The 144179-nt window shown below is 48.1% G+C and overlaps 1 protein-coding gene across 1 annotated transcript; it reads left to right on the forward strand.

Annotated features, from left to right (window-relative positions):
• Positions 1-9603: 9603 nt before the first annotated feature.
• Positions 9604-113513, forward strand: LOC146869088 (E3 ubiquitin-protein ligase TRIM39-like). Its single transcript, XM_085599750.1, has 6 exons — positions 9604-10037; positions 67263-67358; positions 72449-72679; positions 83708-83730; positions 95275-95327; positions 111025-113513. Exons 1-6 carry the CDS (start codon positions 9624-9626, stop codon positions 111546-111548), a joined length of 1341 nt encoding a protein of 446 aa, XP_085455876.1. The 5' UTR covers positions 9604-9623; the 3' UTR covers positions 111549-113513.
• The last annotated feature ends 30666 nt before the right edge of the window (positions 113514-144179 follow it).

Consider the following 144179-nt stretch of genomic DNA (forward strand, 5'->3'; position numbering starts at 1 on the left):
GATGGCTACCGGCATTTCCACTACTACCGCAGGGGTCGGGTTCGTGAGGGAGGTGCTGGGCGTGAGCGGGTCCAATTGGATAGCATCCAGTCTGGCTTGTACATCGGCTGTTTCTTGCCTAGAGGCAGCCACTTCAGCTTGCACGGTCGCTAAAGCAGCCAGCACATCATCAAGTGTTGCCATGTCTGTTATCGACCGGGAGACAGTTAGTGTTATTTAAGGTCGGATATTTTGTAACGCCCTGAACGTCTCGGGATCGTTTAACAGACACGATAATGAGGACGCAACCACTTGTGAAGGGTTAGTTATTTTAATGAAGGCAAAAATAACACAAAGAAGAAACAAAAGTTATAGTCACTGGAATCCTCCAGGCTAAGTACGTTACCAGCCCACAGCACGGGTGGTCCTAACCGTCCTCTGCATATACGCCGGTCCCAGCGTATGCCAACAGAGGGCAGAAATGAAATGGCCGACAATACCAATCGGTAGGCTGTGAGGGGCACGAAGAGTGTTGGGGAGAATCGAGGAGTCAGGGAAACACCCAGCCGGGGTCTCTTCCTGAAGGGAGCAGCCGCTCAACCTCTTCCTCAGACTGCACCGGGACGCGGAGTCACCTCCTGGTGATGCGTCACCGATACCCCAATCAAAACCAAGAAGACTGGACCGAGAGCAGCCGCTCGATCGATCCTGTGGACTTCCGAGTCTGTAACGCGGCAAACACCTCCTGGTGTGCGTTACAGCTGGCAGTCCCTGTATCTCTGGTCGGGCTGGGAGTTACGACTCCAACCAGCAAAAGCGCCACTGCGCTTTGACTCAGCCGAGTCAAAAAGCGAAGCTCAATGGTTGACCGGTAGAGCTTCCGGGTCCTTCACAGGTGACGATGGGGCAAGACACGGCCCAGGGAGTAACGACTCGACCTACCTCCGTTCTTGCCTTACTGGAGCTCCACTCCGGAACACTGCTCTTCACGAAGCAGGTACGTCGGTGTAAACATAATATCCGACAGCGTTGTACCTCCCGGTTCCTCCCTTTATAGGGCGTGTTTTCCTTGAGTTATGTAACAGCTCTCCTGTTTACATAAGGGCGTGTTTTCCTTGAGTTATGTAACAGCTCTCCTGTTTACATAAGGGCGTGCTTTCCTTGAGTTATGTAACAGCTCTCCTGTTTACATAAGGGCGTGTTTTCCTTGAGTTATGTAACAGCTCTCCTGTTTACATAAGGGCGTGTTTTCCTTGAGTTATGTAACAGCTCTCCTGTTTACATAACCTCTCAACCGCTAAGCATCCTGGGAGATGTAGTCCGTTTTAGCTGGTTACCGTTTTCCTCCCCTCGCATGACAGGAATTCTTGACACTCACACACTATGTATACTATGGGGCATATTATCAAGAAAAGGCGTTAAAATTATCGCCGCTTTAGCGGCAGAAAACTGCCGCTAAAGCGGAGATAATGGGCTTGATAATATGCCCTTGAGAATTCCCATAAAAGCCCATGTTCTGGTGTCAACATGGGCTTCTATTGGAATTCTCAAGGGCATATTATCAAGCCCATTATCACCGCTTTAGCAGCAGTTTTCGGCCGCCAAAGCGGCGATAATTTTGACGCCGTGCTTGATAATATGCCCCTATGTTTGTTACACTTGGCTCCATTGGCGTGGGTCTCCCTTCCATTTTTTGCTGTTGTCTCCTCTGTTTTTGCTGGTATTAGATGCTCTGGGCGCTGTGCCACTGCCATTCAGTGCCACAGCGTGAACGCTCCCTGTGTTAAATATGACATGTGAATTGGTATATCCATGATTGGCTTATTTGGTTTACCTGTTAGTCCCTAGTAGAGTGGCCTGTGTGCAGTCCAGAACTGCCACCTTGGCTGTGAAGTGCACCCACTTCCCAGCCCCTGAACCTTCCCTTGGCATCATTGAAGCCACCCCTATCGTAGGGTGCATTGTATGTGTAAGGTAGGACATACCTTGGTGTGTGTAGCATGTCCTGGTAGTGAATTACACCCAATTTCGTTTTTCACTACTGTAAGGCTACCTCTTCTCCATCGGCCAGAATGGGCAGTTTGACTATTTCACTCTATAGTCCTAACTGACCCAAGGAACATGGTAGAAAAACCAAATGTAGTATGCCTGAGCTCAGAAAATTAAAATACATCTTTTAGTGGAGTTTATTTTTATATTCTGTGTTTCAAAATACTACTTTTAGAAAGTAGGTATTTTCTTGCCTAAGCCTTCCAGTGTGCTCTGTTGTTATGTGTATTGGCTGTCTGGTTTTGGAGGGACAGGGCAGGCTGAGTCAGACCTGGGTTGAATAGAGAGATCTGCATTGGAGTATGGGGAGGGGTAGCTCCTTGACCTGAATATGGCTGTGCCTGGCAAGGTGAATGCTGGCTCCACCTCCCACTGTGCGTCTGATGGCAGACCCGCTCTTTCTGAAAGGAAGGATGCAGCCTGGTAAACAAAGTGCTCCAGGACTGGGCAGAACTGGTTCTGGCTGTGTTCAGTGACTTGTTGCTTTTGAAAACAATGACTTTTGGGGTATAAATATCTGTGCTGAAACCCCTACAATTTGGATTGCTCTTGGACATCAAGACGGACCTCTGTCCGTGTAACTGAAAGAATCTGCAGGAGAGGACTGTCGTTGTGCTTGTGTGCTGTTTCTTGGATTGGCCTGCAGTGGTTACCATTGGACTTGGAAGAAGAGGGAAAAGGACTTTGAAGGAACTTTTATTTATCTTGCTACAGCAATCACCCAAGGGCTAGAAGAGAGCTAGCCTCCTGCTGAAGTCTCAGGCACATCAAACTTCACCACCAGCCTCCTGATTCCTCCCAGCGAGGATTTGATTTCTATTTGCAGGTGAAGCTCCTGTGAGTTCCAGGGCCTCTAGTTCTACTACAGAGAAGAGAGTGCTGAAATCGTCGCTAATGCCCGTTTGCGAGCCGCCGCAGCTGAAAGCGCACTGGAAAATCATCGCGCTGCTGTCGCTGAGTGCTCGCTACCAGAGATCATCGCATTGCACGCTTGTGGCCGCCAAGTGCTCGCTAAATCCAAAGATCATCGCATGTTTGCGGGCTGCCAAGTGCTCGCTAACCCCACAGATCATCGCATCACGACATCGCAGCACGGATGCCGGGCATCTGCCATTTTCATCGCATCGCATCAGGATCGTCGCTCCCTCGCGGAGCGCCATTTCTTCGCATCGCAACCTGATCGCACACGCAACAGGATTGTTGCCTCGTCTCCTCCCTCGTGGCAAGGAGTCATCGCATCAACGGCCTAGCGTGCAGAAGTTTGTCGCCTTGTCCCCGCACGCATCAGAAGATCAGCGCATTGTCTCCTCCCTCGCGGCAAGGATTCATCGCATCGCCGGCCTCGCGTGCCGAAAATCATCGCTACAGCTTCTTTGCGACATTTTGTTGGTTTTACTACGAAATCCAGGTACTTTGTAAGTAAAAGGGTCGCAGAGACCACTGCTTTGAACTGAACTCCTCTTTGCACACTTTGAACTATTTTTGCAGCATTTCAAGATTAACCCTATTTTTCAGTATTGTGGCATTTTACCGTTATTCGTCTTGTGTTAAGTCTATATATAAAGATACTTATTTTTTATAACTACTTGTGTGGTGTCCCTTAGTAGTGTTCTTCACTGTGTTACTGTGTATGGTCATAAATGCTCCACACACTGCCTCTGCGATAAGCCGAGCTGCTCGTGCTATGTTACCACAGGGTTGAGCAGGAGTTATCAAAGGGTGTAGGCTGCTTACTCTGACTTAGGAAGAAGGGTCCCTACTTGGACAGTGGCCAGCCATTGCCAACTAGAGACCCCCATTTCTAACAATGTTGTCTTCAGTTCATTCACCACGTCATACACAAACTACCTGTCCCTCTCATTCTTACTTTCTATCTAATTTATACACCTCTCACCCCTATCTATTCACCATACCACATATTTACAATACACAAATACACTACACACCAAACAATTCCAAAACTAACAATTCCAATTCAAAGCACATAATTCCACTACAAACAACATGCATCCACTCCACTGCAAAAACACGAAACATAAAATGGGAAACAAAATAATTTACAATGCCAAAAACTCAAACTTCCTCAAATGCGAGACCGACTGCATTGCAAATGCTGGTCTCTATTTCCATCCTTCCCAGGTGCCTTGGATTCCCGTCAGGTATCTTAAAGCACGTACCCCATATTTATATGCGTTGGTCTAAGTTTATTCTTTGTTAGTGGTAACTCTCATCTTGTTTCCCATTAAGCAGCGATTACCTTCCTTGAGTTCCCTTGTCCTGATGATGACCTCAAGTCATGAAGGTCGAAACGCGGTCGACTTGTATCAGCCTAATCGGGATTGCTAATCATGCCTTGATTTTCCACTGCTTGTATTATAAAGTAAATGTTTATGCATAATAATAGTTTCAAATATTCCCAAAAAACGCTGGTTTACGTTTTTCACGTCTTTCACTTGCGCTCAAACACATTTTCACAAACAGAAGGTGTTCACCTTGCATGTAGTACACAACTAAATAATGATGGTTGATGCTGCTTCATAACCCGTTTAAAGTATAAATCTATGCAGCTTTGTTAATGTAATTATGTTGAAACAAAAAATTGGGACTACGTGTTTTGTATGATTAATTTACTTTCCAAATTGTATTCCCTCATAGACTCCCATTGAGTCGTTTTTGTATGATACCGTACCCCTCTAGGTCTCAACTGGGGTTACGGATTTCTCCTGTGACTTTTAATACCTTGGGGAATACATGACATGACATGAAAGATGTAATGCTGCGGAGTGTGTGCGCTATGAAAGCTTGCCCTGGTTGCATGTGTGCTTGTGTGAAGTACAATACATGAAGTGCTGTGCAGCGCGCAGATGGTGAGTGGGTGTGCTGTCAGCGTGTGTGTGTGTTTGGGAGAGTTATCCCCCTGACAGATTGTGTATTGCTGCATTCCTGTGAGATGGGTGGGACACACACTGGAAGGAAAAGGAAGCGACTCCCTTCACACTTCAAAAGATGCTCTTTGATTCTGTGATAGGTCAGAAGGAAGGGGCCTGGACACATCTCAGGAAGAGAGTTAGGGCTGAAAGGGGAGTCATAAAGAGGAGGGCTGGGGTCTGGGATAAACCTTTAGATGCACATATCACTGTGGGTGACATCCAGGTGTGAAGTCTGGTCACTCCCATGAGTGGTTTTATGGGACAATCCGCTTCAAAGTCTTGCCTGCTGTGACAGACATGTGTCATGAGGAAAGAAAAAGAGAGGTGCCCCCTTTAAAAGAAGCAGAACCCCAACACAAACCTTCAAAGACTCAGACTCTAAATCACACTTGGTGTCTGGAAAAGGACTATAAGAAGGGGAGGTTCGAGTCCTCAAATACTGGTCTTCTGCCAAGCAGACAGACAGGCTGTGTGAGGAGGGGAAGCTCTACAAGACTCCTGCCTCGGTGCAAAGGCCTGCGGGGTCCATGCTAGGTGAGGGGACATCACCCAGGACACCAAGATTACCTCCCCTGGAGCACCATCGTCTGCCTGCTTGCCAAGACTAGTGTGCCCTGTGAGGGTGAGGAGAGCGTTGGAGGGAGCGAGGTCCAGTGGGGAGCCCTGCACGTGCATTCCCTGGGTGAGGTGTGAGGCTGTGCACCGATCAGGCAGTGGCCCGTGTGCAATATCGCCTGTGCAACGCCAGAATGCCAAGAAAGGGGTGCCTTGTTCTGAGCCGTATCGGAAGCACGGTGCACCAGGTCACTCCGCTGCGGAGACATCGTATTCCAGTAGTTGTCACAGGTGAACTGATTTAGGGCCAGGAGTGCCGGACTTGTGACTGCCGAAATCAGCGACTCCTTATGCCAGGAGGGGCCAACGTAGTGAGGGCGATTGCAAAAGGAGAGTCTGCGCCTGGATCATGATCAACATGGGGCTGCCGGTATCACTTTGGCCATGGGTTCAGGCCTAAGCAATACTGCTGTGATCAGTGGGTCTAGCCCACATGATTAGATCTAACGTGACAGATTCCCCGAGGATCATCAAGACACTGCCGAGCACATAATACCCTCATTGGAGCTACGGTTGGGACCCAGAGGACCACACCAGCCCCCTCCGCTAGAGGGAAGAGCAGCTTAGCTTTGTGTCTGCAGAGCCGGAGAAGCTCTGATCACTGGAAAGAAGTGGCAGCGCCGCTTGACAGTGAGAGACTGCGCCGCTGGGTGCTGCTGCGTACATCGGGAGCGGCACATTCTTACCCTACACCATCCGGACTCATGAGAGCCAGAGGAGAGGGCACTCGCTTCACCAATGAACATTGCCACACCGCCAGAGCGGGTAAGACTGGAACTGGGCCTTTGTGGCCCCGGAGGACTTGCTGCTAACGCTGCTACGACACCATGGACGCTTTTGAATAATTCCTCAAGTGTCAAAGGGAAAACTGTTGAGTGCGGCCTAATAGTTTGCATTACCTGGATGCAGCCACCACTAAATGTGGAATCACTCCAAACACATTACAAGAAGGCGGGTGGGAACAGAGATCTGCCTGACAACTTCGAGAGCCCAGACTTGAAGGGAGATTGCGTTATTGCTTCCGAATGTCATTTACCTTTGTATTTGTAGTGTTAGAAATAAAATGCTTCTTTTTTCTATAAAAGCGAGTATTGGATTGGAGATTGATTTATTGCTCGTACGGTTTGCACTTTGAGTTATGAGTCGTGTTCATTGAACTGTATCTAAATGCCCCCAAGGGAGCCGTGAGTGCTCAACCACAGCTACCCCTGGGAGTCAAGTGCAGAAAGGATACCTGTCCCAGTTGATCCGGACCCATAGTAGGTAGAGCCCTGGGACATCAGATGTAGACGGCCTCAACCACCACGGTCGAGCCCAGTAGCCCCTACATGCCCCTTGGCCCTCTGAAAGGGTTCTGACAAAAGGCAAGAAAAAAAGGAAAGACAGAATGAGAGAAGAAAAAAACAGAGAAGGAAAGAAAGAAAGGAAGAAAGAAAGAGAAGAAAAGAAAGAAGGACATAAAGATGGAAAGAAAGAGAATGAAAGAAAGGAAGATAGAGAGAAGGAAAAAAGAGAAGGAAAGATAAAGAAAGACAGAAGGAAGCATTTAAAGAAGAGATGAAGGAAAGCAAGGGTGATAAGGCAAGAGAAAGAAAGAAACATGGAAAGTGAAAGAAAGAAAGAAAGAGAAAGAAAGAGAAAAATAAAGAAAGAACGAGAGAAAAATGAAGGAAGGACAGAAAAAAGGGACAAAAGGTGAAAGAAAGTCAAAAGTAAAAGAAAGAGCAAAAGAGAAAGAAAGAAACAGGGAGAAGGAAAGAGAGAAAGATAGAAGGAAAGGAGATGAAAGAAAGGAGAAAGAAAGAAAGAAAAAAGAGAAAAATAAAGTGAAAATAAAATAAATTAATGCAGAACAGTTTCAAACTAACTCAATCATGTGAAATAGCAGCTGCCAGAAAAGCAAAACATTCCAAAAGGAATTTACAACAGCAATGGCAAGAGCTGGGATCTGCTAAGGATGTTATGTGCCCGTGTTCACATCAGAACCCTCTAAACACAAAGGCAAGACTAAAGAAATTATAAAGTAAAAACAAAAAATACTGCCACTGAAGGGAACTGGCTTATGTGTGGATGTGCGCCTTGTGAGTGAGCGAAGTGCAGTCACTCAAAGTGACGTTAACCAGTGGCTTGAGTAGGCTGACCCTCTGCCCCATGCTACATGGTGTAGTGGGTGGAGGCAAAATGTGAATGACACAACAACAGACCAATGGATGAAAAGGGGTGGTTGAAAGCCCCTATATGTTAGTATATTATATATATTTTAGTACAATCAAAAGGTCTTGGTTAACGCCAGACATAAAAATAGAATACAATAGAAACCTCCCATCAGGATATTTTTAATGAATGGCTGAAATGTATGGATAAAAACCTGCATGCATATTTTTACATAATTAAATCATTCATATATGTGTCATTAAATGTACACACAGGGATTGGCCCATCTTGGTGCAGCCTGTTTGGACAAAGTTTAGACTGGCATAAGAACAGCGGAATATGTATGTACTCTCTGGGATATAACTACACATCTGTGGTTATCTGCATAGTATATTGAATAATTACAGATTCTCAGGGGAGCACTGTTACATGGTAGATGGTGAATTGTTCTGATGACGCACAGGAGTGTTGCAAGCTGCAGACATGTTGTGGAGATATTTCACTCTGTCTTACACTGACCCTAAAGGACTTTCCATCCTTACACTATTCATAGAATCCGGGTGAAGCCCCTCTCTCTTCTTTCAGCATCAGCCTGAAACGTCTTAAGCTGTAATAAACCACAAACAGAGGCGCGAGCACGAAGAAGGAAATGAGTGATCAATACACTTTACAGCACCAGGACGTCTGCTAAAGAAACACATACAAACAATTAAAGGTGCACACCTAAAATTCGCAGAAGTCTATATATCTGATATGTTTACTTTGGATTTGGAAATAGTTAATAGTGACTACTAACTATGCAAGACGAGGAGAGTAAAAGGGTCTTTTATGTTTTATTCACTTTTTCAGTGTCTACCACGAGAAAGCAAACTCAGCTCTTTATTGTAATCACTGGTAGGTTCTGACCTCTGACCTTTAATGAACAGCTCCTGTTTTGAGTATAGAAGTAACTGATATGAGCAGTGTAAATACTGAACACACGTGAAATTCCAAGGTGTTAAATTAAAATAATGTGTAGTTATAACCAGTAAAATATTTACAAATATTTTCCGAACAAAATAGAAAGCTTGTTTTTCCACAAATGTTTTGTAATCAGAGTCAATAGAAATAATGGATTTTGCACAAGTTGAATTGGGCATGTAATTACGGCTATGCCGCATGTACCGCATAAAACGGTGTCTGCCTCAAACAGATGAACAATGACTAAAAAGCGGCACATGTGGCAGCCCCTTTCCAAGGCTCCGCTGGTCACCATTTATCTGATGAAAGTTGTAGTGAGGAGTTTAACTGCACTAATGAGGTGAAACCTCTGCTCAGACAATGATTGTGTGAGATAAAATTGCAGGATATTGAAATCATGCGGTCAGATTACTGTTAATCCGCATATTGCCTCATCTCGCTGTATAATCCAGTCCACCCTGCGGTATAAATTGCTCCTCCCATTGCGGGTAATGCCAGTGATCCCGATAATGAATTATTACATGTAAAGAAGTGAGAAAAGCAGTTATTGTTCAGCCTTTCAAACAGAAAATGCATGAAGAAATTGTTTCATAATTATTTTCCAGATGTCATTCCAGTTGTAAAACAAATATTATAACAAGCAGACGCAGAATTGCCAGGTTAAAAATAACTCGGAGGATTTTTTCGAAATCCATCTTTAGGTGACCGCTCCTGGCACTTACAGAATCTGAGAGCAAAACTAAAATCGCTGGTATTTTAGCCGAGAAAGAAGGGAAACCTCCAGTCAGAGTGTGCAGCAGACGAGTCAGTTCCCTGCTCTGACTGTAACATGAACCCGGAAGTCCCAGCGCAGCCAGAGAGGGGCAGACGCACAGACACGCCCACTTCACAAAGAAAGAAACTGAAACTTAAGTTTACTTCCTGCATTTCTGAATCATGGCGGCAGCGGCTCAGCTCGGGAAGCTCCAGGAAGAGGCCACTTGTTCCATCTGTTTGGAATATTTTACTGATCCGGTGATGATCGACTGTGGACACAACTTCTGCCGCTCCTGCATCACTCAGAGCTGGGAGGGAAGAGATGGAAACTTCCCCTGTCCACAGTGCAGGGAAATATCTCGTAGGAAAAAACTCCGACCCAACAGGCAACTGGGTAACATGGTGGACATTGCAAAACAGCTTTATTTGCCCCCCGTGAAGCCCCCAGAGGAGAATCTTTGTGAGAAACATTTAGAGAAACTGAGGCTGTTCTGTGCAGAGGATCAGAGGATGATATGTGTTGTCTGCCGGGAGTCCAAGGAGCATAAAACTCACTCAGCAAGTCCTGTAGAGGAGGCTGCAGAGGAGTACAAGGTATGTCTGTGGGCGTTCAGGGATCAAAAATCACTTGGTGAGCCACACCAAGGGGCAGTCAGAGAGCACAAGCGAAGTACGCGGTGTTAAGAAATCACGAGTCACCCTTTTTATAAGGTGGCCAGATTGCTCCATGTCACTGGGACACCACCTTTCCATTCCTAAGTTTAGATTTTACATATAATTTTTATCTGGTGTGTTGAAGCAACAGGGTCAAGTAAAATGAACCAAGGCTACAAGTCCCAGAATGCCCTGATCTGTTAAATCAAAAGCCCAGAAAAGGAAATGTGTCCCGGTGGCATGGAGTCATCTGGTCACCCTACTTGTGTATGTGATTAAGGAAGCTGCATAAGAGAACAGGGTATGTGTGGGGATGTCCAGGGAGTTAAAAGGCCCCCGAGAGTCACTAGAGGAGGCTGGTAAAGAGCTCTAGACGTACGTGTGAATGTTTATGGATCATAGTGCACCCGGAGGCCCTTAAGGGAAGTCTGTGCAAGGAGTGTATCTGGGTGTTCAGAATTCACAAATGAAGACACTGTAAGTTCCACAGAGGAAAAAGCTGCAAGCTGCGGAGGAGCACAAGGTATGTGTGTTGATGTTCAGGATTCACAAGTGAAGACATTCTGTAAGATCAACATAAGGTATGTGTGTAGGTGTCCAAGAGTCACAAGTGAAGACACTGTACGTTCTGCAGAGGAAGGAGCTGCCGAGGAGCACAACGCATGTCTGTGGATGTTCACGATTCACACGTGAATGCACATGTTACGTCTTTAAGAGGATTCAATGTATATTTTGGGGGTGATATGTGTCCCTAGAGAAGGCTGCCGAAAATTACAAGGTATGTTCGTTGGTCTTTAGGGATCGCAAGTGAATACACTCTGTGAGGCTTTATAAGTACCTGCAAAAGAGCACAAAGTGTGTCTGTCAGAGCGCCGAGATCACAGGCCGTATACTGTGACGTACAGAGGCGGCTGCAGAAGAGCAGAAGGGATGTGTGTGGGTGTTCTGGGACCTTGCACTATACTCAACGGCTTCAGTGTGGCAGTGTAGTGTGAGCTCTCAGTGTCTGAAGACTTGATGCGACAATGCAGGATCTGGCACACAGGCTCACATGTTCATCAAACACAGCAGAAGAGGTGCAGCAATGCAGGATGTGGCACACGGGCTCACATGGGCTCAGACACAGTAGGAGAGGTGCAGTAATGCAGGGTGTCACACATGGGCTCACATGGTCATCAAACACAGCAGAAGGGGTGCAGTAATACAAGGTCTGGCAGACGGGCTCACATGGGCACAGACACAGCAGAAGATGTGCAGCAATGCAATGTGTAGCACACAGGCTCCCAAGGGTATCAGACACAGCAGACGATGTGCAGCAATGCAATGTGTAGTACACAGGCTCCTAAGGGTATCAGACACAGCAGAAGATGAGCAGCAATGCAATGTGTAGTACACAGGCTGCTCCCAAGGGTATCGGACACAGCAGAAGAGGTGCAGCAATGCAATGTGTAGCACACAGGCTCCCAAGAGTATCAGACGCAGCAGAAGATGTGCAGCAATGCAATGTGTAGTACACAGGCCCACAAGGGGTATCATACTGAGCAGAAGATGTGCAGCAATGCAATGTGTAGCACACAGGCTCCCAGGGGTATCAGACTGAGCAGAAGATGTGCAGCAATGCAATGTGTAGTACACCGGCTCCCAATGGTATCAGACACAGCGGAAGAGGTGCAGCAATGCAATGTGTAGCACACAGGCTCCCAAGAGTATCAGACGCAGCAGAAGATGTGCAGCAATGCAATGTGTAGTACACAGGCCCACAAGGGGTATCATACTGAGCAGAAGATGTGCAGCAATGCAATGTGTAGTACACCGGCTCCCAGGGGTATCAGACGCTGCAGAAGATGTGCAGCAATGCAATGTGTTGTACACAGGCTCCCAAGGGTATCAGACACAGCAGAAGATGTGCAGCAATGCAATGTGTAGTACACAGGCCCACAAGGGTATCAGACACAGCAGAAGATGTGCAGCAATGCAATGTGTAGTACACAGGCTCCCAAGGGTATCAGACACAGCAGAAGATGTGCAGCAATGCAATGTGTAGTACACAGGCCCACAAGGGTAGCAGACACAGCAGAAGATGTGCAGCAATGCAATGTGTAGTACACAGGCCCACAAGGGTATCAGACACAGCAGAAGATGTGCAGCAATGCAATGTGTAGTACACAGGCCCACAAGGGTATCAGACACAGCAGAAGATGTGCAGCAATGCAATGTGTAGTACACAGGCCCACAAGGGTATCAGACACAGCAGAAGATGTGCAGCAATGCAATGTGTAGTACACAGGCTCCCAGGGGTATCAGACTGAGCAGAAGATGTGCAGCAATGCAATGTGTAGTACACAGGCTCCCAATGGTATCAGACACAGCGGAAGAGGTGCAGCAATGCAATGTGTAGTACACAGGCTCCCAAGGGTATCATGCACAGCAGAAGATGTGCATCGATGCAATGTGTAGCACACAGGCTCCCAAGGGTATCAGACACAGCAGAAGATGTGCAGCAATGCAATGTGTAGTACACAGGCTCCCAAGGGTATCGGACACAGCAGAAGATGTGCAGCAATGCAATGTGTAGTACACAGGCTCCCAAGGGTATCAGGCACAGCAGAAGAGGTGCAGCAATGCAATGTGTAGTACACAGGCTCCCAAGGGTATCAGACACAGCAGAAGATGTGCAGCAATGCAATGTGTAGTACACAGGCTCCCAAGGGTATCAGACACAGCAGAAGATGTGCAGCAATGCAATGTGTAGTACACAGGCTCCCAAGGGTATCAGACTGAGCAGAAGATGTGCAGCAATGCAATGTGTAGTACACAGGCTCCCAAGGGTATCGGACACAGCAGAAGATGTGCAGCAATGCAATGTGTAGTACACAGGCTGCTCCCAAGGGTATCGGACACAGCAGAAGATGTGCAGCAATGCAATGTGTAGTACACAGGCTCCCAAGGGTATCAGACTGAGCAGAAGATGTGCAGCAATGCAATGTGTAGTACACAGGCTCCCAAGGGTATCAGACACAGCAGAAGATGTGCAGCAATGCAATGTGTAGTACACAGGCCCACAAGGGTATCAGACACAGCAGAAGATGTGCAGCAATGCAATGTGTAGTACACAGGCCCACAAGGGTATCAGACACAGCAGAAGATGTGCAGCAATGCAATGTGTAGTACACAGGCCCACAAGGGTATCAGACACAGCAGAAGTTGTGCAGCAATGCAATGTGTAGTACACAGGCTCCCAAGGGTATCAGACACAGCAGAAGATGTGCAGCAATGCAATGTGTAGTACACAGGCCCACAAGGGTATCAGACACAGCAGAAGATGTGCAGCAATGCAATGTGTAGTACACAGGCCCACAAGGGGTATCATACTGAGCAGAAGATGTGCAGCAATGCAATGTGTAGTACACAGGCTCCCAGGGGTATCAGACACAGCAGAAGATGTGCAGCAATGCAATGTGTAGTACACCGGCTCCCAGGGGTATCAGACGCTGCAGAAGATGTGCAGCAATGCAATGTGTAGTACACAGGCTCCCAGGGGTATCAGACTGAGCAGAAGATGTGCAGCAATGCAATGTGTAGTACACAGGCCCACAAGGGTATCGGACACAGCAGAAGATGTGCAGCAATGCAATGTGTAGTACACAGGCTCCCAAGGGTATCAGACACAGCAGAAGAGGTGCAGCAATGCAATGTGTAGTACACAGGCTCCCAAGGGTATCAGACACAGCAGAAGATGAGCAGCAATGCAATGTGTAGCACACAGGCTCCCAAGGGTATCAGACTGAGCAGAAGATGTGCAGCAATGCAATGTGTAGTACACAGGCTCCCAAGGGTATCAGACACAGCAGAAGATGTGCAGCAATGCAATGTGTAGTACACAGGCCCACAAGGGTATCAGACACAGCAGAAGATGTGCAGCAATGCAATGTGTAGTACACAGGCCCACAAGGGTATCAGACACAGCAGAAGATGTGCAGCAATGCAATGTGTAGTACACAGGCCCACAAGGGTATCAGACACAGCAGAAGATGTGCAGCAATGCAATGTGTAGTACACAGGCTCCCAGGGGTATCAGACTGAGCAGAAGATGTGCAGCAATGCAATGTGTAGTACACAGGCTCCCAATGGTATCAGACACAGCGGAAGAGGTGCAGCAATGCAATGTGTAGTACACAGGCTCCCAAGGGTATCATGCACAGCAGAAGATGTGCAGCGATGCAATGTGTAGCACACAGGCTCCCAAGGGTATCAGACACAGCAGAAGATGTGCAGCAATGCAATGTGTAGTACACAGGCTCCCAAGGGTATCGGACACAGCAGAAGATGTGCAGCAATGCAATGTGTAGTACACAGGCTCCCAAGGGTATCAGACACAGCAGAAGAGGTGCAGCAATGCAATGTGTAGTACATAGGCTCCCAAGGGTATCAGACACAGCAGAAGATGTGCAGCAATGCAATGTGTAGTACACAGGCTCCCAAGGGTATCAGACACAGCAGAAGATGTGCAGCAATGCAATGTGTAGTACACAGGCTCCCAAGGGTATCAGACTGAGCAGAAGATGTGCAGCAATGCAATGTGTAGTACACAGGCTCCCAAGGGTATCGGACATAGCAGAAGATGTGCAGCAATGCAATGTGTAGTACACAGGCTCCCAAGGGTATCAGACACAGCAGAAGATGTGCAGCAATGCAATGTGTAGTACACAGGCTCCCAAGGGTATCAGACTGAGCAGAAGATGTGCAGCAATGCAATGTGTAGTACACAGGCTCCCAAGGGTATCAGACACAGCAGAAGATGTGCAGCAATGCAATGTGTAGTACACAGGCCCACAAGGGTATCAGACACAGCAGAAGATGTGCAGCAATGCAATGTGTAGTACACAGGCCCACAAGGGTATCAGACACAGCAGAAGATGTGCAGCAATGCAATGTGTAGTACACAGGCCCACAAGGGTATCAGACACAGCAGAAGATGTGCAGCAATGCAATGTGTAGTACACAGGCTCCCAAGGGTATCAGACACAGCAGAAGATGTGCAGCAATGCAATGTGTAGTACACAGGCCCACAAGGGTATCAGACACAGCAGAAGATGTGCAGCAATGCAATGTGTAGTACACAGGCCCACAAGGGGTATCATACTGAGCAGAAGATGTGCAGCAATGCAATGTGTAGTACACAGGCTCCCAGGGGTATCAGACACAGCAGAAGATGTGCAGCAATGCAATGTGTAGTACACCGGCTCCCAGGGGTATCAGACGCTGCAGAAGATGTGCAGCAATGCAATGTGTAGTACACAGGCTCCCAGGGGTATCAGACTGAGCAGAAGATGTGCAGCAATGCAATGTGTAGTACACAGGCTCCCAAGGGTATCAGACACAGCAGAAGATGAGCAGCAATGCAATGTGTAGTACACAGGCCCACAAGGGTATCGGACACAGCAGAAGATGTGCAGCAATGCAATGTGTAGTACACAGGCTCCCAAGGGTATCAGACACAGCAGAAGAGGTGCAGCAATGCAATGTGTAGTACACAGGCTCCCAAGGGTATCAGACACAGCAGAAGATGAGCAGCAATGCAATGTGTAGCACACAGGCTCCCAAGGGTATCAGACTGAGCAGAAGATGTGCAGCAATGCAATGTGTAGTACACAGGCTCCCAAGGGTATCAGACACAGCAGAAGATGTGCAGCAATGCAATGTGTAGTACACAGGCCCACAAGGGTATCAGACACAGCAGAAGATGTGCAGCAATGCAATGTGTAGTACACAGGCCCACAAGGGTATCAGACACAGCAGAAGATGTGCAGCAATGCAATGTGTAGTACACAGGCTCCCAGGGGTATCAGACTGAGCAGAAGATGTGCAGCAATGCAATGTGTAGTACACAGGCTCCCAAGGGTATCGGACACAGCAGAAGATGTGCAGCAATGCAATGTGTAGTACACAGGCTCCCAAGGGTATCAGACACAGCAGAAGAGGTGCAGCAATGCAATGTGTAGTACACAGGCTCCCAGGGGTATCAGACTGAGCAGAAGATGTGCAGCAATGCAATGTGTAGTACACAGGCTCTAAAGGGTATCAGACTGAGCAGAAGATGTGCAGCAATGCAATGTGTAGTACACAGGCTCCCAAGGGTATCGGACACAGCAGAAGATGTGCAGCAATGCAATGTGTAGTACACAGGCTCCCAGGGGTATCAGACTGAGCAGAAGATGTGCAGCAATGCAATGTGTAGTACACAGGCTCCCAAGGGTATCGGACACAGCAGAAGATGTGCAGCAATGCAATGTGTAGTACACAGGCTCCCAAGGGTATCAGACACAGCAGAAGATGTGCAGCAATGCAATGTGTAGTACACAGGCTCCCAAGGGTATCAGACTGAGCAGAAGATGTGCAGCAATGCAATGTGTAGTACACAGGCTCCCAAGGGTATCAGACACAGCAGACGATGTGCAGCAATGCAATGTGTAGTACACAGGCTCCCAAGGGTATCAGACACAGCAGAAGATGTGCAGCAATGCAATGTGTAGTACACAGGCTCCCAAGGGTATCAGACACAGCGGAAGATGAGCAGCAATGCAATGTGTAGCACACAGGCTCCCAAGGGTAGCAGACTGAGCAGAAGATGTGCAGCAATGCAATGTGTAGTACACAGGCTCCCAAGGGTATCAGACACAGCAGAAGATGTGCAGCAATGCAATGTGTAGTACACAGGCCCACAAGGGTATCAGACACAGCAGAAGATGTGCAGCAATGCAATGTGTAGTACACAGGCCCACAAGGGTATCAGACACAGCAGAAGATGTGCAGCAATGTAATGTGTAGTACACAGGCTCCCAAGGGTATCAGACACAGCAGAAGATGTGCAGCAATGCAATGTGTAGTACACAGGCTCCCAAGGGTATCAGACACAGCAGAAGATGTGCAGCAATGCAATGTGTAGTACACAGGCTCCCAAGGGTATCAGACACAGCAGAAGATGTGCAGCAATGCAATGTGTAGTACACAGGCTCCCAAGGGTATCAGACTGAGCAGAAGATGTGCAGCAATGCAATGTGTAGTACACAGGCTCCCAAGGGTATCAGACACAGCAGAAGATGTGCAGCAATGCAATGTGTAGTACACAGGCTCCCAAGGGTATCAGACACAGCAGAAGATGTGCAGCAATGCAATGTGTAGTACACAGGCTCCCAAGGGTATCAGACACAGCAGAAGATGTGCAGCAATGCAATGTGTAGCACACAGGCCCACAAGGGTATCAGACACAGCAGAAGATGTACAGCAATGCAATGTGTAGTACACAGGCCCACAAGGGTATCAGACACAGCAGAAGATGTGCAGCAATGCAATGTGTAGTACACAGGCTCCCAAGGGTATCAGACACAGCAGAAGATGTGCAGCAATGCAATGTGTAGTACACAGGCCCACAAGGGTATCAGCCACAGCAGAAGATGAGCAGCAATGCAATGTGTAGTACACAGGTTCCCAAGGGTATCAGACACAGCAGAAGATGTGCAGCAATGCAATGTGTAGCACACGAGCTCCCAAGGGTATCAGACACAGCAGAAGATGTACAGCAATGCAATGTGTAGTACACAGGCCCACAAGGTTATCAGACACAGCAGAAGATGTGCAGCAATGCAATGTGTAGTACACAGGCTCCCAAGGGTATCAGACACAGCAGAAGATGTGCAGCAATGCAATGTGTAGCACACAGGCCCACAAGGGTATCAGACACAGCAGAAGATGTGCAGCAATGCAATGTGTGGTACACAGGCTCCCAAGGGTATCAGACACAGCAGACGATGTGCAGCAATGTAGGGTGTAGCACACAGGCCCACAAGGGTATCAGACACAGCAGAAGAGGTGCAGCAATGCAATGTGTAGCACACGGGCTCCCAAGAGTATCAGACCCAGCAGAAGATGTGCAGCAATGCAATGTGTAGCACACAGGCTCTCAAGGGTATCAGACACAGCAGAAGATGTGCAGCAATGCAATGTGTAGCACACAGGCTCCAAAGAGTATCAGACGCAGCAGAAGATGTGCAGCAATGCAATGTGTAGCACACAGGCTCCCAAGAGTATCAGACGCAGCAGAAGATGTGCAGCAATGCAATGTGTAGCGCACATGCTCCCAGGGGTATAAGACACAGCAGAAGATGTGCAGCAATGCAATGTGTAGTACACAGGCTCCCAAGGGTATCAGACACAGCAGAAGATGTGCAGCAATGCAATGTGTAGTACACAGGCTCCCAAGGGTATCAGACACAGCAGAAGATGTGCAGCAATGCAATGTGTAGTACACAGGCTCCCAGGGGTATCAGACACAGCGGAAGATGTGCAGCAATGCAATGTGTAGCACACAGGCTCCCAAGGGTATCAGACACAGCAGAAGATGTGCAGAACACAGGCACACAAGGGTATCAGACCCAGCAGAAGATGTGCAGCAATGCAATGTGTAGTACACAGGCTCCCAGGGGTATCAGTCACAGCGGAAGATGTGCAGCAATGCAATGTGTAGTACACAGGCCCGCAAGGGTATCAGACACAGCAGAAGATGTGCAGCAATGCAATGTGTAGCACACAGGCTCCCAAGGGTATCAGACACAGCAGAAGATGTGCAGCAATGCAATGTGTAGCACACAGGCTCCCAAGGGTATCAGACACAGCAGAAGATGTGCAGCAATGAAATGTGTAGTACACAGGCTCCCAAGAGCATATCTGCAGGTGACTCCCCGCAATGCAGGGTTCATAAGGCAGAGGTTCAGCTGGTCTGGTTGCTTGTCACAGACCCCGTAAGAGCCTGTTGCAAACTTTTCAAGGGGCTGGTGTCTGAATTGTATTTCAGATGCTGGAAAGGGTTGGAACCTGCCCTGATGTAAACTCTCAGGACAACTACCTGATTCCTGTCATAGGCCCTGAGAGCGGCTGATGTCTGCTCCCTATCTCTGGCTGTATGTTTCTTGCCCTGTACTTTGTGTGGTGTCTGCTGTCTGTTCTCTCTCACAGACCATGTATGAGTCTGGCACCTGCCCTCTTAATGTAAATGTGTGTTTTCTGTGTACATGGCGCTGGTGTCTGCTCTCTCACTTTGGCTGTCTGTTTTCTCTGTCACAGACCCTTTATGAGGCTGGTTGCTCTCCTGCTGTGCCTGTCTTTTCTCCAGCTGAGATCCTGTAGGAGTCGGGTACCTGCTCTCTCAATATATATCTTTTCTCAGACACGGACCCTTTATGAGGCTGGTTGCTCTCCTGCTGTGCCTGTCTGTTCTCCATCTGATATCCTGTAGGAGTCGGGTACCCACTCACTCAATATGTCTATTCTCAGTCACACACCCTTTATGAGGCCGGTTGCTCTCCTGCTGTGCCTGTCTGTTCTTCATCTGAGATCCTGTAGAAGTCGGGTACCTGCTCTCTCAATATGTCTATTCTCAGTCACAGACCCTTTATGAGGCCAGTTGCTCTCCTGCTGTGCCTGTCTGTTCTTCATCTGAGATCCTGTAGAAGTCGGGTACCTGCTCTCTCAATATGTCTATTCGTAGTCACAGACCCTTTATGAGGCTGGTTGCTCTCCTGCTGTGCCTGTCTTTTCTCCATCTGAGATCCTGTAGGAGTCTGGTACCCGCTCCCTCAATATGTCTAGTCTCAGTCACAGACCCTTTATGAGGCTGGTTGCTCTCCTGCTATGCCTGTATGTTCTCCATCTGAGATCCTGTATATTCTCAGTCACAGACCCTTTATGAGACTGATATCTGCTCTCGTCCTGTGGCTGTTTTCTGTCATAGACCCTCTAAACGCTTGGTGCCCGCTCTCTCGTTTTGGTTGGCTCTTCTCTGTTGCATACTCTCTATGGGGCTGGCACCTGCTCTGTCACTGTGTCTGTCTGTTCTCTGTCACAGACCCTGCCTGGGGTTGGGGCCTGCACTCTTCCTGTGCCTGTCACAGACTGATCATTTCTTTGGTTGTCTGTTCTCTCTCACATACCCTGCGTGGGGCTGGCACCTGCTCTCTCGCCGTGTCTCTCTATTCTCTGTCACAGACCCTGCCTGGGGTTGGGGCCTGCACTCTTCCCGTGCCTGTCACAGACTGTGATCATTTCTTTGGTTGTCTCTTCTCTCTCACAGACCCTGCATGGGGCTGGCACCTGCTCTCTTGCTGTGTTTCTCTATTCTCTGTCACAGACCCAGCCTGGGGTTGAGGCCTGCACTCTTCCTGTCACAGACTGGGATCATTTCTTTGGTTGTCCGTTCTCTCTAACAGACCCTGCATGTGGCCGGCACCTGCTTTCTCGCTGTGGCTCTCTTTTCTCAGTCACAGACCCTGCATGGGGTTGGGGCCTGCACTCTTCCTGTGCCTGTCACAGACTGTGATCATTTCTTTGGTTGTCTGTTCTCTCTCACAGACCCTGCATGGGGCTGGCACCTGCTTTCTCGCTGTGGCTCTCTTTTCTCAGTCACAGACCCTGCCTGGGGTTGGGGCCTGCACTCTTCCTGTGCCTGTCACAGACTGATCATTTCTTTGGTTGTCTGTTCTCTCTCACAGACCCTGCATGGGGCTGGCACCTGCTCTCTTGCTGTGTTTCTCTATTCTCTGTCACAGACCCTGCCTGGGATTGGGGCCTACACTCTACCTGTGCCTGTCACAGACTGTGATCATGTCTTTGGTTGTCTGTTCTCTATCACAGACCCTGCATGGGGCCGGCACCTGCTCTCTCGCTGTGGCTCTCTATTCTCTGTCACAGACCCTGCCTGGAGTTGGGGCCTGCACTCTTCCCATGCCTGTCACAGACTGTGATCATTTCTTTGGTTGTCTCTTCTCTCTCACAGACCCTGCCTAGGGTTGGCACCTGCTCTCTTGCTGTGTTTCTCTATTCTCTGTCACAGACCCTGCCTGGGGTTGGGGCCTATACTCTACCTGTGCCTGTCACAGACTGTGATCACGTCTTTGGTTGTCTGTTCTCTATCACAGACCCTGCATGGGGCCGGCACCTGCTCTCTCGCTGTGGCTCTCTATTCTCTGTCACAGACCCTGCCTGGAGTTGGGGCCTGCACTCTTCCCATGCCTGTCACAGACTGTGATCATTTCTTTGGTTGTCTCTTCTCTCTCACAGACCCTGCCTAGGGTTGGCACCTGCTCTCTTGCTGTGTTTCTCTATTCTCTGTCACAGACCCTGCCTGGGGTTGGGGCCTATACTCTACCTGTGCCTGTCACAGACTGTGATCACGTCTTTGGTTGTCTGTTCTCTATCACAGACCCTGCATGGGGCCGGCACCTGCTCTCTCGCCGTGGCTCTCTTTTCTCTGTCACAGACCCTGCCTGGGGTTGGGGCCTGCACTCTTCCTGTGCGTCACAGACTGTGATCATTTCTTTGGTTGTCTGTTCTCTCTTACAGACCCTGCATGGGGCTGACACCTGCATGGGACAAGGTCAAGAGATGGTTCATCGGTCAAGAGGGTGCATGTTATGTTAAATCCATTTAATGAAGCTCAATGAAGCACACCTGGAGCTGCATCTTGGCACTCGGCCTGCACATAACTCGCACCTAATAACTGAAACAGTCAGGTTTTCAACAGTTTTATAATTTAGCAAAATGCGATCAGCAGCAGCGATAGAATGAAAGCTGATTCCATGCCGCCGGGCAGTGTAGTAGAACGCTCTGCCTCCATATGTCGAGGCACGAATGCGAGGAATGGAGCACCTTGTCGCTGGTTCTGAGTGTGCGAGCAGGACAATGATAACGTAATGCGCCTTTCAGATACAAAGGAGAAATGCCCATCAAAGCTTTGCGGGTAAGACAGCATCTTTTGAAAACAATGTGCTTTCTGATCGGAAGCCGGTGGAGGGCCCTGTAGATGGGGGCAGAAGGAGAGCCTGACGGGAGGCTACAAACTAAACAGGCAGCCATATTGTGCACCACCTGTAGTTTGGACAGAAAGATATCGTTTGCTGCCATAAGCAAAGCGTCGCTATTATCCAGACAGCTTTTTGAACAAAATCCGGACCAAATGTTTCCTAGCCGGAGATTGAAGTCGGGGAAACACTTTCCTCAGATGCAACATGATAGCAAAGCATGTTCATCTTGTAGTGGCTATGTGGCTTCTCATAGACAATTCCTGGTCTATTTTAATCAGGTTTCTGAAAGATTGTCTTGGGCAGGGGACTGACCCCAGTTCAGGAGGCCACAAGTCAGAAGACCAGAGATGCTGGGCTCTGCCAAACAGCAGGACCTGCGTCTTCTCGCTGTTCAACTGAAGACAGTTCTTAGACATCCACGCTGCCATATTCCTCATACAATCTCGAAATCGGCATATGGCACCGTCAATGTCGAGTCCCAGGGAGATGATCACCTGGGTATGGTCGGTATAAGAAATGTCTTCAAAAGCAGAGGCTTTAACGATCTGAGCCAAAGGAGCGACATAGATGTTAAACATGTCGGGCTCAAGGATGACCCCCGCGGTCCACCTTTGGGGATGGAACCAGATGATATTTAAATGGACCCAGGGTGATTATTTGAGTCCGGCCATCTAAAAAGTCTAATAATTTAAGGAGAAATTTGGTTGCTTGAGGTGAAATTAGCACAAGACACTCAAGATTACCTGTGTATGATGAATGCACATTTGAATTCCATTTTAGAAAATGTTTATCAATGATTGCCAATGGCTGTGAAATGTAGACGCTCATATTAATTTTGATATGGCATTGAAGTACGTGTTTTTTTATTAGTTATTTTTTATGTTACAGAGTTTTATATAGTACGAACTTGACCCGAATGGGGTATCAGAGCGCTTAACTTAGCACCAGTTGCATTACATGAGGACACATTCATTAGGTCTCGCTGAGCCCAGCGCATGCGCTGGCTCGAAGAGACATTATGTATGTGGGCTCCAAAAAGTGCTACCAGGCCAGCCTAGAGCTACAGTGCATGTGCGCGGGCGCGCGCGCCGCGCTTACTTTCACTTTCGCAGCCGCACGGCCGCTTTGATCGCGATCACTTTCACTTTCGTGCGCAGACCCAGCCTCCTCTGCCGGCACACCCACAACTGGCAACATAAGTTTTCTACAGCGCTTCGATCTAGCGCTTGAAATTGCTGCAGATCGGAGCATATAAATTCTCCCTACTTCCACGGACAGAGTAATTCCACAGTCATACGCACATATACTCATCATACGCTAGGGCCCATCACACTAACATTCATTCTACTACTCTATCCACTCTGAATATACGAGAGAAATCTCTATCAATCTGCGTCTAAAACGAGGTCAATGCGACCTAAAAGATATGTCTTGAGTCATGATTTAAACACTGGAAACACATTTGAAACTCAATAAATTACAAAGAAATAACCACCCGACACTGTTATTCAAACAAAGGGTTATTTATCTAAATTAGTTCAAATGGAAATCAATCAATAGCAAAAATCATTATTCTCATAGTTACCTATTCTAGCTAAATGTCTTAAATGGGTCAGGACAAGTCTCTCAGTAAAGTCTCTAGAGTCGCTGTCCTCTCAATCAGCGTCGATCCTCTCGAGCATAGGTTCGGGAAGAAGTGGCCTTAGACCCTCTCTAGTCTAACAATATTTATAGGGAAACTAACAAATTGAAAGTAACAAACAAACTCTAAACGTCCGTTGAGCCATTGAGCAGAGCTAGCAGGAAAGGATGTTGACTTGCAACATTTAGGAAACCTCCGCTCTCGAAAATCTCAAAAATAAAAACACGGAAGAAGGAAGCTCAAACTAAAAAATGTTACATCCATGAATGCTCTTCCTCGGAATCATAGTGAAGCCACTGCAAGTTTATCAGAGTTCATTGTGACTTTATTCTTCTCCAAGGGCAATTGGCAGCAAGCCTGGAGCTGCTGTCCTCATGGAAACTTTTAATACAGACAGAGGCCGTGGTCAGGTGATTTTCAACCATATTCAACAAGGCCTCTCGTCACATCTCAGCCACTCGAATGCAGGCTGTAAATATCGGCCATCTTGGATTAGGCCAAAACGGACCATCTTAATTAAAAGAAACACAAACAACGTTACCACATCATAATGATTATACAGTGTTAATTCCCACTAATACCCTTATGTGTATGTAATTACCTAGCCATCTGCAACACAAAGAAGCATTAAAGCACGTTATTTTAAAGCGCAAACACAAAACAAATAGCACTTTAGCAACACTTATTTAATTAATTTACTCACCAACTTAGTTCACATATTAATAAGGCAACATAAATGCATTCCCGCGTGTAATTCTTTCATTAGTAATGTTGGTTAATCAAAACCTTTAACAAAATTAGTAATTAATAATTAATTATCAGTAATTTAAATTATGACATATAAACTTGAACTGGAGTTTAAATCTCAATAAAGTTTCAATAGAAAACTCTGCTCCAGCAATCCCCCCTTTGGTGATATCTTATCACCACAAAAACCAACCCAAAAAAAAAAATTTAGTCCCATTTCTTAGGAGAAATTCAAATGTCTTTTCGTTTTGAACAACATAAACATGTTACACACCAGTCTCTCTTTCATCCTCTATTCTCGATTCTAAGTACACACTCTCCCTAAATGTTTCTAATTCAATTTCTTGTGGGTCTCTCTTTGACCTCTTTTGTTTCTTTTCAGCATTCTGTCTTATTATTTTCTTTTTCCCTCCCCTGTTTTTACAACACAAACACCCTAATCTAAGAATCAATAAAGCAACAATTACACATGTCAAAGGAAATAATATCTTACCAATAATGGTACTACCTATCTTAGCAATAAAACTTTTAACAGCAAGTAGTTTATTAGCCATTTTAGTCCAGATACTTTCTGCTTCCAGTGGTACTAATTCCTCATGCAAATCAGTAATATTTTTGATATAGACCTTTAGATCTTTGCTTTCATCAGGAATGTAAGTGCAACAATGTTGAACTTTCAACATTCCACAGACTCCACCCTCCTTTGCCAATAGAATATCAAGGGCAAGTCGATTTTGCATAGACATGGCGCGTACAGCAACCATCTCCGTATTTACCAAAAGAAACCCTCCAGCGGTACTTGTCGATAAGCGATCCACCACTGTTGACAGTTTCCGAATCCCATAGGCATTTAAAGAAATTCCCACTGCTGGAATTAAAGCTCCAAAAATATCACCTACAATTTCTGACCAAGTTTCTCTCTTAAAGCGTGTTAGTAGATTAATCTGTTCTGCATCTTCTATCTTATCTATATGAAAAATCTTTGGAAAGACCAGGCCAACATAACACGTGCCATACCAATGGTCAGGCAAACTGTAATAAGCCTTATTCCCACAAATATAATACACTCCCGGGAAAACTGGATCTTCTCCTCCCTTGAATCCCCACCCTGTTGCAATAAAGTATGTATCATAACACTCACTAGTCCCAACAAAATATTTATCATATTGGGATTTCCTTCTGATAATGCATAGTTTACCCTTCTGTGGTGCATCTAAAGCCAAAGTTGGACTGGCCCCATTCCTCAACTCCTTTCCCATCTCAATATCCCATATTGTCTCACTCATTTTATATCCTTTCCCCTTCTCATGCATGTCCATTCTTCTTTTCTCTACCATGTCCAGGAAAGCCTTTTCTTCTTCTTTCAAACTGCAAGTCAAATTGTTTCTAAAAATGTAATCTAATGTTAATTCTTCTGTTTCAATAAAAATCTCACCAAAAATGTTAGCTTCTTTAGCTGGATTCAGCTTTCTATTCATCGACAATTGCCCAAAAATGTAATCTTTGTCAGACATCTCATAATCTATTTTCCCTAGTAAATAAAAAACACTACTTAACACACTACATGAAATTCCATACGTAGCTGGAAGATGGTGATAAGTAACACCCTCCGAAACGGATGCAGGCAATTGCATACAGACATAGCAATCCCTTACTTCCATTGTCTTTACGTATTCGTACAACAACTTTGAAAAAACATTGCTAGAAAAATCATTAATTGACCTATCTTTATGTATGTAAATGTTACTAATTCTAGTTGGAACTACTTTCTGTGAACTCTTCTCTATGTTAGTCACATTCCCAGTATGTATCCCAAAAGTGTCTATTGTAACTCTAAAAGTAACTAATAAAGCAAGTACACCCCATGTAGGGGAGTAGGGTCTGCTATCCTATGGTCACCCCAAATTTTTGCTTTTTGCTTCACTGGTTTTTGACATATTGAGGCTGTGGGCCTGCCAATCAGACCCCCAGCCTGCTGTTCTCTCTACTAAATTTACACTATGCACCCTAGGTGCATAACCAATTGGGAGTGGATCACCCTGTGAGCCCCTGTACCAGTGTACGCTAGGTACCCAGGGCATTGGTGTATCTAAGGCCTACCAGGGGCTGAAGCATGTATTGTGCCACCCCTGGCCTGGCCTAACAAATTTGACACAACTGGCTGATCACTCAGCTGGGGTAAGTTGGTGTAACCACCTCTTACTTAGGTGTAGTATACCTATACCTAACCTTAAATGGGACACATGTTAACCTATAAGTCACTCCTATGGCAGGCCTTAACAATCCTGAAGGCAGAGTGCTTGGTTCCATGTGAGATGGTGCTCTGGCATGAGCTGAGCCTGTCTGCAGTGGTCGGAACCACTTCCTTCTACTGTTTCCAGATATCGTCATACCATATACTCTTAAGTGCATTATGAACCTCGCGGTTAAATGCTATCTTTGGTTTGGCTTTATCAAAACATGTCGAGTAAGGTGTCATACGAATTGGAATACTAACCCCTCGCCAATTCTGGCGACGGGGTTAGCATTCCACCCTTCTAGAGGGACACGACATGTACAGTACCTGAAACCCGGGTAAAATCAGACATAGCCTCAGCTCCACAAAATGGATGCTGCCACCACAGACACAAGTCTGCCCTCCTGCTGCTGGGAGTCCTTCTAGCTTGGGAGGTGTGGACAAAGGGTTTCCTGCCAGGGGAGGTGCATGCACCACCCCAGACAGGATTTTGTGTATTGGTCAGGTAGGGCTTGAAAGAAACCAAACATGCCTGAGGCTCACAAGGAGCCTCGGTGCATATGCCAGTTCAAACCGGTCCTGGGGCACACCAGCCCCGGACCTGGGGCGAGCTGGACAAAGGATTGGGGGTGTAACCACCCCCCTTCCTGGTCCCACCCTTAGGGAGGGACCTAGCAGGTAGTCCGGCCCCTAGAATCCGCTTAAAGGTAGGAGCTGTGTCCTAAGACTTCAGACATCCTGGAATCAACTTAACCACAAGAAGAAGACGGGAACTTCGACGCTCTGCTGCACAGAGGACTGAAGGAAATCTCCCCTATGGCCAGGGAGTGACCATCTTGCTAACGCAAGCACCAACCAGCTATTGAACGTCTGCTTTGCCGCCGCCTCCTACCGGAGCCCGAGCCCAGAGCCCGACAAGACCTGGACCTCCAGACCTCTCACCGCCCGATCCACAGTCCCTGAAAAGAAGGAACCCGTGGAGGCACCGAGACACGTGGAGCCAGCCATCTTGAAAGACCGACGACAAGCTGCAAGCGCAGCAACAGAGGCTCCCTCCGAGTTGTGCTTTGGGTCCTGAGAAGCCCAACACCTGAGCAGCATCTGCACCAAAGGTGAGCCCTCCAGCATCTCCACGATCTGCGTGGGGCCCCTCTGCACTTTGCATCTCGACGCGCCTGCCCGGTCCCTGGCCCGTTGGCTAGTGGCCATTTTGGCGACCTATTTGAAAATCAACGATGCTGGTCTGGTTGCTCCAGACTGACCCTAGCTGCTCTCCAAAAGAGCAGCCCCTCTGACCTTGCTGGTCAGAACAATCAGCTTTCTTCATTCTTCACGACTTCTGCTTTTGCCAAGGCTTGTTTGCTTCCTTCGAGTCGCCGACACCGCTGACAGCGAGAGCCTGCGTAGGACAGCTCGTGAACCGACTCCTGGACGTCGTCGACCTTCAGGGACCACGTGGCTGCGGAGACAAGCTACCCTTCACCACCTGTTTGCACCCGACATCGCCTGGTACCTACCTGGTGCCACGCCGGTCACTGGCTAGTGACTGTGAACACTTTCACCCTCTGCTTTCAGGTCTTCTACAACTCCGATCCACCCTTGGATCCACCGCATCTCTTCTGGACCGACCGCCTGCAGCATCTTTGTCATCAGGCTCCATTGTATCGATAGAAGAAACCCGACGCACTTCGAGACCTATGCACCCGCTTCCTGTGGGTGAGGTAAAGCTGGCACTCCGGTGCCCAAGTGTAGAGAATCATCTCTAGTGTCTGTGTTTCAAATCTTAAGATCGTAGTCCATTCAGAAGACCCTTTCTGCAGTAACTTTGTAACTTTTACGCACCCATTGAAAACCTATGGGAGCCCGCGTGTAACTTTCCTCACTGCACACGCGACCCGTGGACCTCCTGGTCACTAACTGAAGTTAGCTCCTTGCAGGCCCAGCGATTCTAGAGGCCCTAGGCCTTTTCCCTTTCCTGTTCGTGGTACTTATACCACTATTTTAGTATATGGTTTGAGTGGCCACCAGGGCCCATCCATATAAAGTGCAACTTCTGTGTATTAAAACGTTGTCTTGTTTAACGATTTGTGCTCCTGTGCTCATAAAGAGTCTAGGGGATACTTTGAGAAATAAATACATATATATTTTCAATATATATCTGTGTGGTGTCCTTTCATTGGTATAAAAGGGGGTTGCATTTGGTAAAACAGCCTGCTTAACACGCTTTAACGAGTTTAGCCTCAAAGACTGCTTAGCCTACGCTACCTCTAGGGCAGCTAGTCCGAAAAGGTTGACTTACAACCACACCATAAGGGTTGCTTGGCATGGTACAAGGTGGTCACTTTAACTAGTGAACATCATATACCAGGCCAACTTCTCACATTGGTGAGCAGCGGTTGGATTTGAGCTTGCTGTGTTTTACCATTGTAATCTCTTGGTTACCAATTGAAAGATCACATAGGTACCTGTAGGTACATATAAAACAAGATAGATATACTTAAGTTCTACTGAACTTAGTTGTTGTAGAGCAAAGGGAGTAGCACACCCTGACTACAACTACTAGATAGGTTTAGTAGGTAAACCCAAGTGTAGGTAGATTGCAACACATCCACCCACACTTAAGAGCAATGGAGGGGGAAGAGGGGTCCAAGGTACCCATCTCTGTCGAGAGTGACCCCCAGAGGGCACCAACTCTCTTTGCTACCCTAAATCAAAATGAGCTCAGGCAGTTAGCAAATATCAGGGGCCTTAAACAGCCCAAGAACCCTACTTCTGCTGAGCTCAGAGAACTCTTACAAGCTGATGAAGATCAGAGAGCTCTCAAGAAAGCCTCCCAGTTAGGCCCCTTAGGGACTGGAACTGGAGGCCCCCCTTCTGAAGATGCTACTGAGGTACCCCTTTCCAATAGTCACCCCTTAGATGAGATTCATACTACAGAGGATGAAAGTGAGAAGGGTACTCATACAGAAGGTAGTGAGGATGAAGGGAGAACTAGCCCAGTGCCAAGTGTTATACGTGGCCCAGCTAACCTAAGGCTATTGGGGACTGACAATGGGATCATCCCATTGGATCTCCCCAGTGGACTTAACCAGGGGCTTGGGAGGCAAAGGAATCACTCAGGTGAATCTAATGCTTCTCATGCCTCTAGAGGCTCTCAAGGTCACTCCAGGAGAAGGATGGCCACCCCTCAGATGAGGGAACATGAGGCCAGAATGCAGGAAGCTCAGCTGAGAATCAGGAAACAGGAGCTAGAAGTAGCTCTGATGGAAGAGAAACTGAGTAAGGCTAGGCAACCTAAGGAGAGTGGGTCTATACCCACTGGTGGCAGCATTGTCCCTAAGGACAAAGATAGGGTCTTTGATAATAGGAACCTGTCCAAGGTTGTGCCCCCATACAAAAGTGGGGATGACATCCACAAATGGATGACTGCTCTTGAGAGAGCCTGCAAAGTGCAGCAGGTTCCTGAAGACCAGTGGGCAGCAATCCTATGGCTCTCCTTTGAAGGAAGAGGCAGAGATAGACTCCTCACTGTTAGAGAGGAGGATGTCAGAAATTACAGAGTCCTGAAGAGTGTCCTAGTTGATGGGTTAGGCTTAACCACTGAACAGTACAGGTTAATGTTCAGAGACACCCAGAAGACACATACTCAGGACTGGTCTGAATACATTGAATGTGCCACTATGGCTTTGGAGGGTTGGTTGCTGGGAAGTAAGGTATCTGATTATACAGGATTGTACAAATTGATGATGAGAGAACAGATTTTAAATAACTGTCAGAACCAGCAACTGCATCAACACTTGGTTGACTCAGATCTGACCTCTCCCCAAGAATTGGGAAAGAAGGCAGACAAATGGGTCAGAACCAGGGTTAAGCAAAAGAACCAGGGCCAAGGGGGTGATCAGAAGAAAACAGACCAAAAGGGTGGAGATCAGAAATCTAAAGACCAGAAGTCTTCAACAGGGCCCCAAACTAGTACTAACGAGGGTGGGTCCCAGCCTAAAGGGAAGAAGAAAGAAGGTCCAAAGAAATCCTGGTGCAAATTTTGCAAGAATACAACTCACTGGACTAGTGATTGTAAGAAGGGTGGAGCCCCCAACACTGTTGCCCCTAAGGCACCTGCTCCCAGTTCTACTGTTAGCAGTGTTGGTCCCCAAACAAAGGGTGTAGTGGGAATCACTATGGGAACTGAAGGAGATTCTGACTTAGACAGAACCCTGACACAGGCAGTCTTGATCTGTGATGGGGACATGGATGTGTCCCTGACTGTGAGCCCCAGTAACCTGGGCAAGTACAGACAGACTCCTTTAATTAATGAAAAAGTGGCTCAAGCCTACAGGGACACATGTGCCAGTGTCACTATGGTGACACCAGGCTTTGTGGACCCTGGACAGTACATACCAGGCGAGAATTACCTGGTGACCAATGCCAGCAATGCCACTACTTCACACAGTGTGGCAGTTGTTAACTTCTCATGGGGAGGGGTAACTGGCCTCAAAAGGGTTGTGGTTAGTGCAGACCTCCCAGTAGAATGTTTGTTGGGCAATGACCTAGAGAGTTCTCTATGGTCAGAAGTGGAGTACAGGACACATGCAGAGATGTTAGGTATATCACCACATGTCCTTGCTGTGACCAGGTCACAGGCCAAAAAGTGCCTTACTGAACCACAGGTCTTGGATCCTGGAACAATGGACCAAGCACCTACCAAGAAGAAGAACAGGAGGGTTAAGGCTGTGCCTTCCCCCCTGCCTCAAGGTGATGATCAGCCTTCCCAGGAAGATGATCTAGAGGACCCTGAAGGAACTGTCCCTGAAGAGCTTGAACCTGATCAGGTTGAGTTTCTGGGGACTGGGGGACCTTCCAGGGCTGACTTGTGGCAAGCTCAGTTATCCTGTCCCTCTCTTGAACCCCTCAGACAGCTGGCTGCTGCTGAGGCTGCTGGGAATGCTCAAGGTACCCATAAAGTGTATTGGGATGATGGGCTCCTTTATTCAGAGGCTAGAGACCCAAAACCTGGTGCAACCAGGAGGTTGGTTATACCTCTGCAATTTAGGGGCTTCCTTCTTACCTTGGCCCATGATATTCCTTTAGCAGGACACTTAGGCCAGAACAAGACTTGGGACAGACTTGTCCCTCACTTTCACTGGCCTCACATGAATGAAGATACCAAGGAGTTTTGTCGCTCCTGTGTGACCTGCCAAGCCAGTGGCAAATCGGGTGGCACAACAAAGGCCCCCCTAATACCACTACCTGTGATGGGGGTCCCCTTTGAAAGAGTGGGAATAGATATAGTGGGTCCCATGGATCCTCCCACTGCATCTGGGCACAGATTTATACTGGTGGTAGTGGATCATGCCACCAGGTATCCAGAGGCAATTCCCCTTAGGACCACTACAGCACCTGTTGTGGCCAGGGCCCTGTTGGGAGTATTCTCCAGAGTGGGGTTTCCTAAGGAGGTGGTTTCTGACAGAGGTACCAACTTCATTTCAGGATACTTGACAGCTATGTGGAAGGAATGTGGTGTCAACTACAAGTTCACCACCCCTTATCACCCACAATGCAATGGGCTTGTTGAGAGATTCAACAAGACCCTAAAGGGTATGATCAAAGGATTAACTGAAAAGCTCAGGCGAAGATGGGACATCCTTCTACCCTGCCTTCTGTTTGCTTACAGAGAGGTCCCACAAAAGGGGGTTGGCTACAGCCCCTTTGAATTGTTGTTTAGGCACCCTGTAAGAGGCCCACTGTGTTTAGTGAAGGAAGGATGGGAGTTACCTCTCAAAAAGCCTAAACAAGACATAGTGGACTATGTACTTGGTCTCCGCTCCAGGATGGCTGAGTATATGGAGAAGGCATCCAAAAACCTTGAGGCAAGCCAGGCCTTACAGAAAGCTTGGCATGACCAAAAGGCTGTCTTGGTTGAGTTTCAGCCAGGACAGAAGGTATGGGTGTTGGAGCCAGTGGCCCCAGCAGCACTCCAAGACAAATGGTCTGGACCCCATACAATCCTGGAAAAGAAGGGAGAGGTCACCTACTTGGTGGACCTAGGAACTCCCAGGAGTCCCCACAGGTTACTCCATGTTAACAGGTTAAAAGCATATGTTGACAGGGCAGACATGGGCTTGCTCATGGCTACACATGAGGAACAGGAGGAAGAGAGTGACCCTCTCCCAGACCTGTTGTCTCAGAACCCTGAGGATGGTTCAGTTGAAGGAGTGACCCTTGGAGGCAACCTCACTGATCATCAGCAGATTGAGTGTAGACAGGTTCTACAATCCTTTCAACACATGTTTTCCTTGATACCTAGTCAAACTGACTGGTGTACCCATGTGGTGGACACTGGTGACAGTCTGCCTGTAAAGAACAAGCTTTACAGACAACCTGACCACGTCAGGGACTGTATAAAGGCTGAGGTACATAAAATGCTGGAATTAGGTGTCATTGAACCCTCAGAGAGCCCCTGGGCTAGCCCAGTGGTTCTGGTCCCCAAACCTCACACCAAAGATGGCAAGAGAGAGATGAGGTTCTGTGTGGATTACAGAGGACTCAATGCTGTCACCAGGACAGATGCACATCCTATTCCAAGGGCAGATGAGCTCATAGACAAACTAGCTTCTGCTAAGTTTTTGAGCACATTTGACTTGACAGCTGGCTATTGGCAAATCAGATTAGCTGAGGAGTCTAAGGCCAAAACAGCATTCTCAACCCCAGGTGGGCATTATCAATTTTTGGTGATGCCCTTTGGTCTGAAGAATGCACCTGCCACCTTCCAAAGGTTGGTGAATCAAGTCCTTACTGGGTTGGATGACTTTTGTGCAGCATATCTTGACGACATTGCTGTCTTTAGCTCCACCTGGGAGGATCACCTGATCCACCTGAAGAAGGTACTTGAGGCCCTGCAAAAGGCAGGCCTCACTATCAAGGCTACTAAGTGCCAGATAGGGCAGAGTAAGGTTGTGTATTTGGGCCACCTTGTAGGTGGAGGCCAAGTTCAACCACTGGAGAGTAAGATACAATCCATGAAGGACTGGTCTCCTCCAACCACCCAGACTCAAGTTCGAGCTTTCTAGGGCTTGACTGGGTACTACAGGAAGTTTGTTAAGAACTATGGGTCCATTGTGACTCCTCTTAATGATCTGACACCCAAGAAGATGCCCAAAAAGGTTCAGTGGACAGTAAGCTGTCAAAAGGCATTTGAAGACCTGAAGAAGGCCATGTGCTCTACACCTATCCTGAAAAGTCCTGACTACTCCAAAGAGTTTATTGTCCAAACAGATGCTTCTGAGTTGGGTGTGGGAGCTGTGCTGTCACAACTTAATGTAGATGGTCAAGACCAACCCATTGCTTTTATTAGCAGAAGGTTGACCCCCAGAGAGAAGAATTGGTCAGCTATTGAGAGGGAGGCCTTTGCTGTGGTGTGGGCCCTGAAGAAGCTGAGGCCATACTTGTTTGGCACTCACTTCAAGATTCAGACCGACCATAAGCCCCTCTTGTGGCTAAATCAGATGAAGGGTGAAAACCCCAAACTGCTTAGGTGGTCCATTTCCCTACAGGGGATGGACTTTACAGTGGAGCACCGGCCAGGTACTGACCATGGGAATGCAGATGGTCTCTCCAGGTACTTCCACTTAGGACATGAAGACGAGACTGGTCAAGGCTAGTTTAATGTCCCTGCGTTTGGGGGAGGGGGGGTTGTGTAGGAGAGTAGGGTCTGCTATCCTATGGTCACCCCAAATTTTTGCTTTTTGCTTCACTGGTTTTTGACATATTGAGGCTGTGGGCCTGCCAATCAGACCCCCAGCCTGCTGTTCTCTCTACTAAATTTACACTATGCACCCTAGGTGCATAACCAATTGGGAGTGGATCACCCTGTGAGCCCCTGTACCAGTGTACGCTAGGTACCCAGGGCATTGGTGTATCTAAGGCCTACCAGGGGCTGAAGCATGTATTGTGCCACCCCTGGCCTGGCCTAACAAATTTGACACAACTGGCTGATCACTCAGCTGGGGTAAGTTGGTGTAACCACCTCTTACTTAGGTGTAGTATACCTATACCTAACCTTAAATGGGACACATGTTAACCTATAAGTCACTCCTATGGCAGGCCTTAACAATCCTGAAGGCAGAGTGCTTGGTTCCATGTGAGATGGTGCTCTGGCATGAGCTGAGCCTGTCTGCAGTGGTCGGAACCACTTCCTTCTACTGTTTCCAGATATCGTCATACCATATACTCTTAAGTGCATTATGAACCTCGCGGTTAAATGCTATCTTTGGTTTGGCTTTATCAAAACATGTCGAGTAAGGTGTCATACGAATTGGAATACTAACCCCTCGCCAATTCTGGCGACGGGGTTAGCATTCCACCCTTCTAGAGGGACACGACATGTACAGTACCTGAAACCTGGGTAAAATCAGACATAGCCTCAGCTCCACAAAATGGATGCTGCCACCACAGACACAAGTCTGCCCACCTGCTGCTGGGAGTCCTTCCAGCTTGGGAGGTGTGGACAAAGGGTTTCCTGCCAGGGGAGGTGCATGCACCACCCCAGACAGGATTTTGTGTATTGGTCAGGTAGGGCTTGAAAGAAACCAGACATGCCTGAGGCTCACAAGGAGCCTCGGTGCATATGCCAGTTCAAACCGGTCCTGGGGCACACCAGCCCCGGACCTGGGGCGAGCTGGACAAAGGATTGGGGGTGTAACCACCCCCCTTCCTGGTCCCACCCTTAGGGAGGGACCTAGCAGGTAGTCCGGCCCCTAGAATCCGCTTAAAGGTAGGAGCTGTGTCCTAAGACTTGAGACATCCTGGAATCAACTTAACCAAAAGAAGAAGACGGGAACTTCGACGCTCTGCTGCACAGAGGACTGAAGGAAATCTCCCCTATGGCCAGGGAGTGACCATCTTGCTAACGCAAGCACCAACCAGCTATTGAACGTCTGCTTTGCCGCCGCCTCCTACCGGAGCCCGAGCCCAGAGCCCGACAAGACCTGGACCTCCAGACCTCTCATCGCCCGATCCACAGTCCCTGAAAAGAAGGAACCCGTGGAGGCACCGAGACACGTGGAGCCAGCCATCTTGAAAGACCGACGACAAGCTGCAAGCGCAGCAACAGAGGCTCCCTCCGAGTTGTGCTTTGGGTCCTGAGAAGCCCAACACCTGAGCAGCATCTGCACCAAAGGTGAGCCCTCCAGCATCTCCACGATCTGCGTGGGGCCCCTCTGCACTTTGCATCTCAACGCGCCTGCCCGGTCCCTGGCCCGTTGGCTAGTGGCCATTTTGGCGACCTATTTGAAAATCAACGATGCTGGTCTGGTTGCTCCAGACTGACCCTAGCTGCTCTCCAAAAGAGCAGCCCCTCTGACCTTGCTGGTCAGAACAATCAGCTTTCTTCATTCTTCACGACTTCTGCTTTTGCCAAGGCTTGTTTGCTTCCTTCGAGTCGCCGACACCGCTGACAGCGAGAGCCTGCGTAGGACAGCTCGTGAACCAACTCCTGGACGTCGTCGACCTTCAGGGACCACGTGGCTGCGGAGACAAGCTACCCTTCACCACCTGTTTGCAACCGACATCGCCTGGTACCTACCTGGTGCCACGCCGGTCACTGGCTAGTGACTGTGAACACTTTCACCCTCTGCTTTCAGGTCTTCTACAACTCCGATCCACCCTTGGATCCACCGCATCTCTTCTGGACCGACCGCCTGCAGCATCTTTGTCATCAGGCTCCATTGTATCGATAGAAGAAACCCGACGCACTTCGAGACCTATGCACCCGCTTCCTGTGGGTGAGGTAAAGCTGGCACTCCGGTGCCCAAGTGTAGAGAATCATCTCTAGTGTCTGTGTTTCAAATCTTAAGATCGTAGTCCATTCAGAAGACCCTTTCTGCAGTAACTTTGTAACTTTTACGCACCCATTGAAAACCTATGGGAGCCCGCGTGTAACTTTCCTCACTGCACACGCGACCCGTGGACCTCCTGGTCACTAACTGAAGTTAGCTCCTTGCAGGCCCAGCGATTCTAGAGGCCCTAGGCCTTTTCCCTTTCCTGTTCGTGGTACTTATACCACTATTTTAGTATATGGTTTGAGTCGCCACCAGGGCCCATCCATATAAAGTGCAACTTCTGTGTATTAAAACGTTGTCTTGTTTAACGATTTGTGCTCCTGTGCTCATAAAGAGTCTAGGGGATACTTTGAGAAATAAATACATATATATTTTCAATATATATCTGTGTGGTGTCCTTTCATTGGTATAAAAGGGGGTTGCATTTGGTAAAACAGCCTGCTTAACACGCTTTAACGAGTTTAGCCTCAAAGACTGCTTAGCCTACGCTACCACTAGGGCAGCTAGTCCGAAAAGGTTGACTTACAACCACACCATAAGGGTTGCTTGGCATGGTACAAGGTGGTCACTTTAACTAGTGAACATCATATACCAGGCCAACTTCTCACACCCCATAATAGCATTAATAATCCAGTACAGCAGCAGCACATTCTACACCATCTTCTCAAGAAGGCACATCTACTTTGATTATTTTCTGTGTTAGCCATCTTATTTCTTTGGCAGTGTCTTTTGACTTAGCCTCTACTACACCACTACTGAATTTCTAGAACCCTAGATTATTTCAAACAGCTAATCTTAGATTTTCTTCTTTCACTCTTCTCCAAGTGACTCCTTCAGTTCACTCAATTTGGATTTTCATCACTTTTCACTTCTTCTTCAGCAACATCAAATTGTATCAAGTCCTCAATTTCCTGAGCTTCCGACTCTTCTCCAATGTCAGTCAAGATAACCTTCAGGATTCCAACAGTTTTCTCCTCAACCACTTCTCGTACGGTCCCCTCTGGATTTCCTTGACTTTCTGCCTCTTCTTCTTCAGACAGTGTCACGTACGTCCATTCCGGTGACCTATACTTCTGGTTAGGTTTTCTGATTCTCCTGATCTCTTCCGGTTCTTTTGAGACCTTTTGCTTTTCACCCTTTGCTTGATTCTGACTAGACACCTCGTTCACCTGTTCAGCTTTTGATGAATTTGCTCGTGTCAGTCTGTACCTTAGTCTCTTTATTCTGTTAGGCCAAAGATCTCCTCTTACACTCCTTTTTGGTCTTACTTCTTTATTATTTCTTTCTCCGATCCAAGTTCTCTTTCTCATAACTCGACCCTCTGATTTCTCATTCTCACTCTCATCCGATTCTGTTTCATTTGCCTCTGGTTCATGAACAATTTTCTCTTGCTCCACAGACTTCTTCTCCACTGATTGAGATTTCCCTACTTCTGTCCCTCCTCGGGTCTCCAACACGCAATCTTCTTGCTGTCTACTTGTCCCTTCACCTAGCTTTTCAGGAATGTCCCCTACACCTCCTCGGGGGTTTTCCGCAATCTGTCCCTCTCTATCTCCTTCTGACCCTACTTCTTCAGTAGTAATCTCAAGTGGATTTTCAATCTCTTCATCTGACTCAGGTGTAGTCTCTGTGGAATTGTTCTTTTCTCCTCTTTCTTTTTCACCGCTCGTTGAAACTTCAGGCACTTTTCCAGAATCAGAATCTCCTGAGGTCCTCAATGTTCCTCTTGAAGCCTCTCTTGGTAAGAAAAAAGAATCACCTGACTCTCTCTCTCCTTCCCCCCTTTCAGGATTCTTTTTTCTTCTCACTGGTTCAGTCTCTGCTTCATCACTGGAATCTGACTCTTCAAAATACTCTTTACCAGTCCCATCTTTTGGATTTGGAACTCTCAGAGTATGACTTGCATGAACCCAGTTTTTCACACCAGCACACTTTACAGCAGTTGTCGTAGTCAGAATGACTTGTCTTGGCCTTCCCCACCTTGGAACCAAGCAATTCCTTCTTCTGTGCACTTTTATCCTCACCCAGTCCCCTGGACTCAGATCATGGGCCTGCTTCTTTTCAAGTGTGGTGGCGTCTCCTCCAACCTGGTGAAACACAGAATGAACTGCGTCAGCCAGGCCTTTACAGTAATCCAAAATCATGTCATCAGTTATTGTCATCAACTTGTTGACAGGCACGAAAGCATGTCTCATCGCACGTCCCATTAATATTTCATGTGGACTCAACCCTGTGGTTCTATCTGGAGTAGACCTAATAGTCATTAGCACTAGAGGCAAGACATCAGGCCATTTCATTCCAGTGGCTAAACACATCTTACCAATTCTGTTTTTGATTGTGCCATTCATCTGTTCAACAACACCAGAAGCCTCTGGTCTGTATGCACAATGTAGCTTCTGCTGTATGCTCAATGCTTCACAAATTAAATCCATGAGCTCATTGTAGAAGTGTCCACCTCTATCTGACTCAATTGTCACTGGGAACCCGTACCTAGGAATCAACTCCCTTAACAGTAACTTTGCCACTTGTTGAAAACTAAAACAGCGATATGATTAAGCATTCACTAAAGACATGAATTCTCCTTCCTTAGAACATGTTTCCTGTCTTATGTTGACTAATGTCTGGACTCCATTTTGTATTGTCATGTCTCCACGTGCTTTGCACGAGGAGAGTCCTATCTTTCCGCTAGTTGCTCTTTTATCTGCCTAGTAACAGTCTATAAATAGTTCCTTTGTCCGTCTGGCGCATGCCCAGACTTGACCACATCTGTTATCAGTTAGTCCTAGTTTGACCATGTCTTCGCGGGCTCAGGAAGTTGTTAACTCCGCCCACATATTGATCCTGTATCGAAAATGTCCATAAATGAATGATGAATAATGAACTTTGCTCCATGTTGTATCCACCCACTCATGAGCCCCTCTGTTGTGTATAAAAGGGGACCGTGTACGCAAGTTCTTTGTGCTACTCTATGCAATACTGAAGAGTGTTGTGTAGGTTGTAGGACCACCCTTAAGGGTTAATAAACTCTGTCTTTGTATTTGCAGTTTCCGTGCCAACTTCCTTCTAGCTTTTGTTACAGGAGAGCGAACCCTTGTACTCTGCGGGCCTAGCTGGGGCCTGTATTCATCAATTGGCGCCCGTCACGTGGGGCTCATCGGCGACTCGGATGCTCGAAGGACTGGTCGTGACGAAGGTGAGGAATTTGGCCGGGGATGTGATCACTGCCAGCGGCGATTTTAGTCCTGGCATCCCGAGGATTTCTTCCTTCCCTTCCGAACTGACCATCTGGGTGGCGCCGGTCCTCGACTGAGACCTCTTCTGTCGGCCTGCCGCGACAGCCGTTTGGGCGAATTTTGGAACTTGGCAGTTGGAATCTGGACACTCTTGATTGGTAAGAACCGTTGTACGGTACTTGCTCCGAGTTTTGAAGCCTGGGTTGGCTATTTGAGTTTGATTTGTGATGACCGGTCATATTTTGTATTGATTACTGTGAGAATATATGCGTTGCAACACATATAGGCAGGTAATGTGGAGATATTTCTCCGGAGTTGTTTAAATCTGAACGGCGCAAAGTTTAAGTGCCATTTTTTTGATAATACTGCATATTTTGCATTATTTTTGAGCATGCCTGCTTTTAGCGCACTCCGTAAGTGGTGCTGCTGCTTTGGAAACCGGTTAAATCACGAGGAATCTGCTCCAGCCCCCCCAGAGGGGACTCCTAATAGGGATATGTATGTGAAGCATGGTCTTTCCTCTATAATGTACAGCACAGTGTGGAGGAAATACACCAAAAAGGATCCTGAGTTACGATGGCCTTTGTATGGATCGTTTGATATGCGTAAGATTGAGTATGTGGAACAGTGTATGTGTAAACGGCGTGCTCGGCAAGACATGTTTGAATGTGTACGGTTATGGGTGAAGGAAGTGCGTGAGCGAGAGAAACGTGAGAAAGCGCTGTTTGATAAAGAGCAATGGAAAAATGATCATGTGAGTGCACAGGAAGTGAAGCGTCGGGAGGAAAGAGAACTGGCGGAGAGGCAAGAGAAAGAGCGGAGGTTGCAAGTCTCGGGTCAATATGCTGTCCGCCAGCCACTTTATCCTGTCCTTACTAATCTTGAAGATGATTTTTGTTTATTAGATCGTTCTCCGCCCCCTTATGTTGGCACGTCTGCCCCGAGGTCACAGGATTCTGGATCGGTTTCAGATAAGGTAGACACGCGGTCCATGTTATCAATTGAGCGTATGGGTGAGCTTCGGAAAATTTCTCTGCGTGTACTTAAAGGCAAGCTATCTCTTGCTGAATTGTTGGAATCTTTGGAAAGTTGGCAGGATAGAGAGAAGCTGTATTTTGCTGCAATTTTTTCTGATGAAGTGATTACTGCCTTTTGGAAATATTCTGATGTTTTCGAGCCTGATGCTGTAGTATCAGATGCTAAAGCATTACGTAACGGTGTTTTTTCTCCCTCTAAGGTACCCGATGCGGTCCGACGGCTGTTTGCATTGCGGGACGTGGCGTTTGAACTTAAAGAGAGTGCGCGCCTAAAGGCAGGGGAGAAGGAGCAATCGGATTCACACGTCGGCGGCGAACGATCATCTACTTCTCATTCATATAGGAGCGAACTAGTGCATGCTAAACCGATGCGAGAGGCGGCACCTTTGTATGTTCCTCCTAAAGGAGCAGGAAATAATTCAGATATATCTTCCCCCGATGCTAGGGAATATTTTGTGTATAATTGGGTTTATATTCCCTGGCATAGGGCTGATGTTATGGCATTAAAGAATGCATTGCCTGACCCCCGCAAGAATCCAGCGGCCTTTTACGAAGAGGTCGAAGGGGCCTTGAATTCTTGTACTATGACTTTAGCGGATATAGATTTGTTCTTTGGGCTCATTTTACCACCGTATATGTGGAGATCTGTGCGGAAGGTGGATGATGCTACCGCTTTTAAGGCTAGGTGGTCTGAGATTGAGGATGTGGATAGGGAGAGAAAACCCGCGCAAAAACCACCCCAGCTTATTTTAGATCTTCCTGCCGCTATCTTGACTAAATTGAAAACAATTATCCCCCCTAAAAAGATTGACTGGAATATGTTAGCCTCATGTAAACAGAAGGTTGATGAATCAGTTTCAGATTTCTTTACGCGCTTTGAGGAGACATTTCATGATTTCAGTGGTCAGTCACTTACGGATGATACGGGTCGACATCTTTTTGTTGATAAATATGTGGCGAATTTATTACCGGGAATAGCAGCTCGATTGCAAGCGAGTGAAAGTTCTTGGTCGACCTCGTCTCCGGCATCCCTCCTGACTATGGCTCAGTATTATGAGCGTCAGGAACAAGAAGCGAAGGGTAATGAGGAGAAGAAATCGAAAGATTTGAAAACTAAGGTGATGCTAGCACAAGTGTATGGTCCGCCTCGTCGGGGTGTAGAAAGAGGTAGAGGAGGATTCTATGGTCCCCCTTCGGGTCGGTCGGATGTTAATAGAAATCAATGTGCGTATTGTAAACAGTCGGGTCATTGGGCCAGAGATTGTCCGGTATTATATGCATCTCGTCAGGGACGTGGTCAGGGACCACCAAGAGGTAGAGGGGGCTTTTCGAATTTTAGAGGGAACTCTAATGATCGTGCTCGATTTGAGCCTAACGTACAGCAACGGGATAGACCTAATGTATTTGATCGGCAACATCAGTATCAAATGTCTGGGAACGACCGTTCTGGGTACCATGATTCACAGCATGCGTAGGATTGTGTTGGATGGGGGTTAGAATCAGTTGAAGTGCCGGTTGATCAGACGGGTCCTTATGTTTCAGCAAATGTTTTGGGTTCTACTGATCGGTTCCTAGTTGATACAGGAGCTACTCGTAGTGCGCTGTCCAAACAATTGGTTCCGAGGGCTCCCCCATCTGGCTTAATGGTTACATCAGTAGGGTTTGATGGTACACTCTCTCGAAGCCCTCTTTCCCGACCCCTTGCATTTCATGTTGACCACTTTTCTGCACCCTGTCCGTTTTTGCTTGCTCCGAACACGCCCGACAACATTATGGGTCTTGATATGCTTAAGCACTTCCGAGCAACGATCCGCTGCTCCCCTACTGGAGTACGTGTGATATTAAACGATAATCACCCTATGACAGAACGGATGTGTGTGGTTGCGGAGGATGCTGCATTAGCTTCCCTCCCTCATTCTTTGTGGGCCACTTCGGATACTGATGTGGGACAGATGGTGGTTCCGCCTGTCCACATTAGTGTCCAGGAGGGTGCGGTGTTACCATGCCTCCCTCAGTATCGTATTTCCCAGGAGGGGGAGGAGGCACTCATACAGATTGTGCAGGATTTGATTAAGGTGGGAGTAGTGGAGGAAGTTCCCTACAATGTCTGCAACAGTCCTATTTTACCCATTTTGAAGAAAGATACTGATACTAGGGTTTATCGTTTTATCATTGACTTAAGGGAAGTGAATAAGATTGTGATACCTCAGTATCCAGTGGTTTCTGATATCACGACGTTACTCACTTTGGTCCCGCCAACGGCGACCACGTTTTCAGTTATTGATTTGAAAAATGCTTTCTTTTCGATTCCTATTCATCCTGATAGCCGATACCTTTTCGGCTTTACTTTGAATAATAGGTCTTATAGATTTTGTAGAGTCCCTCAGGGTTATACAGAGAGCCCTAGTATTTACAGTCAAGCATTGAAAAGGCAATTGGATTCCTTTGTTCTGCCTGAGGGTGTCGCCCTTATACAATATGTCGATGACATCTTGTTGGCGGCCGACACTCCTGAGCTGTGTGAGAAGTGTACGTTATCCTTGCTTTCCTTTTTGGCATCTCACAATCACAAAGTGTCGAGGAAGAAATTGCAATTCTGTAGACCAAAGGTGACTTATTTGGGTCACCTTTTGTCTAAGGAGGGGCGTGCACTCACAACAGATCGTATTCAAGCAATTTTGGGTCGCCAGTACCTTCCACACAGAAGGATGTGCGTGCATTTTTGGGTCTTACTTCTTTCTGTAGGCAATGGATATTGGGGTTTTCACACATAGCTAAACCATTGTTAGCACTTTTGACAAAAGACACACCGATTCCTCTTCCCTGGTCAAATGAGTGTGAAATTGCTTTTCAGCATTTACGACAAGCCCTTTGTTCAGCACCAGTGTTAGGTACCCCTGATTATACGAAGCCCTTTTCACTGTATGTGCATGAGAAAGATGGATGTGCATTATCAGTTTTAGTGCAGATGCATGGCGACAAGCAGCGCCCTTGTGCATATTTTTTGGCTGTACTTGATCCTGTTGCCCGAGCATTGCCTGGTTGTTTTCGCTCGGTTGCGGCGACAGCTGTGTCAATACGCCAAAGCGAGGGAATTGTGTTATCTCACAAACTGTTGGTATTAGTTCCCCATGCTGTTGATGCCCTGCTTAATCAGACAAAGACGCAGCATTTGACCAGTGCTCGTTTAACGGGATATGAGTTGACGCTTTTGGCTCCTCATATTACGTTAAAGAGGTGTGCGACGTTAAATCCAGCCACATTGTTGCCGTTCCCGGAAACTCAGTCTGAAGCACGAAAAGCACACGACTGTATTCTTGTGACTGAGGAACAGACAAAGGGTCGTATTGATCTCCAGGATACGCCCTTTACAGATGTTGATGGAGAACTATGGGTGGACGGATCATGCCTGAAGCTACCAGATGGTACGACTTCAGCAGCGTATGCAATTACCACATTACTAACAATAGTGGAGACAGCACACATACCGCAGAAATCAGGTCAGGCAGCAGAACTGATAGCATTAACACGAGCATGTGAGCTCAGTGTAGGATTGTGTGTGAATGTTTATACAGATAGCCGCTATGCCTTCGGAGTAGCGCACGATTTCGGCCTACTCTGGAAGGAGAGAGGGTTTCTAACGTCACATGGAGTACAGATAATGTATGGAGAGTTAGTTCACAACCTTTTGACTGCATTAACATATCCAAAGAAGATTGCTATAGTTAAATGTAGCGCCCATAAAAAGGTGGTTGATAAAGTTGGAGAAGGGAATGCTTTAGTAGACCGGGTGGCACGAGAGACTGCGATGCAGCCTGGCGCTACTGCAATGTATGTTGTGAAGTCACAGGCAGAAAGATGGCACGATGCTAGGAGAGAAGTGTTGGAGATACAGAGGACCGCTTCCGATAAGGAACTGGAGCAATGGTCTAATGATGGAGAATTAGATGATGAAGGGTGTTGGAGAAGTAAGCAGATGGATAAATGGAAGTTACCCACTGCCTTCGTACAACCTATGGTTCAGATGGCACATGGACTAGCGCATGTCAGAGCTTCCGCAATTGTCAAATTACTCACACGAGTTTGGGAGCATCCGGAGATCGCTAGCACGGCAAAGAGGGTAGTGCAGACCTGCATGATTTGCCTGAGGTACAACCCAGGAAAGGGTACACGAACTCCAGCAGGAGGATTTGCAACACCTACTGCACCTTTTGAGGTTTTGCAGATGGATTATATTCAGCCTGAGCGCTGTAACAATCTGAAGTATGTTCTAGTAGTGGTTTGTGCCTTCAGTAAATGGGTTGAGGCATACCCTACGAAAGACAATACTGCAATGACTACAGCCAAGATGCTATTGAAGGAGTTCTTCCCTCGATATGGTGTTTGTAGATTGTTGTGGAGTGATAACGGACCTCATTTTATAGCAGACGTTATCAAGTATGTCCTGAAAGGCCTAGGCATTACTCAGAAGTTCCATGCAGTGTTTCACCCTCAGTCTGCGGGATTGGTTGAGAAATATAACGGTACTTTGAAGCTTAAGATCGCTAAGATCCAAGCTTCAACTTCTTTGACTTGGCCAGACGCTTTACCGCTGGCATTATTGTCAATTAGATACCGCATTCTCGGACCGGTCTCACACCCTATGAGATCGTGTTCGGACGTCCAATGAATATTTGGGGTCCACCAAAACCGAAGTCAGTGTATGATGTACCTTGTGTAATGATGAATGATTATCTGGCACAGTTAACGGATAATTTGGTTTCTATTCATCAACAGGTTCGAGAAGCGCTCCCTGATCGGTCCACAGGTGAAGGTCATAATCTCCGACCTGGCGATCAGGTTATGATTAAGGTGTTCGAGAGGACGAACAGTCTGGAGCCGAGATGGGTTGGTCCTGAGCAAGTCTTGCTCGCAACGAGGACAGCTGTGCGAGTTTCCAATCGGAAGAACTGGATCCACTCTTTGCACTGTCGTAAAGTGCCGCCTGGATTAGTGGAGCCTGCTGTGTTGACCGACCATCAAGAAATCCTGACTGCAGAGAAAGGCCGTGCTGTGGAACCGAACGACACTGAGGAGCTCTTCCCGGACCAAGCGATTCCTGGAGGAGGAAAATATCATCTCAGACCGAGGAAGTGATTTTTTTTGTATCCAGAGACGTTGTCAGAACGGCCCTTAGGTTAGTGAAACGGAGAGCCAATGAGGCAAGGGGGGGGGGGATCAGCCCTGCATTAGTGTAGTGACACCCGTCTTGGCCCGCTGGTGAAGAAATCAACGGCTGCCTAAGGGGAAGAGTTCTGACAACCTTTTAGTTTCAGGAAGATATTGATTTTTTTTACTACAAGATGGAGAAGAAGAAGATTCTTTGTGCAACAAGCTTTATTATCATTGTAGCTATTGTTGGTATAACCACATGGTTTGTTGAGGATGTGACTCCTGCCCGTGAGTTGCTTGTTTTGACCACTCCAGTGCCTGAGGAGCACTACTTTTATACCATTCCGTATCAAGAATTGAAGCATCGTCAGTCTTATCTGAATAACACTTTCATCCAGATGTTGCATCATACCCATGTTGCTACAAATGCTACGAACTGTTGGATATGTGGAATGATGCCAGCTCATCAGAAGAAAGGAGGAACGCCGTTCATACCTCTTCCTTTCTCTCATAATGGCTCTTGTAGAGCATGGTACACTTTGCTTTTCGCCACACGGAAACCCACAGTGGGACGATTACTTTTCAGACTTAATAGGGAATGTCATCAAGATAAAGAAGGCTATCCACAAGCGAATGGGACAATATGGGAGTGGGAAGAATATCGACCAGACAATGAATCGATCCCCTACATCTTCACGAACACCAGAGACACTGCTGGGAATGAACAATTTGTGATTCAAGTGGCACAAGCTCAAGCGGACCTGTGTGTTCAGAGTGTGGGTTATATTCCTGTTGGTGTTAGCGACTGTATTATTGTTCTGAACATAGATGGATTAAATAATAGTACTTTCTTAGCCTCCCATAATACATACTTCGTATGTGGGAATAAGGGTTATTATCGTTTACCAGCCGGCTGGTCCGGAGTATGTTATGTAGCGTTCTTATTACCTCCTGTATTCTTAGCACCTGCATCCTATCATAAAGATTTGAAGTTGTTGAATAATGTGACTGTAAATAGGTATAAACGTACTCTATCCATTGATGATGTTGATCAAACTGATACTAGCTTACAGCAGTATATTGATTTTAACCTAGGATTGTTTTTCTTTGTTGGAGCTGCCCTAAACAGTAGGAAGGTTCGAAGATTAACAAGAGTTGTAGAGGCTGTGACGAATCAAACCGCTGCTGCTCTTGGGAATCTTACGGAAGAATTACAAATTACTAGAATTGTTGCATTACAGAATCGTATGGTATTAGATGTTATGTTAGCTGACAGAGGTGGAGCATGTAAATTATCGGAAGTAGTTGTTGTGTGTTCATTTCTGACCATACGCCATCAGTTTACAACGCTATTAATAAATTGCATAAAATCGCAGCTGAGATTCATACAGAAAATGGCACTTGGACCTTTTCTGGATGGTTTTGGGCATTGATCACTACATGGGGATGGAAGGTTTTAACTGGTCTCTGTATTATTGTAGCAGTTCTGTTCTCCTGTTGCATCTGTGTTCAGTGTGGTCCTTTACTCTGTTCGCTATGTGTGTCATTCTGTATTCCTGATAAGAAAGCTATTGCCAATATCACCTATCAGAAACAATTAACCAAAGAGGTGGAAGAGATGATGAAAATTGACATATATGATGATTATCCTAATAAGCCGAATGTCTTCAGTAAATGCTGAAAGGGTCGTCTGTTGAAAACTAAAACAGCGATATGATTAAGCATTCACTAAAGACATGAATTATCCTTCCTTAGAACATGTTTCCTGTCTTATGTTGACTAATGTCTGGACTCCATTTTGTATTGTCATGTCTCCACGTGCTCTGCACGAGGAGAGTCCTATCTTTCCGCTAGTTGCTCTTTAATCTGCCTAGTAACAGTCTATAAATAGTTCCTTTGTCCATCTGGCGCAAGCCCAGACTTGACCACATCTGTTATCAGTTAGTCCTAGTTTGACCATGTCTTCGCGGGCTCAGGAAGTTGTTAACTCCGCCCACATATAGATCCTGTATCGAAAATGTCCATAAATGGTAATGAATTTTGCTCCATGTTGTATCCACCCACTCATGAGCCCCTCTGTTGTGTATAAAAGGGGACCGTGTACGCAAGTTCTTTGTGCTACTCTATGCAATACTGAAGAGTGTTGTGTAGGTTGTAGGACCACCCTTAAGGGTTAATAAACTCTGTCTTTGTATTTGCAGTTTCCGTGCCAACTTACTTCTAGCTTTTGTTACAGGAGAGCGAACCCTTGTACTCTGCGGGCCTAGCTGGGGCCTGTATTCATCACACTGTTATTCCATCATTTCTCCTTGTCGGATAGGCTTCCACCCATCTTGAGAACAAACAGACTACCACTAGAACATACCTCAATCTATTCACTTGGGGCATTTCTTTTTTTTTTTTTTTTTTTTTTTTTTTTTTTTTAAATTTTTATTGAGCAGATTCAAGAAATACAAAAAAGAAATACTAGTAGAAACTTTAGAGTGGCAGGACAAACAAATAATGAATGTTATGCGGTTAAATAATGCAGTAGACATCGAAGGGAATCCAATTACATTTCTAGGAGCAAGAAAGGCAAGAAAAGAAGATAAGAAAAGAAAAGGACGCGAAATTCATCTGAGACACAATAAAATATTCATAATGAACATAGCCTTCAAGTATACATATATACTTATGTTTTAACAGGAGAATCAAATTAGTCCCTCAGCGACTCATACCAATTAGTTATTGGTAACCAAACTTGTTCCCCATGAGATCGAGACTGTTTACCTCTTGCTCCATAGATAGCTATTTCTAACTTATATATTGCCAGTAGTCTATTTAACCATCCCTGGAAAGTTGGTGCTTCGGGATCTTTCCATCTTGTTGATAAAATTATTCTATAGACCGCAGTGCCGATGTAAATAACGGGAATTTCTAGGTCGGTATGGCCGAGAGAGTCATCATAACCTAACAAAAACAAAGTAGTTGACGTTTTTATCTCATGCCCAAAAATTTCAATCCAATGCTTAGTGATGGCCATTTTAAACTGTTCCAATTTGGGGCAATCCGAAAACATATGTATAAGGTCAGCCGGACCTAGAGTACATCTGGGGCACTTATCATGTTCTGCCTTACCCCAGGAGAACAATTTGGAGGGGGTGTAATATAAATTAAATGTAGTTTTATAGACTTGGGCCTTTAAGTTAGAGGCAAGTAAAACTTTGGAAGATAGATATAGAGTCATATCTATATCTACATTAACATTGTTCAATTTATTAGCCCAACTGGTTTCTATATCTTCAATGTCGTCGGGGTGATTTCTGATGAAAATATCATATAGATGGCTTATTCTGGTGCGATGTTTTCCTAAAAGGTCAAAAAGTGGTATGGGTTTTAGTTCTATGTCGGATTTAATTTGTCTAAGACTTGTATAAATTTGAATAAATTTTAGATAATCTGTGGATTGGATATGATATTTAGCATATAATTCATCAAATGTTGCTTTACCCTCACTATCCAAAAAATCCCCAATAGTTATGATGCCCAGATTCGCCCACCGCCTAGTTATATTATCATTGAGGAATTGCGGTATAGCTGCACTATCCCATAGAGGTGTATATGATGTGAATTTTGAAATAGAGAGCATTTTAGTAATTCTATTCCAAATTTTCCGGGCGTCTGTAAAGGTCTGTAAAGGTCTTAAATTTAATTTTTTTGAAGTAGGAAGGTTCTACTTGTCTCAGAAGCAAACCTCTTGCTTTACTGCCCAGTATCAACTCGTAAATTGATGGTATATATTGATCATGATTGTTATTATAGCTGTTGTTACTGTTAGTACCTGGTATAAGTAAAACCATCATTGGTTGTAGGAAAGCGGCCCATAAATAATAAGTTAAATTTGGAATAGCTAAACCACCTCTTGAGGATGATAGTGTCATTTTTACCAGCGCTCGCCTTGTCTTCCCATAACTCCAAATAAAGGATGATATCGCACGATCTAAGGTTTTAATTGTATCGATACTGGCAAGAAGGGGGATTGCCCTAAATAGATATAAGATCTTTGGGAATACCACCATTTTAACGTAGTTACCTCTACCAATTATAGAAAGATGAAGATTATTTATTCTAAGTAGGTCTATTTTTATTTTTTTAATTAGGGGGTCATAATTTATTGCATTAATTTCACTTATTTTGGTGAGATGGTCACTCCGAGATATTTTGCCGAATTAACTCGATAAAGGCTTATAAAAGGAGTATTAGCAGTAGATAGCACCATTGTTTTGTCTTGGTTCAATGAGTATCCAGAGTATAAACCGAAAGTACGAGTGATTTCTTCAATATTAGTTATAGCCTCAGTAGGGTTAGTTGTTAAAACCGCAACGTCATCGGCATAGGCAAGAACTTTGGTATCATATACGCCAGCTTTAATAGGTCTAATCGATGGTGAGGTTAATAGTTTGAGGATAAGGGGATTAATATATAAGGCGAACAATAATGGAGAACACGGGCAACCTTGTCGTGTACCCCTTTGTATGTTAAAAATTGCAGACTCACCTCCACCCGTCATTACTTTTGCCTTAGGGTCTGCATAAAGGGCCTTAATAGATTTTATAAAGACAGGGCCAAAGTTGTTAACGGCTAATATTTCCCAAAGAAACTGCCAAGAGACCCGGTCGAAAGCTTTCTCAGCATCAAGCAAGATCAGCGACATGGGGCATTTCAATGAAATCTATTTGCATTCTGGTAAAATGACCTCCTTCTCTGCCTATTGTTCCTAGGCTCACCACTGTCTTCTTTCCAGTATTGAATTGCTGACAAATCAAACATCTTTGAAAGATGCTCTCTGCAATCAGCCTGAACTTTGCATTGTACCAGGTTTGTTTAAAGGACCTAATCATAGCGTCCCTCCCCAGATGTCCCTGGCCATGATACATTCTTGCCATTGTTGATAGCATCGAGTTAGGCATGACTGGTCTTCCATCTCTATAGATCCAAACATGATCTGTCTCTCTTTGGGCACAACCTGCCTTGATCCAATCTCTCATTTCCTCATCTCCTGCTTCATCCTGCAACTGTTTCACTTCATCCCACGTTTCTAGGACATTAGTAAACATTACAGAACAAAAAGACATTTCCCTTTCTCTTCCCCGGTTAATCGAATGATTGTTCTTTGCACAATACTGTGCTATGTCATTTGCAAAGCGATTACCAAGAGTAACAAAATCATCTCCTTGTCCATGAGCAGCACATTTTACAACTGCTAGTTCTTTAGGCAGCTGTATCGCCTCAAGCAACTTCCCAATCACTTCAGCATTCTTTATGGGAGTTCCACTCGACGTCAAGAAACCTCTCTGTAGCCAAAGCTGGCCAAAATCATGAACCACTCCAAATCCATACTAACTATCAGTCATCACAGTCACTCTCAGATTCTTCCCAATCTTGCAAGCTTTCGTCAATGCCACCAATTCAGCCACTTGAGCCGATCTTACTCCTTTCAAAGGCGAGGCTTCCATAACTTCTGAAACCTTGCACACCGCATATGCTGCACTCAGCACACCATCATCAGTTCTCAGACATGATCCATCCACAAACAGCACATGATCACTCTCAGGTAATGGCAAATCTCTTATGTCTGGTCTAGGTTTTGTGCAGTAGTCAAGCACCTCCAAACAATCATGATCAACATCATCTCCCACATTCACGTTTTCAGCATCTGGCAACAAAGTTGCTGGATTCACATTTACACATCTCTCAAGAGTCACATTTGATGCTCCCAGAATGATTTTCTCATATTTAGTCAGCCGACTATGTGACATATATTGAGTCCTGCTTCTTGTCAAAAGAATTGCCACATCATGAGGTACGAATACCCTTACAGGATATCCCATTATTATACCCTCACTCTGTTCCAAGCTTCTGCATGTAGCAGCTATTGCTTTCAGGCAACCTGGTAAACCCACAGCTACTGGGTCAAGTGTTGATGAGAAGTACGCAATCAGCCTCCTCAGTCGTCCATGTTTCTGGATTAACACTGAAAGTGCACATCCATTTCTCTCACTACAGTTCATTTCAAACTCTTTCTCATAGTCTGGCATCCCCAAAGCAGGAGCTTCACACATTCTGCTCTTCAACTCTTCAAATGCTGCCATTTGTTCTGCATTCAGTTCCAATGGGTCTCTCACCTCACTTTTAGTCAATTTAATCAGTGGCTTTGCTATCAGGGAAAAATTACTTATCCACTGACGACAATAACCCACCATCCCCAGAAACATCCTTACTTCTCTCTGTGTCATTAGGGCTCTCATTCCTCTGATAATTTTGATCCTGTCATCGGTCACCCTTCTCAGACCCTTTTCAATATTGTGTCCAAGATAATGCACCTCTTTCTTGCAAAATTGCAATTTGGCTGGAGATACCTTTAACCCTCCATCTGCCAGATGATTCAGTAAAGCTTATGTATCTACTTCACAAGCTTCACGTGTCTTCGATGCCACAAGTAGGTCATCGATATACTGCACTAGTACTGAGCTTTCAGGCATGATCAAACTCTCCAATGATTTCTTCAACAACTGATTGAATATCGAAGGACTCTCTGTATACCCCTGTGGGATACGGCACCATGCCAAAATACGCTGTCCAAACCGAAATGCAAAAATCGGCTGGCTGTCATGATGTAATGGAATTGAAAAGAAAGCATGACACAAATCAATTACTGTGTACCATTCAGCATCATGAGGAATCTGATACAAAATCACTGACGGATTTGGCACAATGGGACAACATGCTACTACAATTTTGTTAACCTTTCTCAAATCTTGTACGATCCTGAATTTCCCATTAGGTTTCTTCAGCCCCATTATCGGTGAATTACATGGGCTACTCAGTAACTCTCTCAAAACACCCTGTTGAATCATCTTGTCAATTATAGGGGTTATTCCCTCAATTATCTCTGGTGTCAATCTGTACTGTGGATATTAGGATAAATAATTCCCTCTTTCACTGAGATCTTCACTGGATCTACATTAATCATCAATCCCACATCTTCTCCAGTAAAATCCCAAACCGCTGCTTTTACTGTGTTTCTCAACTCTTGAGGCAAATCATCTGGATTAAACACAGCATATGTCCCAACAATCTCACTTTCTCTATTATCTAGAGTCATCCTGTATAAGACATCCTCATCTGGTGTCTCAAAAGCTATGCCATCCGGAGTACAAAAAATTGTGCAATTCATCTTACACAATAAGTCCCTACCTAACAAGTTCACTGGACTAGTGTCACAGACCACAAACCTGTGCATGTCTGAAAATGTCCCTATTCTTACCCTCACTGGTTCGGTAAGATGAGTCTTAATCTGTGTATTAGCTACACCAACCACTTGGATTGCTTCGTCCGAGAGAGGAAGATTTCTTATATCTGCTGACCTGACAGTTGATCTCGTCGCTCCTGTGTCTACCAAAAAAGTAACACTTTCCCCATTTATTTTCCCATCTACAAATGGTCCTGCCTGGTCTATTTCTAGAGTTGCACCAAGTATGCACTCTTCCTCCTCTCTTCGGCACCGTCAATAGTCCCCTTCAGACTCACTCCCCTCATTCTTTAACCAGTACTGTTGTACCGGGTTTGAACGTCTCGGTTTGTTTACCTGCTCATCATTGTAGAATCCTGAGTCCTGGTTATATTTCTGGGACCCTCTATTCTGCGGCAAGGGCGGTTTTGGCACTTGACTCTGCTGTCTGACGACCCTCTGCTGTTGCTGTTGATGATTACACCCCTCGTTCTGCACCTGTTGATTCAATGATTTATTCTCATTACTCACTAATGGAGGATTGGTACACTCGGATCTCCAATGCCCCAATTGTCCACAGTTGTGACATGGGAACTTCTTTTTGGCCTCTTCTAGATTCCCCTTTCCCTTACGTGGAGAGGTGTGGCTCACTGGTTAGAGGCGGCAGACCCGTAAGCAGAGAATCAGCCAGAGACCAGGGTTCAATTCCCGACGCGGCAGGGTCGTGGACCAGGGTCAAAACGGACTCGATAATTCTCGCCTCGGTACCTACTCTAACCAGGAACACACTCGGCAACTCTGGGCATTAAGCTAACCTCATCTCTACAACGGCCCCCCACAGATGCCGGGGATGCCTGGTTTCACCTTGGAGATACCCAGAAAGGGACCATCTCACAGGGATAGCCAGGATGGGTTCCCCAGCGGTCTACAGCGCCGGGACGCCCCGTTGCTGGGGCAGCTGTGCGCTTTACAAGTCTACAACATTTACATTTACATTTACCTGTGCCATATCTGGGCCTATTTCCTGGATTATTTGCTTGTTCCACCAACTGTGCTTCTTGTCTTTCCGCAACTTTCACCTGTGCCCACATTGCCTTCTCTTTCAGCTTTCTCTGTTTTGCCTCAATTTCATCACTGAAGTACTTTGCATGTCTCAAGATTTCATCAATCTTTTTACTCTGCCAATCAACTGTGTGCTCACGAATCCTTTCACTGATCTCAGGTCTCAAGCCATATACAAACCTGTATACAAAATGACTCAAATCCTTATCACCCAGGTGTTCATCCCCACTAAACTGTTTAAAAGCCAGTATCAGCCTTTCATAAAAAGCATGAACTGATTCTTTTGCTTCCTGATGTGTTCGATCTATCTTAACCCAATCTGTTTCTTTAGGGGGTACCTTATTTTTCAGAAACACAATAACCTGCTCGTACTTCTTCATTACTTCCGGGTCTGGAGCTCCCGTTTTCTGATCCCTTGGATACTCCTTAGCGGGCCAATCTACAACTATTTTACACTCTGCCCACAAGTCTGCTGGAACAATTATATCAAACAGACTATTCAGGTCAATCCACAGCACTTTTGACAATTTCACAAACCTGTCTACCTGCCTATACCACTCGACGGGCTTTTCTCTCAGTCGAGGGAAATCATTCGTAAATGACAAAATATCCTGTCTAGTCCATGGGACATGTACATATCCTCCTCCAGGAATCTCTCTCATAGGATAAGCATCCACTGTTTTTTCTTTTTCTCTCATGGGAAATGCTGAGTAAGTCCTATCCACTGAATCTTCCCTTTTCTTATACCATCTATCCTTCCACCTTTCCACATCACCCCATTTTCGCAATAAGGAAATCATTTCCTTAATCTGCCCTGTTCTGCCAACATCATTTAGATTCTCGATATCCTTATCCGAAAAATCCACCCTGTAAGGCTTCTGAAAAGCTTTTACCTTATCTATGTCAACTCCCAGTTCACTCGCTATTCCTTTTAACCTGTCATGTGTATTTTTAACCCTCCAGGTGATACTTTTGCACATAAATAACAACTCTCCATCATGATGATTTTTCAACATTTCTGTAGGAATTGTTCCTGCAATAAGCTCCTCCAATTCTATGCGCAACCTGGCTACATCAATTGCCTGTGAATCTTTATCCTTCTTTTGAAGAACTTTCAACCAATCATTCAAATCCTCAGCCGTTATTTCTGTAGATTTTTTCACTGTACTCACTTGTTCTGCCATCCTCTGTGGTTCCAAAATTGATCCTCCCACACAACCAGTATTCAATCCTGAATTAGGCTGTACATCTAATCCTCCACTACATGTGTCATGTCTCAACTGTCTCAAATTATTTTCTCCCGTCCTAATTCCTGATTCCTCCAAAGAACAAGAACCAACCAAACCATTTCCTACATAGGGAACTGTCAAACCATTCTCACCCATTCTTTGCTTATCAAAAATAGGCATGACCGGACCTATGGTTACAGGCACTGTAACAGCTTCTAGATTTTTCGTCAGCTCTCTAATTTTCTCAGTCAGCTCAGATGTGGTTCTGGCTAATTCTCTTGTTTTCTCATCACCGATTTGATTCTCTCTCTCTCGCTCTCTCTCTCTCTCCCTTTCCGTGAAAGAGCTACCACTTTTCAAATCAGGTGTCACAACCTCAGTCTTAACAATTCGCAAAGCATCTCTTATGGGAGTAGTAACTGGCGTTCTCTCTTCTGGTTCTGGTCTATATGGAGGTGGTCTCTTGTAAATCATGTCATCCAAGACCTCATCCTCATAATCATTAGCCCCATACCTTCTCACTTCTGCATCAGGCACTTTTTCCGTACCCTTCCTCCCTTTGGTGATATCATCACCATATATAACCATCCTCTGCTACCAGGAAACTGCTGCAGATCGGAGCATATAAATTCTCCCTACTTCCACGGACAGAGTAATTCCACAGTCATACGCACATATACTCATCATACGCTAGGGCCCATCACACTAACATTCATTCTACTACTCTATCCACTCTGAATATACGAGAGAAATCTCTATCAATCTGCGTCTAAAACGAGGTCAATGCGACCTAAAAGATATGTCTTGAGTCATGATTTAAACACTGGAAACACATTTGAAACTCAATAAATGACAAAGAAATAACCACCCGACACTGTTATTCAAACAAAGGGTTATTTATCTAAATTAGTTCAAATGGAAATCAATCAATAGCAAAAATCATTATTCTCATAGTTACCTATTCTAGCTAAATGTCATAAATGGGTCAGGACAAGTCTCTCAGTAAAGTCTCTCGAGTCGCCGTCCTCTCAATCAGCGTCGATCCTCTCGGACATAGGTTCGGGAAGAAGTGGCCTTAGACCCTCTCTAGTCTGACAATATTTATAGGGAAACTAACAAATTGAAAGTAACAAACAAACTCTAAACGTCCGTTGAGCCATTGAGCAGAGCTAGCAGGAAAGGATGTTGACTTGCAACATTTAGGAAACCTCCGCTCTCTAAAATCTCAAAAATAAAAACACGGAAGAAGGAAGCTCAAACTAAAAAATGTTACATCCATGAATGCTCTTCCTCGGAATCATAGTGAAGCCCACTGCAAGTTTATCAGAGTTCATTGTGACTTTATTCTTCTCCAAGGGCAATTGGCAGCAAGCCTGGAGCTGCTGTCCTCATGGAAACTTTTAATACAGACAGAGGCCGTGGTCAGGTGATTTTCAACCATATTCAACAAGGCCTCTCGTCACATCTCAGCCACTCGAATGCAGGCTGTAAATATCGGCCATCTTGGATTAGGCCAAAACGGACCATCTTAATTAAAAGAAACACAAACAACGTTACCACATCATAATTATTATACAGTGTTAATTCCCACTAATACCCTTATTTGTATGTAATTACCTAGCCAACTGCAACACAAAGAATCATTAAAGCACGTTATTTTTTTTTTTTTTTTTTTTAAAAACCTTTATTTCAGTAAATGCACAATACACAGCGTCTGCCTACAACCCCTCGGGGCCGGCCGCTACGACATTGTAGAACATAGAACAATAATGTCAGGATAAGAAAAGGTTTTAATTTTATGATTTTGTCGAGTACAATGTAGTGAACTACGAGAAGAGTCGAAGCTGACATTGACCAGGAGAGACATCACCGTTCACGGAGCTCCCAGAAGGAGGCGTTATATAGGAAAGCATTTGTAAGAAAACAGGTGGCCACCATCCGGGAACTAAGAGCAAACACTATACCACAGAATGATAGAACACAATAAACTCCCTACTAACACTGAACCCCGACCCCGAAGAAACAAAGAAACATAAAAGAGAAAGAAACCGAAGAAGAAGAGAGAAAGAAAGAAAGAAAGAGAAAGAGGGCCATAGAGACGAAGAAAAGACATAGAACACATCCCATCCCCCCACCCTGCATACCAGCGGAAGGCCACGGCCCACCCCCCCCCAATAGGCATGCCTGTCGCCCCAAATGAACCCCAAGTAGGAAAGAGAGTCTGGAGAGTGGGAAAGAACATCCCAGTCTCCGACTCCCAGAGAAGGCAGGAGGAGGAAATTTTACATACTCCCGGTCACCACAGCCCCATAAGCATCCCCCACCCTGAATATCATCAGCACAACTGAAGTAGCAAGCAAAGCAGCAGGTGGGGAGACTCCATTCCAAATGTGCGAATAAATCAGATAATTAGCAGTCCCGTCCTAGTCCCCGCCCGCCAAGACGTACAGCAAACTAAAGGGAATCGCCCAGCCCTGGCCCGATCCTAAGTGGCCCCACAGATCCACCCCCGCAATCAACAATAGCAAATTACACACATGCGGCACAGCAAATACATAGACAAATATTCTAGTCCGGGTCATGCCAGGCGGTCAGGCAGGATCATCAAGGGAGACAACATCAGCCCTGGCCAGAACGCTGAGACCCCACCAAGCATGGCCACCGCTGGAAGTGCACCTCAGGCAGAACAAAGGAGCAAGATGGCCGCTCCCGGCATAGAAGACGCAGAGGGAGAGGAAGCGAGAGTTCCCAATCATAAACCATCACCACAGCGATAGTGACCAACACAGTTTTCCCCACAGAACGGCACACACTCCGGCGATGTTGAGGAAGCCGTGGCAACACTTGCAGAGGCAGAGTCTCAGCTTGTAAAGTGGAAGGGAGCTTTGTATCTGCAACTTTGTCATTAAAAGAACACTCGACACTGTAGCCAGGGAGAGGACGTTCCACAGTATCCCCCTGTCGCCACATTGTATCCGCCTCGAAGGGAATGAGAGGCATTGGGGGGTCAGATAACCGCAGTAGTTCCCTAGATGGCATAGCAGCATCGATCTTCCGCTCCAGTTCTCGAGTGTTTTGGCACCATGTCGCCCTCAAGTCTTCCAGGGCTAGAAGGATATCACCATAGGTCAGGTCTGCTCCTCGCTTCCGCATGTCGACAGTATGTAAAGGCGCCACCGGGACACCCTCCAGCTCGACAGTAGGCAGGGAAGCTTGCGTCAGGGATATGGAGGCTTCCGTCTTTCCGGCGAGGTAGACCGGCACCGCCACCATTTTTGCAGTTAGCCCACATCGGAGGGGTGAGGGCGACTCCATAGGACGGAGGAATAGTAGTTAAGGCAAGAAGAGTTACTGCTCGCTACACGGGGCTCACACGATGGGAGAGCCCTCGGCTGTATTGCAATGCGGGTGGTGGGCGCTCTAAAACGGATACCGCTCTGACCGCTAGTAGCAGGACAAAGGAAGGTTCGCCAGCCCGGACCCAATCATACAGGAATTCTCTCCGTCGCGGAGAAGGCTCCGCCAAGCCGCCCACTCCCCATCCGGTCACATTTCCCCAGGCGCAGGTCCAGCCCCAGGTCGTCTCACCGTACGTGATAAGCGGTGTCCGGTGACGGTGGTCGGGCCAGGGTGCGTGGGCAAGGTCCGAAGTCGGCAAACTCTATGAATCCTCGACCAAAAAAGCCGGCGGGGACATCGGAGGAATGCGGAAAGTATCAGCGCATTCGTGGTTACATTTGCTCGCGCCGTAGGCAGGATTAAAGATCAGGATGTCATGTAAACAGCAGACGGGCTGCGGAGCCGGGAGCTCAGACGTCCTATCCGTCCGCCATCTTGGCTCCTCCCAAAGCACGTTATTTTAAAGCGCAAACACAAAACAAATAGCACTTTAGCAACACTTATTTAATTAATTTGCTCACCAACTTAGTTCACATATTAATAAGGCAACATAAATGCATTCCCGCGTGTAATTCTTTCATTAGTAATGTTGGTTAATCAAAACCTTTAACAAAATTAGTAATTAATAATTAATTATCAGTAATTTTAATTATGACATATAAACATAAACTGGAGTTTAAATCTCAATAAATTTTCAATAGAAAACTCTGCTCCAGCAAAATCACCTCACCTTCCACCTGTTACTCTCGTCACTCAGCAATGTTTACTTTCACCCACCCAGCCCAAACTAACATTGCTCCCCATCCCTTCCCATCATATCCTTTAAAAATGTTGTCCCTATCCAGCAACTGCAATATGCTGCTATGTCACTCATTTATGAAAAGGGTCATTTGCGCATATTTAACCTATTTTTTTATTCACCCCTTTCAAGATTGGCAAAGAAGCATCTTGGAACTGCAAAGAAAACATAAATGGCGGCTTTGTCATTCCTTAAGTGGCGTAGCCAGTGTGCCATGGGTCTTATTGCAAGGAAGAAAATAAGGGCCCCCCCCCCACCATTGCTTGAGCTGTGACCTTGGGGCCCAGTGCCACTTCACCTGCTTTAACAGTGATAGCAACAACCCTACATAACTTAAGTGCACACATGCATGTCGATGCATGAAAGCATAAACACACTCATGGTGGGTCGCTGCAGCGTCATGCCACCTATGTGTATATGTGTGATGACATGTGAGCTTACATACTGTTGGACTTTTTTTTCACCAATGCTATTCAGCATTGGCAATAATCATTTTTCTCTTTTTGTTGATGCAGCATCAGTAAAAATAATTGGCAGAGCCTAAAATTCTGCATTGGCAAAGCATGCTGCCAGGGTTCTTGGCCCTCCCACATCTTACCACATCCCCCCGGATCCCTTTGCATGCACATCAGCGCTAGAGCCTGGGTGCTCAAGATGCCACCATTGAAATGCATGGGAGGAAGCCCCGAGTGTAAGGGGAGAGCCTCCGCTGGGAGACTGAGCGCCTCGAACGGGGCTGTTTCTCCTCAAGATTGACTCCTCAGGTAACGACCCCTGAGGTTAGCCTGCAAATCAACTTTGCTGCTGCACAACAAATGCCTCAATCGCTACAAGTAGTTTTCCTAGCATATGATACTAGCTGAAGCCCGCCCTCCCTGTTTCAGTATTTTCTCATTTCTTTCTGATTCTGGGTGCTCTGTTTGCCTGCAAGTGCAGGTCTAGAAACACATCTGAAAATAGTTTCCAAAATATTCAGAATATGCGAGCAGTTTCCAAAATGTACAAGGAATTTGTAAAATCTGCACTCATTAAGAAATCAGAATTCTCTGAATATAAAACCATTTCCACGGATTTGGGCAGTGCCTACCTGTCTCAGTTGCCTTACAGTGTACCCCTCGAGGTCGGCTAACCGGAACTCCATCGTGACAGGTGGGGACCTAGATACTAAGGAAGAAAAAAAAATTCTAGGATATGGGTGACAGTTGCAAGCTAACCAGGATTTTACACCCTCAGTCTGGACAGTGGAATGCAATCAGTGCAGTAATAACAGTTGCAGAGCTTCACTACCACAGGCGTTTAATTGTGGCGCCCTCCGCTTCACGGGAGGGTGCTGTATGGTCACAGGTCCTAATCCCACCGCTGCCACCAATGTAAGACCTGGGGTCACCGGGCCCTAAGGGGGTAACGTGAGTCGAGCGGTTGGGCACCCGAAGGCTTATGTGTAAAGCGACTATACAACACACTCATCCCCTGAAGCAGGAAACGCGCACAATAAGGGATGCCACACAGTAAGATTAATGCAAATTAATCAGCTTTATCTAATCAAATATGCAAGCACAGTTCCTGAGATGGCAATGGCAACACTTGAACACATTAGCACTTGAATCACCAGCATTTCATTATGGTCACATAGGTAGTACCTGAATACCTTAGCGTGCGATTCACCAGTACTTCATTACAATGTAGTAGGCCACACCTGTATACCTTAGCGTCAGATTCCAGAGCGCTGCTTCATGGCTCCAGTGGCAATATCTGGCGAATCTGGGGGGAGCGGTAAACACAACGGTTAACCAGCGCTGCACCCCTCCCACCACTAACGCCTCACTCTGCCGTGGCCCCACGCGCGGTATATAGCGCAGTAACTAGCGCGGTATCTAGCGCTTCGAAATTGGGCTGGGACATGTAGTGCCACCTTCTGAGCTGATCGCGCTTCAAGGCAGGTCTTGCACGCCTAACTCTACCCCGGGCCTTCCTAGTGCTTCGGAGCAGAACTGGCGTACACAGCGCTACTCGTAACTTTAGACCGTGAACACTTCTGAGCAGTACTTGAGAACAAAGCGTTACTCGGACACATAAAGCATTGACCACTTCTGAGCAGATCTGGAGAATAAAGCGTTACTCGGATACATAAAGCATTGAACACTCTTGAGCAGGACTTGAGAATAAAGCGCTACTCGGATACATAAAGCATTAAACACTCCTGAGCAGGACTTGAGAATAAAGCGCTACTCGGATACATAAAGCATTGAACACTCCTGAGCAGGATTTGAGAATAAAGCGCTACTCGGATACATAAAGCATTGAACACTCCTGAGCAGGACTTGAGAATAAAGCGCTACTCGGATACATCAAGCATTGAACACGCGGTCCCCTGACACGCGGCAGTCTTGAGGCAAGGGGCAATCTCACAGAGGGGAATCAGTCTCGGAGTGCGGTGCCGCTCCCGATCGCCAGGGGGCGCACCGGGTCCTTCCCAAGCCTCCCGGGGAGCAGGGGGGTGAGTCCCAGGTCTCCACACGGCCACCCAACCTCCCAGCCCCCGGAGGTTTCCTCGATCTCGGCGTCCTGGGGGGATCTTCACTGCAGCGGCATCCGTCACGGCTCCGGGCCCCGCAGTCAATGCGCTCAGCAGCAGGGGGACAGGTCACAGCCTCTCACGCCTCCGACAGCAGCTGCGACGGCAGCGACGGGGCCCCGGGCTTCTCCGCGGGCCCCGACTCGATGATGGGGCACACTTCAGGCCTCCGGGCCGCGGCGGTGAGCACGCTTCAGGTCCCCGCGCCAGGGGGGGGTTGACAAATTAAGAGGGAGGGCTGCAAGCTCAGTGCTCGACAGGGGACTGACGCAGGGGATCCCAGGTCGGGGAGCGCAGGGGTCACAGCGCTCGTACCTGGTTGATCCCCAGCAGTCCGGCAATCAGTTTTGGCATGAAGTTTCAGCATTCAGTCTTGGCATGAAGTTTCAGCATTCCGTTTTGGCATGAAGTTTCAGCATTCAGTTTTTGTGGCGCCGGTGTCTCCGGCGCCCTTGGGGGTTCTGTTCCTTGGGGGTAGGGATTGAGTTGGTGACTAGTCCCTTCCTAGTCAAGCTTAGCAGAGGGTCCCTGGGTCCTCCTACCGCCGGGCAAGATCAGTGGGCTGTACAGGATCCCTCACTCACTTAAGAGGCAGTACCTAAGTCCTGTCACTCTCAGAGGCATAAGTCCCTGGCTAGGCCCTACCGCCTTAAACTCCTGCGTGGGTTCCCCAGCTCTGCTTTACCCCAACTGGCCAACTGACTAGAAAAAGTTCCCTCCCTCACTTAAGTAGCCCTAGGTCAGGTGACCACTATCCAAGGCGGCAAAAGTAAAAACCACACCTCCCTTCTAGAAGGTTCCAGCACATTCCAGGAGCTTCCCCATTCTACCTATGGGACAAAAAGGTGGGCTGGTGTCGCAACATTGTTGTGGGGTTCCAGCCAGCTCCTGGCAGCTAGGGTGCTACTAATGAAGACCACTCTGCAGTGACAGGGGCCTGTGGCAGCCATCTTGGGAGAAGGGAGCACCTGCACCTTAACACTGGTTGGCAATGAAAAGGCGCCCGGAGACCTAAGTCCAACATAAAAACAAGCATTGGCATAGCCAATAGGTCTCGCCTTTGGGACCTTATAAGTGTGTAGCCATGCAACAGTTGCGTAACTAAATACTTATAAGGTCCCAAAAGCGAGACCTATTGGCTATGCCAAGCGGCCTTACGGCCGCGAAAGTGAAAGTGATCGCGATTGCGATCGTGATCAACATCAAAGCGGCTTTGCGGCCGCGAAAGTGAAAGTAATTGCGGTAAAACGCGGCGCGCGCGCCCGCGCACATGCACTGTAGCTCTATGCTGGCCTGGTAGCACTTTTTGGAGCCCTCTCAATAAGTCTCGCCAGACCAGCGCATGCGCTGGGTCAGGCGAGACCTAATGAGGGTGGAAAAAATGAGGCACGATCAAAAATAGATAGGGAGACCACATCTCCCCTACTACATGGTAGTAGATGGTCACTTTCCTTTTGACATAGGAAAAATGCACATAATGTCACAGGGTGAGGATTATTGAGATTGTATGACAAATGTGTGGTATATGTAAAATGGGGACTTTCTGTTTTATTCCGAGCCCTGACGAAGTCGCTGGGCGAGATGCTCAAAATGACAAAACACGTGTTGGCAGTGGGCAAGGAAAAGTAAAGAGGGAACATGAAACAAAAATGAACTTTTTATTTGAAATCTAATTGCAAAAATTGCTTGTATAAATTCACGTGTGCTTAAGACTGTATAATTATCTAAAAGGTCGGCCAACCACTGAAGGACAGTACCTCTGACACCGATCTCATGCAGTCTGCTTATCAATATTGCATGAGAAACGATGTCAAAGGCCGCTGAGGGGTCCAGCAGCACAAGCATAGCAGGGGCGGCCACATCCAAAGAACGGCGGATGGAAGCAGTGACTGAGACGATAGTTAGCCAGGTTTTTGGGGTCCACGTTAGTTGTTTTAAGTATGAGGAAGAGCACCCGAGCCATCTTCCAAGCTGCTGGTAATATCGCAGACTCTAGAGAAAGGTTGAATAACGATAGGATGGAGGGAGCGAGCACTGCCGATAGAGTATCAATAGGGATGCTGTGCCGGATCCTGGGAGCATGAATGCAGACGGATTGCTGTCTGTTTTTCCCTTCTTGCGTTGTTCTGTCTCCATTCTGGTGTTATCCATGCTCTTGGTCTTGGGTGTCTCCTGGACGTGGCTAGTTTGTTTGCCCGGCACGCTGGGGGTCTTGTTATTGACGTCTTTAGAAGTGATGCAAAGGATCTGAAGATGATCTGGGCTGGAAGGAGCAGCCAGTGTAGGTCTTTTAAAGTGAAGGTGATATGATCTCTTCAATCCCACGATGAGCTGCGCCGCTTCATATAGGCTACCGTTCAGGGGTGCTAGGGTGGTGTTGGGGCGACCGTTGAACAGGGCCTTGCCTCTATTCCCTTGTGAAAGGACTTGTAAGTGTGTTCTGAAGTCATCTTCCAGGATAAACAATTTCACTTTCTTCAAGAGAGAACATTGAAATCAACCTTTCTTAGTCGTCTTCGCAGTGTGTTGCTTGAATGAGAGGTCTGTGCCGAGGGGGGGTAAACCGTGGTAGGTTTAAGTCGGAGACCCAGGCTTAAATCTGGGGATGTTTTGAGCTGTTGGGATCCAGAAAGAGGTCAGTCTTTTTGGGGTTTAACTTTAATACATTTGTTGACATCCAAGACGGGCGGGATTTGAGGCTGTGGTTGGGTGAGGATATTTTATGTAGCGTTGAGTATCATCTGCAGTCTGATGGGTCTTGATGCTGCTGTCTGTAAGGATGGAGCCCAGAGATCCCATGTAGAGGTTAAAGATGAAGAGAGAAAGGATGGAGCTCTGAGGTACTTTGCGGGAGACGGGGATTTTCTGTGATCTTGCAGAACCTATTTGCATGAACTGGTGCCAGTTGGTGAGGTTGGATGTGAACCATTTCAAGACCGGGTCTGAAAATCCCACTTGTTGTTTCAGGGTGTCGATCAAAGCTGGATGGTTGTCTGTGTCGAAGGCTGCAGAGAGGTCCAGGAGCAGGACCATGATGTCAGGTGTTTTTCTTGTTGTTGAGGAGGGGGGTGTTGTCTTCTGCTTGGAGTGTGGCTGTGTCAGGGCTGCAGCATGATCTGAAGACAGATTGGTCGTCCTGTAGGATATTAGCCTTGCGGAAGGGCCGCTGTAGAGTATGGCAACTGCTTTCTTGTTGATCTTCCCTATAAATGGAAGGTGCTTAATGAGCCAGAAGTTTCTGAAGTTGGCTTGGCCCAGGGATGGTTTCTTTGGCAGTGGAAAGATCTGACTTCTCTTAACAGTACTTGAAAGTGTCCTATGTCTGAGGGAGATGTTGACAATGTGGTAGAAGGGCTTAAGGGCCTCTCCTTGAAGCAATTTGATGATGGATGAAGAAAGGGTCTCGTCTTCATCGGCGGTTTCTTAGACTAGAGTTTTAGGATATTGGGGAGATCCATGTGTGAGACTGGATTGAAGAAGATCCATTGGGTGGCATGGCAATGGGGGATGGTTGGAAGCGGAGCGAGTGTGGTGGTAATGTTGATCTGATTTGTTTGATGGCATTGCATTGCATTTGTCGACTGATGCAGAGACCGTGGGTTCTGAGAGAGGATTGGTTCAGTGTTTGACAGCCTTGAAGAGGGCTTTGCTTCTGATGGTTGCCTCACTGATGGTGGTTTGGTAGTAAAAGAATTTAGCTGCTACGATGAAGGGCCTGCAGTTATAGTTAGTGTTTTTAGTAGGGTGTTTGACTTGTCCTGTTTTCGTATGGCACGTTTGTTTTCGTTACGCTCTGACATCTGTGGTGGTCTGAAGTGTCTGGCAAGTCATTGAATGTATTACAGAAGGAAGTCTGATGGAGTGGAAGGTAACTATTCTTCTTTTCGATTGTCCTTGATACTCAGGTGTAGGATATGCATTGGTGGAGGGGATGGCAAGGTGGTCTGTCCAGTTGAGGATGGAAAGGAGGTCGGTCCAGTTGAGGATGGAAAGGAAGTCGGCCCAGTTGAGGACGGAGAGGTGGTCGGTCCAGTTGAGGATGGAAAGGAGGTCGGTCCTGTTGAGGATGGAAAGGTGGTCTGTCCAGTTGAGGATGGAAAGGTGGTCAGTCCAGTCGAGGGCTATAGTTGTGTAGCCGCAGATATTGGGAGATGCTGATAGAAAGAGGCCTGGTGTGTTGACTTTGTGTTGGGTTATTGATGAGCTGTTTCATTTCCAGTGTCTTTAGAAGTGTGTAGAATGCGTCCTTCATGTATTTTGTGTTGGAGGTGGAAGTCTTCGAAGAATGTGTGGTGGCTGCGTTGAATGGAGGCCGTTAGTGTATACCGAGGACGCTGTTTTGGAGATTGATAGAGGTCAATAGCAGGAGAGGAGCTTGAAAGAGTTGGGTCTTGTAGAATTACTAACAGTGAGGGTCAGAGTGTCCTGTGTGTGACTGTAAACCTCCCTCGTCCTGGTTTGAGTGTGTGATCTATGTATGGAAGCATTTAATTTTAGGGATGAGGACGCATAGGATGTGCGTGAAGGAGGGTGTGAACCAGGCTGGAGGTTGAAACTAGGTTGTATCACTGCACAGTATGCATTAATGAACATCAGTCAAGAAATGCACATATAATGTACCTTTTTCCATTCTTTTAGCCAAAAATGCTTCCTGTTTATTCTTGGTATATGGGCTGCACACATGGTTATTGCACTTATAAAAATGTGTTAGATTAGATATTTTCACTTGTGTTGTTCTAAAATATGTCATAATGTCTCTAGGACAAAGTTTGTTTTTTAAAGTAGTGCCAAGTCTAAATCTTTCCATGCAGTTAGGCTCAAATTGAGCACAGTGTCTTTCTAGGCAAGAACAGGACCAAAGAAGTGACACCGTTGTCTGTGTCCTTGTCTGTGACACTGGCGCTGGTGCTCACAACCCTGATATGTGCGACTGGTACTTACAATCTGCGTATGTGTGGCTGGTACTTACAATATTAATGTATGAGTGGTATATACAGTCCGGGCACGTGTGGCAGATACTGTAGTGACTCTTTTTTGTGAGTAAGACCGCACTCTACAAATATACACTTATTTCTTGCAATCTCATCCCTGCAGGTAAAACTTCAAGAGTGGCGGCGTCTTCTGAAGAAAGAGGAGGAATATATTCAGGAGTCTAAAGTCAAGGAAGAGGAACAATATAAAACCATGAGGGTGAGAGGCTGCTGTGAGTGCTGTGTCGGTGTGTGTCTATATGTGTCTGTGCCCATGTGTTTGTGGTAACACAGGGAGGCTGATGAGTCGCCCTACAGACTGGGTCATGGTCCCCACCAAATAAATATACTGACCGGAGTCACTGTGCTTGGATATTGGGGCTGAAATCAGCCCAGGGCTTGTCCTAAAATAAATAAAAACAAGAATTACTCTTCTGACTTTAAGGTAATACTTACATACTGGTGTGTGTTTAGTGTATGTGTGCACAGATATCACATTAACTGGCTGTGAGTATATACCAGCGTGTGTGTTTGTGTGTGCACGCGTATGTGTGAGCTTGCATATTCATGCTTAGGTGTACGTGTTTAATTATGTATTCATGTATGGATGGCCCTGGAGTTATTCATGGTAGTGCATGCATGTCTACTCATCTCTGTGTTTGTGTGTTATTGGGGGCATGAACGAGTGTTTCTGTGTGTCTTCGTATGCATGTATGTATTTTGAGTCATAGAGTATCCAGATGCATGTGCTCATATCTGTACATGTGTATAATACATCAGTGAGATTACATATGCATCTCTGTGTGAATATGTGTATGTATGGGTGTGCCTATGTGAGAGTGTGAATCTGCTGGGTTTGTGTATACACAGTCTGGAGCTATTCATCTGTGAATGTGTACTACTGAGGTCATTTGCCTCTGGTGTCCTGGGATATGGCTCGAAACTGGGTCAAGGACATCCCTCTCTGGACTTGACTCCCAGGATAGCGAGGTCGAGCAGTCAAAGGCTTCTCACGGAGGCAGAGTGCGGGGCAGGCATTCAGAACTCAACAGTCAACCAACAGACACAATAATGTTATGTCCAGCCCTGTTCCTAAGAAATAAAGTCCTTTAAGCCCAAATAAAGGGAAACACCACACAGTTCAATAAAGATACAGTTGCAGGGTTGCAATGTACAATTCCCCAAAAAGCACCCCCTCTGGTGCCCTTCTCCCTCTGTAGAATTTTGAATGTCTGTGGTCTCCTGTATGTTCTCAGTGCCGGCATACCCTTGTAGGTGATTAGCCGTGTTCTATAAATCCTGTTTGATTGATGTCATAGGGCATAGGGTTTATTCAAGCACAGACTCGGTTCGCTCTGGGTCACTCCACTTGCTGCTGCGTAGATCAGTTCAATGGCTTTTGCCTCAAAGAGTTCACACGGGCAAAAACTATATCGCTCAGACTGCAGATTTCTCTGCCCTGCTATACCTGCTCTGCGGTGGCGTGCTCGGAGTGCCCATTCCTGTATCAGCGGAGTCAGCTACGCGGATCTGTAGGGAAGCCTCATTTGGGACAAAGACTGCTGGTGATAATCAGTTCAGCAGGCCTGCACGGCGACACTCGTCATAGACCGCTGTGGCCTCTAAGGCCCGTTGCCCACAGATACTCGCTCTTAGCAGTTGCAGCCTCAGGGTCTAGTATTCAGCGGATGGTCATCATTGGCAGTTGCAGCCTCAGGGTCTAGTATTCAGCGGATGGTCATCATTGGCAGTTGCAGCTTCCCAGGCCGGATCAGTGCTTTCCATCAACGTTGCTGGTGGTTCTTCTTGGGCAGGTATGATACCAGGCAGCAGCAGGCACTTATCAGGGCATCGTACGACCCAATGGTGATTCTCACTTGAATGATTCGGCGCTGCTCCGGGAGATCCCACACAACACAGATAACTCTTGTCCTCTCTCTGACCGGCAGTCACTTTCTCTGGATGTTTCTCATTTCGAAAATATGCTGGGCTTCTCTCCTTGACAGGCAGTACTCTATCAGCACGTGACACTCTCCTTCCCTCTCTGACAGGCAGGTTCCTAGGTGCTAGGCAGGTCCTCAGCTCTTCCTGAAAGTGATGCAGGCTCCTAGGTGCTAGACAGATCCTCAGCGCTTCCTGAAAGTGATGCAGGCTCCTAGGTGCTAGGCAGGTCCTCAGCTCTTCCTGAAAGTGATGCAGGCTCCTAGGTGCTAGGCAGGTCCTCCACTCTTCCTCAATGTGATGCAGGCTCCTAGGTGCTAGGCAGGTCCTCAGAGCTTCCTGAAAGTGATGCAGGCTCCTGGGTGCTAGGAAGATCCTCGGCTCTTCCTGAAAGTGATGCAGGCTCCTACGTGCCAGGCAGGTCCTCCGCTCTTCCTGAAAGTGATGCAGACTTCAGGTGCTTTTCCCTCAGCTCTGGGAGACGGTCTGTTGTGCAGACACCAGCCCTGGTCACACAGCGATCCGAGTACAGTACAAAGCACTCCCGTCCTTGGTCAAGATGATCTCGAAAGCGGGTGATTTGGGTCCTACTTTATTGTACTCATTTTGGAGATGGTGGAAGCAGATCCGCTCTCAGGCTTTGGAACTGTTTTTTGTTGATTCTTTTTCAAATGTAATATTCAAGCTGTCTCTAAGACACTGTCTTTGTGCAAGGTGATTACACTCATAGGGGGCGGCAAAGATGCTGGTGTCAAGCAGGAGTGTCCAAAACAGAGGCACAATGAAGTGTGAGATCTCTGCCCCTGGCTGTCATCAGCCTTCCTGAAGCAGTAATGAGGGACAAAAGGGCTGGTCCTGCTAAAATAATTCCCGTCCTAACAACAAAAACTGCTGTCCCACCATCACTATTACCATATACTCAAAGGCAGTGCACAGGAAGAACTAATCAGCAGCGCTTTGCTAGTAAGGACTTAAACTTCAATCCCAAGGGTAGCCCTGTCTCCGTCCTCACTCACTTTAGTGCCTGGATCTCCACCCTCAAGCCACAGGAAGGCAGTCAATGCACTTCCATGTCTTGGAAAGCTGTATCCACCCTCCATCTTGTGCCAGAGGGATACAAAATGGATGCCACTGGCCCCACTACTCAGACTCTCACTATACACAGATTCCTATTACCACACATGTGCTGCACAAGCACTGTACACACGTGCACTGGACAGGCACACGGAAGGTTAGCGCATGGGTCTGGGGCACACACCAAAGCAGTACAATAGACTGCACTACTCATCGGTCATGGAAAGAGGTCGGGTCATAACTAATGATCCACAAAACGTGGTACGCTGCCACCACCACATTAGGTGGCTAACTCAGGACAAGGGAAGTAGTGTCATCTCGGTCATGAGTGCACGCTTGGCGCGCCCCTCCACGTTAGCAAACAGTTTCTGTAACTCCCATTATCAAGGATGGGCCAAGGATTCTGCACAAGTTATAGTAGCGGATTACACGGCCAGGCAAGGTCAGGATACCAGTTTCACATGCAGTCAGGCACTCGCTGCGGGCATACACCCCTGTTTATCATTCTGAAGACATTCCCGTCCTAACATACCCTATCGTACAGATCACGGTCTACCTTCTGTGGCTTTCCCTGGTGCAGGACATTAACTACCCAATCACGCTCTGTGACTCAGTTGGTAGAATTTTCACATCGCCAACAGATCCCCCAACTCCCTGTCCTGATGAAGACCGCTACAGAGGTCCACAAAGGGTAGAAACACTGTGTCCAGAACATGACGGAGAACTATGGTTGGCATTGGCAGTCGCCCCTTACCCTATTGCAGGACATTATTTGTCCAGTCACTCTCTAGGATGCACATTGTGAACAGGTCCTGAAGCTGGGAACCCTGTCCTGACGAAGACCCTTATAGGCCCACAGAGGGTAGAAACAACAAGGAAGAGGACTCTGAATTCAAAATTGACTATGAGAGGGGATTCCTTTAAATCAACAGTGAAGCATATAATTGATATGCCCCCCCCCCCCCGCTGATGTCACAAAAGACCTTTCCTTCATCTTGAGCGGGTTAAAGGCTCCTGCATTGTATCAAACTCACAGAACGTTAGTTAATCATGGTAGTGATGAGGTATACGTCTCTCAATTTAATAACATAAACTTTCATTATTACAATTCTGTATGCAACATATATGCCAATAATATGAAAAACTTAGCAAAATATGCTGCTTATTTAGATTTGTCATGGTTCACACCTTTAAATATCTCTAAAACAATTAATGCAAACGTGTTGTTTCCTTAGAGACTATGACTGATCCGTGTTTCTTCAGCAATTTCATTAGGATGACTTAATTGGCACTACCTGTATACTAGTGCCCAGCACAGGAGCAGAACCCTCTACCTGTATATAAGTGACACATCACAGAAGCACAACCCTCTTACTGTATACTAGTGATACACCACAGGAGTGACATACCTCACCTGATAACACACAGGCTCCTAGCTACAGTGTGACATACCTCACCTGACAACACACAGGCTCCAGCTCTAAGCTGCAGTGTGACATACCTTACCTGATAACACACAGGCTCCTGCTCTAAGCTACTGTGTGACATACCTCACCTGATAACACACAGGCTCCTGCTCTAAGCCACAGTGTGATGTACCTCATCTGATAACACACAGGCTCCTGCTCCTAGCTACAGTGTGACTTACCTCACCTGACAACACACAGGCTCCAGCTCTAAGCTACAGTGTGACATACCTCACCTCCATTCAATAACAGAATACGCATCATTTTTTTATGATTCTGAACGGGAAATAACCACACCAGTGATTCCCCCTCACTCTGTATGAGAGCCTTAGTAGGACACACCCTCTGCGTCTCCTTCTGAGCGAACATTTCCAGTGTCCTGGCAGGACAGGGGCAGCATGCACACCACCTACATCCTCTCTTTCATCCTAAGGGCTCAAACTTCCTGCCCCCCCCATTTAAATTCATTTGTGCTAGTCACATCCACTCACACTTGACTTCAGCCAGTCTCCACTCAGCCTGTCTCTGGGTCTTTGACTGTCTCTGCCTGTGGTGGGTTCACTTCTTTGCACTTTCTTTATGGATCTAACTTCTCTGCAGCCTCACAAATTCTGACCTCCCCACAGTTTGTGAGGTGTCTGAGGACAGGGGGAGGGCAGGACTGGGAGAAGGATGTAAGACAGTAAAAGTGAAGGTAGTAAGAGGCTGCAGTTCAGAAATTGGGAGAAGCACGCTAGTGTTCTGATTTTTTAAAGTAGCTATTAACCCCTCCACCCTCCCCCTGAACTTTTTAATATCTAACCAGCTTTTGTGTCTTTGCTTATGACAGGACAAGTTAAGAACTGAGAAGAATAAAATTGAATCTGGGTTTGAAAAACTGCGGCAACTCCTGAAAGAACACGAGCAAACACTTTGTGAAAAACTGGAGGAGATGGAGAAGAAAATTACCATGGTAGAAAATGCAAATATCACTAAACTGTCCAATCAAATCACCTCTCTCAACGCCCTGATAACAGCAATGGAAAAGAAGTGTGAAGAGCCAGCGTGGGAACTCCTGAAGGTGAGATATCAATCAATCAATCAATCTACTTGGATCTGTAGAGCACGGCTAATCCCCCGTGAGGGTATCCATGCACTGGGCTCTTGCTGGGATCAGTTGAAAAGCCAGGTCTCGATTCCTTTTCTGAATTCAGGGAGAGAGGATGATGTTCGGAGGTGCAGGGGAGGTCGTTCCAGGACTTTGCAGTGAGGTAGGAGAAGGAACATCCTCCACTGTTGCTTCGGTGGATGTGGAGAGTGTGAGTGAGGGCGAGGCAGGTGAAGGGCAGGTGTCTGGAGGGTTGGTGGAAGTTCAGGCGTTGGTTGATGTATACTGGTCCTTGGTCGTGGGTGGCCTCATAGGCGTCGGTCAACATCTTGAATTGGGATCTTTCCTGGATGGGGATCCAGTGGAGGTTCCCTAGTTGGGGGGTGATATGGTTCCTCCCGGGGAGGTCCAGGATGAGTCTGGCAGGTGAGTTCAGTATCGTCTGGAATCCATTCAGGAGTTGGATGATGAGTCCTGCGTAGAGAGCGTTGTCGTAGTCCAGCCAGCTGGTGACTAGAACTTGAGTGACAGCTTACCTGGTGTTGATGGGGAGCCATCTGAAGATCTTTTGGAGCATGTGGAGGGTGAGGAATCAGGCGGAGGAGACTGCATTGATCTAGTCTTTCATGGTGTGTTTGCTGTCCAGGATGATGCCGAGGTTGCGTGTGTGGTCTGTCGGTGTGGGTGTGGGTGTGCGTCTGAGTTAGGAGGGCCATCAGGTGTCGTTCCACAGGGAGGTGTTATTCCCAGAATATCAGCACTTCCGTCTTATCCATGTTGAGCTTCAGGCAGTTGGTCTTCATCCAGTCGGTGACGCTCGTCATGCAGTTGTGGGAGTTGGCCCTGGTGGTGGAAGGATTTTCTGTGAGCGAGAGGATGAGCAGGGCATCGTCTGTGTAGGATATGAAGTTGAGGCCGTGGGTTCTGACGATGTCGGCCAAAGGCGTCATGTACGTGTTGAACAGGGTGGGGCTGATTGAGCAGATTATGCTCTTGGGTTTCGAAGCGGAGGGTGGTTGGCAGATCTTTTGGGTTCGTCCTGTGAGGAAGGATGTGATCCATTTGAGGGCGTCTCCCTGGATCCGTATTTGGCGGATTCTTTTGATGAGGGTGTGGTGAGATACGATGTCGAACGCTGCTGAGAGGTTGATAGGGATCACGTCCGCTCTCTCCCCACGGTTGAGGAGGGACCTACTGTCATCGGTGGCGGTGATCAGGGCCGTCTCTGTGCTGTGGTGGGCGTGGAAGCCAGTTTGGGAGGTGTCCAGCAGATTGCTGCTCTCCAGGTGCTCGTGAGTTGGTGATTGATCCCCTTCTCAGGGACTTTGGCTGGGAAGGGGAGCAGAGAGATGGGGCGGTAGTTCTTGAGTTTGCTGGGGTCGGCGGAGGGTATCTTGAGGAGCGGTCTGACCTCTGCATGTTTCCATTGATCAGTAAAGGTGGCTGTGCTGATGAATGCGTTGAGAATAGAGGTGGTGGGGGCAGGGGTCTGTGGGTGCTCCAGAGTGGATGGAGTTCATGGTGGCTGTGGTGCTCTGTGTGGTGAGCGGATGGTTGGGTGTGGCATCAGTTGACATGAGGAGGCTGTAGAGGTCGTTGTTAATGCAACACACCATGCAATTCCAGTGACCGTAATTAACATGGAAATGAAAGAGCAAATTGTGAAAAAAGCCGAGCCAGCATCTTAGAGAATTTTAAAAAAAAAACAAATTCCTCCTTTTCTAAGAAGTTTGAAAATATTTCTGTTCTAAAGCAGTTAATTTTTTCCTGAGACAGATGACCACTTACGTTTGCGTTCACCGATCTTTTGTTAGGGTGAACAGCTATATAACTAGGCATTTGGAATAAGTAGTGAAAAGCTCACTGTTTTTTCCGCCCCAGATAAAGATTGCCACAGAAAACGCTTTAGTTTGAAGAAGAGTGACAATTTTATATCGCAGGTAACCCTTGGTCATTTCAGCGTGTGACATGAATGTCTGCAAATTGCTGCCCGGCAGCAAAAGAAATTTGATTTATAACTGGATTCTCATGAAACCGTGAAAGGCAATTAAATTCCTCACCAATTTGGCTTAGGGTGGGACTAGAGGTATAAACCTCCTTATTGTGGTCATACGCTGTCACTTTTGACAGTGATGCTCTGATCAAATAGGTTGATTAGTTTACAACCCAGAAGCTTCATACGAAATAGCTCCATGGAAAGGGCATTAGATGAGGGTGACAGAGAGCATCCAGGATATCCCTCCAAGGGGGAAGGAGAGCATCTCCCTGAGGGTGACAGAGAGCATCCAGAACATCCCACCGAGGGAGACTGAGAGCATCGCCCCCGAGGGCGACGGGGAGCATCCCTTCGAGGGCGACGGGGAGGATCCCTTCGAGGGCAACGGGGAGCATCCCTTCGAGGGCCAAAGGGAACATCCCTCCGAGGGCGGCAGAGATCATCCCTCTCTGGTTCCACAACCAGTTCTGAAACAGTCTAAGTTGAAGTAGTTTATAATGACCATGACCTGTCAATGTTGCTATAAACATGTAATTTACCAGTTAATCCAGGCACAAGTTCAAAGGCCATTTCTGCTTTTAGCAAAATAATAGATAGTAGAGCTATGTTTCCCTGTGTGACCAATTTGGGAATCAAGTCCACCATCAATGTAGATAATGTTTGTCCCATAGTTCTCTGTCAGTGATTAGAAATGAAATGGGTCCAGTAAGACCCACAGTCCAAGGGAGGGTCATCCTTCTCACAAGAGAGGACCACTCTTGCCCCCTGCTAGAATGATGGACCCGGACCCAGTGATATGACCTTGCGACTCAGTCTAGGCTGCTGTCCCGTGACCTTTTGTGGTAGCCTCTCTTACAGTTACAGGAAGATGACTCCTGACCTGCTGATGAACCTCTTGTGTCAGTTGAGGACGATGGCCCATGACCTGTTGATGAACTCAAACGGTCCTATATGTTTGGGTTATCTGATGATCGTGGTCCTGCGCTTGCCACTTCCCACTAAGTAAGTAATTCTGCTATCTTAGATTTTCAATTGACCATACACAGATGTGGGGAGAAGTGCCCTACAACAGAAGGCTCCTCTATTCTATAGGCAGCCGACAGCTCCTCTGTTCTATAGGCAGCCGACAGCTCCTCTATTCTATAGGCAGCCGACAGCTCCTCTGTTCTATAGGCAGCCGACAGCTCCTCTATTCAATTGGCAGCTGACAGCTCCTCTGTTCTGTAGGCAGCAGACAGCTCCTCTGTTCTATAGGCAGCCGACAGCTCCTCTGTTCTATAGGCAGCCTACAGCTCCTCTGTTCTATAGGCAGCCGACAGCTCCTCTATTCTATAGGCAGCCGACAGCTCCTCTGTTCTATTGGCAGCCGACAGCTCCTCTGTTCTATAGGCAGCCGACAGCTCCTCTGTTCTATAGGCAGCCGACAGCTCCTCTATTCTATAGGCAGCCGACAGCTCCTCTATTCTATAGGCTGCCTACAGCTCCTCTATTCTATAGGCAGCCTACAGCTCCTCTATTCTATAGGCAGCCGACAGCTCCTCTATTCTATAGGGAGCCGACAGCTCCTCTATTCTATAGGCAGCCTACAGCTCCTCTATTCTATAGGCAGCCTACAGCTCCTCTATTCTATAGGCAGCCTACAGCTCTGCTTGCATGGGTCCTTTCCAGGTTGCCCTCACCTGTAAGGAAGCGGCAGTCAGGGATCCTAGCTCTGGACCTGGTTCAGTGTTTACAACTGTGAACTCCGTGTGCGCTGTAGTTGCTATATTGATTCACAACAAATGACTACACCTTGACGACCACTCTCAGAGGACCAGCATTTGTGATATAATTCTCTGTGACATCAGAGCTTTTGGGAAGAGCTGAACATAAGACTTTCATAGTAATTCATGACCATCAAAGATGTAAATGGTGTTTTAGGTTCGATATGATTCAGAATGTTTCAAAGAAAAATATCTTTCTAGTAAAGATTGACTCTTTTATAACTAAAAAACATATTGTTTCTTATTTACATGTTTCTCTAAAATTCGAAGCTATTTATCTCCATCAGTGCTTTGTGGGTCTTGACTCTGGTCAAAGAGACTCCTGGCACAGTGACCCGGGTTTCTTACCAGTATTTGTCCTAGTTTCTTTAGATGTAGATGAAAATTCAAGAGCTCTATCTCTGGAGCTGGCTTCAGGGAGTTCTGACATTTTATTTATTAGCACGGACTGGTCGGGTTAAAGTCTTTGTCACTCAATCTTGGCAGGAAGAGAGAGTGGAGCTGTGTGTGCTGTGACAGAGGAATCTGAGGCAAAGGCTCAGAAGAGAGGCCTTCCCTCCCGGCTGCTACACAGAACTGCATTAACTCTTCTGGGTATGAAGAATGCAGGAAGTGAACAGCGAATGTCCTTCAGAGCATCATTTGTCTCCCTCATTCCTTTCCGTTCACAGAAGTCTGGTCAGCTTCAAAGACCTCAGGAGGTTTCCACAATCTACCTCCCTATCTGGCAGGTCCCTCCATCCTCCATCATATGTACTATTCACACACAGGGGATCCAAAATGGACTCCTATCCCCATACATTAAATCACAATAGATGCACTCCAAGCTCATCCAAATGTAGCACGCATGTAACATGCACTCTCTCCATACGTGTCTAGGGGCTATAGATTACAGCATGTAGCTAAATTGTAACAAAGATTTTAGTGTTTGAGGCTCCATTAGGACGACTCGCATCACTGCAGAGGTCCAAATACCTATATTCAAAGCGTGACAGAGTGTTCATGGGTAGAAACCAACTCTCGCTGTGCTCTCAGTGTGTGTGATTTCATTTGTAGGTCTTGTAAAATGTTTGCTCTACGGGTGGAACTCATTCATGATGTATAATATTATATGAAGTTCTCCATGTGCTCGGTCATGTGACACAGATTAGAATATAACAGACAATGCAGTGTCATGTGACCCCATTCAAAATATCACACACTATGTCATGTGGCCTCATTCAGTAAATCCTACACTGCGCTGCTTCATGTGATAACATTCAGAATATCACAGATTGTGTCATTTTAGGCCAGCAGGCTGTGTCATGTAAAATTCATTCATATCACCCACTGCTCTGTCATGTGACCAGGGACATTGATTCTAGGAGTGGGCGGCAAACTCCGCTTCTTTGGCACAGTTTTGCCACATTCCACATGCTTAGAGCACGGAGTTTGGCAAAACTCTGCCTGCTGCCGGCAGAGCAGAGTTTGGCACCCACCCTACCAACACCACTCAAAAATCAATTTGCTCCCAAGAATGCGAATGGGAAAACTAGCTGCTTACGTGGGCTTTGTGCATCTCTGAAACGCCCGAAAGCTGTAAGATGCCTGCACACATCCGTGTCCACACTTTCCAGTTAGAGTCTGAATACTATGCCCTTTAACGGCCTTTAACGTCCTTCAACGTCCCCTTTCATTATGCTGACAGAGCTGAATTCAGAATATAAAACTTCTGCTTCCACCAGTAACGCTGAAGACGGTGCGGAAGTACGGCAGGATTTGCTGTTGCTGTTGTTAGTGTTACAGAGTTGTTACAGAGTGCCATAGCTGTTGGCCTGAGACTGGTTCACCTTCTCTTAATGAATAAGTAAGTGGTCCCCGCTTCCTCCTGATGCAATGCCCCTATAGGCCGCTACTTGCTCACATTGGATACTTTGTATTTTTTGTTATGATCTGCTGGTAAACAATATGCGCAGTTCACACAGCATGTCACAACTTGGACAACAACATCAGAACATTGGAATTCTCTATAGGAGGGTGACACAGGCAGCGGACGTGTGCGGAATAGGTGCACGACTGTCCCTCTTGCAAATCCTGCTCGTTCCACAGTTGTAACTTTTTACTGCATGAAACCGTTGGTGCTACCAGTAATCAGTGTATACCAGGGGTCTCCAACCTTTTCTGTAGAGAGAGCTACTTCTGATCAGTAAAATCATTGTGAGCTACTAAAGGCCGAGCAACTGGTGCATTGCTCCCGGAGTCTGTTGTGCTCTTACATGAAGACACTGGTAGCCATGATGTAGGTTTCAAAGTCTTCTTTATTAGTTCCAGTTCCAGGTAACACCAGACTAGGTTCAGCCATGTACCAGCTCCTACACTAGTCCCTACTTAGGCCCTTGTTACAGCCTTACTGAGCCTCTACTATAGCCCTATCTTAAGCCCTGTCTTAAGCCTCCATTACATCCCCACCAGGAGCAGCCTGCCTAGCTGCTCAGCCCATCTCCAACTGTCATCACTCACCCACACAGGCATTCCATTCATCACAGTCACACCAACATTCCGTTGCCATCTCTCACTCTGGCTGAGCAGCTAGGAAGACCTAGGCTAATTACAATTAAGTAAAACTCAGGATATAACAGAGTCCCCCCCCCCCCCCTAGTACTCCCCAAAAAGGTACCGCTCGCAAGTGGTCCTTAGGCAGAAACCGGAGCCAGGAACCTATTTTACATTTTTCTCATTATTTTAATACAATTCATAATGCTTCCAGTGAGGGTCGTTAGGCGCTGTCCATAGGCCACAGTTGATAGAAGAATAAGTCATTTGTCCAGAATCACAGGATGTCGATCCTACGCTGAGACTCGAATCTAGAGAAAGCTTCACATCCACAGGCGCCGCACTAGCAATGCAGCTAATGCACTTCTGTTTCTAGAGAAAGCTTCAAATGCACAGGCGCCGCACTAGCAAAGCAGCTGATGCACTTCTGTTTCTAGAGAAAGCTTCTCATCCACAGGCGCCGCACTAGCAAAGCAGCTGATGCACTTCTGTTTCTAGAGAAAGCTTCACACCCACAGGCGCCGCACTAGCAAAGCAGCTGATGCACTTCTGTTTCTAGAGAAAGCTTCTCATCCACAGGCGCCGCACTAGCAATGCAGCTGATGCACTTCTGTTTCTAGAGAAAGCTTCACATCCACAGGCGCCGCACTAGCAAAGCAGCTGATGCACTTCTGTTTCTAGAGAAAGCTTCATATCCACAGGCGCCGCACTAGCAAAGCAGCTGATGCACTTCTGTTTCTAGAGAAAGCTTCACATCCACAGGCGCCGCACTAGCAAAGCAGCTGATGCACTTCTGTTTCTAGAGAAAGCTTCTCATCCACAGGCGCCGCACTAGCAATGCAGCTGATGCACTTCTGTTTCTAGAGAAAGCTTCACATCCACAGGCGCCGCACTAGCAAAGCAGCTGATGCACTTCTGTTTCTAGAGATAGCTTCACATCCACAGGCGCCGCACTAGCAAAGCAGCTGATGCACTTCTGTTTCTAGAGAAAGCTTCACATCCACAGGCGCCGCACTAGCAAAGCAGCTGATGCACTTCTGTTTCTAGAGAAAGCTTCAAATCCGCAGGCGCCGCACTAGCAAAGCAGCTGATGCACTTCTGTTTCTAGAGAAAGCTTCACATCCACAGGTGCCGCACTAGCAAAGCAGCTGATGCACTTCTGTTTCTAGAGAAAGCTTCACACCCACAGGCGCTGCACTAGCAAAGCAGCTGATGCACTTCTGTTTCTAGAGAAAGCTTCTCATCCACAGGCGCCGCACTAGCAAAGCAGCTGATGCACTTCTGTTTCTAGAGAAAGCTTCACATCCACAGGCACCACACTAGCAAACCTACATTATTCAAGTGCTGCAGACATAGTCGCAGCACGCGGGGGCTGGCAGAGGCAGTGCACACACATCCAAGACTGCATATCCCACCTTGTATATCAACCAATGAGAAGCGGCCAACATGGACTGGAAGCACACCAGTCACTGATGCTGGTCAGTCTAACACTCCTCATTCAGGACTGATGTTACTCGCCTTGCCCCACCACTCCCCAGCGAAGCTTAATAGACAATGGGAGCAGTTGGTGTGTGCGACAGCAGGCAAGAATGGATAAGAAGCCAAAAAGGCCTAAAAATAAACAAAACTGCAATGACAGAATACAAAAGTGGGGTCAGGCTGCGAGCTACTGATAGGTTGTCGGCAAGCTACCAATAGCTTGCGATCGATTGGTTGCAGACCCCTGCTTTATATGTTTGTTGATTTTCTCCCTCATCATTCTAGATAGTAATTTCATTAAACATTAGCCAACATACGGCCATGGGACGCTTGCTTATTATTGAATATTTATCATCCTGAAGTCCTACTGTAATGAACCAACATACGGCCATGGGACGCTTGCTTATTATTTTAACATTTTACCATCCTGAAGTCATACTTTATTACCGTTTTAGTGCTGCGTGACCTTGTTAGATCATCTTCGAGGTTTCATGGTTCACTTAAATGATGAAGTCTACATTTTACCAATCAGAAAATGTATATTTTTGTGCCTCACTCATCTGGCTTCCCCATGTGATTTTATTTTTCACTCCTCTTTTGTTTATCTCTCGACACCCTTTAATTTCATGGCCCGTTTTCATTATGTTTTTATACCATATTCTGAACATCTTTTCAGGTATCTCTTATGTCTGTTTACCAGGTTAATTTTCTGTCTTGTAAAACATCTTGAGAAAACATTAATCCTGTAAAATAGTTTATTACCATATCCGTTACTTACTCGCAGCGCTTCTCACCCTCGTCTTTGCTACTCTCTGGACTGGGCATGATGATGAGGCGGTAACGGTAGAGCGACTGAAGGGAACGTAGCAAGGGATAGAAAATGACCCATCACTGCGTGGCTTCATAGTAAAGCCATACTCTGATTGGCCATGTCCTTCTGTAAAGCCAAACCTACTGCCTCCAAGACTAGGCCTACTCTTCGCCTCTTGAGCCAATCCAGAAGCTGCTTCACAGCATAAGAGCAGCGTCCGGATTGGCTGGAGCAGGCAAAGCCAGCTCTCCTTAGGATCCAGTGATCCCTGGCTCCCTAACATTGTGCGGGTAGGAGAGGCCTTATGTGCATATGTCGGGATGGTCATAGGAAGACACCCATCCATCCTGACATGCGCACTTACACATCTTTAGACCCAGAAACTCTTCTGGTGACGTCTATAATGATGCCCTGCCCCCCGCCCACTCATACATTGAAAGTCTGCTGCTTGCAATGTGCAGGCGGCCCGCGGCTGTAAAATAAGCACCGTGGCCAGTAATATAAACTTTATAAATGCATATTGGGGTCCAGGGGGCAGCAAATACAGGTGGGCAATGCCCCCATAGATAAACCACAGCTGGGTGGAATTACATCTAGTACATTAGGACTAGAATTTTGTGATTGTTGTCCCAGTATGTCATAGTTTTCCTCCCTTATGCCAAGAAGCATCTCCAATGAGCTAGTGCCAGTATTTTGTCACAGTTACCCCCTATGCCAACAATTGCCTGCCGTGTGCCAGTAGCAGTGGTTTTCACAGGTGCCTGCCCATGCCTACAATTGCCTCCAGTGTGTCAGTAGCAGTGGTTTTCACTGGTGCCTGTCCATGCCAAACATTGCCTGCCGTGTGCCAGTAGCAGTGGTTTTCACAGGTGCCTGCCCATGCCGACAATTGCCTTCAGTGTGTTAGTAGCAGTGGTTTTCACTGGTGCCTGTCCATGCCAAACATTGCCTGCCATGTGCCAGTAGCAGTGGTTTTCACAGGTGCCTGCCCATGCCGACAGTTGCCTCCAGTGTGCCAGTAGCAGTGGTTTTCACAGGTGCCTGCCCATGCCGACAATTGCCTCCAGTGTGCCAGTAGCAGTGGTTTTCACAGGTGCTTCTCATGCTAACAGTTGCCTGCCGTGTGCCAGTAGCAGTGGTTTTCACAGGTGCCTGCCCATGCCTACAATTGCCTCCAGTGTGCCAGTAGCAGTGGTTTTCACAGTTGCCTGTCCATGCCTACAATTGCCTCCAGTGTGCCAGTAGCAGTGGTTTTCACAGGTGCCTGCCCATGCCAGCAATTGCCTCCAGTGTGCCAGCAGTAGAAGTTTTCTATGGGTCCCTCTATAAGCCACAAATTACCTTCAGTATGTAAGGGCCAATGGCAGACAAGCTAGCATTACATCATATTCTCCCTCACATTTACTCAACCACACTCAATCATTCATTCTCACTTAGTCTACCTCACTCTCACTCATTCTTACTCTCACTCCAACATACTTACTCATACTCACTTGCTCTATCTGTCATTCTCACACACTCTGTATCACTCATTCTCTCGCCTTCATTCACACTCAATCCAACTCCTACTCACTCATACTTTTTCACTTGTGCACTCACTCTTATTGTCACTCATTCTGACTCTCATGCTCACTGCCACTCATTCTCACTTATTCTCACTCACTACCTTTTAGTGGCTCTCACACACTACCTGTCACTGACACTCACTTTTACTTAGAAACACTCATGCTCACACGTACAAACACTCACAAACACACAACCACACTCCGATCCCCAAGCACGTACCCTACATACACTTAAAAGCATTTTTTTATTTAAGACATCTGCTACAGAAGTTCTCATTTTAGATCCTCGTGCCCCATTTTTTACTACACTAACAGTGAATAGTGATCTATTATTCACAATTAGTTTAATATAATGGCTGAAAACAAAGGGGGAGAACGACTCCCATAAGGGCGAGCGTCCGCTGTGTTCTCGGTACTCATTTTGCTACCTCTGAAGCCAGAGGTCGCACAAGCAGTGCCAGGGGTCACAAGGTGCAAGCCAGGAGTCACAGCTGCGACCCCTGGCAATCCCTAAATGATGCCCATGCATGTGACCCTATTGCGAACATCATACTATGTGTCAGGTGACTCCATTCAGAATATCTGAATGTGCTGTGTTTTTGTGACTCCATTCAGAATTACACTGTGCTTTGTCATGACCATTCCGAAGATCAGTTTCTGTTATATCATGTGACCTCATTGAGAATCCCTCATTCTGTGCTTAGTCATGCGATACCCCAGAATGTGCTGTGTCACGTGACCCCAGTCACTGTTTTTTAATCATTGATAGAAGTGTGTCACTCCTAAAAATACTGTCATATCTTTAACATCTCCTGTGGAAACTGAATTCACTGTGTTTGTTTCTCTGTTTTGCAGGATGTCAGAAGCATCCTAAGCAGGTAAGGCTAGTTTATTATCCTCCTATCAGTGTGTAAGGAGCAGGTCTCACTGCTGCAGTGTGTAAACGCCACTTCTGAGCGCACACAAAGTGTTAGGAAACTTTCAGAGCCTCATAAATTCACTTCACATTCTGAAAAATACCTTTAAGTCCTCAGACTCCCCAGAAAACTTAATTTCTCAATAAACTCCCCTGTGTCATCAGGAAACTCCTGAAATAATTGCAACAAAAATGAGCTGCTGTCCTCACAAAACCTATTTGCATCTTTAAAGCTGAACTGAGGTCCTAAGAAAAGTAACCTGAACACACAGAAAACGCAAGCACATTCTGGAAAGATCTCTTTACGTTTTACTCAAATCAGAGTTGTGCAAAAGTCAACATTTCCTAACTACACAAACACAAATGGTGGCTACGCTCACGACAATTGCTGAACCAATTTTCAGCACTATTGTTGTGGATGTTGGATTATACACATATATCTTCATGTGGGGTAGAGGTGCTACCATGGTACGGCAGACACCCTGCCACCTAGGGTGTGCACCTGCTTAGGACAATGTCCTTGGCAACAAATATACAAAATAATAAGTACTAGAGCACACATAGAAATTCCATTTAATAAAGAAAGTAGTCCTAATGTGAAGTCCATCAAACTATTAGCCCTTTTTTGTGAAGTTATCTTATTCCATTTGTAGTTTCCACAATGTTCGGTTTATATACAAGAAGGAACAGCCAATATCTGGTCTATACGAGCAAAAGCAGCCAACACGTGTTTCGTCCATTGGACCCTTTCAAGGCTGCAGAAAATATACATACATTGGTATAGAACATCATCTCTCATGAAATCTTATACGTAAAATTCATATGTGTCAACCTCAGGTAGCAGTGATGAGGCGAAGGAAAATAGTGACATGAAATTCTATATGCCGGTCACAACGCACTGGGGATATTGTGTAAAAATGCATTGTAGCGTCAGCTCACCCAAAGCCATAAAAAGTGGTACCCATGATAGGTGATGTTGATCGAAAAAAGAGAACCCATGGGGGCCACAGGGAATGCCAGTATATATTATAATACAAGTGAAAAACTAGATTTTGCATGCATTGTGCTCTCTAAGATAGAAATAAATATGTGTATTTGGTGTTCCTTTTTGCATGCAAGGAAAGAATATATATTAGTTGTGAGATTAATAAGAATATAGAATAGCTGCGCGCCCTGTAGTAAGGACAATGTCCAAAAGTAGTCCGATAGATACAGAGAAGATCTTGTCGGAATCTATTTAAAATATATATAAAACTGCATGTATATGCAACCATGCTGAGGAAAATATAGGATTGTGCAGAAAAGTAAAAATCAGTACACCGTAAGGAGAGCAAAGTCTCCTGAGTAGTAAAAAGGGAAGTGCAAATAACAACATATAAAAGAAGACCAGTTTAGAATGAAAACTGGTCACCCAGGTGAAACGAGGGAAGTGATTCCATGTGTAGCGGAATACAATGAAAAGGGCCAATGTACGAATAGTTGTCCCGTGAATTTCCGGATGGAGTATATAATTCCATTTCTAGGGCCTTGAAAAAGTCACTCTTGTCACTGCTTTAAGCAAGCAGATATTCCGGCTATTCAATAGGTTGTGTATGAGTATGTAGCATCCTGTCACGTCCGCAACCCGGCCACTCAGCTGAAACAAGAGCCCCGAGCCACCCATATGGATACCTCTCTGGCATAGGATGAATAAGTGGATGAGTAAAGCGGTCCCCTTCATATTTTGTGGAGTTTCTGGGCTTCTGTCTCCAAAATATGTGTCTCTCGGAGGAGAGCTAAATGAACTCTAATCCTTCTAAGATAGATGTGTGTTCTATACTGTTTCACAAAGGAGTTTAGACCCCTCACATTCCATGTGGCAAATTTAAAATTTCACCCATCTCGTAACATCCCACCCCCCATCGCTCTCCTCCTTCGCAGACACACCTCCCCACACCATTCCCAAAGCCTCGCCGCCCTCACACACAACTGATGCTTCAACAACGATAATAACACCAAACCATATGCGACTCCCATTATACCACCCGGGTAAACACCTTTCAACTTAGCTAGTGTCCTCCCACACATAATGCTACTCCCACCCACCCAAAAACAGTCTCAATTGAACTACAGTGTGTGCACAATCCCTCTATTGGGTATAAACTGGTATTATAGCTTAGGGGCAGAAAACAGTCAGATCTCACCCCAGGGGGCGGCTCGATCAGCAATTCCGCTCCCTGATACCCTGAGGTTTCTCACACTGGTAGTCAGGTAATCAGTTACACCACAGAAAAGTAGAAACAGGCGAAGGTATGGGAGAAAAACAAGAAGTAAAGTATAATAGAGCAAGGGAAAAATGGAGGGTTAGCAGCTTGGTGGGTGAATGACCCGGGGCCTCTATCAGTGTCACCACCTCATCTTATCACACCTCACTTAAAGTCCGTACAACAATGACCGAGTGTCCCAGGGGGAGCCTCAACAAAGAGACTAATCAGTCCCGTCGTACTACTGGGTGGCATTCCCCCTCCAGCCCTCCTGATACCTGTCACGCCAGGGGCAAGTGCAACATCATTCTACAGCACCTTCAGTTTGGTCCATAAATATGTGTCCATATTCGACCATCTGCTCGCTTGGGTGTTCGTGAGTCCCCAACAGATCCGATTCTGTGCTTGAGGAAGCAGCAGAAGTAACTGCCTCAACTAAGGCCCTGGCTGCTTCTCACCCCTGTCATTGTTTTGGTAGGTCCAGAGTACCATCAGATTGCACCACCGTTCTCGCAGCAGATCTGGAACGGCGTCTACGTTGGCTTTGTCTCCTTGCAGGAGCCGAGGGGCCTTCTCCCTGCCACAGTGAATCCCGAGCCCGTCCCGTAGATGTTGAAGGCTGACATTCAGCACTATGGACCTCCAGCCTGTCCCAAGTGTTCTCTGGCATTATGATAAAATGAGAACGTCCATCCCGCAGCACTTGCAGTTTGGCAGGATAAGGCAACATATACTTCAAGCCAATCATTCTTAGCTTTTGTTTGACACTACTAAAGGACTGCCATTGCAATTGGACAGCTCTTGTATAGTCTGGGAATATTTGTATACTGCTATTTACAAATGTCGGGTCTCCATGGCTCCGAACCCCTCATAGTAGTTGTTAGAAATGGGCTTTCTGGCTGTCTAAGGGGTATGCACCAAAGCCAGGCAGAAACCACCACTAGTCAGGGCAAGGAAGTTACACGCCAAAGATAACCCCTGCTCACCCCCTTGGTAGCTTGGCACGAGCAGTCAGGCTTATCCCGGAGGCAATGTGTAAAGCATTTGCGCACGCACCCAGCAACAACATTCCAGGCCCACCACAAAAGAAACTCCACACAAGGTTATATATAAAAATAGCCTTTGTATTATCATAACACATTAGAATAGTACACACCTATTATACACTGTGCCAACTGGCACTGGGCAATATTTACCAGGGATTATGTACACATGGCAGGGCCACATGGACGACTGTCAGAACCATCACAAAGCGAACTTAGTAAAAGTACAGCAGATCATAAACATACAACCTGCAACCACTGGGAATCACTGTTCTTAGCATCAGCCTGTAACATAAACTACTTTATGCCCAGTATCACCTTAGGCGCCAAACGCCTTGTACGCCAACCTCCTCAACATTACCACATTATGCAATTCTCTGACAAGTCTAAACATATTAAACCCTGACCTCCTAAGTATAACTACAGTAGGGAATAACTCTCACTAGCATAAACCATAATATTCAAACCAACCTCATAACGCACATTTAGAGGTATCAACACAGGTGCGTAAATCATTCTACATACATTACATTTCCTAGCACCCAAGAATCACAGTAGGGTCTGGCGCCCTGTAAATCTAACAATCCCCCCCGGCTAACTGGCCATCTCAGAAAGTGGGCTTAAATGCCCTCTGTCCAAAAGTCAGGGCTGCTGCCAATGCAGCGACAATCAAGGGTGCGCGCTTTGCGTAGGCCTAAACATAGCAGCTGGCACTAAGTGCTGCGCAGCTGTGTAGGAAGGGATGGGGGCGAAGGAGTGCGTCTTACTCCTGGATTCAACATGTCCCCTAAAAATGAAAAAGACCTAAACGATGCAGCTGCCCACTACTTGCTGAGCAGCTGTAAAAGTTAAAATGCGGCATGGGTTCTCACTGGCCCTTGAAATTACTATGCCCAACGTTGGAGCAATCTGACTCTGGAAATAAGGCGCACGTTGGAGCCATCAAGGCCTGAAAACAAATATACCCATGAAAGGTGGCAGCTGCCCTCTAGCAAGCGGGGAAGCTGTACATGATACTAGGGAACCGGCACACAGGGCCCTCTGGCCCCCCCACAAGGCTTTTAAATAACCTGACCCCCCTCGGTGGAGCCACGTAGGCTCTGCAAACAATGGCACCCCCACGTTGGAGCGGCCTGCTATGGCGGGTCCGCTCTGGCGACACAACATACCCCCACAAAGGAACTGGAGGGCATGGGCCCCTCTGGGCCCTCTCTCGATCCCTGTGCCCGTCATAGGGGGCGGCCCGCTATCTCTCGGGGCCGCCCAGACCACACCAGACTGCCCCGGTGCCTCGCGGGCACCACAACAAAGAATAGAGGACGGCCTAAGGGCCCCACTCACCGGCTCTCTTCTTCACCCGGTCCCTCTTCTGGGACCGGGGCTTCCTGCCAACGCCGCCCGTCTCGCTCTTCCCACGGGGCTCCCAAGGCTCCCAGCTGCTCAAGGGAGCCCCGCTGGGACCAGAGGCAGCTCTCGGCTACCGGGTGCTTTCCCCGGTCTATCACGGCCCTTCACCTGGGTCCTCTCCTAGGGCCCAGGACTTCTCTTCGCGTTGCCCGGTCCGCTCTCTCGGGAAAGGGCTTCTCCGTGGGCGGGCTCCGGACGTCTTCCTGCTTCCGTCTGTGGAGCCCCGACCACGGTCAGGCGGACACGCTTTTCTATAGTTCGAGGCCCAGGGCCGCGGCGGTGATTTCTCAAGGGCAGAACGCGGGGTGGGCACACTCAGGCGAGAACAAAGTTAAGGTGGACAATGAGGGGTAGGCTTCCTCCCTAATTAAAATATGTAGCGGGGTGGGCACCCGTCTTTTAAATAACAAAACAAGCGGGGTGGGCACCCGCAAGTAAAATATCGGCACCAATATGTGGGGTGGGCACCCGCCTCCATGTATTAAAGGAAGACTCGGCAGAAACGCTGGGTGGGCACCCGCAAAGCATCAGAAGGAGGGGAGGGAATCCCTACGATCGGGGTTCCCTCGGCAAGGGCTGCAGCTCCGCGCTGCTCAGCCCCCAGGCTCTCCCTCTCTTAGGGAAAAGCGCAAGATGAAGTGCTCCCAGGGCGCTGGCAGGCTGTATCAAGCCTTGGCGAAATCAGAGGGAAAGCAAAAGGTCCAAGAAGTCCTGGAGGCATCAGGGGGGCAATGTAGGGCAGATTGGTCCCTAAAAAGAAGCCCTCCAGGCATCCAGGGGCAGGGCAGGGCCCAGGGAGGCAAGCCTTCCCCTGAGCCCCAGCAGCAGCACGCCCCTGGTAGATTCAAGTCCAGAACCAGAACATTTTCATGGGGTCACAGCCCCTCTATTTATATCAGCAAATCCTTTGTTTTACCACTGTAGGGCAAGAGGAGAACCAGATACAACTGGTTCAGGAGCACTTGAGCACTTTGTTTTGCTCAGCCCCTCTCTTCTATTCACAGGACAGGCCAGGGACATCAGACGCACCACAGGGGGTGTAACCAGCATTGTGGAGGGAAGGCCCAGCCCTATTCAGGTCCCAGGTGCAACTCATCCCTCCCATCTAGCTGCTGATCTCCCTATTCACCAATGGGCTGACTCACCCTGGCTCATGGAATTCCCCAGCCCTGCCACTCAAATTTCAGACAGGCAATTCACATCATACAGCACACAGACATGCCAACTTCTGGAAGTGGCACTTCTCTTATAGTTATAATAAATCCACGCACATCAATGCGCAGCATTTATTCTTACGAGTTCGCACATTCTAAACTTGACCCAGCACTCCTCTCACATCAGGAACTACCATGGACACACATATCCCCCATGCATTCCTATGGGAGGACAGGCCTATCTCACCACATGCACTCAGAGAGCACACGCACTTTACACTGGGCCACAGTGGTAAAGTGCGCAGAGGCCAAAAATCACTACCAATATGTCAGAGCTTAAGGCAAAAAGTTCAGGGGTGAACCTGCCAGAAGGGCCAAGTCCAACAGTAGTTTATCCCGTTCTCTGTATTTGAGAAATTTCCCTATTATGCTTCGGGGTCGAGCTCCTGGTTGCGGCGGTGGGACCAATGACTTGTGAGCCCTTTCCACCACAAAAAATAGTGTCACGTTTGTGAGTGCCGTCTTGATCCAGTCTTCCATGAAGGTCTCTGGGACGTTACCCTCGGCGTCCATGGGGAATCCCATAAATCATAGGTTACATCTGCAGGACCAGCCCTCTACCTAGTCCATCCGTGCCTCCAATCGACTCAAGCAGACCGCCTGGGCGGCCACCGTCACCTTCAATGTGGAGATCTCCCCCCACACTTCCGTGACCTGTGTCTCCGTTTCCACTGATCGCTCCGCTACCGTGCGAAGGTCGGTGTGGGGGAGGTTCATGTCTATGGCCATGGCTTCGGTTTTGGCCTGAGGCTTCAATTGCTGCCAGAATCTGGGCCCCCGAGGGCTCCATTGCAGGTTGTGTCGCCTCTTCAAGAGACTGTGATGTGGTGGTACCCGCTCCCTGTACCGTGAACTGGTCAATCTTTGTCTGCTTGCTGACCCTGCGCAGTTTGTCCTTACCCATGCCAGCTTGAGGACCTACAACTTTCTCTCCCTCAATATCTCCAGGATTTCTGGCGGAAGCGCTGCAGTTGTGGTCGCTCCCCACACCTTGTGTGTCTAGAATGAATGCCACCAGTGGTGCCAGTCCAATTCTCCACAGGTAAGCTGTGTGAGGGACTCCTGGCTCCCCTCGATGCCCATTTGAAGCTGCCGACCCTCCCTTGCTTCAGTCTCCTCCGGGGCTTCTTTCGTGAGATCCTGGCTCCCCTGGATGCCCATATAAAGCTGCTGACCCTCCCTTGCTTCAGTCTCCTCCGGAGCTTCTTTCATGAGATCCTGGCTCCCCTGGATGCCTCTATAAAGCTGCCGACCCTCCCTTGCTTCAGTCTCCGGAGCTTCTCTCATGAGATCCTGGCTCCCCTCGATGCTCATATAAAGCTGCCGACCCTCCCTTGCTTCAGTCTCCTCCTTCTTTCGTGCGATCCTGGCTCCCCTGGATGCTCATATAAAGCTGCCGACCCTCCCTTGCAATTTCTGGGGAAAGGAAGTGGTTTAGTGTTAAACAAGACAATCACCTTCGGAAGAACCAGCATCTTAATGGTGTTCACCCTCCCATAGATACTGAGGGGCAGATTTTCCCTCCATCTTGTAAGGCGAGCATCTATATCACGGTGTTGCTTGAACATGAAATACCTTTGAAAAACCTTTGGCAAAACAGGAACAGTTTGTTTAATTAAACATAGCGGCCAGGAGAACAGTTACAGGCACAGGGTCTGAGGAATGTCTCAAATTACAATCAATCTGTAGCGTTCTTATATACAATTCATTATAGGCAATAAAATGTTTCTGGAGATCCTTGTGGGAAGAGGAATGTAAGTTGCTCCCTCTAGATTCATAAATTAATTTTAATTGATAATCCAGGTGGGCCTCGACCTTGCAAGGACAAAATGCAGCCAGTGGTTAAAGTGTCAAGATGTCTGCCACGGGGAGCACGTGATCACTGCGTGTGCTGTGTTCTAATTTGCTCTATGTTCCTAACTCATGTGGCATCTGACTTTATGCTGTGTTTGGAGCGCGCATACCCCCTCCAGCCAGGCTCGCTTTATTGGGGCCAATCTCCCTTAACTATTGTAGTGTCTCTTCACTAATCTGTGGGATTGATCTCGGATTTCCCGTCCATGCATTTGTCTGCCGGCTACGTGCCACCCCACCTGTGGCCTGTCAATCAGTAACCTTGTGCCTAGGTCTCAGTGCTTGCCGGACTACGTATTTGCGAGTCGAGGTTGATGCGGCGTTCACAACGGGTGAATTTGTTAATAAGGACGCGATTTTTTTCACATAAATAAATGTATCATTTGTCATATCAGCATCGATTTTTTTCCTAATTAACAGTGGGATACCTTAGTTACGTTTAAATCCGATATTTCCTCCAAACTCTGAGTTACGATGATCCCAGGATTCCTAATCTGATTTCTGGTTTGAAGCCCTACCTTCTCTATAGCCCGGTCTTTCCCTTATTGATTAGATACCCTGACAGACTCCCAAAATCTCTGGCATGCGTCTCAAGCTGTGGAACAGAGAGCTCTGGCTTCGATGCATACAGAACTATGTCATCAGCATGCAGTGCTAGTCTGGTTGGTAACCCTGCAGCTTCAAAGGGAAGAATGGTCTAATCCTGCCGAATCATCTGGGAAAAGGGCTCAATATATACACAGAACAGAATTGGCGACAAAGGACACTGCTGTCTAGTTCCCCTGGATATCTGAAATGAAGCTGTAAGTTCGCCATCCAAAATCTTAGCTGCCGGCACCTTATATAGCATTTGCACAACTTCAGTAACATTGCTGCTGAAACCATAATCCTGCAATACCACCCAAAGATAGAACCTATTAACCCTATCAAATTTTTTAGCAGCATCAATTCTTGCGATTGTCAACAGGAGATTAGAGGCCTCGGCCATATCATTCGCACCGATAAGTCATTGGGTTAATTCATACAGCTTCCTTCCAGGCACAAACCACTTTTGATCGAAATGCATCAACTTTTGAAGGACATCTGATAACCTCTTAGCCAAGATTCCTGTAATCATTTTGTAGGAATCCACTAACCTAGCGTCTTTACCCGGCTTAAGGATCATAACTACAGTTGCCTCATATTAGTAAGGTGGAATTTAACAGCCTTCCAGAGAGATCTCATTAAAAAAAGATACCCAGAAACAGAAAGATAATTCTGGTGGGATCCCGCCTGGGCCTGCTGCTGTCCCTTTACTGAGCCTCCTAACCTGTTCCCTTATCTCTCCCTCTCTGACCCCATCTGGGCCTGCTGCTGTCCCTTTACTGAGCCTCCTAACCTGGTCCCTTATCTCTCCCTCTGTGATCCCGTCTGGGCCTGCTGCTTTCCCTTTACTGAGCCTCCTAAACTGTCCCCTTATCTCTCCCTCTGTGATCCCGTCTGCGCCCGCTGCTTTCCCTTTACTGAGCCTCCTGACCTGTTCCCTTATCTCTCCCTCTGTGATCCCGTCTGCGCCCGCTGCTTTCCCTTTACTGAGCCTCCTAACCTGTTCCCTTATCTCTCTCTCTGTGATCCCGCCTGCGCCTGCTGCTTTCCCTTTACTGAGCCTCCTAACCTGTTCCCTTATCTCTCCCTCTGTAATCCCGCCTGGGCCTGCTGCTTTCCTGTTACTGAGCCTCCTAACCTGTTCCCTTATCTCTCCCTCTGTGATCCCGCCTGGGCCTGCTGCTATCCCTTTACTGAGCCTCCTAACCTGTTCCCTTATCTCTCCCTCTGCTCCCGTCTGGCTCTGCTGCTTTCCCTTTACTGAGCCTCTGAACCTGTTCCCATATCTCTCCCTCTGTGATCCCGCCTGCGCCTGCTGCTTTCCCTTTGCGGTGCCTCCTAACCTGTTCCCTTATCTCTCCCTCTATGATCCCGTCCGGGCCTGCTGCTTTCCCGTGACTGAGCCTCCTAACCTGTTCCCTTATCTCTCCCTCTGTGATCCCTTCTGGGCCTGCTGCTTTCCCTTTACTGAGCCTCCTAACCTGTTCCCTTATCTCTCCCTCTCTGACCCCATCTGGGCCTGCTGCTTTCCTTTTACTGAGCCTCCTAACCTGTTCCCTTATCTCTCCCTCTCTGACCCCATCTGGGCCTGCTGCTTTCCTTTTACTGAGCCATCAAACCTGTTCCCTTATCTCTCCCTCTGTGATCCCGTCTAGGCCTGTTGCTTTCACTTTACTGAGCCTCCTACCCTGTTCCCTTGTCTCTCCCTCTGTGATCCCGCCTGGGCCTGCTGCTTTCCCTTTACTGAGCCATCAAACTTGTTCCCTCATTTCTCCCTCTGTGATCCCGCCTGGGCCTGCTGCTTTCCCTTTACTGAGCCTCCTAAGCTGTCCCCTTATCTCTCCATCTGTGATCCCCTCTGTGCCTGCTGCTTTCCCTTTACTGAGCCTCCAAACCTGTTCCCTCATCTCTCCCTCTGTGATCCCCTCTGGGCCTGCTGCTTTCCCTTTACTGAGCCTCCTAACCTGTTCCCTTATCTCTCCCTCTGTGATCCCCTCTGGGCCTGCTGCTTTCCCTTTACTGAGCCTCCTAACCTGTTCCCTTATCTCTCCCTCTGTGATCCCGCCTGGGCTTGCTGCTTTCCCTTTACTATCCCTCCTAACCTGTTCCCCTATCTCTCCCTCTGTGATCCCGTCTGGTCCCGCTGCTTTCCCTTTACTGAGCCTCCTAACCTGTTCCCTTGTCTCTCCCTCTGTGATCCCACCTGGGCCACCTGCTGCTTTACGTTTACTGAGCCTCCTAACCTGTCCCCTTATCTCTCCCTCTGTGATCCCGTCTGGGCTGCTGCTTTCCCTTTACTGAGCCTCCAAACCTGTTCCCTCATCTCTCCCTCTGTGATCCCCTCTGGGCCTGCTGCTTTCCCTTTACTGAGCCTCCTAACCTGTTCCCTTATCTCTCCCTCTGTGATCCCGTCTGGGCCTGCTGCTTTCCCTTTACTGAGCCTCCAAACCTGTTCCCTTATCTCTCCATCTGTGATCCCGCCTGGGCCTGCTACTTTCCCTTTACTAAGCCTCCTAACCTGGTCCCTTATCTCTCCCTCCGTGATCCTTCCGATACGGCCTAAAATCTGCTGTTCCATACGACGTAGGAGGATTTGCTTTGCAACCAGTTTTTCATTACTAAGCGGTCTGGGTTCATATCTTCCTTATATATCCCACTAAGGCTTTTCAATATCTTAGTTGTACAGAATGGTGACAAGGTTTACACTGGCAGGGATTGGATGTGACAATGTTGTGTTGTGGGTGCTGTCAGGAATTCACGTAGACCTCGGGTAGGAAGGTATTTATTAAGTATATACACAAGACTCCACCAGGAGCAGATGTAACCTGTTACTCAAACCACCCCCCCCTCACTCAGCCAACGGCCGCTCCTAGAAGGCCCACAACGAGGCACTCCATAGCGTCATATAAAGCACTCTGGTCTCACCGAGCTATCTGCCTTAGAACACCCACATCCTGTCATAAGATATTAAAGGTACTTTTGGATATCGTTAGAGGTTTGACTCTAGTGTATGAACAGTAACTCACTCTGAGCTCTAGTCCGCAGGCGCTGCTCTTAATGCTGAATCTTATTTCAAATACAGGTCCTATGTGATGTTCATCCTTTGTTCCTGTAGCTGTCATTGTTCTTTAATACAAAGATGATGTGTGTGTTATTACAGGTGTAATAATGTGAAGATTCAGTGCCCAGAGGTGGTGGTGAAGAGTTATAAAGGTAAATACCATTGTGATGATTAGCTCTGAATATTACCGTTCATGAATATGATATGGTATGAGATGGTGTGGTGTGCTATGGTATGGTGTGGTGTGGTGTGCTATGGTTTGAATTAATGAATGAAAGGGCATTTGTAAAGCACATGGCTACCCGGAAGTGTCCCAGCGCTAGGTGTGGTGTGGTATGGTATGGTGTGGTATGGTATGGTGTGGTACGGTATGGTATGGTATGGTGTGGTGTGCTATGGTATGGTGTGGTGTGGTGGGCTATGGAATGGTGTGGCATGATATGGTGTGGTATGGTGCGGTGTGGTGTGCTATGGTGTGGTGGGCTATGGTATGGTGTGGTATGGTATGGTGTGGTGTGCTATGGTATGGTGTGGTGTGCTATGGTATGGTGTGGTGTGCTATGGTATGGTGTGGTGTGCTATGGAATGGTATGGTATGGTGTGGTGGGCTATGGTATGGTGTGCGTGGTGTGCTATGGTATGCTGTGGTGTGCTATGGTATGGTGTGGTGTGCTATGGTGTGGTGTGGTGTGCTATGGTATGGTGAGGTGTGGTATGGTGTGGTATGCTATGATGTGGTGTGTTATGGTGTGGTGTGGTATGTTATGGTATGTTATGGCGTAGTGTGGTGTGCTATTGTGTGGTGTTGTGTGGCGTGCTACGGAATGGTATGGTATGTATAGTATGTTATGGGATATTATGGTGGGATGGGATGGTGTGGACTGGTATGTTATGGAATGTTGTGATGGTATGGTGTGGTGTACTAAAGGGTGAGATCATGGTATAATATGGTATAGTGGTATGGGATAGTTTGGTATGGTGGTAATGGATTGAATGGAATGGCAGTATGGTATGGTGTGGTGTGGTATGGTGTGGCATGGTGTGGTCTGGTATGTTATTGTATGGCATTTAATGGTAACGTGCACTCACGTCAGGGTACAGTTACTTGATTTGTGTCTCTAAACTTTGTCTTTTCCAGATTTTTCTAGATTTCTACTTATCTCCATTCTGTATACGTGCTGCCGCATTTCCTTTGTTTAAATCATTCTTCCCCTTGGACATTCATGCTAAGTTTATTGGAAATTCAGATGCGGTAATCTCACACCTCACATTAATGATACTGCTAGGCTTGACAACTGCGAGCAACTCAGTTACTGCAGTATTCTGGGACTAGTGAATGGGAAATTACCTCAAAATTTGGTATTTACCACATAACATTCTATTTCCCAGAGTTTTAGCACCAACAGGGACCTAGAGCATGCATCTACACGGACCCAACGCATGCATCTAAACTGACCTGGCACATGCACCCGCACTAACCTAGAGCATGCATGTACACGGACCCAATGCATGCATCTAAACTGACCTGGCACATGCACCCACACTAACCTAGCGCAAGCATCTACACGGACCCAGCGCATGCATCTAAACTGACCTGGCACATGCACCCGCACTAACCTAGAGCATGCATGTACACGGACCCAACACATGCATCTAAACTGACCTAGCACATGCACTTACACTAACCTAGCGCAAGCATCTACACGGACCCAACGCATGCAACTACACTGACCTAACGCATGCATCTACATGGACCCAACGCCTGCATCTAAACTGACCTGGCACATGCACCCGCACTAACCTAGCGCAAGCATGTACACGGACCCAGCTCATGCAACTACACTGACCTAACACATGCATCTACACTGAGCTAGTGCCTGCACCTACTTAATGCATGCACTCACACTAACCTATCGCAAGCATCTGCACTGTCTTAGTGCATGCACCTACACTGACTTAGCGCATGCGTCTACACTGACGTAGTGCATGCACCTACACTGACTTAGCGCATGCACCTACACTGACCTAGTGCATGCACCTACACTGACCTAGTGCATGCACCTACACTGACCTAGTGCATGCACCTACACTGACCCAGAGCATGCACCTACACTGACCTAGCGCATGCACCTACACTGGCCTATTGCACCCACACACAGTTTATAAGATCTTCCCTCACAGTCCACACTCACACCCTGCACTTGCAGTTAGGTCCGTCGCATCACGCACATATGCACTCATGCCATGCATGCACACACACAACACAAGACAACAGTAGAGTTCTGCTGCTCTGATTTCTGCAGATAATTCCTGAACACTATTTGTTGTTTTCCTGCTACAATTTCTGTAATTTCAGCCAAAGTGGAATGTGTCCCCAGTAATATCTGGTTGAGTGGAACCGCATGTGGTAATACTGCATGTGGTTATGCTGCACATGGCAATCATGCACGTGGGAATACTGCATGTGGTAATCCTGTATGTGGTAATACTGCATGTGGTTATGCTGCACATGGCTATACTGTATGTGGTTATACTGCATGTGGTAATCCTGCATGAGATAATACTGCATGTGGCTATGCTGCATGTGGTTATGCTGCACATGGCTATACTGCATGTGGTAATACTGTCACCTGGAATACCAGTTGGGCAGAAACTTCATTTTTTTGTCAAATTAGTGTTGACACAAAACTGGAAATAGGAATCTTTGGACTGTGACTTCTGACAGGGTGTTGGAATTCAATAAGATATTCTGGCTCAGCCCCTGTAGTGTTTCTACAGGGCGGTGGAGTTCAGTGAGATATTCAGGCTCAGCCCCTGTAGTGTTTCTACAGGGCGGTGGAGTTCAGTGAGATATTCTGGCTCAGCCCCTGTAGTGTTTCTACAATATACCTTAGTCTCAAATATGTCTGTAAATAATCAGACACCCAAATTGTAATCTTGCTTTGCTCCCATTGTAACTTTCTAACCCATAAATGATGTGCAATGGTTTATTTCCCTAAATACTTGGAGTTTTAAATACATTTATTGGGAAAACGTGAAAACCCTCCCACACAACACTGTAGTCTTGACTTCACTGGGACCGGCCCCTGCAGGAAGTTAATCAGATTAAAATGATCCTCTCCCTGGCTGCACTGACCTGAGGTAGAAATGTTTATTCCCTCTCAGACATTCCTAAGGCTAGACAGGGGTCTTGCGAACATGGACCTCAGATTGGACATCCCAAGAGATGGACCTCGGCTCTCCGGCCTTTACGTCACAACCAAATGTCTTTTGTCCACACCACTTCTGATCAGAACCTTAACTGTGACCCCCAAATCCTGGCTGAGGTCTAGTAGGAATAGGGAGGCGGCGTCTGTGGACAGCTAAAGCCAAAGGCAGTATCTCCAAAGTCTGTGGGAATCCAAAAGACACGGGGACCACCAGCAAGATGTGCTGAGTGGTATCTGTGCATTAGTTTACCTGCTGTGGCCTTACACCTGGAAAAACAACTGTATCTACACTCATTAATTCTACGAATGCTAACCAATCGAAGCATCCCTAAAGGGTGGTGTCTACCTGGGTCACTAAACTAGCACAGTATACCTTCTAGTAGCTCTGTCATTCTGTTCCATCTGATACTGTGTGCTCACTAGTACAGTATACATTGTGGTAGCTAATTTACTCTGTACCATCCAATGCAGTGCACTGACTAGTACAGTATACCTTGGGGTAGCTCTACCACTCTGTACCTTCAAATATAGTGTACTTACTAGTACAGTAGATCTTCGAGTAGCTCTGACACTCCGTACCATTTAATGCCGTGTACTGATTAGGACAGTATACTTCTATGCAGCTCTGTCACTCTGTTCCATCTAATGCAGTGTACTGACTTGTACAGTATACCTTGTACTAGCTCTGCCACTCCGTACCATCTAATACAGTGTATTGACTAGTACAGTATACCTTCTAGAAGCTCTGTTACCCTGTGCCATCTAATACAGTGTACTGACAAGTACAGAATGCCTTCTAGTACCTCTGTAATTCTGTGCCATCTAATTCAGTCTACTGACTACTACAGTATGCCTTTCAGTAGCTCTGTCACTCTGTACCATCTAATACAGTGTACTGACTAGTACATTATACCTTCTAGTAGCTCTGGAACTATATTCCATCTAAAATAGTGTACTGACTACTACAGTATACCTTAGAGTAGCTGTCAGTTACTCTGTCCCATCTAATACACCGTACTGACTAGTATAGTATACTTTTTACTAGTTTGATCACTCTATTCCAACTAATGCAGTGTACTGACTAGTACAGTATACCTTCAAGTAGCTCTGTCACTCTGTACCTTATAATACAGTGTACTCACTAGTACAGTATAACTTCTGGTAGCTCTGCCACTCTGTACCATCTAATGCAGTGTACTTACTTATACAGTATACCATCTCGTTGCTCTGTCACACTGTACCATCCAATGCGGTGTACCGACTAGTACTGTATACCATGGAGTAGATCTGCCACTCTGTGCCATCTAATATAGAGTACTGACAAGTACAGTATGCCATGGAGTGGCTCTGTCACACTGTAACATCCAATACAGTGTGCTAACTGGTACAGTGCACCTTCGAGTAGCTTTGTCACTCTGTACTATCTAATGCAGTGTACCGGCTAGCACAGTATGCTTTCTAGTAGCCCGATTGCTCTGTTCAATCTAATACAGTGTACTGACTACTACTGTATACCTTGGAGTAGCTCTGTCACTCTTTATCATCTAATATAGAGTACTGACTTGTACATTACACCTTTGGGTCTGTCAGTCTGTACTATCTAATACAATGTACCGAGTAGCACTGTATACCTTGCATCTAATGCAGTGAACTGACTCTTACTTTATACCTTCTTTTAGAAAAAAATTATCTTTATTCATTTTATTTTAAATACCTGTCAATCCACCCCCTCTCGTGACCCCCAACCCCCACCTCAGACAGGTAAAACATCATTGCATCAAACATAATTAATCAAGTGTAGTTCAATACATGACATCATTTCATATTTAAAATACATATAAACTCCCAAGGATCTGTGAATCCGATACAATCCTGTTAAAGAGCAATTTGTGTGACGCCCATAAAACATTCCTAAAGTGACGTGTGCAGATTTCCTCGTACAATATAAACGCCATTATTCAGCCAGAAAAAACCACAGGGGAAAATAAATACATATACTCTTATCATGACACGCTTTGACCTTGAATCCAAGTAATCAGGAGGTCCCAGATTTTCATGCCTTTTCAGCGTAAGCGGCTCCCTTTCCGTCTATATATAGCTATTTCCAAACTATACGTTGCTAATAATCTGGCAAGCCATTGTTGAAAAGCAGGTGACCTAGAGTCCAGCCAGGCAGAAGCAATACACATCCTTAAGACAGCCATAGATATAAAAATGAATTCATGACCCTTCCCCATTCGATTTGCTTCAGAAATCCCTAACAATATTACATCCTTTGACAATATTATTTCAGTTTTTAACACCTCCGATAAAAAATCTTATATATCCTTGATTCATTTTTGCGATACGTTACAAGACGCAAAGATGTGAATGATATCAGCATTATAAAGTGCACAACGTGGACAGAATGTTTCCTTTCCAGCCCCCCATTTTGCTATCTTGTCGGACGCAAAGTATAAAGAAAAACGGGTCTTATAAAATTGTGCTTGTAGCCTAGTGGACATTAAAATATATTGTGACATCTCATACGCATACAGAAAAGTCGCAGCTGAAACCTCCAATTTCAGCTGCCATCTTTGAGAACACTTGTCCAAATCATCGGGCAGAGCCGCATTTATAAGGCCATAGATCTCCCTGATAGAGCTTACTTTATCTTTAACTATACTTTTAATTGTTGCCACTCTCTCAAACTTGGCCCGTCCACTTCCTTTTCGTAAGAGTAAATCCCAAATCTGGAGAAACTAAAATCCCACCAATAAAGAGTATTTTCTTCTTTCATCTCATCAAAGGACCGGAGCCCTGAGGGGGAGTAAAAACAGCCAAACTGAGCAGCTTGCGACTATATATCTGTGTGGAGGCCCAATAGTGTAGTTTCAGATTCGGGGGAGCCAAACCCCCCCTGTCCCTCGGTAGGATGAGAAACCTAAGGGCTCGGCGAGGTCGCGAATATGCCCATATAAACTGGGAGAATATATTTTCTATTGCTTTAAACCATTGAGGAGTGAATTCTAAACAGATGGCCCTAAAAAGATATAAACATTTCGGGGAAAAGAGCATTTTTATCACATTACACCTACCCCCTATGGATAAATATAGGTTATTTAACCTTGTGTGTCTTTTTTAATATTCTCCGTTAGAGGCTCCATATTGTCCTTGAACACTTTATCCAACCTGGAGGTTATACTAATACGTGGCTTTTTCGACTACCCGGTTGTCTATCATCTTGACTTTATCATTAAGCACAAGCAGCGTCTTATCTTAATTCAGAGCATATCCAGAGATATACCCGAAGCGCTCAGCTGCATTTTCGATTACCTTTATGGCAGAATTATGGATCTGATGTAACAAGGACAATATCGTCTGCATTGGCCAAGGTCTTAGTTGCCCAGTTCTCTGACCATATTGCCGGTCTTAGCACATTATTTTCTAACCTGCGGATAAAAGGACCAATACACATTGCAAAGAAAAGAGGGGAGCACGGTCAACCCGCCTGGTCCCCCGGGAAATAATTTTTTTTTCAGAGAGTGTACCATTCACTATTTCTACCGCTGATGGTTCGACGTATAATGTTTTGACTGCTTGAATAAAACCATCCCTAATACCAATTCTAGACATGGCCGTCCATAGACATTGGGAGGAGACCCTATCAAAAGCTTTTTCTGCATCCAATTGGATAAGAGCCATAGGTTCTCCCGCAACATTGGTGATATCAAATAGTGTGATAACTCTCTGGACATGGTCAATTGTAGATCTCCTGGGAACAAACCTATGTTGGCGCCCCGAGATAACCGTATGAATTATTGGCGCAAGTCGGATGGCCAATAACTTTGAATAGATTTTAGAGTCATCGTTAATCAAGGTAATAGATGGTAGGAGCCCAATTGTAAGGGAGATTTATTCTTTTTTCAGAAAACCACTATTTTAGCCAAAGACCGTGATCCCGGAGGCTGTCAAACATTGACAATATGTACAAATAATTTATTTATAATTCCTTTTAGATGACGGGAAGTAGTATAGAATTAAATCTGGGTTGGTAATCCGCCCTAGCACAGGGTCAATAAAATCTCGGATTCTGTTAGATGTTATTTGCTGCCTGGTACGAACTGCCAAATGGTAACCAATCTGCTTGCTAAACTCATAACTGTTTCTTTTTGGGTTTTTGCTTTACTCATTACTTTATCCGCCAGAATATCAGTTGATGGTGGCTTTAGTGATCGCCACCTGCCATTGATCTACCTCCAGATCCCGCCCCTCAGCCCTTACCAAACCTTCGTCTGCTGCCCCTAAATTATCCTGAAGAGCCTTCATTGTTTGCTTGGCACATTTTTTAGGGTTTAAGGAATACCTCAATGTTTCTCCCCTAATACGTGCTTTCAAAGCATCCCACACCACCTCTATTGATGTACTCTCCATATTATCCTCCACGAACATCGGGATCCATTGTCTCATGTGAATACAATATTCCTCATTTAGTAGCATTGATCTCTCAAATGTCCATGATTTTAAGTTTGGCCTGGATAATTCCAATTCTAAATCGAGGACCAACGGGTTATGGTCTGATAGTACCCGCGGTAGCTTTTTTATATGATATTTCGAGCTCAGCTTTTTTTAAAGAAACATGTAGTCCAGTCTAGCATGAGTCATATGTCCGTTAGAAGAATAAGTGTACCCTGCGTCATTTGGTTTTATCAGGTGCCAGCAATCAATCAGACCAGGGGTCTGGCACAGATTCCTTAATGCCTGAAACACATTTGGTTTCCTACCCGTATATCTCCATCCGGCCTCTAGAGACTAATCACTGAGTAAGTTAATAATATAGTCCCCGTACAGAATAAGTGGAAGAGGCCAATGAGCGAGTTCACTGGAGATAGAATTGAATACACCAGGATCGTTGCTACTACATCCATATACTGTACATAGTGTCAGTTTCTTACCCATACTATATTGACATTTAGTAATTGCCCACCGGCCTAACTTATCAGAGCATGACCGTGTGCATTGGATCCCACCTCCTTGAGCCATTATAGCAACGCCCCGAACCCTGCCCCCCTGTGTTGTTGCGTTAACCACCCTATACCTGAGTGTTTTTAATACATGCAATTGTGATCCTTCCATATGTGTCTCTTGGAGGCAAATAATATTTGCCACAAACGCTTGTAACCCAACTTCTGCCTTTTCTTGATGTCATTGAGACCACAGATGTTGATAGTTGCGATTCTAAGTCTGCCCATGTCGGCTTATAACATTTACCAGATTCTGGTACCACATCACTGTACAGCAATCCCACCACACCGATCCCTCACTCTTTTCATCTAATGTGACAAATGTGATAAATGTGACAAAAACCACTATTGAACCAGACCCTTGTATCACCCGTCTGAGGATCCCATTCCCCCCCCCCTTTCCCCGCCCCCCTTCCCCTCAACCTAGGCAATCAGGCTCAACCATGAGCCTGCGCGAGGACGTCTGGACCACTCCTCTCCCCCCTCCACCTCTCTCCCCCCCACCAGTGATCAAATATACATAAAAAAATACAGCGCTCCCATAAAGAGGAATCTCCAGCCTCTATCTAGCGCTTTCCCTAGCATGTTACAGACTTATTTTTTACCACCGATGCCCCCTGCTAAGATATCATCCAGTAACTTCTGGGCTTGGATTTCAGAATTTAAGCTTAATTTCTGACCCTGAAAGACAACTTTCAGCCTAGCTGGATTTTGCAAAAATACTGCAGCCCTGCTGTCTGGAGAGGGGTTGTAAGCTGTCTAAGCCACCATCAGCAGCGTGTGCGAAATCTGGTTTGGCAAAAAGGAGAACCCTCAAAACTTCTTTCAGGAATAGGTCTGGCTAGGTCATACACAGCCTGGCGTAACACCACATTTCCAAAATAGACCAATATAGCAAGGGATAGCGCCCGCTCACTGGACGAGTGCCTTGGAGGTGACAAGGGAAATCGATGGACACATTGTACTTCCTTGTCCCAATCCCAGTGAGAAAGATCGGGTAGGGAACCTTTCAGCCGGGTTCAGAGCAAAGATGTCCGCAATAGATCACATTTTAGGTTACAACTATTACATTGGAAGACAGTGTGTATAGAGGGTGGCAGCCTTAACTCATTTTTGTGGACCTATCTGCATCTGACTTGGTGTCGAGGGACAAACTTTGGGCTGTTTTATTGGACTTGTAGCTCCACCTTAACTTTGCCACCAGCTGAAATTGACTGCATGAAGGCAATTTTGCCCAAATTAGGTACGGCAAAAATAGTGAACTCACAGCCCCCATACCTGTAGACAGAGGTGTACGCCAAGGCTGCGTCTTGCCACAACCCTTTTTTGCCTTGTTATTAATGGCCTAGTTGAGGCTCTGATTGCTGGGAAGGATATTGATGCCCCTAAGCTGGCGAACCGTGAAGAACCTGCCATGATGTTCGACGATGACACCCTTCTGCTCTCAAAGTCACCTATGGGAATTCAGAGGGCCTTAGACAGCTTTATGTTTTTTGCAAAAATAGGGGGTTAAGATCAATTTGCAGAAAACCAAATGCATGGTATTTAATGCAGGTAATAGTGTTCAGCCAAATCCTTGCCTAGATGGGAAACTCCTCGAGAGGAGGACTGGGACTGGGGTGCCCAAATCAAGAAAGCAAGCTTAAAGCTGGCCCAGACAATGGGGGAACTGACAAAGGTATGCAGAAGTTGTATCCATAAATCTGTTGGGCCGGTGGTGGAAATCTACAAAGCACAAGTTAGGGGTCCTGCCCTGTATGGGGCTGATATATGGGGTCACCGTCCATCTGGCTCGATAGAGAAAATTGAGAATTCCTTTGCCAAGCAATTGTTGGGTCTTCCCCCAAGCTCCCCGCTTACACCGCTTCGTATGGACCTTGGGATTAGTCCAATTGCAGACGATGCCACTCTTAGACCACTTTTATTCTGGCGATGTCTGTGGAGTACCCCAGAACTAGCTGTACACAGGGAAGAGCTGAGCAAAGTGTTGAGCTTACAGGATGCAAGCAAACTACCATGGCTGGCCTTCATCAAGAATACTTTTGCGGCCATAGGAAGGGGTAATTTATGAAACAATGCAGAAGAAATCTGCTGATAATATCTAGGAAGGACCTGGTAGAGAGCTACAGGGAGCACAAACGTAGCCGGATACAGGGGAGTTCTGCGACTGGCTCATTAATTGCAGTGTTTATAGAGATAAAAAAACAGTACAGATTAGATCCTGCCTGGACGATATCCAGCTGGCTCTTGCCAACAAGTTATACCTGCAGTTTAGGCATGGGGTGTTCCCGTTGTGTGCTTTCACAAATAAATGAGCGGGTTCATCCAATTTGGGATGTTCGGCATGTAGCAATGCAGCGGAGACGGAATATCATGTAATATTTTTCTGTCAAGGGTATAAGAAGGCGAGACACCGATGGCTATTACAGCTATACAGAAATCTGGGAACTAAGCACTGTACTGAGGTTTGTAGGATTTTGAAATATGACACCCACATGCCCATTGTGCATTCAATATGAAGTTTTTTATTCTCCATGTGGTGTGCACGTCGAGCTATCCTGAAGAGGAGCCCATAGGTTCTGCCTGATTATTTTATCATATCTTATCAACTGGGTTTGGTATTTTTAATATCATTTTTTTAAGCTTAAAATGTGCATCTTGTACCTTTGTTATCTGTATATTCTTTTAAATTTGTGATCATGTGACGGCTGTGATGTTAGCAACACAAACTTTGGTTTCTTGGAAAATTTGTTAAGGCCTAATATTGCTCTTGTATTGCACACCCATTTTTATTGGTATTTTATTAAAATAACAATGTAATGCACATGCAATTTATGAGTAACTCTACCCCTTATTTAGAGCAATGAGAGTTTTTTACTTTCATGAAAGGAAAATTCAATCGAATGAAATGTACTGTATTATTATCTGTGCTTTTATGGTCATACTGACCGAAAATAAATAAAGACTTTTCTATCTCTCTCTCTCATATTAATTATACATTTCCTTATGTCATTGCCCTCGCACTTTTCGGGGATTCCTAGCATCCTTAGATTATTGTGGCGCTGGCGATTCTCATAATCCTCAAGTTTCCACATAACATCTTTCAGGGTACTCTCCTGTGATGTAGCCTGAACCTTCAGCGTGTCAACTGTATTTTCTAATGCCTCAGTACGTGGCTCTACCATATTTAATCTCTCCGAGAAGTCAGTACAGATTTTCCCAGTCTTGCGTATGGATCCTTGGAGTTTTTTAGAGGCCAGCCGTGCTTGACGATTATCAGACTTGACATCATCCTGGAATAGTCGCAGGGATGGTAAGATTAAAGCTACGGAGGGTTCATCCACCTTTCTATCGTTTGATTGCTCCATTTCTCCCCTTGGATTCCAAATTGAAAGTTTCTCTTTTCCATTTACATCTTCAGGGGGTAACAGTTGTGCAGCTGAATAATCCCAACCCAATTCCTCCTCAACCTCATTATCACCTGGGGTTTTCTTGAACTTTCTTCCCAGATGTCCGTTTGGGTTTCTTAGAGATGGCGCCTTTCTCTTGTCGGCTACTATTACTTGGGAAAGAGCCTCCGCCATCGCTACTAGCAAATAGGCTGGTGTCAGATCCCTCTGATTCCTCAGTAGTGAAAAAACCTTTTCCAAAGAAGCAGGGCATAAACAACCAGTCTCCATAGTTTTTCTTTGAGATTCACTCGCTCTAGATGTGCCTTGCTTACTTTTGCTTGTCATATCTGGTGTACTAACACCCTTTTCATCATTTGATTTATCGGTAGGTATATCGGGGGGCAGTTATCATTTCTTCCAGTCTCATCCGCCGGGCAGGTATGTCAAGATGCTTCCAGAATAGTATTATCAGTTTGCCAGCCAAGGGGTCGTACTTTTAGCTAGGGGATTCTCATTTTCCGCCTCTTGTATACCGGGTATTGCAGTATGTGTAGGGCTGTTCACAAAGTTACACACTTCCCCATTACCATCACCATTTCGTTGATTTTGCTGTCTTTCCTGCACAGCCTTCTCCTTTTCGCTCATGTCTAGGGGTAGAAACATGCTCGAGATGGAAGGTTGCAACCTCTCCGGATGCCTGTAAGCACCGGGGAATTGTCTTTATGTGAGGCTCTATTTTTTCCTTTTCCTGCTTTTCCTGTTTGTCCCCTTTACCAGCACAAGGGTCTCCCTTCCTGCCCCCCAATTTGGCATCTGTCCCTTTACGGGGTGATTGTATGGAGTTGGTAGCAGGGGCCGCAGTCCGTGGTTTCCCTTTTCTGCGAGCAGCCATCACCACTGACTCTGCGGTCTGCGTTCCAGCCTGTGGAGCGTTGCTGTATCCAGCCTGTCAGGAGCATCCATGTTAGAGTCTCCCAGCGGCCGAGCAGGAGCCCGGTCTTCCCCAGCATGAGCGTGTCCAGCGCCCTCCTCGTTGTTCTGCCGGAGTGGGCCCATTGAGATCTCCCATCAGACTATTGCCCTAGCACATACTCCGGTTTCACAGCACAGAGAAATATCCTGCGAGAGAGGAGAGAGGTGAGTGGTGGCCTCACTCAGACGTCATCTTACCTCCTTCGTTCCAAAAAACTTTGGCGGTCCGATCCCGCGTTGCGTCGTCTTCGCAGGAAGCAGCCCTTACTTTATACCTTCTAGTATAAACCAAGAAGACCGTCAATGCACAACTAATGTGATTCATCGGAGAATACTCCATCTTTGACCCCTCCCAATCCGGATTCCGCAGCAACCCCAGACCCGAGACCGCTCTACTCACCGCCACAGACGACATCCACACCCTCCTCTGTAGAATCTAATATAGAGTACTGACCAGCAACGCCAGCCAGCCCACCATCTCCTCCTGGACCCCAGTCACCACTGAAGACACCACTTCGACCATGTAAGACATCCACTCAGGGGCCCCCCCGGACCCCTGCCCGCAACACATCTACCACAGAGCCACCACCACCATCGCTCCAGAACTACGACACACCATCAACGCCAGCTTCAAGACCGGCATCTTCCCCGACGACTGGAAATGCGTAGAAGTCAGACCCCAGCTCAAGAAGCCCTCAGCAGACCCCACGGACCTCAAGAACTACCAACCCATCTCCCTCCTCCCCTTCGCGGCCAAAGTCATGAGAAGACCGTCAATGCACAACTAACGAGATTCATCGGAGAAAACTCCATCCTCGACCCCTCCCAATCTGGATTCCACAGCACCGAGACCGCTTGACTTGCCACCACAGACGACATCCGCACCCTCCTCGACCAAGGACACACCGCAGCCCTGATCCTACTCGACCTCTCGGCAGCATTCCACACCGTCTCCCACCGCACACTCACCTCCAGACTCCACGATGCCGGTATACAAGGAACCGCCCTCGACTGGATCTGCTCGTTCCTCACCGGCAGAATCCGAAGAGTCAGACTGCCACCCTTGCTCTACAAACCCACAAAAATCAACTGCGGAGTACCCCAAGGATCATCGCTCAGCCCCACGCTTTTCAACATCTACATGGCCCCCTCGCCGCCATCGTCCGACAACACAGACTCAGCATAGTGTCCTACCCCAACGACACCCAACGACACCCAGCTCATCCTCTCCCTCACCAAGGACCCCTTCACCACCAGACTCAACTTCCAGGAAGAAATGAAGGACGTCGCATCCTGGATGAGCAGCAGCTGTCTGAAGCTCAACTCAGAGAAGACAGAGGTCCTCGTCCTTCGGACCCTCCCCTTCTGCATGGGACAACACCTGGTGGCCCACCACCCTTGACAGCCCTCTCACCCCCACGGACTACGCCCAAAACTTTGGCATTGTACTTGACTCCTCCCTTTCCATGAACCGTCAGGTCCACGCTGTCGCCTCCAGCGGCTTCAACACCCTTTGCATCCCCCGAAATACCTTCAAATGGATCCCCCCCCCCCCGAATTAAGAAAGGCCATCACCCACGCACTCATAACCAGCAGACTGGACTACGGAAACACCCTCTACACCGGGATCAACAAGTCTCTGCTCAGCAAGCTCCAGACCAAACAGAACACCGCAGCCAGACGTGTCCTCAGAATCCCTCGACATGAACACATCACCTAACACCTGCAGAACCTCCACTGGCTCCCCGTTGAGAAGAGAGTTACTTTCAAGATACTCACCCATGCCTACAAATGCCTCCACAACATCGGACCCCAATACCTCAGCAAAAGAATCTCCTTCCACGTACTCAAGAGAAACCTCCAATCTGCCGACCTCACCCTTGCCGAAACCCCACGCATCCACAGAGCCAGAACATGCGGAAAAGCATTCTCCTACATCGTGGCCAAGACCTGGAACGAGCTCCAGATCGACAACAGATGCGCCCCCAACATGAACAGCTTCAAGGAAGACACTTAAGACCGGGCTCTTCGAGTGAACGGAGCTGCTCACCTCCCCCGCGCCTAGAGACCCTCAGCGCACTTACAGTTCCTCTGATTGATTGATTGATTGACCAGTACAGTATGCCTTGAAGTGACTCTGTTACTTTGTAGTATGTAATTCTGTGTACTGACAAGTACAGTATGAATTGGAGTGGCCCTGTTACTCTGTAACATCCAATACAGTGCACTGACTAGTACAGTACACCTTCTGGTAGCTCTGCCACTCTGTACCATCTAATGCAGTGTACTGACTAGTACAGTATTCCTTCTAGTAGCTCTCTTACTCTGTACCATCCAGTGCAGTGTACTGCCTAGTACTGTATGCCTTGGAGTAGCTCTGTCACTCTGTGCCATCTAATGCAGTGTACAGTACTGTATACCATGCAGTGTACTGACTAGTACTGCATGACGTCTAGGAGCTCTCTCACTCTGTACAATATAATCCAGGGTACTGACTAGTACTGTTTTCCTTGTAGCAGCTCTGTTACTCTGTACTATCTATTATAGAGTACTGACTAGTGCAGTACGCCTTTCAGTAGCTCTGTCACTCTGTGCCATCCAATGCAGTGTATTGACTAGTACAGTATATGTTCCAGTACCTCTGCTACTCTGTGCCATTTCATTCAGTGTACTGACTAGTACTGTATTCTTTCTCGTAGCTCTCTCTCTAGTGTACTGACTAGTACGGTTTCCTTGTAGTAGCTCTGTTACTCTGTACTATCTATTAGAGAGTACTGATTAGTACAGTAAACCTTGGAGTAGCTAACACTCCGCACCATCTAATCAAGTTACTGCTACTCGCTGCTATTGTAGTGTGCGTCATGTGTGGTACAGCAATGTATGCTGCGTGGTGCAGTGTAGTGTGTAATAGAATGTCCACTATGCAGTGCAGTGTGCTCTTCGGTGTAGTGTGTGCTCTGGATGAATACGCGCTCTAGTGTAGTGAGTAGTCTAGTGCTGCACGCTTTAGTGTAGTGATCAGTCTAGTGCCGCACGCTTTAGTGTAGTGAGCAGTCTAGTGCCGCGCGCTTTAGTGCAGTGAGCAGTCTAGTGCCGCACGCTTTAGTGTAGTGAGCAGTCTAGTGCTGTGCGCTTTAGTGTAGTGAGCAGTCTAGTGCTGCGCTCTAGCGCCGCATGCTCCTTCCAGGTGTGGTGTAGATTAATCATATGTAAAACAGAAGCAGTGATTACAGCCTTTCTTTGTGTCTCTAATTGTGAATCTCTTCTCTGCAGTGATGGTGACTCTGGATCCTGACACGGCTCATCCTCGGCTCCTCCTGTCTGAGGGGCGGAGACGTGTGAGAGGGACAGACACAGCACAGACCCTGCCGGACACCCCCAAGAGATTCACCTCCTGCCTATGTGTGCTGGGGAGCAAGGGGTTCACCTGCGGCAGACATTACTGGGAGGTGCAGCTGCTGCAGGAGGGGTGGGGGTGGTATGTGGGGGTCGCAGCAGAGTCTGTGAACAGGAAGGGAGGGATCACATGGTCACCTGAGGGGGGAGTCTGGGCTCTGCAGGGGTGGGGGGGTCAGTACAAGGCTCTCACCTCCCCTGCGACCCCTCTGTCCCCTCGTGGGAAGACCCTGAAGCTGGGGGTGTATCTGGACTACGAGGGGGGGCTGCTGTCCCTGTACAATGCTGACTCCCTGGAACTTCTCTACTCCTTCCCGCAGGCGCCCTTCAAGCAGAGGCTCTTCCCGATCTTCTATCTCGGTCTCTACTATGGAGGAGGAGCGGAGCTGAGGCTGGTGTGAGCCCCCCTCCCCCCCCCCCCAACTGTCATCCACGGTTTAAACCCCAACATTCCAAAGAACCTTCAAACTCCAACATTCCAAAGAACCTTCAAACTCCAACATTCCAAAGAACCTTCAAACTCCAACATTCCAAAGGACCTTCTTCACAATGACCTCACCTGTTGCCATGACAACTAGAAGCCTCGTGTGAAACTATGTATCTCTTTTCCTTGTATATTTTTAAAACAAGGGCAGACAATGTTTGCCGTGTGAATCTTGCACCTAAAATCATGTAACATATGATAACATCTCTGCAGAATTAAACAAGCATTGGCATAGCCAACAGGTCTCGCCTTTAGGAGCTTGTAAGTGTTTAGGTATGTTGTAGAGCAGTGTGGCTGCTGTGCTCCGTACTGCAAACTTGGTGTCTAGTGCAGTAACTTGGGGCAGTGGCATGGTGTGGTGTGTTGTTATAAGGTGTGTGTTGGTGGGATACATGTGGGTAGTGTGCTGGGGTGCATGTGGGTGGCATATGCATCTTTACAACAAAAATCCCCAATTGTAATTAGATTAATAATGCTTGTCTACAAACTATTGAAGGGCAATAAGGGTAAATGTAATATGCATGGCCCCATGGACCAATCTAACACGTTTATAATAGTAAAATATCGATTGAAAACAACAAAACTACCAGCCTGTCGTTAACTCTTACGTTTACTGTTTGTGTTTCCAAATTGTTAAATCCCTAACCACATCGATTGGCGGCAATTTCCCAGAACCCATAGTCATTCATTGCAATGATTTAGCAACTTTTTTTTTTTAAATCTACGAAATTTACTGTTCCCCATAAAGTACAATAAATACACCAATTTCTACCCCCCAAAAAAAGACTCTAGACTCACCCACAGTTTGCCCCACAAACGCCCCCTCCCCATTACCAGATAAACTCTTCCAACACTTTTTAGTAAAGTGAAATCTAGTTCCGCTGTAGATCGCACACATCCACTGTTGGACCCGGCCGCGTGGCGTGGTCCTTAACCCCCTGGATTGTGCCCGTTCCCCGCCCCGGCCTTCACGGGCCACCCGTCTGAACTGCACCAAGGCCCTTCACCCGGAGCTGCACGTGGTCGCATACTCCTCGTGGCTCCGCCATCTTGTTGGCATCCACGTCACACCGTGCACCCCCGCTCAACCCGGCCTCGACCCCAGCGAAGCCCCGACATCGAGGCACCACGAACTAGCCAGGGGGTGCCGCAGGAACCATTCATCGCCCCCGGCGGAGGACAGTATCGATGGGACCCCCAACTGTCCTCCCCTCTCGAGGTGTGATCGCCCTGCAACTCCCATGGGCCTGGCGCCTCTCCTGCTGGGCGTCTGGCCACCTCCACCCGGCCACTCCGCCCCCTCGGGCGCATAGGTCCGGACATCAAAGGGCTCCAGACCTATATCTGGGGCGATCCCACCACAGCTCGGCAGTTGTATCCCGGAGTCGAGAGCCCTGCTGATTGAATCGCGGCTGACCCTACGGAGAAGAACTCTTGTCGGAACCATCACGAGCCCTGCTGACTGCGTCGCGGCTCCTTCTTGTGAACCCTTTCTGAACCACCTGGAACATCGGAGCCCTGCTGACGCCGTCGCGGCCCAACCTCGCTGAAACCTTCCTAGGAGCCCTGCTGACGACGTCGCGGCTCGAGCTGAGCAGAAACCATCTTGAGAGCCCTGCTGATTTGATCGCGGCTCTCCACGAACTGTACGCCAGAGCCCTGCTGACGCCGTCGCGGCTCGACCCATCCGAGATCCGGAGGTCCTCCAGCTTGAGGATAAGAACTGGGCCCCAGGTACCCTCGTACCGCATTCCTGCCAAAGACTGTCCCGCTACCCCGACCCTTCCAAAGAGACCCTGAGACTTTTGGTGGATCCCTCGATCCCTTCGTGTAAATATTGACCTCGTAACCTTTTTATTGCTGATAAAGAATTGCTTGTCACAAGACAACCTCCTTGAGTCCTGTGTGGTGGTGTTACTGTGCTAGTACGTGATAGGAGAAGGATCTCTCAGGAGACTTCTCGGCAGCGCTCGGCTACTTCGTGCAGTGTGAGGGCCCCCCCTTGGTGGTCGTACCGACTCCTCGGGGTCCGCCTTCCAACATTTGGTGGCCAGCGACGGGATCCGAGCCGAACGCAGTACGTACCAGCCAGTACCCACTAGCTACCCATCCAAACGAACAGCATCATGAGCAGCCAGGAAAACAACGCGACAATGGAGTTCCAGCCCGAACGGCTGGAAGAATATACGCACAAAGAATTAAAACAGTTCTGCAAAGATAAAGGCATTGCAACCACCAGCCTAGGTACCAAAGAGGAGATGCAGAAAGCTCTGAGGGCATGGTTGGAGGCCGGGGCAGGCCCCTCCCAGGAAGAAGGGCCCTTGCCCCTGACTGAGACCACAGCAACCGCACGGACTCCGGCAACCGGAGGAAGAAAGAGCCTAGAAACCGGCCTCTCCGAAGAAGAAATACGAGAGCGGGAAAAGGTCCGGAGCCACGAGCTAGAGCTCGCCCGACTGCGGCTGGACGGCGAACTCCAGCTGGCAGAAAAGAAACTGGCCCTAGAGCAGCTGCGCCTTCAAGAAGAGATAGAGGAGAAGAGACGACACCGGGAGTTGGAGGAAAAGAAACTAACTCTTGAGCACGAGCGCAGTCTCAAGGAGCTCGAGATCAAGGCCAAGAACGGAGGGACCGACACCCCCAGTACTAGAGACACTCTGCCGCCTTCCGAGGCCAAGGTACATATCCCGAAAGAGGTCGTCAAGGAGTATTACAAGAATGACGACATCCAACAATGGTTCAAGGCCTACGAGGTGGCCATGACCTCTCATCGGGTGCCCCGAAAAGACTGGGGCGCGGGCCTGTGGGGGCGGTTCCTGAGTGAGGGGCGGGACACGCTGCTCCAGCTACCGGAGGAGGTGATGACCTCCTACGATCACATGAAGGAGGCCCTGCTCACCCGCTACGGGCTAACAGCGGAAATGTACCGCCAGCGGTTCAGAGACTGCAAGAAAATCCCGGGTACCACATGGGTGGAATATGTGGACTTTTTCAGTCGGGCCCTAGAAGGGTGGATCAAAGGGAGCAAAGTAACCACCTACGGGCAGCTGGTCGACCTCATCGTGTGGGAACACCTTTCCAACAATTGCTTCGTGGAACTGAGACAGCACCTCCTCGACAGCAAAATGACCGACCCGCGAAAACTTGCCGTCGAGGCCGATCGATGGGTCAACTCCCGGGTCCCCCGGAACTCAATGGGGGAGTACCAGAGGAACCCCAACGGACCCCCCCGCCAGCGCGGTGGGGGGGGAGGGCCGAACAGGAACCGAGACCCTCCCGCCGGGGCCCCCAGGAGCCCCCCTCGAGGGCCACCGCAGCCACATCTCTCCCCGAGCCTAGCCCGAAGGGTGGGCCCGGCCCGACCCGGACCACGGCCACCAGTGACCTGCTACGGCTGCCAACAAACCGGACACTTTGCCAGCGATCCGGCCTGCCCTCTGAACCGAAGAAACGGGGCCGGCGGGCCCCCGCCCCGGCAGCTGACAGCCGCCGCCTTGGGGGGAGGAGAAGAGGAAGAGGAGGCCCTCGACCGAGAGAACACTGAGTGGGAGCCGGCAGCCATGTCCCTGGTCTGCCTGGGTAGCCGAGAGATGGTACCCTGCACCCCCATCCCAACCAACACCCAGAAGTACCGGCAGCAGGTCACGGTCAATGGACAACGGGCCGAAGCCCTTCGTGACACCGGCGCCAGTGTCACCGCTGTCCGCTGCCACCTGGTGACCCCTGAACAGATTCTACCGAATGTGCTGTGCCCCGTACGGACGGCCGACAACAGTGAAAGCCTATGCCAGATGGCCCTGGTCCCCTTCGAGTGGGGAGGGGTGACGGGCCTGCTGAAGGTGACAGTGCGCGACGAGGCCCCGGTCGACTGCCTCCTGGGGAACGACTTGGAAAGTTCCCCCTGGGCTCAAGTAGAGCGACGAGAGCACCTCCGAATGTTGGGACTGGCTGATTGGGCCTGCGCCATCACCCGGTCCATGACCACCCAGGCCCCCCGCTCATCCTCGACCTCCGGGACCGCCCAACCCGAGGGGCTCACACCCCCTCCCACCAGCAGCGAGGAGGAGGCGGACACCGACCCTGGACCCAGCGAATCCTCCCCCGAAGAGATGGCTTCTCCGAGCGCCCTCCCAGAGCTGACACAATGGCGACACGAAGGGGGCCCCACCCGAGAGCAGTTCCAGCAAGAACAACAGTCCTGTCCCTCTCTCGAAGGGGTCCGACAACAGGCGACCGCGCAAGCCAACGGTGACCAGACCGGCACCCACTGGGTCTACTGGGCCGAGGGCCTGTTGTACAGTGAACAGAAAGTAGCAGAACTCGGGGCCAGCCGCGTGTTGGTGGTCCCCCTCCGCTTCCGGGAGTTCCTTCTCAACCTGGCCCATGATGTGCCCCTCGCCGGACACTTGGGGCAGGACAAAACGTACAGTCGTCTGGTGACCCACTTCTACTGGCCCCGGATGCGGAGAGATGTGGACAACCACTGCCGGTCCTGCCAGACCTGCCAAGCCAGCGGAAAGACGGGGGGTTGGGTCAAGGCCCCCCTCCAGCCCTTTCCAGCCGTCAGCACCCCGTTCGAACGGGTCGGAATCGATATTGTGGGACCCCTGGACCTCCAAACCGCCCTGGGCCACCGCTTCATCCTGGTCCTTGTGGACCACGCCACCAGGTACCCGGAGGCGGTCCCGCTAAGAACTATAACGGCCCCTGTGGTCGGCCGGGCCTTGATGGGGATCTTCTCCCGAGTGGGATTCCCCAGCGAAGTGGTGAGCGACCGCGGCACGAACTTTATCTCCAGGTACATGCGGTCCCTGTGGCAACAGTGCGGGGTCACATACAAGTTCACGACCCCCTATCACCCTCAGGGGAATGGACTGGTTGAGCGGTTCAACCGAACATTAAAAGGGATGATCCAGGGCCTGGAAGAACCCCTCAGGCGGAAATGGGATGTCCTGCTGCCCTGCCTCCTGTTTGCCTATCGGGAGGTCCCGCAGAAGTCCCTGGGGTTCAGCCCGTTTGAACTATTGTATGGACACCCGGTCCGCGGACCGCTCAGCCTGGTCAAGGAGGGCTGGGAGATGAAGCCCCGAGGCGCCCCTCCTGACGTCTACCGATACCTCCTGACCCTCCGAAACCAGACCCGCAGGTTCCGAGCCATGGCCGAAGCCAACCTCGAGGCCAGCCAGGAGGACATGAAGCGGTGGTACGATCGCAACACCTCTACTATAGAATTCGAGCCAGGTCAGAAAGTATGGGTCATGGCCCCGGTCGAACCCGGCGCCCTCCAGGACAAGTGGACCGGGCCCTTCAAGGTGGTGGAGAAGAAAAGTCCCGTCACCTACCTGGTCGATCTGGAGTCCCCCGGAACCCCCTCCGGGTCCTACATGCTAACAGGCTAAAACCCCACTTCGCCCGGACCGAACTGAGCCTGCTGCTGGCGACTGACGAAGGGGGCGAGGACGATTCCGAGCCCTTGCCCGACCTCTTGCAATCCGACATTCGCGATGGATCAATCGAAGGGGCCCAACTCGCCTCGTCCCTGACCCCGGAACAGCGCAACGACTGCCAGCAATTACTGCGGGACTACGCAGCCCTCTTCTCTCTCACCCCGGGGGTGACCCACTGGTGCGTCCACGACGTCGACACCGGGGAGAGCCCCCCCATACGACACAGAGCCTACCGGGTGCCTGACCGAGTGCGGGCCTGCATCCAGGCCGAAGTAGCGAAGATGCTGGCCCTGGGGGTCATCGAGCCTTCCGACAGCCCGTGGGCCAGCCCTGTCGTCCTGGTGCCCAAGGCCGCAGCTCCCGGTCATCCCCCAGAGTTGCGATTCTGCGTGGACTACCGAGCCCTGAATGCAGTAACCAAGACAGACGCACACCCGATATCCCGGGCCGACGAACTCATCGACCGCCTAGGGGCCGCTCGCTACTTGAGCACGCTGGACCTCACCGCCGGGTACTGGCAAATCCAGCTCACCCCCGGCGCCCAAGAAAGATCCGCCTTTTCGACCCCGGATGGGCATTACCACTTTCGGGTGATGCCCTTCGGAATGAAGAACGCCCCGGCCACCTTCCAAAGACTGGTGAACAAGGTGTTGGCCGGGCTTGAGGCCTTCAGCGCGGCCTACTTAGATGACATTGCCGTGTACAGCAACCACTGGGCCGAGCACCTCCTCCACCTGAAGGCCGTCCTGGCCGCCCTCCAGCGGGCCGGACTCACGATCAAGGCCAGCAAATGTCAAATCGGCCACGGATCCGTGACCTACCTGGGCCATCAAGTGGGGAGCGGGCAGGTGGCCCCCCTCCAAGCGAAGATAGATGCCATCCAGACCTGGGAACCCCCCACTACCCAGACCGCTGTCCGGGCCTTCCTGGGCCTCACCGGATACTACCGGCGGTTTATCCGGGACTATGGGAGCATTGTTGGCCCCCTCACAGAGTTAACGTCCAAAATGCAGCCCAAGAAGGTACACTGGACACCCCGCTGCCAAACAGCCTTCGACACCCTAAAGACAGCCATGTGTACTGCTCCGGTGCTGCAGGCCCCGGACTACCAGAAGGAGTTCGTGGTACAGACGGACGCCTCTGAGTATGGGATCGGGGCCGTCCTCTCCCAAACTGACGAAAGGGGGCTCGACAGACCAGTGGCCTTCATCAGCCGACGACTACTGCCCCGAGAGCAACGCTGGAGCACTATTGAGCGTGAGGCCTTCGCTGTGGTGTGGGCCCTCAAGAAGCTCCGGCCCTACCTCTTTGGCACCCACTTCCGGGTCCAGACCGACCACCGGCCCTTGCAATGGTTAATGCAAATGCGGGGCGAGAACCCCAAGCTGCTGCGGTGGTCCATCTCGCTACAAGGGATGGACTTTGACGTCGAACACCGGCCCGGCAATGACCACGCCAACGCCGACGGCCTGTCCCGCTTCTTCCGCCTTGACGAGGAGAATCCCCAAGGAGATGGGTGACTCTCCATGCCTTCGGCTGGGGGGGACGCCTGTTGGACCCGGCCGCGTGGCGTGGTCCTTAACCCCCTGGATTGTGCCCGTTCCCCGCCCCGGCCTTCACGGGCCACCCGTCTGAACTGCACCAAGGCCCTTCACCCGGAGCTGCACGTGGTCGCATACTCCTCGTGGCTCCGCCATCTTGTTGGCATCCACGTCACACCGTGCACCCCCGCTCAACCCGGCCTCGACCCCAGCGAAGCCCCGACATCGAGGCACCACGAACTAGCCAGGGGGTGCCGCAGGAACCATTCATCGCCCCCGGCGGAGGACAGTATCGATGGGACCCCCAACTGTCCTCCCCTCTCGAGGTGTGATCGCCCTGCAACTCCCATGGGCCTGGCGCCTCTCCTGCTGGGCGTCTGGCCACCTCCACCCGGCCACTCCGCCCCCTCGGGCGCATAGGTCCGGACATCAAAGGGCTCCAGACCTATATCTGGGGCGATCCCACCACAGCTCGGCAGTTGTATCCCGGAGTCGAGAGCCCTGCTGATTGAATCGCGGCTGACCCTACGGAGAAGAACTCTTGTCGGAACCATCACGAGCCCTGCTGACTGCGTCGCGGCTCCTTCTTGTGAACCCTTTCTGAACCACCTGGAACATCGGAGCCCTGCTGACGCCGTCGCGGCCCAACCTCGCTGAAACCTTCCTAGGAGCCCTGCTGACGACGTCACGGCTCGAGCTGAGCAGAAACCATCTTGAGAGCCCTGCTGATTTGATCGCGGCTCTCCACGAACTGTACGCCAGAGCCCTGCTGACGCCGTCGCGGCTCGACCCATCCGAGATCCGGAGGTCCTCCAGCTTGAGGATAAAAACTGGGCCCCAGGTACCCTCGTACCGCATTCCTGCCAAAGACTGTCCCGCTACCCCGACCCTTCCAAAGAGACCCTGAGACTTTTGGTGGATCCCTCGATCCCTTCGTGTAAATATTGACCTCGTAACCTTTTTATTGCTGATAAAGAATTGCTTGTCACAAGACAACCTCCTTTAGTCCTGTGTGGTGGTGTTACTGTGCTAGTACGTGATAGGAGAAGGATCTCTCAGGAGACTTCTCGGCAGCGCTCGGCTACTTCGTGCAGTGTGAGGGCCCCCCCTTGGTGGTCGTACCGACTCCTCGGGGTCCGCCTTCCAACATCCACACATACTCCTTCAAGGATACAGCCACTACTTCCTTCTCACTCCCGCAGGAACCTTAATTGCCAAAGTTACATTTACATTTTTATTGTCGCCTGAAAACCTCTAAACTCACAAGGAAATGTTTTTTGCAGCAGGCATCTGAATCCTCTGCCCTACTTTAGCATGAGTGGAAACAGCCACTAGATCAAACTTCCGATCTCTCTCCCACAGAAACATTAATTGCCGAGGTTATCTTTACATTTTTATTGTCGCCTGAAAAACTCTTGATACAGAAGGACATGTTCTTTTCAGTAGGCATCTTAATCCTCTGTGATCATTTAGCATCAGTAGAAACAGCCACGGGATAAAACTTCCATTTCCCTCCTGCAGGAACCTAAATCGCCAAAGTTACCTTTACATTTTTATTGTTGCCTGAAAACCTCTGAACACACAAGAGCATGTTCTTTGCAGCAGGCATCTTAATTCTCTGCGCTACTTCAGCATGAGTGGAAACAACCACTGGATAAAACTTCATTCTCTCCAACAGGAACTTTAATCGCCAAAATTACCTTTACATTTTTATTGTTGCCTGAAAACCTCTTAACACACAAGGCCATGTTCTTTGCAGCAGACATGCATCTTAATCCTGTGCGCTACTTTAGCATCACTGGAAACAGCCACTGAATTAAACTCCCATCTCTCTCCAGCAGGAACATTAATCGGCAAAGTTCCCCTTACATTTTTATTGTCGCCTGAAACCGTATGAACACACAAGGACATGTTCTTTGCAGCAGGCATCTTAATCCTCTGCGCTACTTTAGCATGAGTGTAAACAGCCACTAGATGAAACTTTCATCTCTCTCCAGCAGGAACATCGATCGCCAAAGTTACCTTTACATTTTTACTGTTGCCTGAAAACCTCTGAACACACAAGAGCATGTTCTTTGCAGCAGGCATCTTAATCCTCTGCGCTACTTCAGCATGAGTGGAAACAGCCACTAGATAAAAGTTCTATCTCTCTCCAACAGGAACTTTAATCGCCAAAGTTACCTTCTTTATTTTCATTGTTGCCTGAAAACCTCTGAACACACAAGGTCATGTTCTTTGCAGCAGGCATCTTAATCCTCTGCGCTACTTTAGCATCACTGGAAACCGCCACTAAATTAAACTCCCATCTCTCTCCAGCAGGAACATTAATCGCCAAATTTCCCCTTACGTTTTTATTGTCGCCTGAAAACGTATGAACACACAAGGACATGTTCTTTGCAGCAGGCATCTTAATCCTCTGCACTACTTCAGCATGAGTGGAAACAGCCACTAGATAAAACTTCCATCTCTCTCCAGCAGGAACATTAATCGCCAAAGTTACCTTTAAATTTTTATTGTTGCCGAAAAACTTACAGACACACAAGGTTCTTTGCAGCAGGCACTTTAATCCTCTGCGCTACTTTAACATGAGTGGAAACAGCCACTAGATAAAACTCCCATCTCTCTCCAGCAGTAATATTAATCTCCAACGTTACCTTTACATTTTTATTGTTGCCTGAAAACCTCTTAACACACAAGGACATGTTTTTTGCAGCAGGCATCTTAATCCTCTGCGCTACTTTAGCATGAGTGGAAACAGCCACTAGATAAAACTTCTGATCTCTCTCCCACAAAAACATTAATTGCCGAGGTTACCTTTACATTTTTATTGTTGCCTAAAAGCCTGTGAACACACAAGGACATGTTCTTTGCTGTCGGCATCTGAATCCTCTGTTATCCTTTAGCATGAGTGGAAACAGCCACTAGATAAAACTTCCATTTCTCTCCCACAAAAACATTAATTGCCAAAGTTACCTTTACATTTGTATTGTTGCTTGAAAACCTCTGAACACACAAAGACACGTTCTTTGCAGCAGGCCTCTTAATCCTCTGCGCTACTTCAGCATGAGTGGAAACAGGCTCTAGATAAAATTCCCATCTCTCTCCAACAGTAACATTAATCACCAAAGTTAACTTTACATTTTTATTGCTGCCTGAAAACCTCTGAACACACAAGGATATGTTCTTTGCACCAGACATGCATCTTAATCCTCTGCGCTCTTTCAGCATGAGTGGAAACAGCCACTAAATAAAACTTATATCTCTCTCCAAAGGGAACTTTGATCGCTAAAGTTACCTTTACATTTTTATTGTCGCCTGAAAACGTATGAACACACAAGGACATGTTCTTTGCAGCAGGCATCTTAATCCTCTGCACTACTTCAGCATGAGTGGAAACAGCCACTAGTTAAAACTTCCATCTCTTTCCCGCAGGAACTTTATTCGCCAAAGGTACCTTTACATTTTATTGTTGCCTGAAAACCTCTGAACACACAAGGACATGATCTTTGAAGCAGGCATTTTAATCCTCTGTGCTACTTCAGCATGAGTGGAAACAGGCTCTAGATAAAACTCCCATCTCTCTCCAACAGGAACTTTAATCGCCAAAGTTACCTTTACATTTTTATTGTCACCTGAAAACATATGAACACACAAGGACATGTTCTTTGCAGCAGGCATCTTAATCTTCTGCACTACTTCAGCATGAGTGGAAAAAGCCATTAGATAAAACTTCGATCTCTTTCCCGCAGGAACTTTATTCGCCAAAGTTACCTTTACATTTTTACTGTTGCCTGAAAACCAATGAACACACAAGAGCATGTTCTTTGCAGAAGGCATCTTAATCCTCTGCGCTACTTTAGCATCACTGGAAACAGCTACTAAATTAAACTCCCATCTCTCTCCAGCAGGAACATTAATCGCGAAAGTGCCCTTTACATTTTTATTGTCGCCTGAAAACATATGAACACACGAGCATGTTCTTTGCAGAAGGCATCTTAATCCTCTGCGCTACTTTAGCATCACTGGAAACAGCTACTAAATTAAACTCCCATCTCTCTCCAGCAGGAACATTAATCGCCAAAGTTCCCCTTACATTTTTATTGTCGCCTGAAAACATATGAACACACAAGAGCATGTTCTTTGCAGCAAGCATCTTAATCCTCTGCACTACTTCAGCATGAGTGTAAACAGCAACTAGTTAAAACTTCCATCTCTCTCCAGCAGGAACATTAATTGCCAAAGTTACCTTTACATTTTTATTGCTGCCTAAAAACTTACAGACACACAAGGTTCTTTGCAGCAGGCACGTTAATCCTCTGCGCTACTTTAACATGACTGGTAACAGCCACTAGATAAAACTCCCATCTGTCTTCAGCAGTAACATTAATCGTCAAAGTTACCTTTACATTTTTATTGTTGCCTGGAAACCTCTGAACACACAAGGACATGTTCTTTGCAGTAGGCATCTGAATTCTCTGTGATCCTTTAGCATCAGTGGAAACAGCCACTAGATAAAATTTCCATTTCCATCCTGCAGGAACATTAATTGCCAAAGTTACCTTTACATTTTTATTGTTGCCTAAAAACTTACAGACACACAAGGTTTTTTGCAGCAGGCACTTTTGTCCTCTGCGCTACTTTAACATGAGTGGAAACAGCCACTAGATAAAACTCCCATCTCTCTCCAGCAGCAACAATAATCGCAAAAGTTACCTTTACATTTTTATTGTTGCCTGAAAACCTCTGAACACACAAGGACATGTTCTTTGCAGCAGGCATCTTAATCCTCTGCCGTACTTTAGCATGAGTGGAAACAGCCACGAGATCAAAATTCCGATCTCTCTCCCAAAGAAACATTAATTGCCGATGTTATCTTTACATTTTTTTTGTCGCCTGAAAAACTCTTGATACACAAGGACATGTTCTTGTCAGCAGGCATCTTAATCCTCTGTGATTCTTTGGCATCAGTGGAAACAGCCATGAGATAAAACTTCCATTTCCGTCCTGCAGAAACCTTAATCGCCAAAGTTACCTTTACATTTGTACTGTTGCCTGAAAACCTCTGAACACACAGGAGCATGTTCTTTGCAGCAGGCATCTTAATCCTCTGTGCTACTTCAGCATGAGTGGAAACAGCCACTGGATAAAACTTCCATCTCTCTCGAACAGGAACTTTAATCGCCAAAGTTACCTTTACATTTTTATTGTTGCCTGAAAACCTCTGAACACACACGAGCATGTTCTTTGCAGCAGGTGTCTTAATCCTCTGCGCTACTTCAGCATCACTGGAGACAGCCACTAAATAAAACTCCCATCTCTCTCCAGCAGGAACATTAATCCCCAAAGTTCCCCTAACATTTTTATTGTTGCCTGAAAACGTATGAACACACAAGAGCATGTTCTTTGCAGCAGGCATCTTAATCCTCTCCACTACTTCAGCATGAGTGTAAACAGCAACTAGATAAAACTTCGATCTCTCTCCAGTAGGAACATTAATCGGCAAAGTTACCTTTACATTTTTATTGTTGCCTAAAAACTTACAGACACACAAGGCTCTTTGCAGCAGGCACGTTAATCCTCTGCGCTACTTTAACATGACTGGAAACAGCCACTAGATAAAACTCTCATCTGTCTCCAGCAGTAACATTAAACGCCAAACTTACCTTTACATTTTTATTGTTGCCTGAAAACCTCTGAACACACAAGGATATGTTCTTTGCAGTAGGCATCTGAATCCTCTGCGCTACTTCAGCATGAGTGGAAACTGCCACTAGATAAAACTTCTATCTCTCTCCAACAGGAACTTTAATCGCCAAAGTTACCTTCTTTATTTTCATTGTTGCCTGAAAACCTCTTAACACACAAGGTCGTGTTCTTTGCAGCAGGCATCTTAATCCTCTGTGCTACTTTAGCATCACTGGAAACAGCCACTAAATTAAACTCCCATCTCTCTCACTAGCAGGAACATTAATCGCCAAAGTTACCTTTACATTTTTATTGTTGCCTAAAAACTTACAGACACACAAGGTTCTTTGCAGTAGGCACTTTAATCCTCTGCGCTACTTTAACATGAGTGGAAACAGACACTAGATAAAACTCCCATCTCTCTCCAGCAGGAACATTAATTGCCAAAGTTACCTTTACATTTTTATTGTTGCCTAAAAACTTACAGACACACAAGGTTCTTTGCAGCAGGCACTTTAATCCTCTGTGCTACTTTAACATGAGTGGAAACAGCCACTAGATAAAACTCCCATCTCTCTCCAGCAGTAATATTAATCGCCAAAGTTACCTTTACATTTTTATTGTTGCCTGAAAACCTCTGAACACACAAGGACATGTTTTTTGCAGCAGGCATCTTAATCCTCTGCCCTACTTTAGCATGAGTGGAAACAGCCACTAGATCAAACTCCCGATCTCTCTCCCACAGAAACATTAAATGCCGAGGTTATCTTTACATTTTTATTGTCGCCTGAAAAACTCTTGATACACAAGGAGATGTTCTTTTCCGCAGGCATATTAGTCCTCTGTGATCCTTTAGCATCAGTGGAAACAGCCACGAGATAAAACTTCCATTTCCGTCCTGCAGGAGCCTTAATCGCCAAAGTTACCTTTACATTTTTACTGTTGCCTGAAAACCTCTGAACACACAAGAGCATGTTCTTTGCAGCAGGCATCTTAATCCTCTGCGCTACTTCAGCATGAGTGGAAACAGCCACTGGATAAAACTTCCATCTATCTCCAGCAGGAACATTAATCGCCAAAGTTACCTTTAAATTTTTATTGTTGCCGAAAAACTTACAGACACACAAGGTTCTTTGCAGCAGTCACTTTAAGCCTCTGCGCTACTTTAACATGAGTGGAAACAGCCACTAGATAAAACTCCCATCTCTCTCCAGCAGTAATATTAATCGCCAAAGTTAACTTTACATTTTTAGTGTTGCCTGAAAACCTCTGAACACACAAGGACATGTTTTTTGCAGCAGGCATCTTAATCCTCTGCGCTACTTTAGCATGAGTGGAAACAGCCACTAGATAAAACTTCTGATCTCTCTCCCACAAAAACATTAATTGCCGAGGTTACCTTTACATTTTTATTGTTGCCTAAAAACCTCTCAACACACAAGGACATGTTCTTTGCAGTCGGCATCTGAATCCTCTGTGATCCTTTAGCATCAGTGGAATCAGCCACTAGATAAAACTTCCATTTCTGTCCTGCAGGAACTTTAATTGGCAAAGTTACCTTTACATTTTTATTGTTGCTTGAAAACCTCTGAACACACAAGCACACGTTCTTTGCAGCAGGCATCTTAATCCTCTGCGCTACTTCAGCATGAGTGGAAACAGGGTCTAGATAAAACTCCCCTCTCTCTTCAAAAGTAACATTAATCGCCAAAGTTACCTTTACATTTTATTGTTGCCTGAAAACCTCTGAACACACAAGGACATGTTCTTTGCAGCAGACATGCATCTTAATCCTCTGCGCTACTTCAGCATGAGTGAAAACAGCCACTAGAGAAAACTTCTATCTCTCTCCAACAGGAACTTTGATCGCCAAAGTTACTTTAACATTTTTTTTGTTGCCTGAAAACCTCTGAACACACAAGGTCATGTTCTTTGCAGCAGGCATCTTAATCCTCTGCGTTACTTTAGCATCACTGGAAACAGCCACTGAATTAAACTCCCATCTCTCTCCAGCAGGAACATTAATCGCCAAAGTTCCCTTTAAATTTTTATTGTCGCCTGAAAACGTATGAACACACAAGAGCATGTTCTTTGCAGTATGTATCTTAATCCTCTGCGCTACTTCAGCATGAGTGGAAACAGCCACTAAATTAAACTCCCATCTCTCTCCAGCAGGAACTTTATTCGCCAAAGTTCCCTTTACATTTTTACTGTTGCCTGAAAACCTCTGAACACACAAGAGCATGTTCTTTGCAGCAGGCATCTTAATCCTCTGCACTACTTTAGCATGAGTGGAAACAGGCTCTAGATAAAACTTCCATCTCTTTCCCGCAGGAACTTTAGTCACCAAAGTTACCTTGATGCAAAGAACATGGTCTTGTGTGTACATACGTAATCAGGCGACAATAAAAATGTAAAGGGAACTTTGGCGATTAATCTTCCTGCTGGAGAGAGATGGATTAAAATGCCTGCTGCAAAGAACATGCTCTTGTGTGTTCGTACGTTTTCAGGCGACAATAAAAATGTATAGGGAACTTTTGCGATTAATGTTCATGCTGGAGAGAGATGGGAGTTTAATTTAGTGGCTGTTTCCAGTGATGCTAAAGTAGCGCAGAGGATTAAGATGGCTGCTGCAAAGAACATGACCTTGTGTGTTCAGAGGTTATCAGGGAACAATAAAAATGTAAAGGTAACTTTGTCGATTAAAGTTCCTGTTGGAGAGAGATGGAAGTTTTATCCAGTGGCTGTTTCCACTCATGCTGAAGTAGCGCAGAGGATTAAGATGCCTGCTGCAAAGAACATGTCATTGTGTGTTCATACGTTTTCAGGCGACAATAAAAATGTAAAGGTAACTTTGGCGATTAAAGTTCCTGTTGGAGAGAGAGGGTAGTTTTATCTAGAGCCTGTTTCCACTCATGCTGAAGTAGCACAGAGGATGAAGGTACCTGCTGCAAAGAACCTTGTGTGCCTAAGTTTTTAGGCAACAATACAAATGTAAAGGTAACTGTTACGATTAATGTTCCTGCTGGAGAGAGATGGAAGTTTTATCTAGTGGCTGTTTACACTCATGCTAAAGTAGTGCAGAGGATTAAGATGCCTGCAGCAAAGAACATGTCCTTATGTGTTCATACGTTTTCAGGCGACAATAAAAATGTAAAGGTAACTTTGGCGAATAAAGTTCCTGCGAGAAAGAGATGGAAGTTTTATCTAGTGGCTGTTTCCACTCATGCTGAAGTAGTGCACAGCATTAAGATGCCTGCTGCAAAGAACATGTCCTTGTGTGTTCATACGTTTTCAGGCGACAATAAAAATGTAAAGGTAACTTTGGCGATTAAAGTTCCTGTTGGAGAGAGATGAGAGTTTTATCTAGACCCTGTTTCCACTCATGTTGAAGTAGCACAGAGGATTAAAATGCCCGCTTCAAAGAACATGTCCGTGTGTGTTCAGAGGTTTTCAGGCAACAATAAAAATGTAAAGGTAACTTTGGCGTATAACGTTCTTGCGGGAAAGAGATGGAAGTTTTAAATAGTGGCTGTTTCCACTCATGCTGAAGTAGCGCAGAGGATTAAGATTTTTCTCTGTTGCCTGAAAACCAATGAACACACAAGAGCATGTTCTTTGCAGCAGGCATCTTAATCCTCTGCACTACTTCAGCATCAGTCGAAACAGTCACTAGATAAAACTTCCATCTTTCTCCAACAGGAAATTTAATCGTCAAAGTTACCTTTACATTTTTACTGTTGCCTGAAAAACTCTGAGCACACAAGAGCATGTTCTTTGTAGCAGGCATCTTAATCCTCTGCGCTACTTCAGCATGAATGGAAACAGCCACTAGATAAAACTTCTATCTCTCTCCAACAGGAACTTTAATCGCCAAAGTTCCCCTTACATTTTTATTGTCACCTGAAAACGTATGAACACACAAGAGCATGTTCTTTGTAGCAGGCATCTTAATTCTCTGCACTACTTTAGCATTAGTGTAAACAGCAACTAGATAAAACTTCCATCTCTCTCCAGCAGGAACATTAATCGCCAAAGTTACGTTTACATTGTTATTGTTGCCTAAAAACTTACAGACACATAAGGTTCTTTGCAGCAGGCACGTTAATCCTCTGCGCTACTTTAATATTAGTGGAAACAGCCACTAGATAAAACTCCCATCTCTCTCCAGCAGTAACATTAATCGCCAAAGTTACCTTTACATTTTTATTGTTGCCTGAAAACCTCTGAACACACAAGGACATTTTCTTTGCAGCAGGCATCGCCTGTAGCACTTGTTCACTGCAGGAACACACACAGCTATCACCACAGCTGCAGCATCTGGACATTGCAGGTACGCGCTCAGCCTTCAAACAGCTGCAGCACCTATGAACTGCAAGAACATGCACGTCTATCACCGCAGCTGGAGTACTTATGCACTGCAGGAGCATGCACAGCTATCATCGGAGCTGTATCACTTGTGCATTTGAGGAAAATGCACGATTATCACCGCAGCTGCAGCACATAGATACTGCTGGTACATTCACAGCTATTGGCACAGCTGCAGCACCTGGGCACTACAGGAACATGCACAGCTATCACCACAGCTGCAGCACTTGTGCACTGCAAGAACACACACAGCTATCAACGAGCTGCAGCACCAGGACAATGCAGGAACATGCACAGCTATCACCACAGCTGCAGCACTTGTGCACTGCAAGAAGATGCACAGCTATCAACGAGCTGCAGCACCAGGACAATGCAGGAACATGCACCGCTATCACCACAGCTGCAGCACTTGTGCACTGCAAGAAGATGCACAGCTATCAACGAGCTGCAGCACCAGGACAATGCAGGAACATGCACAGCTATCAACACAGCTGCAGCACTTGTGCACTGCAAGAACACGCACAGCTAACAACGAGCTGCAGCACCAGGACAATGCAGGAACATGCACAGCTATCATCAGGGCTGGAGCACTAGTGCAATGCAGGAACATGTACAGCCATCACCACAGATGCAGCACCTGAGCACTTCAGGCACATGCACAGCTATCACTACAGCTGCAGCACTTGTGCACTGCAGGAACATGCACAGCCATCACCAAAGGTGCAGCACCTGAGCAGTGCAGGAACACATGCAGCTATTGTCACAGCTGCAGCACCTGTGCACTATAGGAACATGCACAGCAATCACCAAAGCTGCAGCACCTGAGCACTGCAGGAACACATGCAGCTATTGTCACAGCTGCAGCACCTGTGCACTATAGGAACATGCACAGCTCTCAAAGCAGATGGAACACTTGTGACTGCAGGAACATGCACAGTAATCACCAAAGCTGCAGCACCTGAGCAGTGCAGGAACACGTGCAGCTATTGTCACAGCTGCAGCACCTGTGCACTATAGGGACATGCACAGCTATCACATCAGATGGAACACTTGTGACTGCAGGAACATGCACAGGAATCACCAAAGCTGCAGCACCTGAGCAGTGCAGGAACACGTGCAGCTATTGTCACAGCTGCAGCACCTGTGCACTATGGGGCATGCACAGCTATCACATCAGATGGAACACTTGTAGACTGCAGGAACATGCACAGCAATCACCAAAGCTGCAGCACCTGAGCAGTGCAGGAACGTGTGCAGCTATTGTCACAGCTGCAGCACCTGTGCACTATAGGCACATGCACAGCTATCACATCAGATGGAACACCTGTGACTGCAGGAACATGCACGGGAATCACCAAAGCTGCAGCACCTGAGCAGTGCAGGAACACGTGCAGCTATTGTCACAGCTGCAGCACCTGTGCACTATAGGGACATGCACAGCTCTCACCGCAGATGGAACACTTGTGACTGCAGGAATATGCACGGGAATCACCAAAGCTGCAGCACCTGAGCAGTGCAGGAACACGTGCAGCTATTGTCACAGCCGCAGCACCTGTACACAATAGGAACATGCACAGCAATCACCAAAGTTGCAGCACCTGAGCAGTGCAGGAACACGTGCAGCTATTGTCACAGGTGCAGTACCTGTGCACTATAGGGACATGCACAGCTGTCACATCAGAAGGAACACTTGTAGACTGCAGGAACATGCACGGGAATTACCAAAGCTGCAGCACCTGAGCAGTGCAGGAACACGTGCAGCTATTGTCACAGCTGCAGCACCTGTGCACTATAGGGACATGCACAGCAATCACATCAGATGGAACACTTGTGACTGCAGGAACATGCACAGGAATCACCAAAGCTGCAGCACCTGAGCAATGCAGGAACACGTGCAGCTATTGTCACAGCTGCAGCACCTGTGCACTATAGGAACATGCACAGCAATCACCAAAGCTGCAGCACCTGAGCAGTGCAGGAACACGTGCAGCTATTGTCACAGCTGCAGCACCTGTGCACTATAGGAACATGCACGGGAATCACCAAAGCTGCAGCACCTGAGCAGTGCAGGAACGCGTGCAGCTATTGTCACAGGTGCAGCACCTGTGCACCATAGGAACATGCACGGGAATCACCAAAGCTGCAGCACCTGAGCAGTGCAGGAACATGTGCAGCTATTGTCACAGGTGCAGAACCAGTGCACTATAGGGACATGCACAGCTGTCACATCAGAAGGAACACTTGTAGACTGCAGGAACATGCACGGGAATCACCAAAGCTGCAGCACCTGAGCAGTGCAGGAACGCGTGCAGCTATTGTCACAGCTGCAGCACCTGTGCACTATAGGAACATGCACAGCAATCACCAAAGCTGCAGCACCTGAGCAGTGCAGGAAGACGTGCAGCTATTGTCACAGCTGCAGCACCTGTGCACTATAGGAACATGCACGGGAATCACCAAAGCTGCAGCACCTGAGCAGTGCAGGAACGCGTTCAGCTATTGTCACAGGTGCAGCACCTGTGCACTATAGGGACACCCACAGTAATCGCCAAAGCTGCAGCACCTGAGCAGTGCAGGAACACGTGCAGCTATTGTCACAGCTGCAGCACCTGTGCACTATAGGGACATGCACAGCAATCACCGCAGATGGAACACTTGTGACTGCAGGAACATGCACAGGAATCACCAAAGTTGCAGCACCTGAGCAGTGCAGGAACACGTGCAGCTATTGTCACAGCCGCAGCACCTGTGCACTATAGGGACATGCACAGCAATCACCAAAGCTGCAGCACCTGAGCAGTGCAGGAACATGTGCAGCTATTGTCACAGGTGCAGTACCTGTGCACTATAGGGACATGCACAGCAATCACATCAGATGGAACACTTGTGACTGCAGGAACATGCACAGGAATCACCAAAGCTGCAGCACCTGAGCAGTGCAGGAACGTGTGCAACTATTGCCAGCTGCAGCACTTGTGAACTATAAATACATGCACAGCTATTGCCACATCTGACAGTGGCGGCTCTTCCGTTTGAGCGGGGGAGCGTCGCCCACTAAGAAAAGCCCCAGGCCAGAACTGAAGAATAGAACAGTAATAACGTTTATTAATTACTGTTCTATTTTTCAGCTGCAGACCAGTCCTGAACTGAGTGGCGGGACGGGTGGGGCCGGTGCTGTCGTGCTGGGGGGCAGCAGCAGAGAGCTGTGTGCTTTGAAATGCGCATATCTGTTTGGCTGGCCATCATGAGACGGACAGCGGACATGCGCCTTTTAAACTTCTCGAACCCAGCTGACTTAAACAGCTGGGTTAGGGAAAGCGCAGGCCTCCAGTGATCTTAGGAGCGCTGAGTGAGGCCGCTCCCTCCAATCCTGGCGCTGCTCTCATGCTGGTGAGAGCAGCGCCAGGATTGGGTAGGGCAGTTTGCTGCTGGGTCCCTCCATGGAGGCTGCCAGAAGACTGAAGGAGGACGTTGTGTTGTGGAGGAAGGTCAGTCTGTTTTACTTTATTTTGATTTTATTTGTTTGTCACCCACCGCCTCCCCTCCTTCCGTACATGGTAGCCATCACTTGGACAGTGCAGGAAAATTCTCAGCTAGCATTATAACTGCAGCACCTGTGCACTGCAGGTACAGGGTCAGCTATCGCCACAGCTGTAACACTTGTTCACTGCAGAAACATGCAGCACCATCACCACAACTTTTGCACCTGAGCACTGCAGGCTTACACACAGCTATCACCAGCGCTGCATCACAGCTATCACTACAGCTGCAGCACCTTGGCACTGCAGCAACACGTGCAGCTGTCAACACAGCTGCAGCACTTGTGCATGGCAGCAACGCACCGCTATTGCCACAGCTGCAGCACCTGAGCACCGCAGGGACACGGTCAGCTATCGCCAGTTCTGCAGCACTTGTACACTGCTGGAACATGCACCACCATCACCACAACTTTTACACCTGAGCACTGCAGGCTTACACACAGCTATCACCAGTGCTGCATCACAGCAGTCAACACAGCTGCAGCACTTGTGCATGGCAGCAACGCACCGCTATTGCCACAGCTGCAGCACCTGAGCACCGCAGGGACACGGTCAGCTATCGCCAGTTCTGCAGCACTTGTACACTGCTGGAACATGCACCACCATCACCACAACTTTTACACCTGAGCACTGCAGGCTTACACACAGCTATCACCAGTGCTGCATCACAGCAGTCAACACAGCTGCAGCACTTGTGCATGGCAGCAACACACCGCTATTGCCACAGCTGCAGCACCTGAGCACCGCAGGGACACGGTCAGCTATCGCCAGTTCTGCAGCACTTGTACACTGCTGGAACATGCACCACCATCACCACAACTTTTACACCTGAGCACTGCAGGCTTACACACAGCTATCACCAGTGCTGCATCACAGCAGTCAACACAGCTGCAGCACTTGTGCATGGCAGCAACGCACCGCTATTGCCACAGCTGCAGCACCTGAGCACCGCAGGGACACGGTCAGCTATCGCCAGTTCTGCAGCACTTGTACACTGCTGGAACATGCACCACCATCACCACAACTTTTACACCTGAGCACTGCAGGCTTACACACAGCTATCACCAGTGCTGCATCACAGCAGTCAACACAGCTGCAGCACTTGTGCATGGCAGCAACGCACCGCTATTGCCACAGCTGCAGCACCTGAGCACCGCAGGGACACGGTCAGCTATCGCCAGTTCTGCAGCACTTGTACACTGCTGGAACATGCACCACCATCACCACAACTTTTACACCTGAGCACTGCAGGCTTACACACAGCTATCACCAGTGCTGCATCACAGCAGTCAACACAGCTGCAGCACTTGTGCATGGCAGCAACGCACCGCTATTGCCACAGCTGCAGCACCTGAGCACCGCAGGGACACGGTCAGCTATCGCCAGTTCTGCAGCACTTGTACACTGCTGGAACATGCACCACCATCACCACAACTGCTGCACCTGAACACAGCAGGAAAATGCACAGCTATCACCACAGTTGCATCACAGCTATCACTACAGCTGCAGCACTTGTACACTGCAGGTTCACGCACAGCTATCACCACAGCTGCAGCACCTAGGCACTGCAGGAATTCGCCCAGTTATCACTATATGAATTTTTTTTCTTTGATTAATTAAAATAATTACAATATACAAAATACAAGAAATATAAAAAGCAATAAACGATAAAAATCTTTTACGTTAGTAAGTGGCATGTACGCTCCAGCTGGCAGCAGTGATTCGAACCCGGACAAAGGTGCTTGTGCAGCGAGGTGTCACGAGCGTCTGGTGTCCCAGTGTTCTCATCCTTTGACCCAGGGGACTAATGGTGATTTGCGGAGCAAAGTGTCTAAACCTTTCCTTATAAAAATAAATACTCTTTGAAGCCACATAAGAGATGGCTGTCTCATGTCAGAGCAAGGTGCAGGATTGGATTTGACTCGTGCTTATGCTTGAACTTTTGTTTATAATAAGCAGCAGGAGAGCACAGGGGGAAGAGGCCTATAAATGTGTGTCTGGTGTGCACACCGCAGCAGGAGAGCACAGGCGGGAAGAGGCCTATAAATATGTGTCTGGTGTGCACACCCCAGCACAAGAGCATAGGCAGGAAGAGGCCTTTAAATGTGTATCTGGTGTGCACACCGCAGCAGGAGAGCACAGGCGGGAAGAGGCCTATAAATGTGTGTCTGGTGTGCACACCGCAGCAGGAGAGCACAGGCGGGAAGAGGCCTATAAATGTGTGTCTGGTGTGCACACCGCAGCAGCCGCAGCAGGAGAGCATAGGCGGGAAGAAGCCTATAAATGTGTGGCTGGTGTGCACACCGCAGCACAGGAGCATAGGCAGGAAGAGGCCTTTAAATGTGTGTCTGGTGTGCACACCGCAGCAGGAGAGCACAGGCGGGAAGAGGCCTATAAATGTGTGGCTGGTGTGCACACCGCAGCAGCCGCAGCAGGAGAGCATAGGCGGGAAGAAGCCTATAAATGTGTGGCTGGTGTGCACACCGCAGCACAAGAGCATAGGCAGGAAGAGGCCTTTAAATGTGTGTCTGGTGTGCACACCGCAGCACAAGAGCATAGGCAGGAAGAGGCCTTTAGATGTGTGTCTGGTGTGCACACCGCAGCAGGAGAGCACAGGCGGGAAGAGGCCTATGAATGTGTGTCTGGTGTGCACACCGCAGCAGCCGCAGCAGGAGAGCATAGGCGGGAAGAAGCCTATAAATGTGTGGCTGGTGTGCACACCGCAGCACAAGAGCATAGGCAGGAAGAGGCCTTTAAATGTGTGTCTGGTGTGCACACCGCAACACGCACAGGCAGGAAGAGGCCTTTAAATGTGTGTCTGGTGTGCACACCGCAGCACAAGAGCATAGGCAGGAAGAAGCCTTTAAATGCGTGTCTGGTGTGCACACCGCAGCAGGAGAGCACAGGCGGGAAGAGGCCTATAAATGTGTGTCTGGTGTGCACACCGCAGCAGGAGAGCACAGGCGGGAAGAGGCCTATAAATGTGTGTCTGGTGTGCACACCGCAGCAGGAGAGCACAGGCGGGAAGAGGCCTATAAATGTGTGTCTGGTGTGCACACCGCAGCAGGAGAGCACAGGCGGGAAGAGGCCTATAAATGTGTGTCTGGTGTGCACACCGCAGCAGGAGAGCACAGGCGGGAAGAGGCCTATAAATGTGTGTCTGGTGTGCACACCGCAGCAGGAGAGCACAGGCGGGAAGAGGCCTATAAATGTGTGTCTGGTGTGCGTACCGCAGCAGGAGAGCACAGGCGGGAAGAGGCCTATAAATATGTGTCTGGTGTGCACACCCCAGCACAAGAGCATAGGCAGGAAGAGGCCTTTAAATGTGTATCTGGTGTGCACACCGCAGCAGGAGAGCACAGGCGGGAAGAGGCCTATAAATGTGTGTCTGGTGTGCACACCGCAGCAGGAGAGCACAGGCGGGAAGAGGCCTATAAATGTGTGTCTGGTGTGCACACCGCAGCAGCCGCAGCAGGAGAGCATAGGCGGGAAGAAGCCTATAAATGTGTGGCTGGTGTGCACACCGCAGCACAGGAGCATAGGCAGGAAGAGGCCTTTAAATGTGTGTCTGGTGTGCACACCGCAGCAGGAGAGCACAGGCGGGAAGAGGCCTATAAATGTGTGTCTGGTGTGCACACCGCAGCAGCCGCAGCAGGAGAGCATAGGCGGGAAGAAGCCTATAAATGTGTGGCTGGTGTGCACACCGCAGCACAAGAGCATAGGCAGGAAGAGGCCTTTAAATGTGTGTCTGGTGGGCACACCGCAGCACAAGAGCATAGGCAGGAAGAGGCCTTTAGATGTGTGTCTGGTGTGCACACCGCAGCAGGAGAGCACAGGCGGGAAGAGGCCTATAAATGTGTGTCTGGTGTGCACACCGCAGCAGCCGCAGCAGGAGAGCATAGGCGGGAAGAAGCCTATAAATGTGTGGCTGGTGTGCACACCGCAGCACAAGAGCATAGGCAGGAAGAGGCCTTTAAATGTGTGTCTGGTGTGCACACCGCAACACGCACAGGCAGGAAGAGGCCTTTAAATGTGTGTCTGGTGTGCACACCGCAGCACAAGAGCATAGGCAGGAAGAGGCCTTTAAATGCGTGTCTGGTGTGCACACCGCAGCAGGAGAGCACAGGCGGGAAGAGGCCTATAAATGTGTGTCTGGTGTGCACACCGCAGCAGGAGAGCACAGGCGGGAAGAGGCCTATAAATGTGTGTCTGGTGTGCACACCGCAGCAGGAGAGCACAGGCGGGAAGAGGCCTATAAATGTGTGTCTGGTGTGCACACCGCAGCAGGAGAGCACAGGCGGGAAGAGGCCTATAAATGTGTGTCTGGTGTGCACACCGCAGCAGGAGAGCACAGGCGGGAAGAGGCCTATAAATGTGTGTCTGGTGTGCACACCGCAGCAGGAGAGCACAGTCGGGAAGAGGCCTATAAATGTGTGTCTGGTGTGCGCACCGCAGCAGCCGCAGCAGGAGAGCATACGCGGGAAGAAGCCTATAAATGTGTGGCTGGTGTGCACACCGCAGCACAAGAGCATAGGCAGGAAGAGGCCTTTAAATGTGTGTCTGGTGTGCACACCGCACCACAAGAGCATAGGCAGGAAGAGGCCTATAAATGTGTGTCTGGTGTGCACACCGCAGCACAAGAGCAGAGGCAGGAAGAGGCCTTTAAATGTGTGTCTGGTGCGCACACCGCAGCACAAGAGCATAGGCAGGAAGAGGCCTTTAAATGCGTGTCTGGTGTGCACACCGCAGCAGGAGAGCACAGGCAGGAAGAAGCCTTTAAATGTGTGTCTGGTGTGCACACCGCAGCAGGAGAGCACAGGAAGGAAGAGGCTTTTAAATGTGTGTCTGGTGTGCACACCGCAGCACAAGAGCATAGGCAGGAAGATGCCTTAACATGTGTGTCTGGTGTGCACACCGCAGCAGGAGATCATAGGCGGGAAGAGGCCTTTAAATGTGTGACTGGTGTGCACACCGCAGCAGGAGAGCATAGGCGGGAAGAAGCCTATAAATGCGTGACTGGTGTGCACACCGCAGCAGGAGAGCACAGGCAGGAAGAGGCCTATAAATGTGTGACTGGTGTGCACACCGCAGCAGGAGAGCACAGGCGGGAAGAGGCCTTTACATGTGTGTCTGGTGTGCACTCCGCAGCAGGAGAGCACAGGCGGGAAGAGGCCTTTAAATGTGTGTCTGGTGTGTACACCGCAGCAGGAGAGCATAGGCGGGAAGAAGCCTATAAATGTGTGACTGGTGTGCACACCGCAGCAGGAGAGCACAGGCAGGAAGAGGCCTGTAAATGTGTGACTGGTGTGCACACCGCAGCAGGAGAGCACAGGCAGGAAGAGGCCTTTAAATGTGTGTCTTGTGTGCACACCGCAGCACAAGAGCACAGGCGGGAAGAGGCCTTTACATGTGTGTCTGGTGTGCACACCGCAGCACAAGAGCACAGGCAGGAAGAGGCCTTTAAATGTGTGACTGGTGTGCACACCGCAGCAGGAGAGCACAGGCAGGAAGAGGCCTTTAAATGTGTGCCTGGTGTGCACACCGCAGCAGGAGAGCATAGGCAGGAAGAGGCCTTTAGATGCGTGTCTGGTGTGCACACCGCAGCAGGAGATCATAGGCAGGAAGAGGCCTTTAAATGTGTGTCTGGTGTGCACACCGCAGCAGGAGAGCACAGGAGGGAAGAGGCCTATAAATGTGTGACTGGTGTGCACACCCCAGCAGGAGAGCACAGGTGGGAAGAGGCCTATAAATGTGTGACTGGTGTGCACACCGCAGCAGGAGAGCATAGGCGGGAAGAACCTTTAAATGTGTGACAGGCGTGCACACCGCAGCAGGAGAGCACAGGCGGGAAGAGGCTTTAAATGTGTGTCTGGTGTGCACACCCCAGCAGCCGCAGCAGGAGAGCACAGGCAGGAAGAGCCTTTAAATGTGTGTCTGGTGTGCACACCACAGCAGGAGATCATAGGCGGGAAGAGGCCTATAAATGTGTGACTGGTGTGCACACCGCAGCAGGAGAGCACAGGCGGGAAGAGGCCTTTAAATGTGTACCTGGTGAGCACACCGCAGCAGGAGAGCACAGGCGGGAAGAGGCCTTTAAATGTGTGTCTGGTGTGCACAGCGCAGCAGGAGAGCACAGGCAGGAAGAGCCTTTAAATGTGTGTCTGGTGTGCACACCGCAGCAGGAGAGCACAGGCGGGAAGAGCCTTTAAATGTGTGTCTGGTGTGCACACCGCAGCAGCCACAGCAGGAAAGCACAGTCAGGAAGAGCCTTTAAATGTGTGTCTGGTGTGCACACCGCAGCAGGAGAGCACAGGCGGGAAGAGGCCTTTAAATGTGTGCCTGGTGTGCACACCGCAGCAGGAGAGCACAGGCGGGAAGAGGCCTTTAAATGTGTGCCTGGTGTGCACACTGCAGCAGGAGAGCACAGGCAGGAAGAGCCTTTAAATGTGTGTCTGGTGTGCACACCACAGCAGGAGATCATAGGCGGGAAGAGGCCTATAAATGTGTGACTGGTGTGCACACGGCAGCAGGTGAGCAACAGGCGGGAAGAGGCCTTTAAATGTGTGCCTGGTGTGCACACCGCAGCAGGAGAGCACAGGCGGGAAGAGGCCTATAAATGTGTGACTGGTGTGCACAACACAGCAGGAGATCATAGGCGGGAAGAGGCCTATAAATGTGTGACTGGTGTGCACACCGCAGCAGGAGAGCACAGGCGGGAAGAGCCTTTAAATGTGTGTCCGGTGTGCACACCACAGCAGGAGATCATAGGCGGGAAGAGGCCTATAAATGTGTGACTGGTGTGCACACCGCAGCAGGCGAGCACAGGGGGGAAGAGGCCTTTAAATGTGTGCCTGGTGTGCAAACCGCAGCAGGAGAGCACAGGCGGGAAGAGGCCTTTAAATGTGTGTCTGGTGTGCACACCGCAGCAGCCGCAGCAGGAGAGCACAGGCAGGAAGAGCCTTTAAATGTGTGTCTGGTGTGCACACCACAGCAGGAGATCATAGGCGGGAAGAGGCCTATAAATGTGTGACTTGTGTGCACACCGCAGCAGGCGAGCACAGGCGGGAAGAGGCCTTTAAATGTGTGCCTGGTGTGCAAACCGCAGCAGGAGAGCACAGGCGGGAAGAGGCCTTTAAATGTGTGTCTGGTGTGCATACCGCAGCAGCCGCAGCAGGAGAGCATAGGCGGGAAGAAGCCTATAAATGTGTGGCTGGTGTGCACACCGCAGCACAAGAGCATAAGCAGGAAGAGGCCTTTAAATGTGTGTCTGGTGTGCACACCGCAGCACAAGAGCATAGGCAGGAAGAGGCCTTTAAATGTGTGTCTGGTGTGCACACCGCAGCAGGAGAGCACAGGCGGGAAGAGGCCTATAAATGTGTGTCTGGTGTGCACACCGCAGCAGCCGCAGCAGGAAAGCATAGGCGGGAAGAAGCCTATAAATGTGTGGCTGGTGTGCACACCGCAACACAAGAGCATAGGCAGGAAGAGGCCTTTAAATGTGTGTCTGGTGTGCACACCGCAGCACAAGAGCATAGGCAGGAAGAGGCCTTTCAATGTGTGTCTGGTGTGCACACCGCAGCACAAGAGCATAGGCAGGAAGAGGCCTTTAAATGTGTGTCTGGTGTGCACACCGCAGCAGGAGAGCACAGGCAGGAAGAGGCCTTTAAATGTGTGTCTGGTGTGCACACCGCAGCAGGAGAGCACAGGCAGGAAGAGGCCTTTAAATGTGTGTCTGGTGTGCACACCGCAGCACAAGAGCATAGGCAGGAAGAGGCCTTTACATGTGTGTCTGGTGTGCACACCGCAGCAGAAGATCATAGGCGGGAAGAGGCCTTTAAATGTGTGACTGGTGTGCACATCGCAGCAGGAGAGCATAGGCGGGAAGAAGCCTTTAAATGTGTGACTGGTGTGCACACCGCAGCAGGAGAGCATAGGCGGGAAGAAGCCTATCAATGTGTGACTGGTGTGCACACCGCAGCAGGAGAGCACAGGCAGGAAGAGGCCTATAAATGTGTGACTGGTGTGCACACCGCAGCAGGAGAGCACAGGCGGGAAGAGGCCTTTACATGTGTGTCTGGTGTGCACACCGCAGCAGGAGATCATAGGCGGGAAGAGGCCTTTAAATGTGTGTCTGGTGTGCACACCGCAGCAGGAGAGCATAGGTGGGAAGAAGCCTATAAATGTGTGACTGGTGTGCACACCGCAGCAGGAGAGCATAGGCGGGAAGAAGCCTATAAATGTGTGACTGTTGTGCACACCGCAGCAGGAGAGCACAGGCAGGAAGAGGCCTTTAAATCTGTGTCTGGTGTGCACACCGCAGCACAAGAGCACAGGCGGGAAGAGGCCTTTACATGTGTGTCTGGTGTGCACACCGCAGCAGGAGATCATAGGCAGGAAGAGGCCTTTAAATGTGTGTCTGGTGTGCACACCGCAGCAGGAGAGCACAGGAGGGAAGAGGCCTATAAATGTGTGACTGGTGTGCACACCGCAGCAGGAGAGCATAGGCGGGAAGAGCCTTTAAATGTGTGACAGGCGTGCACACCGCAGCAGGAGAGCACAGGCGGGAAGAGGCTTTAAATGTGTGTCTGGTGTGCACACCGCAGCAGCCGCAGCAGGAGAGCACAGGCAGGAAGAGCCTTTAAATGTGTGTCTGGTGTGCACACCACAGCAGGAGATCATAGGCGGGAAGAGGCCTATAAATGTGTGACTGGTGTGCACACCTCAGCAGGAGAGCACAGGCGGGAAGAGGCCTTTAAATGTGTGCCTGGTGTGCACACCGCAGCAGGAGAGCACAGGCGGGAAGAGGCCTTTAAATGTGTGCCTGGTGTGCACACCGCAGCAGGAGAGCACAGGCGGGAAGAGGCCTTTAAATGTGTGTCTGGTGTGCACAGCGCAGCAGGAGAGCACAGGCAGGAAGAGCCTTTAAATGTGTGTCTGGTGTGCACACCGCAGCAGGAGAGCACAGGCGGGAAGATCCTTTAAATGTGTGTCTGGTGTGCACACCGCAGCAGCCACAGCAGGAGAGCACAGTCAGGAAGAGCCTTTAAATGTGTGTCTGGTGTGCACACCGCAGCAGGAGAGCACAGGCGGGAAGAGGCCTTTAAATGTGTGCCTGGTGTGCACACCGCAGCAGGAGAGCACAGGCGGGAAGAGGCCTTTAAATGTGTGCCTGGTGTGCACACTGCAGCAAGAGAGCACAGGCAGGAAGAGCCTTTAAATGTGTGTCTGGTGTGCACACCACAGCAGGAGATCATAGGCGGGAAGAGGCCTATAAATGTGTGACTGGTGTGCACACGGCAGCAGGTGAGCAACAGGCGGGAAGAGGCCTTTAAATGTGTGCCTGGTGTGCACACCGCAGCAGGAGAGCACAGGCGGGAAGAGGCCTATAAATGTGTGACTGGTGTGCACAACACAGCAGGAGATCATAGGCGGGAAGAGGCCTATAAATGTGTGACTGGTGTGCACACCGCAGCAGGAGAGCACAGGCGGGAAGAGCCTTTAAATGTGTGTCCGGTGTGCACACCACAGCAGGAGATCATAGGCGGGAAGAGGCCTATAAATGTGTGACTGGTGTGCACACCGCAGCAGGCGAGCACAGGCGGGAAGAGGCCTTTAAATGTGTGCCTGGTGTGCAAACCGCAGCAGGAGAGCACAGGCGGGAAGAGGCCTTTAAATGTGTGTCTGGTGTGCACACCGCAGCAGCCGCAGCAGGAGAGCACAGGCAGGAAGAGCCTTTAAATGTGTGTCTGGTGTGCACACCACAGCAGGAGATCATAGGCGGGAAGAGGCCTATAAATGTGTGACTGGTGTGCACACCGCAGCAGGCGAGCACAGGCGGGAAGAGGCCTTTAAATGTGTGCCTGGTGTGCAAACCGCAGCAGGAGAGCACAGGCGGGAAGAGGCCTTTAAATGTGTGTCTGGTGTGCATACCGCAGCAGCCGCAGCAGGAGAGCATAGGCGGGAAGAAGCCTATAAATGTGTGGCTGGTGTGCACACCGCAGCACAAGAGCATAAGCAGGAAGAGGCCTTTAAATGTGTGTCTGGTGTGCACACCGCAGCACAAGAGCATAGGCAGGAAGAGGCCTTTAAATGTGTGTCTGGTGTGCACACCGCAGCAGGAGAGCACAGGCGGGAAGAGGCCTATAAATGTGTGTCTGGTGTGCACACCGCAGCAGCCGCAGCAGGAAAGCATAGGCGGGAAGAAGCCTATAAATGTGTGGCTGGTGTGCACACCGCAACACAAGAGCATAGGCAGGAAGAGGCCTTTAAATGTGTGTCTGGTGTGCACACCGCAGCACAAGAGCATAGGCAGGAAGAGGCCTTTCAATGTGTGTCTGGTGTGCACACCGCAGCACAAGAGCATAGGCAGGAAGAGGCCTTTAAATGTGTGTCTGGTGTGCACACCGCAGCAGGAGAGCACAGGCAGGAAGAGGCCTTTAAATGTGTGTCTGGTGTGCACACCGCAGCAGGAGAGCACAGGCAGGAAGAGGCCTTTAAATGTGTGTCTGGTGTGCACACCGCAGCACAAGAGCATAGGCAGGAAGAGGCCTTTACATGTGTGTCTGGTGTGCACACCGCAGCAGAAGATCATAGGCGGGAAGAGGCCTTTAAATGTGTGACTGGTGTGCACATCGCAGCAGGAGAGCATAGGCGGGAAGAAGCCTTTAAATGTGTGACTGGTGTGCACACCGCAGCAGGAGAGCATAGGCGGGAAGAAGCCTATCAATGTGTGACTGGTGTGCACACCGCAGCAGGAGATCACAGGCAGGAAGAGGCCTATAAATGTGTGACTGGTGTGCACACCGCAGCAGGAGAGCACAGGCGGGAAGAGGCCTTTACATGTGTGTCTGGTGTGCACACCGCAGCAGGAGATCATAGGCGGGAAGAGGCCTTTAAATGTGTGTCTGGTGTGCACACCGCAGCAGGAGAGCATAGGTGGGAAGAAGCCTATAAATGTGTGACTGGTGTGCACACCGCAGCAGGAGAGCATAGGCGGGAAGAAGCCTATAAATGTGTGACTGTTGTGCACACCGCAGCAGGAGAGCACAGGCAGGAAGAGGCCTTTAAATCTGTGTCTGGTGTGCACACCGCAGCACAAGAGCACAGGCGGGAAGAGGCCTTTACATGTGTGTCTGGTGTGCACACCGCAGCAGGAGATCATAGGCAGGAAGAGGCCTTTAAATGTGTGTCTGGTGTGCACACCGCAGCAGGAGAGCACAGGAGGGAAGAGGCCTATAAATGTGTGACTGGTGTGCACACCGCAGCAGGAGAGCATAGGCGGGAAGAGCCTTTAAATGTGTGACAGGCGTGCACACCGCAGCAGGAGAGCACAGGCGGGAAGAGGCTTTAAATGTGTGTCTGGTGTGCACACCGCAGCAGCCGCAGCAGGAGAGCACAGGCAGGAAGAGCCTTTAAATGTGTGTCTGGTGTGCACACCACAGCAGGAGATCATAGGCGGGAAGAGGCCTATAAATGTGTGACTGGTGTGCACACCTCAGCAGGAGAGCACAGGCGGGAAGAGGCCTTTAAATGTGTGCCTGGTGTGCACACCGCAGCAGGAGAGCACAGGCGGGAAGAGGCCTTTAAATGTGTGTCTGGTGTGCACACCGCAGCAGGAGAGCACAGGCGGGAAGAGGCCTATAAATGTGTGACTGGTGTGCACACCGCAGCAGGAGAGCACAGGCAGGAAGAGCCTTTAAATGTGTGTCTGGTGTGCACACCGTAGCAGGAGAGCACAGGCGGGAAGAGCCTTTAAATGTGTGTCTGGTGTGCACACTGCAGCAGCCACAGCAGGAGAGCACAGGCAGGAAGAGCCTTTAAATGTGTGTCTGGTGTGCACACCGCAGCAGGAGAGCACAGGCGGGAAGAGGCCTTTAAATGTGTGCCTGCTGTCCACACCGCAGCAGGAGAGCACAGGCGGGAAGAGGCCTTTAAATGTGTGCCTGGTGTGCACACCGCAGCAGGAGAT

Source organism: Triturus cristatus, chromosome 1_1, assembly GCF_964204655.1.
Source record: "Triturus cristatus chromosome 1_1, aTriCri1.1, whole genome shotgun sequence".
In the NCBI taxonomy this organism is placed as follows: domain Eukaryota; kingdom Metazoa; phylum Chordata; class Amphibia; order Caudata; family Salamandridae; genus Triturus; species Triturus cristatus.

Bases quoted from the DNA above. Each gene is read 5' to 3' on its own strand.
- LOC146869088 (XM_085599750.1), top strand. From the start codon at position 9,624: ATGGCGGCAGCGGCTCAGCTCGGGAAGCTCCAGGAAGAGGCCACTTGT. The intron at 83,731-95,274 runs GTAAGGCTAGTT...GTGTTATTACAG, and splicing joins GTCAGAAGCATCCTAAGCAG to GTGTAATAATGTGAAGATTC. The intron at 95,328-111,024 runs GTAAATACCATT...TCTTCTCTGCAG, and splicing joins GGTGGTGAAGAGTTATAAAG to TGATGGTGACTCTGGATCCT.